Raw genomic sequence first — 144,179 nt, 5'->3', positions numbered from 1 at the left:
TATAGCTCTACACATTTCTTCCTCTTAAACCAATTATACTTTCTAAAATATAAAATTTAAATTAAAAATAGGTATACACCAACTAAACCGGCCTATATGCTTTATATCCCAAGGAAAATACACATATGTATTCCGTTTCCCATTCACATGCCACGGTAATTTCTTTCTACACTTCGTACAAGTCCACACCCTTGTGCATTAAGGGAGTGTGTAACAACAATAAAAATGGAGTTTCTCCATTACAGAAAGCGGACGGACGAACTATGGATATGAAGAGAAGATGTATCCCATACCATGTTGGCTAAAGTTAATAAAAATTGTAATGAATTCGTAACAATAATAATACGACAACAACAACAACTACTACTACGACTGCAGCAGCAGCAACAACAACTAGCATAACAATAATGTTGAAATATGAAGCCACCAATGAGACATCCATCCACTTTGTGCTTACAGCACACAGTAACAACAACAACAACAGAAAATATAACTCTCAACACAGGTATAACAATAGCAAACCTAAAACAATGGTTGGCTAAGGTATCACGGCGCCGACGATGATGATGCTGCCACTTCCACCATTGGGGGTTGCTAGCGCTGATGCGATTGAGGGCACAGTGTAAATGAATGACAAAATTGAAATAACTTAAGAAATTTTTATACCCTCCACCATAGGAATGACTAGATTAGTATACCCCCTACTAATCTAGTCATTCCGTTTGTAACTCGTCGAAATAATCGTCTAATACCCCAAAAAGTATATTTTGGGTTGCCCAAAAAGTAATTGCGGGTTTTTTAAAAGAAAGTAAATGCATTTTTAATAAAACTTAGAATGAACTTTAATCAAATATACTTTTTTTTACACTTTCTTTCTAAAGCAGGCTAAAAGTAACAGCTGATAGAAGAAAGACAGCTGATAGAAGAAAGACAGCTGACAGAAGAAAGAATGCAATTACAGAGTCACAAGCTGTGAAAAATTTGTCAACGACGACTATATGAAAAATCCGCAATTACTTTTTGGGCAACCAATATATTCTTGATCCGTCCGTCCGTCTGTCTGTCGAAAGCACGCTAACTATCGAAATAGTTAAGCTAGCCGCTTGAAATTTTGCACAAATACTTTTTATGAGTGTAGTTCGGTTGGAATTGTAAATGGTCCATATCGGTCCATGTTTTGATATAGCTGCTATATAAACCGATCTTGTATTTTGATTTCTTGAGCCTCCAGAGGATGCAATTCTTATCCGATTGGGCTGAAATGTTGCAATGTATTATTGAAATTGGTCTACAAACCTGATATAGCTGCCATATAAACCGATCTTAGGTCTTGACTTCTTGAGCGATCTTGGGGTTTGACTTCTTGGGCGACATTCTTATCTGATTTTCCTGAAATTTGGCATAAGGTGTTTTGTTATGACTTCTAACAACTGTGTTAAGTATGGTTCAAATCGGTTCGTAACCTGATATAGCTGTCTTCTAAACCAATCTGGGATCTTGACTTCTTGAGCCAATAGAGGGCGCAATTTTTATCTGATTTGATTGAAATCCGCCACGACTTGTTTCGTTATGACCTCCAACAACTGTGCCAAGTATGGTTAAAATCGGTCCATAACCTAATATAGCTGCCTTATAAACCGATCTGGGATCTTGACTTCTTGAGCCTCTATAGGGAGCAATTTTTATTCGATTTGGCTTAAATTCGACATGACGTATTTCGTTATGACTTTCAACAACGGTGCCAAGTATGGTTTAAATCGGTCCATAACCTAATATAGCTGCCTTATAAACCGATCTGGGATCTTGACTTCTTGAGCCAATACCGGACGCAATTCGTATCCGATTTGAATGAAATTTTGTACAACATCTTCTCCCATGACCTTCAACATACGTATCAAATAGTGTCTGAATCGGTCTATAGCCTGATACAGCTCCAGCTATGGGCTGGTGGCATAGCTGGACCGTACTTCTTTAAGATGATGTGAATCGAAATGTAACTGTGAATGGTGAGCGCTACCGTGAGATGATATCCAACTTTTTTTGCCCAAAATGCAAGAGCTTGACTTGCATGATGGTGCCACATGCCGCACAGCACTCGTAGCAATGGACTGATTAAGAGGCGAGTTTGGTGAACATTTTATCCCACTTTCGGGAACGGTCAATTGGCCGCCTAGATCGTGCGATTCAACGCCTTTAGACTATTTTTTGTGGGGCTATGTTAAAGGTCATGTCTATACAGGCAAGACCGTTTCAATTGGCACATTAGAAGACAACATTGAAGAATTTATTCGTGAGATACCGACCGAAATGTTGCCAAAGTCAGTCTAAGAGGATGGGCCATTTGAGGCGGAGGCCACAATTAAGAGCCGCAGAATATAAAATTTTCTAGTCTTATAAATTTCTTAAGTTGTGATTTGCTATTCTTCTTCGACATTCCCAAAAACTACTCGTAAGGTATTTCACAACTACTGTGCAAGGTATCTGGTAATCTGCATATCGTAGTATGTATGCCAGCGTTGAGTATAACAACTGAGCTGGTTGTCGTCCTGTGAGCATTGTTTTGTTGTGTATATTAAATGAATGAAGGGATGTAATTTTCTCATTTGCACGTTTTGTATACAATTTCGCATTCACTTCCTGCCTGCGTACCCAAGCCCCCTCTTCGCACAACCAAGCATTCCAACAAAAACTCATGCCCACCAACACACACGAATATAGCTTGCACAAACACGTATAGCATTTTAGCGTATCACAGTGGGCCAAATGGCAAAAAAATTGGAAATAAGTCTACAACTTTTTATCTGTTGATTTTAGCCATACAAAATGTTCTAGACATTTGTAGAGGAGGACATAGGCTTTCAGAAAAGTGCTGTTGTTGGTCCATATCTTTAATACAGGGTGAGCTACAGGGTGTCAAAGTTGACCACTTTTGACTTCTCCAAGCTTCTGGGGGCCATAACTTTTGATCTACTCAACCGATTTACATGATTTAGGACTCTAGAGAAAGAGCTTGACAAGATCTAAAAAACTTATGCATAAAGTACCATGCCATCGTGTACTGTTAAGGAGTTATGAATTGTTTAATTTTAAAATATGAAAATTTGGCCTTGGTTTTTTTCAGTGTTTTTTAAATAACTCCGTCAATTTTAAAGCTATAAACTTCATACTTCACACAAATTATGCCAGCATATGTGTGCATAAAATACAAAAGGAATCACGTGAATATCTTTGGCGGTTTAAAAATGGCATCGTTTTCAATATGAAAAATATTTTTTTTGTCAAAAAATTGCAAAATTTTTCAAAAAAGATACTCCCATTTCCTTTAAGTTTTCGCAAACTTTGGCCGTCAAAGCATTATCATTTCTTTCCATTTTCACAAAGTCGAGGTATTAAGAAAAGTTTTAAGTGCTAATTTGGCTAATTTCGATATCAAACAACACCGTTATCTTAAGACCAAAATGGCCAATTTTTTTACTAAACTTCAAAAGTTTCTCACTGGAAAAAAAGTTCCACGGGGATTTTTTCGCTTTTTTTGAACTTAAATGAAAGCTTAAAATGTTCCCAACATTTTAAGGTATGTCTCGCCATATCCTAGCCATAAATGAGATCGTAGCGATCAAAATACTGAAAAAAGTCAATTTTCAAGTAGTGCTATATTCATTGCTAAAAAACAAGTATTACGTCACATTTTATTGCAAAGATGTTAAATAAACTTTTATTTGGTAACACTTCTTCTACAAAACACAAAAAGAATCATGGAAATATCTCTATTCTATTCCATTTTATGGAACCGGCAATAAAAAAGTCAATTTTTCAAAAAAGTCGAATTTCCCAAATTTTGTTTTTGTTGTCCTAATTGCACATGACACACTATAGCCATATTTACGCAACATACCTTATCGTAAAGGAAATTTTCATACCTTTCCAACGATGTATAAAACATTTCTCAACTCGGATTCTATCTACTCTAAAATTCATTTACACTTCATTAAACTCTATATAAAAATGTCTATTTGTGAAATGGAACCTTATATGGGGCCTACACTAAAACATTGATAGATTTGCCCAGGGTTTACAATACAAATGTGTTAGAATAAAAAAAGGTCTCCTGCCAAAGTTTAAAAAAATTGGAATAAAAATATGTGTTTTAGAGCGAAAACACTTCGCATCGGCGTGCGTTTGTATAGTACCTACATCTATTTTTAATGTAAGCTGATGATTTTTGAATAAAAAGTAACCTAGAAATATACCTGCATATATATATATATTTGTGTTAAGATTTGATGCAGACAAATGTTACCTGTTTCGCTATGTCGAATTCCCAGGAAATCCACCGTATCAATGAATGTGAAAAAACCTACCCATAAAAAATTCATTGTCATTTTTTTTAACCAAATTCGAGTCCAGGTAAATAATTATAGAAGAGTAAGTAAAAAGAGGCACTTTGGACCCCTTTTTACGATTGCGTCTGATACCTGAAATGGGTCATTAATTGTGAATATATTGCATAAATATTTGAACAAAATCCAAATTTTCTTCATTATATTTTGTAGAGGCGTAAAGGACATTTATAAGTTATGGAAGTCATACTGAAGTATTCCACTCTTTCGAAAATTGTATGGGACATCAAAAATGATTCCAAATCATACACGGAGTCATTTAAGGAACTTGTTTACACTTTGGACCACATATATGGAATAAGGCTAAATAAAGACGCTTTAGACAAACTTGAAAAATTCTACAAATCATTTGAGAGAAGGTTGCCAGAATGTTCATTCGCAAAAATCAAGTTTTTCAAAATGTATGAGAAGTGGCTGAAATCGGATCTACTTATTGAAATTAAACCGCTGATTCCCGGCCGGCCTAGCAAAGCATACGACGAAGTTACGGAGAAAACCAAAAAGAAAAAACAAGAGGAACTATTGGCGGCACATCCGCATTGTGTTTTTAACAATGCTGTTTTGAACGTATCTTTTATTAAATTTGGCGGATGTGCCGCCAATAGTTCCTCTTGTTTTTTCTTTTTGGTTTTCTCCGTAACTTCGTCGTATGCTTTGCTAGGCCGGCCGGGAATCAGCGGTTTAATTTCAATAAGTAGATCCGATTTCAGCCACTTCTCATACATTTTGAAAAACTTGATTTTTGCGAATGAACATTCTGGCAACCTTCTCTCAAATGATTTGTAGAATTTTTCAAGTTTGTCTAAAGCGTCTTTATTTAGCCTTATTCCATATATGTGGTCCAAAGTGTAAACAAGTTCCTTAAATGACTCCGTGTATGATTTGGAATCATTTTTGATGTCCCATACAATTTTCGAAAGAGTGGAATACTTCAGTATGACTTCCATAACTTATAAATGTCCTTTACGCCTCTACAAAATATAATGAAGAAAATTTGGATTTTGTTCAAATATTTATGCAATATATTCACAATTAATGACCCATTTCAGGTATCAGACGCAATCGTAAAAAGGGGTCCAAAGTGCCTCTTTTTACTTACTCTTCTATAATTATTTACCTGGACTCGAATTTGGTTAAAAAAAATGACAATGAATTTTTTATGGGTAGGTTTTTTCACATTCATTGATACGGTGGATTTCCTGGGAATTCGACATAGCGAAACAGGTAACATTTGTCTGCATCAAATCTTAACACAAATATATATATATATGCAGGTATATTTCTAGGTTACTTTTTATTCAAAAATCATCAGCTTACATTAAAAATAGATGTAGGTACTATACAAACGCACGCCGATGCGAAGTGTTTTCGCTCTAAAACACATATTTTTATTCCAATTTTTTTAAACTTTGGCAGGAGACCTTTTTTTATTCTAACACATTTGTATTGTAAACCCTGGGCAAATCTATCAATGTTTTAGTGTAGGCCCCATATAAGGTTCCATTTCACAAATAGACATTTTTATATAGAGTTTAATGAAGTGTAAATGAATTTTAGAGTAGATAGAATCCGAGTTGAGAAATGTTTTATACATCGTTGGAAAGGTATGAAAATTTCCTTTACGATAAGGTATGTTGCGTAAATATGGCTATAGTGTGTCATGTGCAATTAGGACAACAAAAACAAAATTTGGGAAATTCGACTTTTTTGAAAAATTGACTTTTTTATTGCCGGTTCCATAAAATGGAATAGAATAGAGATATTTCCATGATTCTTTTTGTGTTTTGTAGAAGAAGTGTTACCAAATAAAAGTTTATTTAACATCTTTGCAATAAAATGTGACGTAATACTTGTTTTTTAGCAATGAATATAGCACTACTTGAAAATTGACTTTTTTCAGTATTTTGATCGCTACGATCTCATTTATGGCTAGGATATGGCGAGACATACCTTAAAATGTTGGGAACATTTTAAGCTTTCATTTAAGTTCAAAAAAAGCGAAAAAATCCCCGTGGAACTTTTTTTCCAGTGAGAAACTTTTGAAGTTTAGTAAAAAAATTGGCCATTTTGGTCTTAAGATAACGGTGTTGTTTGATATCGAAATTAGCCAAATTAGCACTTAAAACTTTTCTTAATACCTCGACTTTGTGAAAATGGAAAGAAATGATAATGCTTTGACGGCCAAAGTTTGCGAAAACTTAAAGGAAATGGGAGTATCTTTTTTGAAAAATTTTGCAATTTTTTGACAAAAAAAATATTTTTCATATTGAAAACGATGCCATTTTTAAACCGCCAAAGATATTCACGTGATTCCTTTTGTATTTTATGCACACATATGCTGGCATAATTTGTGTGAAGTATGAAGTTTATAGCTTTAAAATTGACGGAGTTATTTAAAAAACACTGAAAAAAACCAAGGCCAAATTTTCATATTTTAAAATTAAACAATTCATAACTCCTTAACAGTACACGATGGCATGGTACTTTATGCATAAGTTTTTTAGATCTTGTCAAGCTCTTTCTCTAGAGTCCTAAATCATGTAAATCGGTTGAGTAGATCAAAAGTTATGGCCCCCAGAAGCTTGGAGAAGTCAAAAGTGGTCAACTTTGACACCCTGTAGCTCACCCTGTATTAAAGATATGGACCAACAACAGCACTTTTCTGAAAGCCTATGTCCTCCTCTACAAATGTCTAGAACATTTTGTATGGCTAAAATCAACAGATAAAAAGTTGTAGACTTATTTCCAATTTTTTTGCCATTTGGCCCACTGTGCGTATCCTTGTATTGTTGTCAAGGCTTAGTGGTGTGGTATGAAGGCTCTCTGAGTGGGTGGTGGGTGGCAGCGCTTGCGCTAAAATTATATTTATTTATTATTTTAGCAGCACACAACAACAACACAAGCGCCAGCATGAGCACCGCATTACACAGTGTCTGTGTGTGCCTGCTTGTGTGGGGGGTACGGCAAAACCCATTTCATCATAGTCGCCGTCATCAACGGCAACACTAACATCATCATCGGGTTGTTTTGTTTTTGTATATTCTTTTAGCTTATTCCATTTAAAAGTAGAATAGGCGGAGCAGTGTTGGTTGTTGTTGCTGCTCTCATTGTAATTGTTGATGTTGTTGTTTTTGCTGTTATTTATGTTTTTATACATTTATGTAAGTAAAGCCAATCATAACTGAGTAAAAGAAATTATAAACGAATGAACAAAACAACGACGACAGCTACAGCAATCGTGTATTCGTCGTCGGATCAGAACGCGAACCCAACAAATCTGATAGACTCAATTTAGGAAGGTAAGACGAACGAGTCCTAAGTGGTAAACAATGAATTGATGAATGAGGGAAAAGTGAGCTGTATGGAGATGGTAGGTTAATGTGGGAAGAATGATTAAAAGGATGTGGAAATAGTACCAAATTTATTATCAAACAGAAGTGCAAATTTCCCATGCCATTAAGGAACAGTGGCAAATTTTTCACATATTAATGAGTGCCGTCCGATTCAAGTTTAAGCTCATTGTTAAGGGACCTACTTTTTATAGCCAAGACCGAAAGGCGTGGCGCAATGCGACAACTTTTTGGGGAGAAGTTTTTACATGGCATAGTACCTCAAAAATGTCGCCAGCATTAGGAGGGAAAACCACCGTTAAACACTTGTTTCTGATGTTTTCGCGGATTCGAATCAAGGCTTTCAGCGTCATTGGCCATTACCAAACAGAAGGAATTTTATACCACGTCTGTGGTACAGGGAATTATAACTTAGCACATTGGTTTGTAAAACGATGAAGAGATGGGCCTATAATATGTATACGGATCGACACAGAATTACATTCTAATTCGATTTAGCTATATATCTGAGTCTGTCTGTTCATCTGCCGGCCCAGACATATTCTTAGAATAGATTTCCGAACTTAGAATAGATTTCCAAGTACCTGGATCTTTTGCGCTCCTTCTCCAATTTCTGACACCTAGTTTCGAGATGTATTTCATCACTTGATCTTTCCATCGGAGTTTTGACCACCCCGGTTTGCGTATATCACAGTGCTTACCTCCAAAGGACTTCTTCGCCGGTTATTAAACATGGTTCTAAAAGAGTTGTGCCTTATTCGAAGATCTAAAAATGTATATCAAGATTAGTTGTTCATCAAAAACGTAACAACTATGAAAAAACTTAAAAATTTTTTGTATTAGTTGTCATATTTGTCATACTAAGTACCTATTGTCATATAAACCAAGTGAGAATTCTGTTTGGTGTTGTGGAAGATGTCCATTCAAAACAAAACATCGAATAACATAATTCAATGCAAGTCCTAAACGCACCATGCATGAAAATAAAAACAATCGCAAAAAGTGAACTCAGGCGATTTATAAACAAATCTTCTGGACGATTATAACGCAATGGGTTGCGCAATAATCGTCGCGAAGAGTTGCTAAAACTTCCGCACACGCAATGGATTGTTCAATGTTAACCCAGAAGAGTGTTTCACGACTTATACGGACGATTATAACGCAATGGGTTGTTGGTTGGTTGAATCGTGGCAAAGAGTTGCTAACTCTTCCGCAAACGCAATAGATTGGCCAATGATAACCCAGAAAAGTGTTTCACGACTCATACGGGCGATTATAACGCAATGTGTTGAAAGAGAATCGTGGCTAAAAGTTGCAAAAACATCCGCACACGCAAAAGATTGCCCAATGACGTCGTAGAAGAGTGTTTCGCGGCTCATACGGAAGAGCAATTGCGTAAAAATCTTCCAGAAAATTGTTTTTTTCATCGCGGGGACGAACGGTCTTCTAAAATTATGAAATAGGGTTGAAGGGAGATTTATTTTTTTGTCTCTGCCGGAGAATGTACCAAAGCCATCATTTTCGGATCGGTTTCATGGAGTGGACAACGGCTGACCACTGGGGCAAAAGCATATTCTCTCTCTAGGCGCTCGTAGAAAATTTCTTTGGTCTGCTCCTCCTTGTCTTCCATCGGTGCATGGGTACAAATAAGGCTGATGTTGAAGAATTTGCCTCTTATGCGGAGTTAACCTGCAAGAAAGGTTTAGTAACCACAAATTTACAGCCAAATTCATGCCTTATATCATGGCACTTGCTGTAAGGCGGTATTATTTACCTTGTACTTTTCCAATACATTCGCCAGTGCGTATTCTCTATAAAGAGTTTGGACCAGGACCAGGTGCAGATTCACAAATCATGATCCTTTTTTCGTTTGCGTCGATCGTCAACGATAAAAACGTCATATTTTACTATTCCTTTGTTTTCAGGGTAATTTCCCGAGGGCTGGTTATTGCCCAGCCAAAGCCCAGCGCCCTAGCCGCATGGATTATTCAGGGATGTACATGTATCCCTCGAGCTGATTGCTTCAAGATCCCTCGCTATATCCTGATCTGAGCCAAATTGCAGAAAAATGTCGAGCGGCCTTACATAACTCACTTTCCCAAATTTTGGCTAAATCACACAAAAAATGCGCCTTTTTTGGACCCAAAACTTTAACTTGAGGGATCGGTCTATATGGCAGCTATATCCAAATCTGCACCGATCTGGGCAAAATTGCAGAAAGATGTCGAAGGGCCTAACACAAACACTGTCTCAAATCGGACTGCGAAATCGGACAATAAGTTCGGCTTTTATGGGCCCAGACCTTAAATCGAGAGATCGGTCTATATGGGAGCTATATCCAAATCTGGACTGATCTGAGCCAAATTGTAGAAAAATGTCAAGGGGCCTTACACAACTCGCTAAACCAAATTTCGGCAATATCAGACAATAAATGCGCCTTTTATGGGCCCAAAACCTTAAATCGAGATATCGGTCTATATAGCAGCTATATCCAAATCTAGACCGATCTGAACCAAATTAAAGAAGGATGTCGAAGGGCCTAACACAGCTCACTGTCTCAAATTTCGTTGACATCGGACAATAAATGTGCCTTTTATGGGTCCAAAACCTGAAATCGAGAGATCAATCTATATGGCAGCTATATCGAAATCTGGACCGATCTAGGCCAAATTGAAGAAGAATGACGAGTGGTCTTACACAACTCACTGTTCCAAATTTTGGAAAACTCGAACAATAAATGAGCCTTTTATGGGCCCAAGACCTTAAATCGAGAGATCGATCTATAGGCAGCTATAGCCAAATCCGAACCGATCGGCGTCAAATTGAAGAGGGATGTCAGAGGGCTTAACATGCTTAGGGACAAAAAATAATCTGTAGCGTGATTTCAACAGGCAGAAGGACGGACATGGCTAGATCGTCTTAGATTTTTACGACGTCCAAGAATATATATACGTTATAGGGTCAGAAATGGATATTTCGATGTGTTGATATGAATGTACCGCCATCTTCGGTGATGGGTATAAAAAACGAGGAGCTAAAAACATGTGAAATGAACAAAAACCATTTTTCCCTAATGGCGTAAAAAGATCACTTCAAAACAATAAATCCTAGTGTAATATGAAGGTAAGATTGTTCTATTACTTTCATGTAATTTTGTTTAAAAAATTATGATATTATGTTGAACTTTTTTACAACTATTCCAAAAGCTGAACAGAATACGCTACTTAACCTCTTAACCTGGGAACGGAAGCTGAATAGGCCATTGGTCATTTAAAGGTGCCTATAACTCGCCTTGGCATTTCGAGCATCATAGGCAATCATTATTTAAGAAGAGTCAGTTGCATTTGACTCTCTCAGAGACGATAAACAGCACACAAGTCTGACTTCAAAGTTCCAGCCTGTGTCGTGCTCACAGTAATCCCGTATTGGTCAGGACACGGGCTTTTTGTTCCTCTACTACTCAACACCCACCAAAAATTTATTACAGGTACGAGTTTTTTATCGACAGGTAAATTTGTTTAGTGCACACGTACCATAGCTCATTTTAGCTTTATCATCCCTGATGGGTGGTATTGGTAAGATGACAAAAAGTTGGCACAGCCTTCTCTGCTGATATAATGAATATTGTTTTTGCGTGTTGTTGTATTTCAAATGGGAAAATGTCTCTATGTGTTGTACAGACACTCTGTATTTCTGTTGGTTTGTGTGCATATTGTGTAGTGTATTTATTGTATATGTGTGGGGACATGTTTTTCTATTATGCTGCTGCTAATGATGTTGCTGTTAATTAAGTATACGCTGATGCTGTTGGCTACTGTTGTTGTTGTCGTTGTACATTTTCTTTTGTTGCCGCCTGCTATCCACCATTTTTAATATCTTTTCGTAATTTGATGTTGCCTACGGATGATGCTGTTGTTGGTGTTGTCTTTGTTTTTTGTGTTACACAATACATTTTGCCTCACGTCTATATGCATAAGTGTATTTTGTACAAAAATAAATTATGTACATTTGTTGGCACTTAGGCTGATGCGTTTTTTGGAATTTAATCGTTATTTTTCACATCAAAGAGGAGTGGCATAGTATTTGTTTACAATAATAATTTGCTGAGATTTTTTGGCATTGTCATTGCAAAAAATTGAATTCTAAAATTATAGAGTTAATGCTTACATCAACGTATTAGTGATGGGGGCGGTCATTTTCCAACCCGTGGGATTATGACAAGTTGTGTCATTATACCCACATCCAATTTGTAACAAATATCTGACTCTCTTAAAAAAAAATCGGAAACGCTTTAGCTTAATTTTTACAACTGTGAATTGACAAAAAATTTTGGCGAAAATTTTTAAAGGCGTGGCTTTTAAGAGAAAGCCCTTGGAGCAGAATACTCCGAATTATACAGATTAGCAGAAATCGAGATATTTAGTTTTTAAGGCTGGGCCTATGAATCGCAGTTAGGACATTTGGAAGGATTTTTTATCAAATTTTTTTGTATGTATGGAAATCTAAGGGGAAGTACTTTTCTCTAGCCGAAACCCACACCCACCAAGAAAGAGGTCAATATTTTGATAAACTTAGGGGCCACATTCAGGACATTTCTGGACGAGATAAAAACAGAAAAGTTGCTTTCCAATGAAAGTCCCAAAGCAGCAAAATTCAAATAAATCATATTGACTTACCTCGTTATAGAAATCTAGCTATTTCAATTTTCCGTAAAAGGTATGGAAACCATCATTTGGACATCTCTGGATGGAAGTTTTCTATCCGGACATCCTTAGGGAAGGCTTTTAACTTCTAGACTGTTATACTCCAAGACTGTTCGTGACCTCATCCTCCTGGTTGTTCTAATACAGATGGCCAGAAAAAAATAAAAATCGGTTTCAATCGCGAAATTAATTGATCCAATTAATTTTTTTTGAAACTGCTTCAATCACGAAAATGATAATACCAAACACCGTTTTTGAAAAAGTAATTGAAAAAATTCTCAATAAAAAAAAAATTGCATAATCAATTAAAACAAGTAAACAGCCATAAGTTCGGCCGAGCCGAGCTTTGGCCACCCACCACCTCGAGTATATATGTTAACCACCTTTCATCAAATCTGTTGAAAAAATCATATTATCATTCCTCCATAGCAGCTATATCGAAGTATGGTCCGATTTGGACCAAATTCGGCACTGACATTGAGTGGTCTAATAAATACAAGTCACTGTTCAATTTTGTAGAACAAAACATTGTTCTTTTTGGCAGCTATATCCAAATATAGACCATATAGGACACGGATGATGAAAAGCCTAACTGCCTCACTGTACCAAATTTCAGCGAAATCGGATAATAAATGCGCCTTTTATGGGGCCAAGACTTTAAATCGACAGATCGAACTATATGTCAGCTATATCCAAATCTTGACCGATCTGGGACAAATTTAAAAAGGATGTCGAAGGGCTTAACACAGCTCACTGTCCCAAATTTGAGCGAAAACGGTCAATAAATGCGCCATTTATGGGTACAATACCTTAAATCGGCGGATCGGTATATATTGGGGCTATATCCAAATCTGATCCTATCTGAACCAAATTGAAAAAATGCGTCGAAATCAGACAATAAATGCACCCTTTATTTGCCCAAAACCTTAACTCGAGAGATCGGACTATATGGCAGTTGTATCCGAAGCTAGATCTGGATCAACCTGAAAAAGAATGTTAAAGGGTCTAAGACAACCGATCTTAAAAACAATGTCGAAAGACTTAACATAAATTTCGATGAAAACACACAATAAATGCGCCTTTTATGGACCCAAAATTTTAAATCGAGAGATTGGTCTATATGGCAGATATATCCAAATTTGGACCGATCTGGGCCGAAGGGCCTTATACAACTCATTTTCCCAAATTTCGGCGAAATCGAACAATAAATGCACCTTTTGTGGGCCCAAAACCTTAAATCGAGTAATCGGACTGTATGGCAGCTATATTCAAATCTGGACCGATCTAGGCAAAACTGAAAAGGATGTCAAAGGAAAAAAATGCACCTTTTATGGGCCCAAGATCTAAAATGTAGAGATCGGACTAAATGACAGTATTATCCAAATCTGACTGATCTGGACCGAATTGAAAAATGGCGAAGGGCTTTACACAACTCTCTTTTCCAAATTTCAGCAAAATTGGACAATAAATGTGGCTTTTATGGGCCTAAGACCCTCAATCGGCAAATTGGTCAATATGAGGGCTATATCAAGATATAGTCCGATATAACCCATCTTCGAACTTTACCGGCCCATGGACAAAAGATGAATCTGTGCAAAGTTTCAGCTCAATATCTCTATTTTTAGGACTGTAACGTGATTTCAACAGACAGACGGACAGACGGATGGATTGTCTTAGATAGGTCGTTTTAGATTTTTACGACGTTTTACGACGTTCAAGAACATATTTTCCTTATAGGGTCGGAAATGGATATTTCGATGTGTTGCAAACGGAATGACAAAATGAATACATCTCCATACTTCGGTTGTGGATAGAAAAATTATTGAAATTTTCAATCAACTTTTTAATTGGTTGAAATTTTCAATTAATTTTTTAGTTGATCTAATTTAAAAATCATTGACATTTTTTGAAAATTACACCGATGTTTACCTCCTGGAACAAGTACTTGAGGTGCGTTGTTCAGGCAAAGGTCCATTGGCACCCGTATAAAAAAATACTTCTTATTAGTGTAAGTCGGTTGGGATTGTTAAATGGGGTCCATGTTTTGATATAGCTGCCATATAAACCGTTCTTGGGTTTTGACTTCTTAAGCTTCTGGAGGGCAATTCTCATCCGATTTGGCAGACATTTTGCACGTGGTGTTTTGGTAACATTTTAAACAACTGCGCCAAGTATGGTCTAAACGGTTGATAACCTGATATAGCTGCCATAAAAACGACCTTGGGTCTTGACTTCTAGAGCTTCTATAGGTCGCAATTCTTTTCCGATTTGGCTGAAATTGCACGAAGAGTTTTGGTATGACTCCCCACAACTATGCCAAGTATGCTCTTAATCAGACCATATCCTGATATAGCCGCCATATATGGTCTAGAGGTCGCAATTCTTATCCGATTTGGTCAAAATTTTCCATCAAGTGTTTTATTTTGACATCCAACAACTTTATCAAGTATGGTGTAAATCAGCCCATATCCTTATGTAGTCGCCATATAAACCGATCTCCCGATTAGACTTCTTGGGCTTCTAGAGGGGGCAATTCCTATCCAATATGGTTGAAATTTTAGATATGTCGTTTTGGTATGACTTCCAACAACTGTTTCATGTATGGTCTAAATCGGTTGATAACCTGATATAGCTCCCATATAAACCGATCTCACAGTTTGACTTTTTGAGCCCCAGGAGGGCGCAATTAATACTTGCTTTGCCTGAAATTTTGCATGAGATGTTTTGTTATGATATTCAACAACTGTGCTAAGAATATTTCAAATCGGTCCATAACCTGATATAGCTGTCATATAAACCGATCTGGGGTCTTGACTTCTTGAGCTTCTACAGGGAGCAATTCCTATCCGATTTGGCTGAAATATTCCATGACATGTTTTGTTTTGACTTCCAAAAACTGTATTAGGAATGGTTTAAATCGTCCATAACCTGATATAGCTGCCATATAAACCGATCTTGAATCTTGACTTCCTGACCCACTAGAGGGCGCAATTATTATCCGATTTAGCTGAAATTTTGCATGACATGTTTTGTTATGAATTCCAACAACCGTATTAAGAATGGTTCAAATCGGTCCATAACCTGATATAGCTGCCATATAAACCGATATGGGATCTTGACTTCTTGAGCCTCTAAAGGGGCGCAAGTATTATCCGATTTGGCTGAATTTCTGTACAATGGCTTCTCTCACGACTTTTAACATACGTGTCGAATATGGCATGAATCGGTTTATAGCCTAATACAGCTTCCCTATAAGCCGATCTCCCTATTTTATTTACTTCTTCAGCCCCTAAACTGCGCAATTCTTACTAGATTTGGCTGAAATTTTACACAATGACTTCTACTATGGTCATTGGTATTCAGTTCAATTATGATCCGAAATGAACCAGAACTTGATATTGTTCCAATAACATAGCAATTCTTTTCTTTTATCCTTTGGTTGCCTAAAAAGAGATACCGTGGCAAGAGCTCGATAAATGCGATTTATGGTGGAGGGTATATAAGCCTCGATTAGTCCCAACTTAGCACGCTTCTACTTTTTTTAATTAAAAATTACAACATTTTCATTCACGTTTGTGATTGAAAAAATTTTCAGTTTCAATTACAAATTTTTTGAATCAATTAATTTTTTTTAATTGAAAATGGCAAAAATTTTAAAAAATGATTGAATGAATTAATTTTATAATTGGCAATAACTCTATTTTCAATTAAATATTTAATTGAAAATTTTTTGTTGATTTTTTTGTGACCTGATGTTCACTCTTAACGTCCTTGAGTTAAGACGACACAGCCACCCACACACATTCTGTGATAGCCCGGACGTCCTCCATTCATTCCTAGTAGCTCTAGTAGGGATCGTTCTTATCGCCCCGCGTATGTTAAGACAACATATTCTATTAACCTGTTGTAATGTCCTTAGACTGCACTTCTTCTCCATTGCAGGCCACCAAACTATTGGTTGCCAAAAAAGTAATTTCGGATTTTTCATATAGTCGGCGTTGACAAATTTTTTCACAGCTTGTGACTCTGTAATTGCATTCTTTCTTCTGTCAGTTATCAGCTGTTACTTTTAGCTTGCTTTAAAAAAAAAGTGTAAAAAAAGTATATTTCATTAAATTTCATTCTAAGTTTTATTAAAAATGCATTTACTTTCTTTTAAAAAATCCGCAATTACTTTTTGGGCAACCCGTAAGCCGTAAAAGCGCATTGGTCCAATCACACTCCTGTAGAGCCAGTGGACTATTCGGACCCCATTTCGAGCCTACGGCCGCTCTACATGGTGCCGACATCTGTGAGCCCTCTAAGTACGCTGCTAAATGTAACACCTTCAGTTCAGTTTCTTGTCCATGTCACCAGATTTCAATCTTCTCTTTGTTACCGTTCCGACCCCTAGCTCACTCGTACGCCATCAACAAGACTCTCTCCTTTCTGCATAACTGTTTTAAATCCCTACCTCCAGCATTTAATCTCACTATTCATTATTTATAAAAATTTTATTTAAAATTATTTTTCGCTAATATTTCAAGAGGGCTCAATGCAAAAACACACGTTTCGGACAAGTGTCAACATGAGATTTTTATAACTGCCTCAATACAATAAACATCAAATAAAGAGCGAGGTGGAGAAGAAGGCGGAGGCAGACGAAGTTAAAATCAAAATCGAAAAAAAGAGCAAATCAACTCGGAGAGCAACGAATAAAACTCACGAGTCAAACAATCACTGAGTTGTTAGAACGTCAGTGGCAGCAGCAGCAGCATCAGCATCAGCATCAGCTCACCATATCACAACCAGTTAACAAGCCATGAAGCCAGTCACCTCAGACAAGAGGATAACTGGATAAATTTGCATATGGCGCGCAAATTCTAAAGGCCTGAATTGCTTTGTAATCGTTTATTGTTCGTGTGCATTTCGGCATACTGCTTCTGTTGTTGTTCTGTTGTGCTACTGCTGCTTCGGCCGATGATGATGATGATGATGCTCCTAATAAACTCACACGAAGAAATCAACACATACAAACTCGCCCACGCAAGCATAATAGCCGAACAATAATATGAAAAAAACCGAAAGGACTATGGCGATGATAATGATGTTGATGTTAATTTGGATGATACCAATGCTGTTGCTGCTGTTGCTGCTGCTGCCGCTGCTATTGTTGACTGTTGGGATGCAAATGCAAGGCAACGAACAACGACAACGACGAGGACAACGATGACTAGGCGATGATAATATTAGCATTTGGTGGCATAATATCCGAATAAAAAGGCAAACATTATTATGGCCCAAGAACAGTTACATTGCGAGAGTGTTACGTGGCACACGTGGTTGAATATACGAAAGGATTTCAAACGGAAATCGATCAAAAAATTTAACTCAGACGCCAAAAATAATTTAAAAAAATTCTAATAAAATAAATTTAAGTTATAAACAAGAAAACTGAAATTCTTATTTAGAAATGGCAGGACCATTTCTATCTCCCTTGCCCGGTGATCTATTAACGGAATACATGTTCGGCCGTCGACGTCAAAGGCGAAATCGCACTACTTTCACGCCACAACAGCTACAAGAATTGGAGGCTTTGTTTCAAAAAACTCACTATCCGGATGTATTTCTGCGGGAAGAAGTCGCTTTACGCATAAGTTTGAGTGAAGCTCGTGTACAGGTGATTTACAAGATATGAAAGAAAAAAAAACATATAAGAATAATAAATTTAAAAGTATGACAATGGCCAAAGAAAAACTTCATATTTATGGTGGCAAAAACTAAAAATAAAAACCATTAGTTAAGCTCGCCCCGATCGAATTATGGATACCCACAACCAAGGATGTATTTCTAACCCCTTGCAATTACAAACTATATCCAGTTGAAAAACATTTACATGTAAACCCACAGGAATCGAGATTTCCCAATACACCCAATATCTCAAACCAGCAAAATCGTTAAAAACCATTAAGGAATAGCAAAAGTCGGGCGGGCCGACTATAAATACCCTACACCACCTAGTATACGTGCTACTTTTAATATATAAAACTGGTCTCCAAATCTAGTCAGACTTTAATTTTGCATACCTATTGAAATATTGACATATCGGATAAAAAATATATATGGGAGTAGTATATTTAAATCGAAACCGAAATTTATGAAATTTTGCACAAGTATTGCGGCGTCAAATTAAACACCTCGTACTAAATCTTGTTAAGATCGGACTAAAATTTTGGCTTCTACAACCTTAAAACTCCATGTCGGATTAAATGTATATATGGGAGCCGTCAGTGGAGGCCAACGTAGCGCAGAGGTTAGCACGTGCGTCTATGACGCTGAAGGCCTGGGTTCGAATCCTGGCGAGATCTTCAGAAAAAATTTGCAGCGATAGTTTTCCTCTCCTAATGCTGGCAACGTTTGTGAGGTACTATGCCATGGAAAACTTCTCTCCAAAGAGGTGTCGCACTGCGGCACGCCGATCGGACTCGTCTATAAAAAGGAGGCCCCTTATCATTGAGCTTAAAACTTGAATCGGACGGCACTCATTGATATATGAGAAGTTGACCCATGTTCCTTAGTGGAATGTTCATGGGCAAAATTTGTATTTGCATATCTTCTAAAACGCCTCAGGCTTAAGGTTGTAAAGATTGAGCCAAAAATGAGGCTTCGATGGCCACAATTTTGGTCCGATATTTACAAAATTAAGCACGAGACGTTTTATTTGGCGTCCCAACACGTGCGCAGAATTTCATTAAAATCGGTCCTGATTTGGATAAAGCTCCCATAGCTCTCATTACTTGCCCAAAAAGTAATTGCGGATTTTTCATATAGTCGGCATTGACAAATTTTTTCACAGCTTGTGACTCTGTAATTGCATTCTTTCTTCTGTCAGTTATCAGCTGTTACTTTTAGCTTACTTTAGAAAAAAAGTGTAAAAAAGTATATTTGATTAAAGTTCATTCTAAGTTTCATTAAAAATGCATTTACTTTCTTTTAAAAAATCCGCAATTACTTTTTGGGCAAGTAATGAGAGCTATGGGAGCTTTATCCAAATCAGGACCGATTTTAGTGAAATTCTGTGCTCGTGTTGGGACGCCAAATAAAACGTCTCGTGCTTAATTTTGTAAATATCGGACCAAAATTGTGGCTGCTACAGCCTGAAAATTCCATATCGGATGAAAGATATATATGGAAGCAATTTTTAAATCTCCAAAATCAGTTCGTAGGAATCATATAAGAAATCGTTATGCAAACTGTTGAGAAGATTAGATGATAAATGCCTTTGCAAAGGCCCTAAAAGTGAAAATTTGGAGTTACAGACATAATGGGAGCTATGCCTAAATCCGGGCACCAGCAAATTTTAATGAATTTTTTTCTGAAGCCAAATTTGAATGAAATTTTCGCTTTAGGCGAAATTTTAGTGAAAATTTATTTTCAAAAATATTTCTGAAGACAAAATTTATAAAAAACCAGTAAGGAAGTCGGGCGGTGCCGACTGTATAATATTGGATTGCCTAAAAAGTAATTGCGGATTTTTCATATAGTCGGCGTTAACAAATTTTTTCAACGGCATGTGACTCTGTAATTGCATTCTTTCTTCTGTCAGTTATCAGCTGTTACTTTTAGCTTGCTTTAGAAAAAAGTGCGCGAAATTTTGTTTACATTTGTTTGTTTGGCGTCAATTTTAATATGGAGCCCACAAAGGAGCATTTTCGTCATATTTTACTTTATTATTTCCGTAAAGGAAAAAACGCGGAGCAGGTTGCTAAAAAGTTACGAGATGTGTATGGTGATAAAGCCTTAAAAGGAAGACAGTGTCAAAATTGGTTTCGCAAATTCCGTTCTGGAGATTTTTCACTTAAAGATGAGACACGTTCAGGTCGGCCAAATGAACTTGATGATGACCAAATCAAAGCTATAATCGAATTGGATCGTCATGTAACTGAGCGTGAGATAGGAGAGAAGTTCCATAAGAACGATTAATTCGGATGTTTACTGCCAACAATTGGACAAATTGAATACAGCTATCAAGGAGAAGCTACCAGAATTGGTCAATCGTAAAGGTGTCATATTCCACCAGGACAACGCTAGACCGCACACATCTTTGGTCACTCGCCAAAAACTGAGTGAGCTTGGCTGGGAACTTTTGATGCATCCACCATATAGCCCTGACCTTGCACCATCAGACTACCATTTATTTCGATCTTTGCAGAACTCCTTAAATGGTAAAACATTCGGCAATGATGAGGCTATAAAATCACACTTGGTTCAGTTTTTTGCAGATAAAGGCCAGAAGTTCTATGAGCGTGGAATGGAAATTTGCCAGGAAGATGGCAAAAGGTTATCGAACCAAATGGCAATTATATATTTGATTAAAGTTCATTCTATGTTTTATTAAAAATGCATTTACTTTCTTTTAAAAAATCCGCAATTACTTTTTGGGCAACCCAATACCATACACCTACCCTATAAGTACAAATTTTGATGGACCTCGGCAAGCAAATATATTCAAACTGTAAAAACTACGGTTGACAAATGGCAACATTATGGCAAATTACCCAAAATCTGACGAACGTATATAAGGGAGCTATATCTAATTCTGAACCTTTTTCGAGCAAACTTCTCAAATAATGTGGTAGTCGGGGGGAAAAGTGCTGTGCAAAATTTTGGCAAGATTGGTTAAGATTTGCATTGCGCATGCATTGGCTCTTAGGGTGAAATTCTGGCGATATACATATATGACAGCTATATCTGAATCTGTGCCGATTTCTTTGAAATGCACCAGTAGTTTCGAGAGTCATAAGAATATCCTTCCTGCAAAATTTCGACAGAATCGGAACTCAAATGATCACTTTCTTTGAAATATTGCTCAAAATCAGACGAACATATATATGAGAGCTATATCTAATCTGAACCGATTTCGAGCAAACTCCTCAGATACTGTGGCAGTCGTCGAGGAAAGCGTTGTGCAAAATTTTTACAAAGATTGGTCAATAAATGCGCTTGCTGAGACTCTAGAAGTTAAAATCGGGCGATATATATAAATGAGAGCTATATCTAAATCTGAACCGATTTCCATGAAATTCACCAATAATATTGAGAGTCAAGAGAAAATCCCTCCTGCCGAATTTCGCCGAAAATCGGTAAACAAAAGACCATTTTATTGCAATATTTCTGCAAATCGTACGAACATATATATGGGAGCTATACCTAAATCTGAACCGATTGCGACCAAACTCTATGTATATTGTGGTAGTCACTGAGGAAAGCGTTGTGCATTATTTTGGCAAGATTGATCAATAAATGTGCTTGCAGTGACTCTAGGAGTGAAAATCGGGCTATATATATATATATATATATGAGAGCTATATCTAAATCTGAACCGATTTCCATGAAATTCATTCAGTGATATCGACAGTCTTAAAAAAATCCTTCCTGCCAAATTTCGAGAGAATCGGTTAACAAATGACCATTTTATTGCATTATTACTGAAAATCGGACGAACATATATATGGGAGCTATATCCAGATCTGAACCAATTTTTCCAATTTCAATAGGCTTCGTCTCTAGTCCGAAAAACATGCCTGCACCAAATTTGAAGACGATCGGTAGAAAACTGCGACCTGTACTTTGTACACAAAGAAATCAAATCGGAAGGTTAGTTTACATGAGAGCTATATCAGGTTAAAAACCAATTTCGACCGTACTTGGCACTGTTGTTGGAAGTCACAAGAGAATACTTTGTGCAAAATTTCAGCCAAATCGGAGGGACTCAAGAAGTCAAATCGGGAGATCGGTTTATATGGGAGCTATATCAGGCTATAAACCGATGTGGACCATTGAAACAGTTATTGGAAGTTATTACAGAAGTTATTGAGCCCCTGAATCGTGAAATCAAATCGGGAGGTCGGTGTATATGGGAGCAATATCAGGTTAAAGACCGATTTCGACCGTACTTGGCACTGTTTTTGAGAGTCTTAACGAAACACCACATACAAAATTTCAGCCAAATCGGATGAAAATTGCGACTTTAAGGGGCACAAGAATTCAAATGGTCCATTTGCAATCCCCAACGACATCAACATGAAGTATCAGTGGAAAATTTCAGCGGTTGGCTTTACGCGTTCGATCGCTATCGTGATTTCGACAAACGGACGGACAGACGGACATGGCTAGATTTAATCAGAATGTCGAGAAGATCCAAAATATACCCCAATAATATTGGGTTGCCCAAAAAGTAATTGCGGATTTTTCATATAGTCGGCGTTGACAAATTTTTTCACAGCTTGTGACTCTGTAATTGCATTCTTTCGTCTGTCAGTTATCAGCTGTTACTTTTAGCTTGCTTTAGAAAAAAAGTGTAAAAAAAGTATATTTGATTAAAGTTCATTCTAAGTTTTATTAAAAATGCATTTGCTTTCTTTTAAAAAATCCGCAAATACTTTTTGGGCAACCCAATATTTTTTCTAAAGATAAAATTGCACCACCTGGTCCTCGAAATTGAAGAAAAAATTTTAATAAACTTTTTTAAAAAACTTCTCCACAAAAAGGTTTCCCAATGCGTCATGCCTTTCGGACTCCGCTATAAAAAGGAGGCCCTTTTCATTGGGCTTTATGCCTTACACTTGCCGACACGATTTTGCAAAAGTGAGCTCGTAGTCCTATGTGTCCTATTATGATACCGAAAGCTATACTGGCCTTCTGCTTATTTCCTTTTAGTAATAGCCTCGTCTTCTCACGATCCGGGTCTTCCATAGGATTTTCGTCATCCTACCGACCGTTTTGCCCCGAATGGTTTCGGGTTTACCAAGTTTATTCACGGCAATCCTCTGGCCTTCAATGCCAAATCGTCTGCTCCTTCATTCCCCCTTACTCTGCTGTGGCCCGGCAACCAAACGATGCGGATCGTGCTATCCTCAGAGAAGGCGTTAATCTCCTTCTTACACTCCAAAACTTTTGAAGACTGGGCCATACTTAGCAGAGCTTCAAACCAAATTTGTCAAATCGGATATGAATTGCGCACTTTAGAGACTAAAGAAGTCACGATCCGAGATTGGTTTATATGACAGCTTTATCAGGCTATGAACCGATTTGAACCGCACTCAACAGAGATGTTGGAGCTAAAACCAAAACACTTCATGCAAACTATCAGCCAAATCGGATAATAATTCGCCCTCTAGAGGCTCAAGAAGTCAAGATCCAAGATCGGTTTATATGGCAGATATATAAAAACATGGACCGATCTGTCCCATTGACAAGCCCAACTGACCTATAATGCAAATTTGCCCATGAACATTCCATTAAGCAACAGGGGCAAACTTCTCACATATCAATGAGTGCAATCCGATTCAAGTTTAAGGCAATAAGAGGCCTCCTTTTTATAGCTAAGTCCGAAAGGCGTGTCGCAATACGACACCTTTTTGAGGAGAAGTTTTTACATGGCATAGTACCTCACAAATGCCGCCAGCATTAGGAGGGGATAACCACCGGTGAAAATTTTATGATGGTCTCGCCAGGATTCGCACCCAGGCGTTCAGTGTCATAGGAGGACATGCTTACCTCCGCGCTACGGTGGTTTTAATCAAAAAAATCAATCAATAAGAAAATGTTCATATCAATCACAGTTTTTGAAAAAGCTGATTGGAAAAATTTTCAATTGAATTGAATTTCCAATTAATTTTTTAATTGATCCAATTAAAAATATTATTGAATTTTTTGAAATTTTCAATTAATTTTATAATTGATCCAATAAAAAAATTATTGAAATATTCTAAATTTCTTAATTGAATCAATTAAAAATTTAATAGAAAATATTTCAATGTTATATTAAAACATTTGCGAAAAGCGCGCTGTATAGGGCGCTCTCTTGATTTCGATGCAACATGATTCACATATGTAAAACTTGTGGAACACGAATTTGAGGTTTATGCTTGGGTCCATGTTCACTCCTTAGAAACAAAACGCCTCTGAAGGTTTTTCCAAAAATGAAGTTTGCGATTCCATTAAAAAAAAATTATTGAAAGTACTTACTGCCTAAACAACTAACATTTTTTTCTTTTTGGCACTCGATTCGTTCGTCAGTTCGATGAAGATAGCGGTTTTCCTCTATAAAATTGAAGAACAATTTGAGTGACAAGTTAAAAATAAGTTTGTGGCCTTTGCCGTTATGGTTTAATTAAAAAAGATTACATTCTCAATCACATTTTATATAAAAGTTTTTTTCAGGTTCAATTTAAACAATGATAGAATCAATAAATTTTTTAATTGAAAATTCCAGAAATTTCAATCGCGATCTTATAAAAAAAAAAAAATCAGATTCAATGAACAAAATGATTGAATCAACTAATTTTTTAATTAAAAATTGCCAAAATTTAAATCACGATCGTAATGAAAACAAGTAAAAGCGTGCTAAGTTCGGCCGGGCCGAATCTTATATACCCTCCACCATGGATCGCATTTGTCAAGTTCTTTTCCCGGCATCTCTTCTTAGGCAAAAAAGTATATAAGAAAAGAGTTACTCTGCTATTAAAACGATATCAAGATATGGTCCGGTTCGGACCACAATTAAATTATTATTGGAGGCCTGTGTAAAATTTCAGCCAATTCGTTTAAGAATTGCGCCCATTGGGGCTCACGAAGTAAAATAGAGAGAACGATTTATATGGGATCTGTATCGGGCTATAGACCGATTCAGACCATAATAAACACGTTTGTTGATGGTCATGAGAGGATCCATCGTACAAAATTTCAGGCATATCGGATAATAATTGCGACCTCTAGGGGTCAAGAAGTCAAGATCCCAGATTGGTTTATATGGCAGCTATATCAGGTTATGAACCGATTTGAACCTTATTTGACACAGTTGTTGAAAGTAAAAATAAAATACGTCATGCAAAATTTCAGCCAAATCGGATAGGAATTGGGCCCTCTAGAAGCTCAAGAAATCAAATCCCCAGATCTGTTTATATGACAGCTATATCAGTTTATGAACCGATTTGAACCATACTTGGCACAGTTGTTGGATATCATAACGAAATACTTCGTGCAAAAATTCATTCAAATCGGATAAGAATTGTGCCCTCTAGGGGGTCAAGAAGTCAAGACCCAAGATCGGTTTATATGACAGCTATATCAGGTTATGGACCGATTTGAACCATACTTGGCACAGTTGTTGGGTATCATAACAAAACACGTCGTGCGAAATTCCATTCCAATCGGATAAGAATTGCGCACTCTAGAGGCTCAAGAAATCAAGACCCAAGATCGGTTTATATGGTAGCTATATCAGGTTATGGACCGATTTGAACCATACTTGGCACTGTTGTTGGATGTAATAAGAAAACACGTGGTGCAAAATTTCATTCCAATCGGATAAGAATTGCGCACTCTAGAGGCTCAAGAATTCAAGACCCAAGATCGGTTTATATGGCAGCTATATCAGGTTATGGACCGATTTGAACCATACTTGGCACAGTTGTTGGATATCATAACAAAACACGTTGTGCAAAATTTCATTCTGATCGGATAAGAATTGCGCACGCTAGAGGCTCAAGAAGTCAAGACCCAAGATCGGTTTATATGGCAGCTATATCAGGTTATGGTCCGATTTGAACCATACTTGGCACAGTTGTTGGATATCATAGCAAAACACGTCATGCAAAATTTCGTTCCAATCGGATAAGAATTGCGCACTCTACAGGCTCAAGAAGTCAAGACCCAAGATCGGTTTATATGGCAGCTATATCAAAACATGGACCGATATGGCCCATTTACAATACCAACCGACCTACACTAATAAGAAGTATTTGTGCAAAATTTCAAGCGGCTAGCTTTACTCCTTCGGAAGTTAGCGTGCTTTCGACAGACAGACGGACGGACGGACGGACGGACGGACGGACGGACGGACGGACGGACGGACGGACGGACGGACAGACGGACGGACGGACAGACGGACGGACGGACGGACGGACAGACGGACGGACATGGCTAGATCGACATAAAATGTCACGACGATCAAGAATATATATACTTTATGGGGTCTCAGACGAATATTTCGAGTAGTTACAAACAGAATGACGAAATTAGTATACCCCCCATCTTATGGTGGAGGGTATAAAAATCGGATTCGAATTAAAAAATGTTTGATTCAATTAATTTTTTAATTGAACATTTCAGAATTGTCAAACACGATCGTAATTGAAAACAAGTTCAGATTCAAATAAATAAATGATTGAATCAAATAAATTTTTAATTAAAAATCGATAAAATTTAAATGACGATCGTAATTAAAAAAAATCCGGATTCAATTAAAAAATTATTGATTCACTTAATTTTTTAATTGAAAATATTTTTATTTACAATTAAAAAAGTAATTGAATCAAGTAAAAGCGTGCAAAGTTCGGCCGGGCCGAATCTTACATATCCTCCACCATGGATCGCATTTGCCGAGTTCTTCTCCCGGCATCTCTTCTTAGGCAAAAAAGGATATAAGAAAAGATTTGCTCTGCTATTATTATATTATTACAAAGTGGAGACCTATGTAAAATGTCAGCCAATTCGAGCCCTTTGGGGCTCAAGAAGTAAAATAGAGAGATCGATTTATATGGGAGCTGTATCGGGCTATAGACCGATTCAGATCATAATAAACACGTATGTTGATGGTCATGAGAGGATCCGTAGTACATAATTTCATGCAAATCGGATAAGAATTGCGCACTCTAGAGGCTCAAGAAGTCAAGACCCAAGATCGGTTTATATGGCAGCTATATCAGGTTATAGACCGATTTGAACCATACTTGGCAAAGATGTTGGATATCATAACAAAACTCGTCGTGCAAAATTTCATTCCAATCGGATAAGAATTGCGCACTCTAGAGGCTCAAGAAGTCAAGACCCAAGATCGGTTGATATGGCAGCTATATCAGGTTATAGACCGATTTGAATCATACTTGGCACAGTTCTTGGATATCATAACAAAACACGTCGTGCAAAATTTCATTTAAATCGGATAAGAATTGCGCACTCTAGAGACTCAAGAAGTCAAGACCCAAGATCGGTTTATATGGCACCTATATCAAAACATGGACCGATATGGCCCAATTACAATACCAACTGACCTACACTAATAAAAAGTGTCTGTGCAAAATTTCAAGCGGCTAGCTTTACTCCTTCGGAAGTTAGCGTGCTTTCGACAGACAGACGGACGGACGTTCGTGACATTTTTTTCTGTGTAGCTTTATTCCTTCGAAAGTAAGATTTCTTTCGACAGACAGACAGACGGGCGGACATGGATAAATCAAGAATGTCAAAACGATGAAGATTTGTTGGGTCTCAGATCAATATTTCGATGTGTTACAAACGGAATGATGAAATTAGTATACACCCATCCTATGGTGGAGGGTACAACAAACGTTTGGAAGTTTTTTTACCCTCCACCATAGGATGGGGGTATACTGATTTCGTCATTCTGTTTGTAACATCTCGATATATGCGTCTAAGACCCCATAAAGTATATAAAGTCTTGATCGCCATGACATTTTAAGACGATCTAGCCATGCCCGTCCCTCTGTCTGTCCAAAGCACGCTAACTTTCGAAGGATTAAAGCTAGGCGTTTGAAATTTTACACAAATACTTTTTATTAGAGTAGGTCGGTTGGGATTGCAAATGGGCCAAATCGGTCCATGTTTTCATATAGCTGCCATATAAACCGATCTTGGGTCTTGATTTCTTGAGCCTCTAAAGGGTGAAATTCTCTTCCGATTTGACTGAAATTTAGCATGAGGTGTTTTGTTATGTCTTCCAACAACTGTGCTTAGTACGGCGCAAATCGGTACATAACCTGATACAGCTGCCATACAAACCGATCTGCGATCTTAACTTCTTGAGCCTCTAGGGGGCGCAATTCTCATCAGCTTTTGCAGAAATCGTAAACAACGACTTCTCCCATGACCTTCAATATGCGTGTTCAAAATGGTCTGAGTGGATCTATAGCTTGATACAGCTCCCATATAAACCGATCTCCCGATTATGCTTCTTGAGCCCCTACAAGGCGCATCTCTTATGGTCCGAATCGGACTATAATTTGATATAGCTCCAATAGCATAACAGTTCTGGTTCATTAATCTTTGTTTGCCTAAAAAGGGATACGGCGCAATGAACTCGAAAAAAGCTATCCATGGTGAGGGTATATAAGATAAGATTACACCTGAAGAAATTGACCTCCCTCGGCAAACCAGAGTAGTTCTGGCTCAATTACGTTCTGGCAGAAGCTAGCCTCTTGAAATTTGGCACAGATTCTTAGTACTGATGTAGGGGATTATAAATGGGCCATATCAGTTCAGATTGGGATATAGCTCTCATATAAACCGATCTGCCGAATTGACTTCTTGAGCCCCTGGAAGCCGCAATTATTGTTCGATGTGGCTAAAATCGGTCTATAACCTGATTTACAGCCATATAAACCGAACTTCCGATTTGCCGATCATAGCAGAACACTATGTGCAATTTTAGCTAAATCGGACAAAAATTGAGGTTTTTAAGGACTCAAGAACTCAAATCGGCTGATCGGTTTATATGGAAGCCATGCCAGGTTATAGACCGATTTGGATCGTACTTGACACAGTTGTTGGGCTATATGAGGTTATAGCAGCTATATGAGGTTATAGACCGATTTGAACCATACTTAGGACAATTGTTGGAAGTCATATAGAAACACTTTGTCCAAAATTTCAGCCAAATCGAATAGGAATTGCGCCCTCTAGAGGCTCAAGAAGTCAAGAACTAAGATCGGTTTATATGACTGCTATATTAGGTTATGAACCGATTTCAACCAAACTTAGCACAGTTGGTGGAAATTATAGGAAAACTCCTCGCGCAAAATTCCAGTCTAATCGAATAAGAATTGCGTCCTCTAGTGACTCAAGAAGTCAAGATCAAAGATCGGTTTATATGGCAGCTATATCAAAACATAGACCGATATAGCTCATTTACAACCCCAACCGACCTACACTAATAAGAGGTATTCTGGCAAAATTTCAAGTGACGAGCTGTACTCCTTCGAAAGTTAGCGGGCTTTCGACAGACAGACGGATCGACGGACAGACGGACGGACATGGTTAGATCGACTTAAAATGACATGACGATCAAGAAGATATATACTTTATGGGGTCTCAGAGGAATATTTCGAGGAGTTACAAACAGAATGACGAAATTAGTAAATGCCCATCCTATGGTGGAGGGTATAAAAATAATGCTACACCGTGACAAAATCCAATTCCACAATTGATTCCATATCCATTGATTCCCAGAAGCGGGTTACATATGAATGCACCAACGCAGCACCGTTTACCACACAATAGACTCTAACATGTTTTTGATACAGGTAACGCCCGTCCTTTTTCTACAGTCATAGAAAATAAAATCTAAAATACTTTGTCTGTAAGTCTGGAAAATTTTAAATTAGTAAATATGACTTGAAAAGTACAGTTTGTAAGAAAGAATCTAAGAATCGAAATATACAAATTGGAAATTTGCCCAGGACCATTCCACAGAAACACCATTTAAAAGAGAAATTTACACTGCAGGTTTTCCAGGCGTCTCTTGGCAGAATTTGTCCTCTAACTTTGGTCGTCCATCTGTATAGCATGAACCAGATGGCAAAGAGTTATCGAGACATTTTTTCCAATCCATCCAGATCTCTACGTTAAATTCTCCCATGACGCTGAACGCCTGGGTTCGAATACTGGCGAGAACTTCAGAAAAAAAGGTTCAGCGTTGGGTTTTCCCTCCTAATACTGGCGACACTTGTGAGGTACTATGCCATTCGAATGTATGACATGGCGGCCATGTAAAAACTTCTCCATAAAGAGGTGTCACACTGTGGCACACAGTTCGGACTCGGATATAAAAAGGAGACCACTTCATCTCAACTCATTGAAATGTGAAAAGTTTGCCCCTGTTCCTTTATGGAATGTTCATGGGCAAATTTGAATTGAAACAAGTAAGAGCGTTCTAAGTTCGGCCGGGCCGAATCTTATATACCCTCCACTATGGTCGCATCTGTCGAGTTCTTTGCGCAATATTTCTTTTTAGGCAAACAAAGAATAATGAATAAGGACGCTATATCAATTTATAGTCCGATTCGGGGCTCAAGAAGCGAAATCGGAAGATCGGAGATCGGGAGAACACGTATGTTGAAGGCCATGGGAGGAACCATTGCACAAAATTAGTGACAAATCGGATGAGAATTGCGCTGTCTAGAAGCTCAAGAAGCGCAGAGGTTAGCATGTCCGCCTATGACGCTGAACGCCTGGGTTCGAATCCTGGTAAGACTATCAGAAAAAATTTTCAGCGGTGGTTTTCCCCTCCCAATGCTGGCGACATTTGTGAGGTACTATGCCATATAAAACTTCTCTCCACAGAGGTTTCGCACTGCGGCTCGCCGTTCGGACTCGGCTATAAAAAGGAGGCCCCTTATCATTGAGCTTAAACTTGAATCGGAGTGCACTCATTGATACATATGTGAGAAGTTTGCCCCTGTTCCTTTGTGGAATGTTCATGGGCAAAATTTGCAATTTGCAGAAGCTCAGGAAGTCAAGATCCCAGATCGGTTTATATGGCAGCTATATCAGGTTATGGATCGATTTGGACCATACTTCGCACAGTTGTTGGAAGTGATATCAAAGTTTCATGGACCGATTTGGCCCATTTACAATCTCAACCGACCTACACTAATAAGAAGGAAGTAAAGGTGTTAGAAACAAAATGACGAAATTAGTGTACCCCCATCCTATGGTGGAGGGTATAAAAAACTATACAGAAGACATTTTTTCGCAAATACACCAGAGCCCAGATCCCAACGAGCAAAATCGGACCATATATGATGATAGGTGATCCGTCAAAGACCCATAGAAGGCCCGTTTTGCTAAAACAGTATAGAGTTTATTGTATTTATAAGAGGCCCTCGATACCTGTGAGTATATTGCAGATTGGGCGATATTCGAATATAGTGGCCATTGGACCGATCCCGCGATTAAAGTGGTTAAGTTCATTAAAGATGCATTTATTAGCCGATTTCACTAAAATTTGAGTTGACCTCGATGGGATCAGAATGCCTGATTTGGTCTCGATCGGACCATGATGCCCGATTTAGTTTTAAATCGCAACATAAGAATATGCCATGGTGGTGGATATCCAAAGTTCGGCCCAGTCTAACTTAGGATGGGGGTATATTCAAAAAAATCGCGTAAAAATCTAAGACGATCTAGACATGTCCGTCCGTTTGTCCGTCTGTCTGTTGAAATCACGCTACGGTCTTCAAAAATAGAGATATTGCGCTGAAACTTTGCACAGATTCTTTTTTTGTCCATAGGCAGGTTAAGTTCGAAGATGGGCTATATCGGACCATATCTTGATGTAGACCATATATAGACCGATCCGCCGATTTAGGGTCTTAGGCCCATAAAAACCACATTTATTATCCGATTTTGCTGAAATTTAGGACGGGAAGTTGTATTACGCCCTTCAACATCTTTCTTCAATTTGGCCCAGATCAGTTCAGATTTGGATATAGGTGCCATATAGACCGATCTCTCGATATAGGGTTTTGGGCCCATAAAGGCCGCATTTATTGTCCGATGTCACCGAAATTTGGGACAATGAGTTGTCTTCGGCCCCTCGAAATCTTTCTGCAATATGGCACAGATTTGGATATAGCTGCCATATAGACCGATCTTTCGATTTAAGGTTTTGGGCCCCTAAAAGGCACATTTTTTATTTCATTTCGCCGAAATTTAGGACAGTGATTTGTGTTAGGCTCTTCAACACCCCTTTTTAATTTGGCCCAGATCGGTTCAGGTTAGAATGTTACTTCCATATAGACCAATCTCTTGGTTTAAGGTTATGGGCCCATAAAAGGCGAAGTTATTGTCCGATTTCTCCGAAATTTGGGACATTGGGATGTGTTAGGCCCTTCAACATCCTTCTTTAATTTGGATCAAATCGGTTCATATTTGGATATAGCTGCCATATAGACCGATCTCTCGATGTAAGGTTTTAGGCCCATAAAAGGCACATTTGATGTCCGATTTCGCAGAAATTTGCGACTTCGTGAGCGCTCTTCAATTCGGCCCAGATCTGTTCAGATTTGGGTATAGCTGCCATATAGACCGATCGCTCGATTTAAGGTTTTGGGCCCCTAAAAGGCACATTTATTGTTCGATTTCGCCGAAATTTGGGACAGTGACTTATGTTAGACTTTTCGACATCCGTGTCGTTTATGGTCCAGATCGGTCTATATATATATGGCTGCCAAAAAGCCCAATATTTTGTTCTACAAAATTGAAAAATGACTTGTAGTTAATAGACCACTCAATATCCGTGTCGAATTTGGTCCGGACATATTTAAATAAAGCTGCTATGGGGGCATAAATTATGAATTTTTCATCGGACTATGACGAAAGGTGGTTTACATATATACCCGAGGTGGTGGGTATCCAAAGTTCGGCCCGGACGAACTTAACGCCTCTTTACTTTTTTTTTTTTTTTGTTAAATGAAAACTTAAAATGCCTGTATTTCCCCAAAAAAGAGAGTTGTACAACTTCTCACAAAAGATCACACCACATTAAAATTTAAAAATATCTGAAAAAATCCTTCATAAAATCAAATTATTTTCATGTCTTAGGTATGGTTTCAAAATCGAAGGGCTAAATGGCGTAAACAAGCGCGTCTACAACTTCTACAAGATGCCTGGAGAATGAGATGTTTGAGTCTGGGCCAGCCACCAGTTATGGGACAAGGTGGTAAGAATCATATATGCATACATCCTTAACAATTTAACTAATTCACCCCACTCCACCTGCAGGTGGTCAAATACCAAATGGATCTGTATTAAATGGTCCAATGCCTCCGGGCCTACCAGTCGATGCCACACCGGAAAACCTTTCAAATAGTGCAGCGTCTAAAGATTCGCCCAATGGAGGAATGAATGAGGGAACAGCGCATCCACATGCCAACCATTCAATGATGCATCCAGCTGAAAGTGGACATAACAAATCGAATGGAGGTGGTGGCGAAAAAACCTACACTGAACTCAAATTGTACAAAGATCATCATCTGCAAAATCAACATTTAACCCAGGCCCTGCATGCCCATATGCAACATGATCCGCGACTAATGGCAGCTCTGGACCATAACTCAGATGATGGTTCGGATGGTTCAGATTCTGAAGAAATTGATTTGACCTCTGGTTCATGCATAGATTTTTCCAATAAACAACATCAGTCTGTGGTAATGGGCGGCAATAATTCAACGGCAGCAAGTCCAAGTGGTCAACAACAACAACAACTGTCGCAACAATCACAACTAGTGCCCAGCAATGGGGTACACTGAATTTGGAATTGTGATGACGATAAAACGGGAAAATTACAATAACATATGCAATAAATATAAAAACTTACATTATAAACAACTAAATTCTATTGAGAATTAATTTTTCTTTATTACTGAAACTCTATAACTATTTTCAGGGTAAATTTCTAAACAATTTAACATTCATAGCGCCGGTTTCTCATTCTCCGGTTAAAATTTATCGTATCGATATTCTTGTTTTTCTGAATATACATACGTTCATTGATTATCCAGAGATACACCCAGGATGCACTTATAAGGTGGGGTAATGCGAACAGCTGAGTAAATTTTTTTCATTTTTGTTTTGATTTTGCAATAACTCTAAAAGTCAAATGCTTGTTAACACAGCAGCGATTTTTTTCCAAACTCTTAAAACGATGTATTATTTAATCCGTTATTCCACACATAAGCAACAAAACACATTTGAAGAAGATAAGTTGTAAAACAAACGTTATTTCTAAACCACTTTGACGTTATGGCATTTGTCAATCGAGGGAGTTTCGTTGGGGGTAGATTTTTGTTGTTGTGCTAATGACGCTACTTCTTAACTCTTGGTATTGTATTCTGTTTCGGAATAGTTGCTGATATGTTTAATTGTTCCACAAGCGAAATTTTACAGTTATCAATTGTTTTTATTTTCATACCAAAAGACGCTTTTGATATGCACTTATGGTTTTATATTTTTTGCAAAAAATAAAATAACAAAAAGAAAAAACAAACCAATGAAACCAATAAAACAAACAACAATGAGTCAGCTGTTTTATGTTTATCGATTGCTGCGTAATATTAGGTGTGTTCGTCTATTTTTCCAGCAACAATTTCCAGGAGTAAAAAATTTACAAAACTTTTCAAATGTTTTTCGCTCGTACGCTCTCTCTCACTGAAGGCTGGTACTATGTTTTTTCAAAGTTGAAAGCAGGCGCTTTTCGCGATTACTTTTTTGAAACACTACAAAAATCTCAGTGACACCATAAAACCCCGTTTACACTGCTCATTAAATCCGGGTTTAAGGCTCCCGTCAGCTGATTTTATAAAGCGAACACATATGGTCGAGCCATTAAATCTGGATTTAAAGAGCAAGGCTGGTATTAAGTTCGTTTTTACAGTTGAAAACATGCGCCTTTCGCGGTTACTTTTTTGAAAAATCTCAAAGACAACATAAAACCCCGTTTACACTGCTCATTTAATCCGGATTTAAGGCTCTCTTCAGCTGATTTTATAAAGCGAACACATATGGTCGAGCCATTAAATCTGGATTGAAAGAGAAAGGCTGGTACTATGTTAGTTTTTCACAGTTGAAAGCATGCGCTTTTCGCATTTTTTGAAAAACACTGCTCATTAAATCCGGATTTAGGCTCTCGTCAGCTGATTTTACAAAGGGAAAACATATGGTCGAGCCATTAAATCTGGATTTAAAGAGCAGTGTAGACGGGGTTTAATACTTTTATTTAAATTTGTTCATTAGTAATGAGGGAATTTCCTACTGAATAATCAGCAAGTTTTTTTGCTTTTAAATCTGTTATCTAAAAAACCATTACAACGAAAACATTTCGCGAAAAACAAACATACTGGCAAACGAACGACTTTCAATAATATTGCTGCGTACTATTGCTATATCTTCTAAATTACCTTAAAAATGTACAAGAATATAATTTGTTAACACGAGGTTTATTCCCTCGATAAAATCAGGCCTAAGAAAATGTTGGTCAATACCGAATTTGAATAGAGAATTTTCTTCAATTTGTATTTCTGAAAATGTTTACCAAATTTCCCCGATATTTAATTTTTATAGAAAATTTCTTCAAAATTTTATTCTCAGAAAAGTTAGATTTTATTTATCTTCAAAGGAGAGGCATATTCCGGAGCGCCTTCTCCGCACGCTTCTGGTCCGTTCCGGGATTGAAAAGAACCCCGGACCCTGATTCTGCTCGGTTTGCCAGAACCGCCCTCAGTATCAGTCGGTGTCGGTGAGATGTAACCGGTGCATTTCCGATCTTCCTCTGGCCTTACTTCACTTCGGGGGTATGGACGCACTGAATATGTTGCAAAGTGCTGCGCGAACATAGACAGACCTCTCCCGTGTGGCAATATATGCAGCAGCAGCACCCCAGCCAATATTGTCGTGAAGTGTATCATTCTTGCAATTGACTTCGAAAGATAGACGAGATAACAGATTTTATAAGTCGGAAGAACATATTGGTTGCAGCGACCCAGGAGACAAAGCTGACCAACAGCTGCAGCCTGCACAGTTGTTACGGATACAATGTGCTACCTAAGAATCGCTTAAGGAGTGGAGGTGGGAGATTGGCCTTCGCGATACACCATTCTGTGTAGTTTAGACCTATCTCGCCTGCGCCTGGCGCGAGTAAACCCTAGATGGAATGTATGGGGATAGCAGTCAAGTCCGGTACTGTCGAGAGAGAGAGAGCTTTACAACGTGTACATATAGTCGTTTGGTAGTTGTGTCTCAATTAATGGCCAAGTTTACAGGGCCGACAATAGTGGCCTACTGTCTGGCCATAATCGTCTGGTTGCAGAAGACTTTAGTGCGCATCACGTTTCATGGCATTCTCCCCTAGGTAACGATCAGCGGGCTATAGATTTGGCAGAGCAGATTGAAGAATCCATGTTTTGCACGGTGAATGAGGATGCCCTCACTAGGATTACGAGGAGGTGTAGCAGCTCGCCAGACATTTTCATTACATCCCCTAATCTTCTGAGTGACATATCCTGGCAAGCCGTCATTTCTTTGGGATAAGATAACATCCTTCTCAGCATTGACCGACTACCCGACTTCATAACCTCTGAGAACCGGACGTTTCTCAATCAGAAGTAGACCAATTGTGTGGACTTCAGAAAATACACCAATCGTCGCTTCCGTGAACTGACACCCCCCTCGGATGTGCTACTTGCCGAGAGGAAATTCCGAGACATCATTAACGTAGCAGCCACTCGCTTTATATCAAACGTTCCAATACCCCAATTGCGGCCCAATTTCGCGGCGAAGGCAGTGGTACTCGCAGACGAGCGTGATGGGATTCGTTGTATGGACCCAACTAACCCCAGAATCAGTGAGCTGAATCTGGAAATAAACAGGGTAGTCAACGAACATAAGCGGAATTTGTAGCTTGAATACTTGGAGCAATGTATCTTACGCACCGGTTTAGGCAAGCTGTGGTCTGTAGACGGGATGGCAGGACCTTAGTCACTTTTGCCGACGTAACCATGACTGATACGAAGAGATGCGCCAGGTTGTTCAGCCGTCAATTTATGCAATGTAACCCGAGAGTGACAGGGCAAGAACGGGAGCCATTCGTCGTATCCGTGGTCTCCGAGCCGATGGACTTAGTTACGAATGTCATCAAGACGTTGGTACCCGACGGTATCTCTACACTGATGCTGAAGAAATCTTTACCTGTAGTCTAAACTCTACTTTGCAACTGTCCCCAACCCGTCTTTGAACACTCTCATAGTACCCGATGTCTAAAAAGATGGGCAGAGTGATCCCGCTACTAAAGCCTGAAATGGACCCGAGTAAGGGGCAGTCGTACAAACCATTCTCCCTTCTCGCACCAGCAGCCAAGACCCTTGAGGGACTACTTCCTTTCCCCGAACATCAGCATGGATTTCGAAGACTGCATAGCACAATAAGTGGTTGGCATGCCATCACCGCTACCGTTACCTAAAATTTCGGTTGCAGGTACGCAGCACAAATAAATTTTTCTTTGCGTAACAGACTGCCATAATAGGCATTGGAGAATTTTTTCTTGCAATTATTAATGAAAATTATGTTTTGATAGACATATGCTACATGAAGTTAAGTTATTTGCAAATAAAAACATTTAATTTCAGTACACATGCCCTTTATTAGTCAAAAACTATTACAAATCGGTCAAAATTATAAATCGATGTTTGTCGCCATCTTGTATTTTACACAACTATTTTTCAGTGGCGACATAAATGCTTTGGCGGTAACCGACAACAATAATAATATATGCAAATTGGCATAAAATGTTGAGTACACGAACACACCTACAATATGCTTTGCTTATCATTCATAATAGAAGTCACCAAACGGGAAATGCCGTTAACTTTAAAATACTCATTGCCACACTCAGCTGATATGATATGTGCACAGTATGGCAACACCATAACACATCCGGTTTGCTTATCATTCACAATAGCCCTCACCAAACGGGAAATGCCGTTAACTTTTAAATACTCCTTGCCACACTCAGCTGATTTGATATGTGCACAGTATGGCAACATCATAGCACATCCGGTTTGCTTATCATTCACAATAGCCCTCACCAATACCGTTAAAATACCGTTAATATTAAAATACTCATTGCCTATATGGGGGATTTGAATAGTCTCGCACAGTCCAAAAAAAATACTTTATTCTCAAATGTTCCATTTTATTTGTGTTATGTAATATATTTCATTTAAATCTTTTCCGTACATAATTTCAAGAAAATTCTTCAATATTTCTCATATTATTTACTTATACACACTCCCTTCTTTTATGCGGTTGTTGATATTATTTTTGTTAATTTTTCTTCGTTTTTTTAGCATTGGCAAATAAAAAAATTTATTTGAAACAAAACGACGATTGAAAAAAACTGAAACAAATCAGTTTAAAAGACCTTGCTGTGTCTTTTAAATAACTTTTTGTTTTAATAAATAATTTTTATTTATTTTTTTAAGTTTATTTTAAAATGTTTTTATTATGATTTAACTTTACGTCATCCTATATTTGTTAGTTGAAAAATAAAATGAAGTGTTTTTCTTTATATAACTTATTAAACTATATGCAAAAAATAAAAAAAAAAAGTTTTAGTTGGGCATAGTTTTCTGAATTTGAGTTAAATGAAAGCATGAGGGCGATATAATGATTTTTTTTCCTTTTCCTTTAAAGAGTAGTACTGTCTTTGACGTTTCGCCCGAACAACTGTAGAAACGCACTGTAAAAAACTGATGAAGAAAAAAACAAAAAGACATTCCGCAGAAATTGTACTGAGTTCTTTGAGCAAAATACCAGCGGAATGCCGTTGTGTACTGAGAAGGCTTACAGATGCTCGAAATGGGGCCTGAATCCGAGGATAGTCCACTGGCTCCTGTAGAGCCGTGATTAGACCAATACTCACTTACGCCTCAGTAGTTTGGTGGACTGCTATGGAGAAAAAGTGCAAAATAAGGACCATACAACAGGTTCAGGGAACATGTTGCCTTGGCATAGGCGCAGCGATGAGAACCACGCCCACTAGGGCACTGGAGACTATTTTAGATATCCGACCCATTGACATACTGATTAAGTGTGATGCAGCCCATGCGGCTATGAGACTTAAGGCGATGGGAGAATGGATTGAGGATTGGAGCGGGTCATACCATCGCGGTATAATCAAGGCGACGATAGGAAACCTGGAAGGAATGGAAGAGGTTTCCAATCGGATACCAGAGACGGCATTTGAGGTCGACTGCGAGGCACTGCTGCCAGCGGCATAGTCTTGGACTTACGGGACCCTAGTATTGGCATCTGGAAGATAATGTTACCCGGATGGATCAAAGCCAGAGCCTGGGGGTTTACATTGGGAACCCAAAGACTGAGATCTGTTTTAGATTGCCTGACCATAATACGGTCCTGCAGGCGGAGATCCGGCGATCACGTAATGCGTGAAATGGTGTGGTGCTAACGCAAGGACGTCGAGTTTAAACATGGCCATAAGGTAATAACAAGCAGGAGGCTAAGGTCACGAACAGTCTTGCAGTGTAAGGAGATTAACGCCTTTTCTGAGGATGGGGCAATCCACATCGTTTGGGTGCCGGGCCATAACGGAGTAAGGGGAAATGAAAGGGCACACGATTTGCCAGTGAAGGTCAGAGTACTGCCATCAATAAACTTGGTTAACCGGAAGCCTTTCGTGTCGACGCAGTCCGAGTTAAGGACGTGGGCGCCGAACGCATGTAACAAAGTGGAACAGCGAAACAGTTGGTAGGACGGCGAAAATCCTATAGGGGGGATCCAGATCGTGAGAAGACGAGGCTATTACTGAAAGGAGGTAAGAAGGAGGTCAGTTACACAAAGGATTACGAGCTCACTTATGCAAAATTGGTGCGGCAAGTGATAGCATGTGGGGCAGACGATGAAACGTTGGAGCGTTTCCTATGTCATTTCCCGGCTTTCGGGGCAAAAAAACACCGGTACTAAGGTGGGGACACAATACACCAGAAATGAACCAATTTAGGGGAGTGGTATGGAAAACAATTAAGGATTTTGTAAGCACCACGGAATTCCAAGCACAACAAGCCGATCACTGGCTTAGGTGTATGTCCATAGTGGCATGTGGCGCACCCCTTTTCAACCTAACCTGACCTAACGCAGTTCGAATTAAGGGCGTGCATGACGAATTCGCATGCAACCCTGTGAAACAGCGAAAGGTCGATAGGACGGTGAAAATCCTATGGGAAGATCCATATTTGTTACCACATACGTAAAATCGATGCGGCAAGTGATAGCATGTGTAGGGCATACGGGGAAGATGATGAGACGTTGGAGCATTTCCTTTGTCATTGCCCGGATTTGCGTCTAACAGATACCGGCACTTAGGTGGGGACACAATACCAGACATGAACCAACTTAGGGGCGCGTGGCATGGAAAACAATTAAGGATTTTGTAAGTAACACGGAATTGCTAACTTAGATTTTCTTTTTCGTAGTTACTTTTTTAGTATTTAGAGCGCACAGCAAGCCGATTACTGGCTTAGGTGTGTGTCCATAGTGGCATGGGGCGGACTAATATCCGCACCCTCTTTTCAACCTTAATTTTAAGTGTCTCGCGAGCTTAATTTGATAGTCAGTCGCAAAGCAGCGCCAAATTAAATAGGTTATGTCATACAAAACTAGCATAAACTATTGGGTTGCCCAAAAAGTAATTGCGGATTTTTTAGAAGAAAGTAAATGCATTTTTAATAAAACTTAGAATGAACTTTAATCAAATTTACTTTTTTTACACTTTTTTTTTAAAGCAAGCTAAAATTAACAGCTGATAACTGACAGAAGAAAGAATGCAATTACAGAGTCACAAGCTGTGAAAATATTTGTCAACGCCGACTATATGAAAAATCCGCATTTACTTTTTGGGCAACCCAATACATGGCTGAATTATTTTAAAGTTTGTATCATTTGTACAACAACATAAAAACCTTATGATGAAATCTCCATCTTGCCATCAAGCTGATTGTTGCCACATTTGTCAACACAAACAAAGAAAGGTATATATGCGAGAAAAAAGATAACAACAAAGAGAATGCAAACGAAAATCTGACATATTAATGCCGTCAAATGTGGACTGCTGTTCGCGCAGACAGAGAATATGCGAGAAAGAAAATAACAACAAAGAGAATGCAAACAAAAATCGGACATCTTAATGCCGTCAAACCTGGCCGGCTGTTAACAGCTGTTCGCGTGAGACCACCTAATTAAATCCACCTTGGCTCAGTACTAAGTTAATAAAGTAAAACACCGCTATTCCCAAAACGAAATCGTGTGTTGTGGGGAAAAGTGAAACTTCCCCTAAAATGAACTGCTTATCAACACGTTAGAAACTTTTCAAAATTTCCCCAATGGTCATCATGAGATTTTTTAAATAAAACCAAAAAAGGATCTTAAAACAAATAATTCATTTGGACTTTTGATTTGCGTGATAGTAACAAATTGATTTGAGGGAAAAAGTTAAAAGTGAATCACAGTAGCACAGATGTCCAATAGGTAAGAAATCTAGTCTATGCACAGAACACACCAGAAGGTTTATTTGACAGATTTCCTCTATAGAACTGTCAAATAAACCTATTTTAGGGCTTCTTCATTTAAGGCTCTATTACACGGCATGTAGATGTCTTATGATTTGTCACTTTTTGTTTTCACATGTAATTGAAAATGCATGTCAAAATTGTCAATTTGCATACGATTATGCATTATCTCACCTGTATGTTGTTTTCGTATGACATAACCTAAAAATTTGAGCTAAAGCTGGCGCCGAATTACCGCATACGTGATCGAGTGCGCTTTCGAATCGAATGAAATTTCATTTCATTATTGTTGTAGCAGTGTGTTGTACACTGAAGCGGCAGCCTTTTCCGACGATGGACTTTATCGGGTCAATCCGGTGCGCACAACCGGCTGCCATGGGATTTTCATCTCGTATTTAATGGATGTTATACCCCTTCCATAAACATTTTAATGTAAAATCTTTTATAAATTACGAACGACTTGAGCATTTGCCTACTAAAATTTCAAAAATTATCTTTCAATATGAGAAATATATAATTCACAATAGATTTCGAACGGTTTTACTCGTTCACGTATGCGGTAATTCGGCCCCTGACTTTTTATGTGTACAAAATGTTAAAAGTTGTGAGAAAGCTGGTTAAATCGTAAATTTGTGAAAATAATTTAATTTGCCGTTGCTGTTATTCGACTAACAACAAAAGCAGCTGATTTCGGTATGTTTTTGTCATAAGGAATAGAGCTAATCGAAAAAAATACATGTGCTATTTTGAAAAGTGATTTTCAGATGTTAGTTTCGTTTGTATCACACGACATGTACATATCGTACTAAATTTGGCATGTCATAAGCCAACTACATGTCGTGTAAAAAAGCCTTTAGTTTTGTGGATACGGCCCATAGCCTTTACTGCCACAACTTGTTAAGCCCCCTTTAATAGAAACAAAAAAAAACATCATAATACCCTTTTCATTGTCTAAAGCAAGAGAAAGACAGGCAGACAAGAAGGTTATTTTAATTAAATAAAGTTTATTTTGGTTTAAATTTTAATGTCCAGCAGCGTAAAGTTAAAAAATAATAAATTAGGAGCTAAGCACATATTTATAAAGGGAGAAAATGCAATGCTAAAAAGGAAAACAAAAAAGCAAAACTTATGTGGATCTTAAGGATGATCTCGATGATAGTGATAGTTTATAGATAAATAAAAAAAAAAACTAAACATCCTACTATTTATACTTAAGAAGAAAAAAGCAGAACAGAAAGCTTAAAGTTAAACAAATAGCCAAACGAAAGTAAAACAAAAAGTATTAAAAACCACCATTACTCATTCCATCAGCCCAACCAACTCTGCCCCCTTCCCCCTCATTTGCAGACAAAAACGGTTGTAAGTAGAAAATACTGTGAGTGTGTGTGTGTGTGGATAATCGTTGTGACGACACAAAAGCAACAAAAGGTGCCAGCCAGTAGCCGTTGCTAAATTCATTCGCTCCTAAAAGGGAACATACCCTAGTCCAAGGAGCTATTTCCATTACAAGGCATTTCATTTGTTCGTCCAAGAATGGAGTTCTATATTATTTTTTCTAACCAAATACCACTTTGAAGTTATTATTGTTTTTTTTCTGTAGTTACCTTTGCCTAGGACTCTGCTAGTAGAATTTTTTTTCTTATTTTCTTTGTCTTAGTTTTTAAGCTCAAGTTTAGTTTTGTTTTTATTGGCCTTTAGAACTGAATAACTAATAAATGCGCGCATTAACCAAAGAAAAATCATAAAAAACAAACATGAAAGAAACCTGGAATAAAGGAAATGTATCGTCGTGAAAAATGGAGGTAGAGAGCTTCTAAGAAGAAACAACATATAAATGAGGCGGCAGCAATTTCCATGGCTTAAGTATGAGAAGAGCCCTAGTAAAACTTAAAAGAAAAAACAAACGCTTTTCAACAAAAATAATGCCTTTGGAAAATTCCAAAAAAAACATGATGGAAAAAATTACAATATTTTTTTTTTTTACACATAAACAGCAATGTGTTGTTGTGATTTGATTGCATTTTAAATGAATAATGAGAATTTTTTCCCTTATATTTGTTTTAACTAACATTCTTTCATTTAATAATTGCTGCTTGATTTTACTTAAGAATTCCTTTTTTTTTTGTTTTGCTTAAGTTCTCATCTCTCTTTTTTGTTGCTGTTGTGTTTTTTGTTTTCTTCTTTTTTCGCAATTTTTTGCATTTTTTTTAGTTTCTTGTTATTGTTTTTGTTGAGTTTTTTCTCTTTTTGTTTTTCATGAATTATAATATGCAGCTTTATTCTTGAACTGCTAGCAAGACAAAAAGAAAAACATAACATTTTGTTGTTGTTGTTGTTTGTTTGTTTTGTTTGCTGTTGCTTAAGATGTTCAGAGTAAGAATTTGCCGAATAGAATACCAAAAATAACAGCAGCTATAGTGATCGCTATAAAGAACATGGGGATTTGCTTTTCAGCCCTAGCTGGATTATAGAATTCCATGTCTGATTGCTTGGGTATTATCGATCGCAATCGGAGGACTTGTTCCTAAAAAGAGAGAATATAGAAAAAGAGAGTAAGAATGAGAATGAGTCTGTGTTAAAAGATTTTTTGGAAATGGTGATTTTTTATTATCATGGTGGCAGCACTGGTTAATACTCATGTCCCAATCAGCTGTTAAAGGAAAAGTTTTCTGTATACAAGCAACGAATGCAAATCTTTGTTATTTATTATCAAAATTCGTGCTCTATGTACTCGACAGATGGCACTGGCTCTTATTTAAATACTGAGTGTCAATGATGCTCGAGACGACAAGGCGAGTTATTGACGCCTTCAGATAACCAGTTGTTGTTGTAGTAGCAGTGTGTGGTATACTGAAGCGGCAGCCCTTGCCGATGAAGGAATTCATCGGGTCAATCCGGTACATACAACCGGCTCCCATGGGATTGCCAGATAACCAGTGGCCAACATCAGCGTCTGTTCCCAGGTTAGCGGCTCGAGACATCGAGGGATACACATGCGATCCCACAAAACCCATGGGGTTGGGCCGCTGGGCCAGTAACCCGCTATCGGAAATTATAAGAATTACTTTGAGAAGCAGAATAAAAGAAAGAACGGACTCCCCTAACGTGGACGACCCACTCAAACCAAAAAAGGACCATAATTTGCGAATCTGTACCTGGAATGTCCGCACTCTTTATAGAGAAGGTGAGTATATGCATTGGCGGATGTATGGGGGAAGTACATGGCAGATATTACCACCTTACAGGAAGTGCAATGGACCTGTATTGGCGTCACAACAACACCAAACGGTGTCGAACTATACTATAGCTGCCATGACACGAGGCATGAGTTTGGCTGTGGAATTGTGGCTAGTCGAAAACAGAAACACCTTGCCTCCAGCTTTCCCCTGGTGGATGAGAAACTAGCTACAATTCGCATAAAAGCCAAATTTTTCAACATCAGCCTTATTTATGCCCATGCCACGACGGAAGACAAGGACGAGCAGACCAAGGATATTTTATACGAGCACATAGAAAGAGAATACAACCGCTGCCTCACCCATGATATTAAAATCGATCTGGGAGATTTTAATGGAATGAAGGATAGATGCCAGAGATATCACCCCGCCGTATCCCCCCTAAGTTCCAAAAATGTCTGATGACCACACAGATAATTCGCGACCCAGCGTTTCAGGCCTGGCTGGAGGAGCGTTGTTGCCGATGTCCTCAAATAGTTTAGAATGGCTGAGCGTGTCGTATGGTTTCGATGGGTCCAGTGCCACGAGCACCGTCTGGGCTGATTAAAGCCACGGCAAATATGTGCGGTGATGACATGCAAAGCAGCTGTTGTGATATGCAGTCTTTAAAATCCATACTGATGCTCGGCGAAAGGTAATTCTCCTATGGGGCTCGGAGGGAGTAATGCCTCAAGCGTCTTGGATACTGGTGAGATAAGGGGGATCGGTATGTACGACTACCCCCAACTTGGGTCCTTTCCAGGCTTCAGTAGCGGGATCACTCTGCCCATCTTCCAGACATTGGGGACGGGTTGAGGATAGTAGTAAGGTACTCAACTTCAGGTAAATCCATATCCTTCCGCATCAGTGTAGAGATTCCGTCGGGGCCTAGCGCCTTAGAAGATTTGGCGCCACGGATGATACTCTTAACTTTGCCCATAGTAAATGTGATGGCTGTTCATCGGCTCGGAGACCACGGATACGACGAATGGCTCTCCTCCTAGCTCTCTCAATCTCAGCATGCACAATAAATTGACAGTTGAACAACCTGGCGCATCTCTTCGGATCAGTCACTGTTACGTCGCCAAAAGTGACTGACGTCATGTCATCCCGTCTACCGGGGTTCGAGAGTGACCTAGCAGCTTGCCTAAATCGGTACCTAAGTGACAATGCTGTGTTCCAGCCACAAATTCCGATTACAAAAAATAAAAATTTTCCCCATGAACATTCCACAAAGGAAGAGGGCCAAAACTTCTCACATATCAATGAGTGCAGTCCGATTCAAGTTTAAGCCCCCCTTTTTATAGCCGAGTCCGAATGGGGTGCCGCAGTGCGACACCTCTTTGGAGAGAAGTTTTACATGGCATAGTAGCTCACAAATGTTGCATAAGAAGGGGAAAACCACCAGACACATTGTTCACTACAAATACACGTGAGGTGAATACTGAGCTAACTGTGATGGTCGATGAAGAAATGATTCCGACCATCAAGTGTCCCAAAATACTTGGCGTCACATTTGACAGCAGACGAAAGATAGAACACAATAAACTGCTACAGCATTATAGGCACTCAGTATTTATCCAAGAGCCGGTGCCACACGGCAACTCACTGAGACTCTCCGCTCGATACCGTTGATTGTCCACGACTGCTATTGCAGCTTTTCTTACTAGAGCATTCCACTATCCGCAACCTGTGGACACGCCCGGTATGTCGCAGCTAAGCTTCTCGTCATAATAATGACCACCACACAGATCGGAACTGATTGTCCATGACTGCAATTGCAGCTTCTCTTACTGGAGCATTCCACTATCCGCAACCTGTGGTCACGCCCGGTAGCTCGCAGCTAAGCTTCTCGTCATAATAATGAACACCACACAGATCGGAGCTCAAGGGTCCAGCGTGTGTGGTGCTCATAGTTATCCCGTACCGGGTCCGGATGATATAACGGCGCAGCGGCAAGGCTTAGCCGACTCCATGAAAAATGCCGCGAAATCCGTACTTGGCTACCTCTTAGTCAGAATGAGGTACAAGTAGCAGTGACCCGACTAAAGAATAACAAGGCAGCAGGAGCCGATGGGTTGTCCGCTGAACTATTTAAGACCGGAGGCGACACGTTGATAATTCGTATGCATCAGCTTTTCTGCGCGATCTGGCTAGGAGAACGCATAAACCCACTTACATGAAAGAAGACAAGACGGAATGTGCCAACTACAGAGGAAAATTTCGTCTCCCCGTGGCATACAAGATTCTTTCGAGCGTACTGTATGAAAAATTGAAACCTAAAATCAATGAGATAATTGGGTCCAATCAAAGCGGTAAACCAGATATTCACACTGCACCAAATCCTGCAAAAGACCCTCTTTGTTGACTACAAAACGGCTTAGCCCTATACGTTCAAAGGTATTTCAAGCCATGTCTGAGTTTGGTATCAAAGGGAAAACGGTGTATATGGGGGCCATACGGAGCATTTGGAAGGGGCTTATACAACGCTCTAAACTCGCTCTAAACTCCAACGAAAAACGGTTGAAAAATACGACAGCCCTAAATAAAATGAAGCGGGACCAAAAACAAAACTGTACCAAGTTTCAGTCCAATAGCATAATTTTTAAAAATAATAGACACACGCATGGACAAACAGAGGTGATTACCCAAATGCTGCAAATATACAAAATTGATTGCAAAAACGAAGGTACCTCGTATTTAAACTCCCGATTTTTTCAATATTTGTGTTGACTCTTAAAGACGGGATTTTCCCATAATTATTGTCTAATAGTCGCCAATCGGGATAGAAACTATCACGACCATCTGGAAAGAGTCGAGCATTGCGACAAGACACAAGATAATGGATGAGTCCTTGGGTGGACAAACAAAAACCAACCGCTTGGTGTTTTTGTTTTTTGTATCGAAATCAAAGACGAATATAAGGAAATTTTTCCCAAGATATCTAAACTGTCTAAAATCAAAATCGAGCTTCCGGGTCAAACGACTTTGGTAATAATCGGTACAGATTATTATAACTCCCGTCATGTGTGGAACGTGGGCCGGTGCTCCTCCAGGATGCAAATACATGTGGACGTATGGGATATGCGCTTATATCCGTTGACCTCTTTATTTCGCTTTTACGTATTATCTGTGGACTTCCAGCAATTTTTTTACTTTCTCATCTACACTTCTTTATCACAAGGAACCAAACCGGCCTCCTCTAAGTGAATTTACATTTATGTTGGGCTGGATACAATGATTGAGACGATGAATGCTTGTGAGGCCAGTGTGGTACTCTTTTGTATCGCTAAGCATCACGCTGCAGATTATGAAAACCCAGCCCGAACTTTCTGGCGTGGTGGTTGCTATACACCAGGTGGTAATTGGGATTGGGTAAGTAAGTGTGCCAACCAAAACAAACCAGTTATTAATACATGCTGCCTCGAAAAACTTTGAGGTTCGCCTTTTCTATTGAACAGAGTGATATATTCACTTATGCTTACCTTCACATTAATATTCTCTTTTCTCAATTTACTGTTTTCCTCGCGTAATTCTCTGAGTTCTTTCGTCACCGAATATTCAGATCGATCCAAATTATCCATACTTGGAATTTGCTGAAATATGATAACAAAAATAAAAAAGTTAGTATAAATTTTAAATTGATTCATAAAAAATAATTTATTTCACAGAACAAAAAAATACCCGCGGAATGGCAAGAAGTTATGATGGTTTTCATCCTTAGTGCGATAAAAACGTTGCACTAATCTCTAAAGGACTACAGTCCAATCAGCATTTTATACTCAATTCCAAAATCAATTAAGACACTTATGGCACCTAAATTAGAAACTCCCCATTGACCCATCATTTGTATGCAGCTTCCAGCTTGCTGGCACTAATACCAAGTCAGTTAACCTTCTTAATGAATGAATTTGGGAAATGGTGTGATTTCATTTTGGCAGCCTTCTTGGACACAAAGGGCCCTTTATATAAAGTTGTATTGTAACCTCGACTTTCTGTACGAAATGAGGTTCCACCTCTGTTAGGGAGTTGGATCAATTTAATGCAAAAGGCCAGCATTATTAACACACCCATAGCAGAGGGCTCCATTAGAAACATTGTGACTAGGGAACACCTCAACAGTGTGATTAATACCCTCTATATATACAATATATATACTTGGACCCCAGAAGTACTGAGCTACTACATAGTACTCTTTAAGAGGAATACAAACGATTTCAGAAGAAAAATTCAGGGCGAAATAAAGCTGCTATTACCTCGGAAAACTAAAATCCTGGGAGTAGTTGTTGACGAAACACTGCAAACTTGAACATTCCATTAAGGAACTGGGGCAAACCTCCCACAAATCAATGAGTGCTGCCCAATACAATTTTAAGCTCAACGATAAGGGATCTCCTTTTTATAGCCGAATCCGAACGGCATGTCGCAGAGCGACACCTCTTTGGAGAGAAGTTTTTACATGGCAAAGTACCTCACAAATGTTGGCAGCATTAGGGGGGGATAACCACCGCTGAAAAATTTTCTGATGTTCCTGCCAGTATTTGAATCTAGATGTTCAGCGTCATTGGCGGACATGCTAACCTCTGTGCACCGGTGGGTAGTTTATGTCGAGAAGACTCAATTCACTTCAGTTTTGTCATCGATAGGGAAGATTGGGGACTTAAGTCAGAATCAATACACATGTTGCACTCAGTTGTAGTTTGATGACTGATTCATATATACGGGTGGTTGGAGAGGTATCGCTGGCTCTATGCGAGTTTACGCTAAAGCATATCCCAATTCTAGGAATTGCAGTGTATCTAATAAGAACCTGTGGGACAGTCTCAGTTGGCAAAATATTCCATCGGCTCTGAAGAAGCAAGGCCTCAGGCCATTGATAGGGGTTCTGACTGGCTATTGTGATTTTAAACCAATAACATAGCCCTGGGTACAAGCAACTGCTCACTTTCGTAAAGACGAGCAACTGAAGATCTAAGTTCTAGCTTTATTTTCAACCAGAGATAAGTAGACACCCGGTCTTAGTCCTCTTGTATTTCTTGATCGAAGATTGGGAATAATTTCAATAATCCCGTTAGTTATATATATATGAAAAGCGGAAAAATGATTACTAAATTGAGGTGAATATAGAAGACATAGATTTTTTGAATGATCCTCAACCAAGTCATAGGTGGTGACTTTTTAAAGATATAAGCAGTTTAAAATATTCTGCAGAAATGTTCCTTATAAAAATGTTCTAAAGCTCTCTGAATACAACCATATAACGTGAGGCTTGAGTGTTGATTGACATCCTAGGTGTTGGCTACCACAATGGACTTAAATAGGCTATATTATTACATCTTTTTGGCTTAAATTTTGCTCTGTTAGATTTTTTGAGATTTTTGATAAAGAGTTGTTCAAGAATGGTATTAACAATTTTCGAGAATAGATAACAAATGGATATGATTCTTTCCCACCATCCCTTTGAATATTAATCGAATAACATTCTCTCTCCTGAACTACGTCTTTCTTTTACACTCTCTCAATCTTCTACTATTTCTCTCTCTTCTACTCTCTCACTCTCTACTACTCTTTTCACTTCTACGCTATCTCTCTCTCTTCTACTCTATCTCTCTCTCTTCTACGCTATCTCTCTCTCTTCTCCATTCTATTCTTCCTACTACTCCCTTCTATTCTTCTCTACTACTCTCTTCTATTCTTCCTACTCTCTCAATCTTCTACTATTTCTCTCTCTTCTACTCTCTCACTCTCTTCTATTCTTTTCATTTCTGCTCTATCTCTCTCTCCTCTGCACTATCTCTCTCTCTTCTACGCTAACTCTCTCTCTTCTACTCTATCTCTCTCTCTCTTCTACTCTATCTCTCACTTCTCCATTCTATTCTTCCTACTACTCTCTTCCATTCTTCTCTACTACTCTCTTCTATTCTTCCTACTACTCTCTCTTCTCTACTACTCTCTCTCTCTTCTATTCTTCTCTACTACTCTCTTCTATTCTTCCTACTACTCTCTCTCTCCCTACTAATCTCTCCGTCTACTACTCTCTCTCTAATTCTCCCTCTCTAATACACTCTTACTCTCTAATACACTCTCTTACTCTCTACAACTCTCTCTTACTCTCTAATACTCTCTCTCTCTAATACACTCTCTTACTCTCTAATACTCTCTCTCTCCCTCTAATACTCTCTCTTACTCTTTCTCTAATACACCCTCTCTCTCTCTATTACTTTCTCTTCTATACTATCTCATTTACCTTCTTTTCTGCACTCTCTCTCCATTCCTTCTTCTCCACTATCTGCTTTACTCGCTTTTCTCTTCTACGATATCTCCTTTACACTCTCTTCTTTACCCTCTCTCTTTTACTATTTCTCTTCTACTCCCTCTCTCTTCTACTCTCCCTATCGTCTACTCCCCCTCTCTTCTACTCTCCCTCTCTCTTCCACTCCCTCTCTTCTTTTCTCTCTTGCTCTTTTCTTTTCTCGCTTTCTTTTCTACTCTCTCTTTCTCTTCTACTCTCTCTTTCTCTTCTACTCTCCCTTCTTCTTCTACTTCTACTATCTCTCTCCCTACTTTAATCTCTTGCTTTAAATCCCTATCTCTCTCTTTTAATCCCTCTCTATATCTCTTCTAATCTATCTCTCTTCTAATCTATCTCTCTTCTAATCTATCTCTCTTCTAATCTAAATCTCCTCTATTGTATCTCTCATCTAATCGATGTCTTCCAATTTATCTCTCTGCTTATCTATCTCTCTTCTTATCTATCGCTATTCTAATCGACCTCTCTTCTAATTTATTTCTCTTCTAATCTCTTCTAATCACTCTCTTTTCTAATCTTTTCTTTCAAGAAGTACTTACTATCACATTAAGAATGAATTACAAATGTTAAAAGTATTGTTGTAAGCACAATTTAAATTAGAAGAAATTTTGAAGAACATTATTTTTATTTTAGATATAAATACTACAGCTCGGCTAATATCTCATCCTGGAGACAAACCGAATGGTTTCGTGGGAATTTAATTTTTAAGACCAAAATATACAACTTTTAGATTTTTCATAATGAATAAATGAATAATAATAATAAAAAATCTAATCTCTCTCTCTTCTAATATTTCTCTTCTAATATTTCACTTCAAATCTCTCTCTTCTAATCTCAGTCTCGTCTAATCTCTAACTATCTTCTAATCTCTCACTCTTTTCAATTCTCTCTCTCTCTCTGTTCTAATATTTCACTTCTAATCTCTCTTTCTTCTAATCTCCGTCTCGTCTAATCTCTAACCCTCTTCCAATCTCTCACTATTTTCTAAGTAGTCATTTCTAATCTCTCTCTTTTAATCTCCCTCTATTTTGTTCTCTCTTCTAATCCCTCTCTTTTCTAATCCATCTCTCTTCTTATCTATTTCTCTGCTAATCTAACTCTCTTCTTCTTCTTATCTCTCTTCCTATCTATCTCTCTTCTTATCTATCTCCCTTTTTATCTATCTCTTCTCTTCTTATGTCTCCTAATCTCTCTCTTCTAATCTCTTCTTATCTCTTCTAATTTCTCTCTTCTAGTCTCTCCCGCTCTTCTAATCTCCCTCTCTTCTAATCTCCGTCTCGTCTAATCTCTTACTCTCTTCTAATCTCTCACTCTTTCCTAATCTCTCTCTCTCTCTCTTCTAATGTCTATTCTGCTTTCTTTCTCTCCTCTGTTCTTTCTTATCTACATCCCCTACATTCTACTCTCATTCTATCCTGTATTCACTCTTTTCTACTCTCTCTTACACTCTCATCTAATATTCTTCTACTATTTCTTTCTCTTTTCTACTGTAATTCGCCAGGCCCAGTTTGCTATCTCATCTTCTCTTTTAATGTAAATCCACTCAAACTTCGCTTCAAACTTAAATTATGCAAACAAATTTTAGACAAAATCAAACCTTTTCTTCGTTTTTGACTTGAGGAGGTGATGCCGATGTCTCATTTTTAACGACCTTTACTGCAGCTGATGGCTGTTCATCTTCATCTTCATTTGGCATTTCAAAGACACACTTTAGTTTGGCATCCATAAAATTTTCCGGTGGCAACTCCTTCCACTGTAAAATAATAAAATACGATGATAAGAAGAAAAACATTAACAAAGAAAGATGTGCAGAAATAGTGTGCAAATATATTTACAATGTCAAAATATCCAATGGGTTCATCTTCAATAAGGGGACAGACAACACTTTGAACCATAAACTTGTGTTTGTTCTTTTCAAAGGGATCAAAATTGAATTGCTGTAAGCAGACTGTAAAGTAAAGGCAATAAATAGCGTTTTCGGCATGTATCAGAAATTAATCTATACGCCCATCTTAAGGTTTACGAATTCTCAGCATCTTAGTAGATGCGAGGTTTGCAAAATACACCTCTCGGGTAAACTATTTTTTCTTTTTTTGATTATTCGTAAATCAGAACATGAGCTATTCTCTTATGACGTACTTTCAACGGAAGTCGTTTCATGTCCCTTAACACAGCCAAAATTTGGACGTACACAGTAACGTTTTGGAGCGGTTGTTTTGATTTTGAATAGAATATCATTATCCGAAGGATTCGTGAGTTGTAATGTATTTATGACGGGTTTGGTGAAAGGACCTGAAATGAAAACAAAGAAATTGGTTATTTAAGGCATTTTTGTATAGTTTTAGATTTATTTTTAAGCTAATAAATGCAGATTTGTCCCCAAGTAGAAAATTATTACAATAATATATTTATGTATACAATGACCTTGACTTCCTAGGGATCTCGAAAGGTACAGCGAACCTTCAAATTCGAAAGAGGTTGTCGGAGTATCATTCAAGAAGAATAAACTTTAATACAGATAGGAATTTCCTCTCTCTCTCTTGACCTCTTTCTCTCTCTCTCTCTTGACCTCTTTCTCTCTCTCTCTCTTGATATATTTCTCTCTCTCTCCCTCTCTCTCTTGATCTCTATCTCTCTCATTTTGATCTTTTTCTCTCTCTTTCTATCTACATGTCAATTTTTCTATCTGGTGCTCTACTACAATTAAATTTCCCATGAACATTCCATGAAGGAACAGGGGATTCTTTTCTCATATCAATGAGTGCAGTCCGATTATTGTGCAAGCTCAATGATAACGGGCCTTGTATTTGTTGCAGAGTCCGAACGGCGTGCCCCATAGCGACAGCACTTGGAAGAAAAGTTTTAACATTGCAGCTTACCCCACAAATGTAGCCAGCATTAGTAAGGTGAAAACCACCGCTGAAATTAGTTCTGAAGTTCTCTGCTGCTCTTTTACTCGCTATCTCACTCAAGCATAAAATTCCAAGAGTCCTCCAATTTTTGACATTCAAAATATGAAGGAAATTGCGAAAAACATTGAAGGAGACCGGGTGTTTAAAGAACCCAATCTGAAAAGTAGACTCTATTCAGAAGTGTCTTCCGCAAAGACAATGATAGAATTGGTAAGATGCCAGGAGCTGGACTTTGACACATCTCAAAAGCGATGAAAAATGGAAAAAAGTCATCAGCTAACTAATTATCTTTCAATTTTTTAATGTGTTGGCTGATTTATCATATTATGATTTGTTTACATTACACATTATGCGTACTTTATGTGCATACCATTAGTTCCTATACAACATTTGCTGATATTAATCTAATTATACCGTTCATATTAGCAAGTTATCTTTTATACTCGCCATACAATGGTTCATCATTTACACATTCCCTGGCACATGCTTATCAAATGTTTTTATGGACTCACTTTATTTACCACCACCAAACATGAATGGGACCTTATGAAGATATTTTAGTTCAACCAACATATCAAGAGGTATTAAACATGATTATCGCAAAACGATTAGTCTTCCTCATAGTTCGCTAAATGCACATTAAGAAGCATTACTTAACAAAAATTGAAGACCATATAGTGCCCCCTATGGGCAAAGGCTAATAAGTGAGCAGGCCTTTTTGTCATAAATCAAAATCTTCATGTGCAAAGAAAAAATATTAACTCTGGTATTAACTTCCGCCTTATTTATCAGTTTGTTATGGCCTAATTTTGAAGTTAATGCACTTTTTTTTTTTTGGGGGGGGGGGGGGGAAGAATATCAGCCATATTAGTTATCATCATGACTATCGCAACATGATTGGTGGGTTGTTTGGTTAAATAGTAAACAAAAGTGCTGAAGAGAACCACGTCAATATGTTAATTAAGGTCGGTATGGTGGTTGGTGGATGAGTGACTAAGCGCTCCATAACACTGACTAATAATACGAACCGAAAACAAATAAAAAAAGAACAATTGACAATATTGTGAATTGAAAAGCGTCATCTTCCTAGACACATCGTTCGTTTTTTTAGTTCACTGTAAGAATGAAATAATTCACAAAGTTGAAATTGAAAATTTAAATCAAACCTCCAAATATATAAAAAAAGAAAGGCTAACAACCTAAGTACCTACGAGACAATATCGCTTTCCATTTCAGACTTTTGCAATGATATCTTAAAATGTATCTCAGCTAATAGTATTGATTTTTAGTTAGAACCCTGTTGAAGCGAAATGTTCACTCAATGTACATACATATGCTTGTCATAAATGGCTTTTGTGTGCATTTATGACCCACATTTACTTACATTTACACACATTAGCTTACTGTCGCCATATATGCGCAATTAACAAATTTTAGGAAAAGCAAACATTTACTTACATCGAAGATTTTTTTGATAATTTCCTCAAAATATTTCTTTTGAAAAAGTATTATATTACAAAATTTCGTTGAAACTTTGTTTTATAGAAACAAGTAAAAAGGCGTTAAGTTCGGCCGGGCCGAACTTTGGATACGCACCACCTCGGGTATATATGTAAAACACCTTTCATCAAAATTCGGTGAAAATTTCATAACTTATGTCCCATATCAGTTATATCAAAATATGTTCCGATTTGGACCAAATATTAATAAGTACAGTAGCTATATCTAAAAATAAACCGATCTGAACCATATACGACACGGATGTCGAAAAGCCTAACATAAATCACTGTGTCAAATTTCAGTGAAATCGGACTATAAATGCGCCTGTCGAAGAGCCTAACACAAAGCACTTTCCCAAATTTCGGCGAAATCGGACAATAAATGCCTCTTATATGGGCCCAAAACCTTAAATCGAGAGGTCTATATGGTAGCTATATTCAAATCTGGAACGATCTGGGCGATATTGCAGAAGTATGTCTAGGGGCTTAACTTAACTCACTGTCCCGAATTTCGGCGACATCGGAAAACAAATGAGCATTTTATGGGCCAAAAACCTTAAATCAAGAAATCGATCTATATGGCAGCTATATCCAAATCTGAACCGATCTGAGCCAAATTGAAGAAAGATGTCGAAGGGCCTAAGAGAACTCACTGTCTCAAACTTCAGCAAAATCGGATAATAAATGTGGCTTTTATGGGCCTAAGAACCCTAAATCGGAGGATCGGTCTATATGGCAGCTATATCCAAATCTGAACCGATCTGGTCCAAATTAACGAAGGAAGTCGAAGGGCCTAACACAACTCCTTGTCCCAAATTTCAGCGAAATCGGATAATAAATGTGGCTTTTATGGGCCTTAGATCTTAAATCGGAGGATCGGTCTATATGGCAGCTATATCCAAATCTGGACCGATCTGAGCCAAATTGACGAAGGATGTCGAAGGGCCTAACACAACTCACTGCCCCAAATTTTAGCAAAATCGGATAATAAATGTGGCTTTTATGGGCCTAAGACCCTAAATCGGCGGATCGGTCTATATGGGGGCTATAGTCCGATATATCCCATCTTCGAACTTAACCTGCTTATGGACAAAAAAAGAATCTGTGCCAAATTTCAGCTCAATATCTCTATTTTTAAAGACTGTAGCGTGATTTCAACAAACAGACGGACGGACATGTCTAGATCGTCTTAGATTTTTACGCTGATCAAGAATATATATACTTTATAGGGTCGGAAATCGATATTTCGATGTGTTGCAAACGGAATGACAAAATGAATATACCCCCATCCTTTGGTGGTGGGTATAAAAATTATCAAATTTATATTTCCATAGAAAATTTTGTCAAAAATTTTATTTCTATAGGAAATTTTATTAAAAATTTTATTTCTTGCAAATTTAAACAAAAATAAGCGATCCGACACCTAATGTATATTTGAAGATACATTGAGCCTATAGAGGGCACAATTTTCATCCGATAAGGCTAACATTTTGTACAATGATTTCTCTCATGACTTCCAACTGACTTTATTAATCTTGGTTTTTTTTGGTCTATTGATATTGCTTCTATATAAATCAATCTCCTATTTTTATACCCTCCACCATAAGATGGGGGGTATACTAATTTCGTCATTCTGTTTGTAACTACTCGAAATATTCGTCTGAGACGCCATAAAGTATATATATTCTTGATCGTCGTGACATTTTATGTCGATCTAGCCATGTCCGTCCGTCCGTCTGTCTGTCGAAAGCACGCTAACTTCCGAAGGAGTAAAGCTAGCCGCTTGAAATTTTGCACAAATACTTCTTATTAGTGTAGGTCGGTTGGTATTGTAAATGGGCCATATCGGTCCATGTTTTGATATAGCTGCCATATAAACCGATCTTGGGTCTTGACTTCTTGAACCTCTAGAGTGCGCAATTCTTATCCGATTGGAATGAGATTTTGCACGACGTGTTTTGTTATGATATCCAACAACTGCGCCAAGTATAGTTCAAATCGGTCCATAACCTGATATAGCTGCCATATAAACCGATCTTGGGTCTTGACTTCTTGAGCCTCTAGCGTGCGCAATTCTTATCCGATCAGAATGAAATTTTGCTCGACGTGTTTTGTCATAATATACAACAACTTTGCCAAGTATGATTCAAATCGGTTCATAACCTGATATAGCTGCCATATAAACCGATCTTGGGTCTTGACTTCTTGAGCCTCTAGAGGGCACAATTCTTATCCGATTTGAACTAATTTTGGCACGACGTGTTTTGTTATGATATCCAACAACTGTGCCAAGTATGGTTCAAATCGGTCCATAACCTGATATAGCTGCCATATAAACCGATCTTGGGTCTTGACTTCTTGAGCCTCTAAGGGCACAATTCTTATCCGATTTGAATGAATTTCTGCACCAAGTATTTCGTTATTATATCCAACAACTGTGCCAAGTATGGTTGAAATCGGTCCATAACCTGATATAGCTGTCATATCAAGAGATCTGGGGATTTGACTTCTTGAGCTTTTAGAGGGCGCAATTTCTATCCGATTTGGTTGAAATTTTGCATGACGTATTTTATTTTTACTTTCAACAACTGTGTCAAATAAGGTTCAAATCGGTTCATAACCTGATATAGCTGCCATATAAACCGATCTGGGATCTTGACTTCTTGATCCCTAGAGGTCGCAATTATTATCCGATATGCCTGAAATTTTGTACGACGGATCCTCTCATGACCATCAACAAACGTGTTTATTATGGTCTGAATCGGTCTATAGCCCGATACAGATCCCATATAAATCGTTCTCTCTATTTTACTTCGTGAGCCCCAATGGGCCCAATTCTTATACGAATTGGCTGAAATTTTACACAGGTCTCCAACATATAATTTATTTGTGGTCCGAACCGGACCATATCTTGATATCGCTCTAATAGCAGAGCAACTCTTTTCTTATATCCTTTTTTGCCTAAGAAGAGATGCCGGCGAAAGAACTCGACAAATGCGATCCATGGTGGAGGGTATATAAGATTCGGCCCGGCCGAACTTAGCACGCTTTTACTTGTTTACTTCTCATTTTTGTTTTAAATAAAGTTGAAGGGACATTAACAATACTATCGATACTATCGGTATTTATTATTAAAACTATCGAAAATATCGAATGTTGCCATTATCGATAGTTTGCCAGCTCTACTCCACATGCGAATGTGGCTATAACAAGAACAAGAGTTTGGAGCAGCAATGCATAGTGAAACCTGGATATCCGGCTACCTCGGTTGCTAGATAGAGATCATAGTACGATGCACGCTCAAGACAAAATATCCAAACAACCAGGGGGACCAGAGAGGAGCTCTCATCGATGAAAGCTATGACCACTCGGTTGCTTAATAGAGAACATAGTACGATGCAAGCCCAAGACAACCAGGCGGGCCAGAGAGAAGATCTTATCGTCGGGAGCATCGTCCAATTAGCCATTTTAGGCCTATATATTGGGTTGCCCAAAAAGTAATTGCGGGTTTTTTAAAAGAAAGTAAATGCATTTTTAATAAAACTTAGAATGAACTTTAATCAAATATACTTTTTTTTACACTTTTTTCTAAAGCAAGCTAAAAGTAACAGCTGATAACTGACAGAAGAAAGAATGCAATTACATAGTCACAAGCCGTTGAAAAAATTTGTCAACGCCGACTATATATGAAAAATCCGCAATTACTTTTTGGGCAACCCAATATATGAAACTATGTATGAATCTGAGGTTGTTTCTCTCATTTTCATGGCGGAATAATAGAAGGTGAAGACACTGAACGTTGAGAATGTCAAAATATGCTGTTTGAAAATGACACAAATAAGATAAAACGTAAACAAAGAATGAATGTAAAAATGGCAAATACTGTCAAAAATTCAAAAAAACCTAAGTCGGCTGGTAGCTTTCTGTTGTTGCTGTTCTAGCTGTGTGTTGTACACTGAGGCGACAGCCCTTGCCGTTGAAAGACTCAATCGCGCCAATCCGCTCCATACAACCGGCTGCTATAGGATTGGGTTGCTTTCCGTAACCTTATTTAGTGAATCCTACCTCATTTGTAGCAACAACAAACGGTAATCCCTAAATTCTCGGAATGTATGCCCCTGCTAAATAAAAATAAAAAAAATTCAAATTTTAAAATGTAAATTTAATTTTACTTTGTACAACTGTCTCATCCACACACCCCTAAGGTAAGCCAAAATAACTTTACTTAAGTCAATTACCATTCTACATTAGAATACTTCGTCTATAGGTGACAAAGTGTGATTGTTACAGGTGTGTATGTGTGTGTGTGGATTTCTTTTTTTTTTTTTTTTTTTGCAAAGCAACAAAAAGATACTCGAAAAACTAAAGCATGTCCTTCATTTCCGAAACACATAAAAGAGCCTCTTGGCCAAAAGTGGGGCAAGTTTACAATGAATGACTGAGTGAGTGAATGAATGAATGAATGGAAAACAAAAAGCGTGAAATTGTCTTGCACATAGGGCAAAAAAAACTGTCACAAAAAACCAAAACAGCAACAGAATAGAAGAAAAAAAACAAATCACAAGAAGTTTAGTCAGCCATTCTAAGAACAAAAAAAGTCTAAAAAAAAATAAAAAAAAAAACTGCAACAATGTCAAAAGAACGCGTCACTTTTAGTTTACACCAAGGAATGTGTGACGTTTCTCTTTTTGTTTCGCTATTACGGGGGACAGGAAAAACGCCTTAGCAAACAAAATAAAGTAAGCAGAGCAAGTAGTAGTAGTGATTCTATGATTAGGGAGGATTATTTTATTAATTTTTTGATTAAAACGTATAAAGACACAACAGACAAATATCTATTTTACCAAAGTTTTGGTTTATTTTGCATGTATAGGAAAAGTTTATTGTTAGAATTCAGTCTGGAATTCTGGTCGTAAATTCGATTATTTAAGAAATCATTTTGTGGCTGAATGTTTTTGTTTCAGTATGATGTCTTTCGAGTCATAATTCTCGGTCAGTTCTTTCTTCATATAATGAATATGATGTCCGTAGGAAATTTATTTCGTTTATTCAGTTTATGATCGGAACAGAGAACTGCATGCGACCCAAAATTTGGCACTCAATAGCCACTTTGGCCAAAGCAATTATCTGCATCGCATGCCACATAAAAACAAAGTTTGCTAGAAACACACGCACATATACAATAGATTGAGAGATGCACGAACGTTTTAGTAATCGTTCGGTGGATGCGATTTTCAATTTGGTCGATGGACATCGTGGGTTATTTGCAAATGAACATCACTCAGATGAGTGCCATATGAAGCCAAAACAAGCAGAGGAATGAGACATCAAGACATGAAGAGCTGCCGAAGTATTTATTTTAAAGAATATAACATTAAAAACATAACATTTTAACATTTTTGGTCCTTAATTTGGGCAAAAATTAACTTTGTACTTAAGACAAAATTGTCTAAAAATATAACCAAATGAAAAATAGTGTCATTTAACGAATAAATTTTATACAGCAGAGTTTTTTCAAGAACTGGCTTCATACTTTATCCAGCTATCCGCCTCTGAACCCCAACGCCTGGTTTCACATCCAGGTGTGAGCATCAACAAAATTTTCAGAGTTGGTTATCCCCTTACTAATGCGGACTACATTTGTAAGGTATTCGACCATGTTAAAACTTTCCTATGCGGCATGCCGTTCAGGCTCGGCATAAAAAACTTATTATCCTTATTATTGAGCTTAAACTTAAATCGGACTGTACTCATTGATATGAGAGAAGTATCCCCTGTTCCTTAATGGAATGTTCATAGGAAATTTAGTTGTTTGAGACAAATTTTTTTTTATTTTTTTGTTACTAGCGATGAATTTTTACACAACCTCCATTTGCCTCCATGGTAAAATATGCTCCGCTAATACATTTTTATACCCACCAACGTAGGATAAGGGGTATATTCATTTAGTCATTCCGTTTGCAACACATCGAAATTACAATTTTCGACCCTACAAAGTATATATATATTGCGGATCGTAGTAAGATTTTAAGACCATTTAACGATGTTCCTGTGTCTTTCCTTCTGTCTGTCTGTCTGTCCGTCTGTTGTAATCACTCTACAGCCTTAAAAATTTGGGATATTGAACTAAAATTTGGCACAGATACGTTTTTTTGATGCACGCTGGTTAAGTTCGTGAACGGGCCAAACGGGACAGTGAGTAGTTTTAAGCTTCCCGACACCCGACCCAAAAATGGCTCAGATCGGACTATATTTAGATATAGCTGCCATATACACCGATCTGCCGATAAAGTGTCTAATGCCCATAAATGCTTTACTTTTCATCCGGTTTCGCTGAAATTTGAAACAGTGAGTAGTTTTAAGCTTCCCGACACCTGACCCGAATATGGTTTAGATCGGACTATATTTAGATATAGCCGTCGTATAGACCGATTTGCCGATAGAGGGTTTGAAGCCCATAAAAGCTTTATATTTTAGCCGATTACGCTGAAATTTGAAACAGTGGTTTATTTTAAGCCTCCCGACATCTGACCTAAATATGGACTATATTTAGATATAGCTGCTATATAGACCGATCTCCCGATAAAGGGACTGAAGCCCATTTAAGCTTTATTTTTTATCTGATTCCACTGAAATTTGAAACAGTAAGTTGATTTTAGCCTGCCGACATCTGTCCCAAATATGGTTCAGTTCGGACTATATTTAGCTGCCATATACACCGAGCTGCCGATAAGGGTTCTGAAACCCATACAAATTTTCTTTATTACAAGATTTCGCTGAAATTTGAATCAGTGAGTTATTTTTAGCTTTCCGATATCCGACTTTAATATGTTTCAGATCGGACTATATTTAGCTATAGCTGCCATATAGACCGATCTGCCGATAAAGGGTTTGAAGCCCATAAAAGCTGCATTTATTACCCAATTTCGCTCAAATTTGAATCGGTGAGTTGTCTTAAGCCACCCGCCATCTGATCCAAATATAGTAAATATCGTAATGTATTTAGATACAGCTGTTATATAAACCGATATGCCGATTAAGAGTCTAAAGCTCATAAAAGTTTTATTTATTACCCGACTCGCAATTTCAAATAACGAGTTGGTTTAACCTTCCCGACAGCCGAACCACATATGAGACAGATCAGACTATATAGATATAGCAGTCATATAGACCGATCTTCCAATTTAGTGTCTTAATCCCATAAAAAGTAAATTGTCTGAAAATATGGCTTGTGCATAAGTTCTCGGGTCCTGAATAAAATAAGATCGAGACCAGCCGTTATTAAGATAAAACTACGGATATATTGGGTTGCCCAAAAAGTAATTGCGGTTTTTTTTAAAGAAAGCAAATGCATTTTTAATAAAACTTAGAATGAACTTTAATCAAATATACTTTTTTTACACTTTTTTTCTAAAGCAAGCCAAAAGTTACAGCTGATAACTGACACAAGAAAGAGTAGTGGAGTTATATTAAAATAGGATGATTATTATTTCCTTGTTTAATCTGGTTCAGATCGGTCCAGATTTGGTTATAGGTGCCATATAGAACGATCTCTCGATGTAAAGTCTTGGCCCTATAAAAAATGCATTTTTTTATCCGAATTCGTTGTGACTTATATTAGGCTTTTCGATATGTGTCTTGTATGGTTCAGATCGGTTTATATTTGGATACAGCTGCGTAAAGACCAATATTTTGCTCTACAAAATTGAACAGTGACTTATATTAATTAGACCACTCAATGTCCGTGCCGAATTTAGGTGATTAAGTTTTCCAATTTTCACCGGATTGTGACGAAAGGGGGTTGACACATATACCCGAGGTGGTGGGTATCCAAAATTCGACCCGGCCGAACCTAATGCCTTTTTACTTGTTTCTTCTCAGAAATCAATAACTTTCCGACAAAATACGTTCCTAAGCCATAATCCAATTAGTATTTAGGGAACGGAATTAATCTTCGTACAAAAACTCGTTCGATTACGGATGCGAGAATTAGGCTCCAGGTCTCATATGAACCTGCATCTGAAATTTTTCAACAGCTCGCTTGAAGTTTAGAAAGGAAAATAGCTCCATGAAATGCTCGAATGCTTCCCTTGCCCTTTTTAAAACATCGGAAACAATAGGAGTGTCTAGTAGAGACAGGTTGAGGACCCTTATCAGGTACTCGATTTTTGTAAATTCAAAATTCTTCACCATCAGAAAGTCATCAAAATTGTGCCTGGATCCAGCACCTTGGACGAATGGACGCTGAGAATGACCATATACTGTAAAGTTTCTTCATTGATGGGGAGACCAATGATGCGAGGAATGCAGCCCTTGCTCGCCTAATCACTCTCAGGAAACTCATTTAATTGACTTTATAACGGACTAAGGTGCTAGCTATCATCCCTTCTTACGGGATTCGTAAGTGGTTGGACACATACAGATTACCAATATGCATGCATGTAAGTAACCATCCCAAAAGCGACAACATAAATTGCGTTTATATTCGCCGCTTTATTGATTTCAAGATTTAGTTTTGAAAATATCAGCCTGGAACCCCGAGATTTGGAAACTTAAACATATAACCAACTCTATATATGAGTGCAGGGCTTATTAAGGTCCTCTGTTGTTCCCATGGTGGTACATTACATTTGTTCTTGCCGCTACGTTATAACACATCGCACACCAAGAAATTCATATAAAAACAAAACTACAAAAAAACGACGACAACGACAACAACAACAACAATAGCAAGCACACAATTTTCTTGCATGCAATATTAACATGAAAATTTTGTCTGAGGTTAAACTATTGAGTGGGTGGGTAAGGTAAGGTAAAGGTTTGTATTGCTACGCTAAGATGGGGGCAATAGAATAAATAAATGCGAAGAGGGGGATTGAGATGAATTGGAAGGAGCACCAGGCATAACGCAAAGGTATCCCCCCAATATAGAAGAAATACATTTGGCAATCTTCTTGAAAAACCTAAAGCAGGCAAGCAGCAACACACTCGTTCGTAACAAAAACAAATAGGTACAGACGAACGGGCTGACTAAATGACGGACGGTTGTGCGATTGAACGCCACGTCGCACAATCATGGGAAATATTCAAATAGAGCCGCCCGCCGCCACAGCGAAAGAAAGCAAAATTTTGGTGACAAATTGTGACGACAAGCAGGCGACGAAATTGCAGGAGCAAGAGAAAGAGAGAGAGAGAAAAAGAGCGCAGTACAAAAAGAAAACAAAAACAATTTTCATTTTTTCCTGCTATTGTTGGTGTTGTTGTGTGTGAAAGGTATTGTAGACTACATATAATGTAATACACAATCTAAACACAATAATGATGACGATGACGACTGTTGCATAAACAATGAACGATGACAACATTGTGTGCTTTTGCCAAGCAAAATAAAAAATTATTAAAGAAAACAACATTAAAGTTATTTTAAAAATTGTTTTTTTTTTTGTTTATTTTGGCGGAGACACATATGCATTTAATTAATTTTTTTCTGGTTTCACAAGGTTCACTTCCCTTTTCACTTACGACCATCGACGCTCTCTTACCAGTTTCTTCACAACCAGCAAGATGAATATATCGGCCATCACTCGTTGAACTCTACGTTGACAGCAGAAATGTGTAGACTCTTAAATGTGATTTTCTTCAGACTTTTTCAAAGTCCAATAGCCTTTCTGGATCTTCTGCCCACGCTTACTCTATCAAACTCATAACATCCAATAAAGCGATAAAGTTGATGGCATTTTACAGAGGGATAAAGCGGTTCGTTACAGATTATGGTTTGCAGATAGCTAGTGAGACCCTGTGGGGAAGTATAAAAAACCCTACCATCACCGCCTTAAGAACTGCAAATAGGCTGGCTCATTAGATTCCCATATGAGCATATGCAAACAGGGTTCCTCCTTATGTTGTCAGTGTGTCACCTATATGAAAAACCACCGTTAAGCCGAGATTAGCATGACCGCTGTGACGGCTATATATTTTCTGTCACGGATTTATAACATTAAACACCTTGATAGTGCTCTTTTTATCTACAGTGGTGTCCTCATATAGCTTTACGATTAGGTTAGAGGTTTTCAGATTAGAATAGTTGACATCATTTATTTGCATTGATTTGTATGCTCATTGGCAGCAGCGCCTATTATAGGATGAGGGGAGCCGTTTCGATTGCATTCTGCTGTAAGGGGAATTGTTGGTGGAATCAAGATTTCAATCTCTCCCTTTTTTTTTTTTTTTTTATTTTTTTTTTCCTCATCTCTTCTTTGTTCTGTCATACCTAGCGGTATCATGCTTCAAGGGGACAACATGAATTGAACCGACTGGCGCATAGGTTATGACATCTGCTATTTCAGTTTTAGTGCTCATTCCCATTCAGTGCCGGTGAAGTAAAGATCGAAATTAGTGGCCTAAAATACTTTGGGTAAATACACAGTGAACAACGTCTTGCCAGTGCTCGTTCACGGGTTTTAATTATTTCCTGTCAGGTGGAATTGTGACAATTAGCAAGTGCTATAAAGATTTGTGTCCACGATTTTAAAAGGGGTCCACGTGGGTCGACCGATAACTTAAGGCCCCACGTGGCCAATTCAATTGTATGATCCTGGTGATTTGGATATGTATGACCAAAGATTGATATAGAAGGAGGCTTAGTGAATGGGAATTGATCATAATTCTGCTGTCCAGACATTTGGAGTTACACTCGGCGAGGTTAGAGCAGTGGCATACCATTTGGAAGCATTGGAATTTTTATACCATCAGCACAATTTGATTTGGACGACAAGTGCTATAAATACCTTTGTTTGATTTTAAATTTATTTAACCGCCCTTCCTGGACTCGCAAGGTTACATTTATAACGTGGATATTTTGTTGCTGTTAAGTGATTTTGATTTCATTCATCATTTTCATTCATCATTTTCATTCATTATTTGCATTTGCCATTTTCATTCATCACCCCGTGCTTCCTTGATAATTCTTTTTTTTATTCTCAAATATCTATTCTTTGCTATTCCTTGTTATTCTATTGTTCTCTTTCTCACAAAATTTTAACTCTCTGAGACAGACTTACAGTGGCTGTGGTTAATGGGGAGTTGATCTCGTCTTCCCTCCACCTCCCCGCTAACTTAGGCTACTTGTCTCAAAGCATAGCAGAGAAAAGAGATTAAAAGTAACTAAGTAATGTTGTTGTTGTAACCACAGATTGAATGAGTAACTGAGTAGTAATATTGCAAACTCTTATACTTCTATTTAGCGAGTTTGTTTTGTTTTTTAAGTACGTACTCGTTATTTACTTTTCATATCAATGTAAATAATAGTTCATTTTGATACATTTTGGCGAGTTTGTAATTATAAGTACATATCATTAGTTTTAATATAAAGTTATTCCCAGCGAACGTTTTCACCGCATGCAGAGGCCTCAGCATAATGGATGTTCGGAGTTAGACATGTAAGTTGTTTCTATCATTCTATCATTATTCTATTGTTTTTTTTTTTTTGATATTTAGATTTACTTAATTACCAAGGTCATTACCTATATAATACGTTTAAGAGAATACCTTTGTTTTCTAGAATAAGAATTGAATAATTAAATATGGGCTAATTTTTGTTTAAGAAGTTAAAAGGGGGCCAAGCCAAAATCGGTGTCCATTCAGGGGTTCTCCATAAAATGAGAAGGGACTTTATGAGAACATAGGTCGGCGTGGGCAAGGGGTCTTTAAGAGCAATAGACCCACATATGTAAGGTGAAATGACTTAATTTTTTTAATATTAGAGTCAGTCATAGTCCGATTAACGTCCTTCCGATATTTAATTAGTACATACTATAGCTTTGCACGTTCGATTTCTTGTTTTGGTCGATGGAGGATTTAAGAGAGCACAAGAACCCCACCCCATCCGGCGAGTCCTAGCCTTTTCTAAGAACGTGCAGTCCTCTCTGAAGTCCGAACGAAATCCTTTTCATACCACTGTTACGTGATAACGAAAAGAGACCATTACAGATGGCGCCCAACGTGGGGCCTGACTATCCAAATCGTCCGTAACCATTCGACTCTATCTTGTTACATGGGATTAGTCAGGTTTCTACATCTACAAGGTGCAGTTATTCGGGATCATATTAAGGAAATTTGCAGGAATTACTAGTTGTCATGTGATAGACATACATTGTCACTAGTCCACAAGTGGAACTCTTTTGAGATCGTTAATGCATCTACTCAATAACTTTCTTTAGATTACCATAGCCAATTTGGAAACGTTGTGGAATTTTAACCCTTTGTGGACGATTTTAGGTACTCTGGAATATAGCTTTTATTGTCACTCCTGATAGATCAGTTATCCGATACTTAAACGTCACACGTGATAGGATCTCCGATGTTTTCCATCCATTTATTCACAGTTTTTCACCTTACAATAAATTTTATTCACTGCTTTGGCTTGGCTTCTATAACTTCATAATACTTATTAGAAACGTAAAATTTCAAATTTGACTTGAAATTTAAAGATGGCAACCCCGATGAATTTACAGTGTAGTATTTGTTCCAATTTATTTGATAATCTGCAAGTTCTTGTGTCTACTAAATGCTCCCATACATTTCATTACGTATGCCTACAGAACTTCACCGAGAATAATCCATTTTGTCCAACTTGTCAGGCTTCGGTTGATATGACTGGTCTGACGCAGTTTAGACTGTCGTCAGTTCCACCTCCTCAAGGTACGGGGGCAAAGAAGAAGACGACATCCTCGAAGGCAAATACGATTCAAACTAGGTCTGCTAGAAGGTTGGCTGGACTTGATGGCAACAGGAATCTTTCACTACCAGGTAGTGGTGAAACGCAGAATCCTTCCGGGGTGAATAACCATACGTTACCGAACTCAGATACTGTTCCGCGTGATGATTTAGGTGCCGACGATAATGTCGGAAATGAGATTACCAAAATTTATCAGACTATAGAGAGGTTGTCACGAAAATTAGATGAACTGAATGTCAGTAGGGTTTTCGAACCAGATTTTCCGCAGGACGTTTTTCCGCCACTTAATACCCGACCGACATTCCTTGGTGGTCATCCTTTGGGCCGAAATACGGCATCTGGGGCCAATTATGATATTCCACAGTTGAATTTTGCTGACGTGAGTCGGGGTGGACATAACGACACAATTTCCTCGATATCTCTCACAAATAGTAGTAAGGTGGCCAATGTGATAAATAGTTGGTCCGTGAAATTTGATGGCAATTCGACAAATTTTCCTGTTGGAAAATTTTTATACGTAATTACTTCATTGACACGGGACAATCTAGGAGGAGATTTTCAGCTTCTATGTGACCATTTCCACATTCTTTTGATTGGAAGAGCAAAAGAATGGTACTGGAGGTATCGCAGTGCAGTGGGAGTAATAAGATGGGATCCGTTGCGTGGAGCATTGAGGTCGTATTTTTCAGATCACCTTTCGGATAATGATATAAGGGAGATGATAAGGGATCGTAAGCAGATGGCTGGTGAGAATTTCGACGAGTATTATACGGACGTTTTGAAACTTTGCGATAGGCTCCGGTACCCATTGTTGGAACACGATTTGGTGGAGATGCTCAAAAGGAATTTAAGGCCGCAATTGAGAAAGGAGCTCTTTTACATTGACGTAGCTTCCGTAGCCCACCTTCGACATTTGTTACTGAGGAGAGAAGTGCTGAATAGTGAGATTGAAAAGCAGACTTATAGGACTCCTATGAAGCGAGTAAATGAATTAGAGTTAGATGAGGTTGAGGATGTTGCAGCGGATGTTTCTGCAATGGACCGGGGTTCCAATGTTGTCTGCTGGAATTGCAGGAAACCCGGCCATACCTTCGCGGATTGCTTAGAAGAGAGATCCATCTTCTGCTACGGTTGTGGAGCAGAGGAGGTTTTGAAACCGAACTGCTCGAATTGTAAGATTCAGGGAAACGGGAGAGCGGGCGGATTCCGCTCGAAAAAATAGAATCACATAATTCTGTATCTACCCAGACATGTCAATTACCTCCAAGCCACGGCTTCGGATATGAACCTAGACTTACACCAATTATACCCTATCATGAGAGATTGAGACGATATCAGGCCATTAGGAGCCGAATATTTTGTGAATCGATTGCTTTCTTGCCTACTCGAAATGGAACTTCGAAACGGAACACAGAAAGGCTTCGAAGATTTTGGAAAGATGTCAAATTGAACCGAAAATTTCTTAAAAATTCCATGAACGCCTTCACGGATACTAAGGAGGATTTAAGACCGTACGTGAGGTTGAACGTATTAGGAATGGATCTTTTGGGACTGGTTGATACGGGTGCATCTGTCACTTGCATTGGAGGAACCGCAGCTAGATCATTCTTAGAAAGAGATGTACCGTATAGGCGATTGCGTGAGACAATTTCGACCGCAGGAGGCTCTCAGTGTAATATCGCCGGTTATGTGGACTGCGATATTGGATTTCGTGGCGAGAAAAAGGGTTTTAGGGTCTATATTGTTCCGGATTTGAAGTACGAATTGTATTTAGGAATAGACTTTGTGAAATCATTCGCCCTTTTGAACTTGGTTGGCCTAGAGGTTAACGAAGTATCTCGGACAGCTGTGCCGGATGGACATGCGCTCACAGCTGATATGCAGACGAGGCTCAACACCGTAATTGAATTATTTCCGTCCTTCAAGCGAGAGGGCTTGGGTAGAACATCGTTGCTGGAGCATACCATTGGGGTCGAGACTGGCGCGAGACCCGTAAAGCAGAGGTACTTTTCTGTATCTCCCGCCATAGAGCGTTTGATACATGCGGAAGTAGATGAGATGCTACGTTTGGGGGTCATCGAGGTCGCGCCGCCGAACTGTCCTTGGAGCAGCCCAGTCACTCTCGTCAGGAGGAATGGCAAGTCAAGGCTATGTTTAGATTCAAGGAGGCTCAATGCGGTGACAGTAAAGGATGCATATCCTCAACCTAAGATAAGTAATATACTGTCCCGTTTGCCTAAGGCGGAATATATAACCTCCTTGGATCTAAAACATGCATTTTGGCAGATTGGGCTGGCTCGAGATTCAAGGGACATGACGGCTTTCACCGTACCCAATAGGCCTTTGTATAGGTTTTGTGTGATGCCTTTCGGATTGACGAATGCCCCCCAAACCATGAGTCGCCTAATGGATGTTGTTATTCCGGCCAATCTGAGACATCAGGTATTTATTTATTTGGACGACCTTTTGCTCGTATCACAATCGTTTGCGGATCACCTTGAATTGCTTATAGAGGTCTCACAGTGTCTAAGGAAGGCTGGTCTCACACTGAATATTGATAAGTGTAGGTGGTGTTTGAGGCAAGTGAAGTACCTTGGGTATGTCATCGGAAATGGGGTGATAAAGACCGATCCCGACAAAATTTCGGCGATAAGAGATCTATTACCACCAAAGTCTGTTCGGGAGGTGAGGCAATTTCTGGGTCTGGCCAGTTGGTACAGACGATTTATTGATGGCTTTTCTGCTCTGACCGCACCCATTTCCGATTTGACGAAGAAGACGACCCGATTTGCTTGGACGAAAGAGGCGGACGAGGCATTCGAGACCCTTAAAACCCGTTTGACAAGTGCTCCCGTTCTCATTACACCGGACTTCGACAAACCCTTCGTGATTCAATGTGACGCCTCGAAGGTTGGAATTGGAGGTGTTTTGGCCCAGGAGGACGAAGAGGGGGTTGAAAGACCTATATCATTCTTTTCCTATAAACTGAATAAGTCCCAGAGGAATTATTCAATTACTGAACTGGAGTGCTTGGCGGCTTTAAAATCGATCGAGAAGTTCAGAGAATACGTGGAAGGCCATAGATTCAAGGTAGTCACAGACCACGCCAGTCTACAGTGGCTGATGCGGCAGACCGACTTGAATGGTCGCTTGGTGCGGTGGTCGCTGAAGCTGCAAGGCTTCGATTTCAAGATTGAGCATCGAAGAGGTAGTCTTCAGACTGTACCGGATGCTCTTTCCCGCCTGTCGCTGGAATCATTTTCTCTTGAGGACACTGGACCTGATATTGATTTACAGTCCCCGGCGTTTAGTGGGCCCAAATACACAGATTTGCGTAGTTCGATTCTAAAGGAGCAGTGTAATCTTCCGGATCTGAAGATCATCGATAATTTTATATATAAGCGCACGAATTTCTCGGATGGCAATCCTTTTAGCGAAGCTTCGAACTGGAAATTGTGGGTGCCGGGGGAATTAACAGCAGGTGTTATACGCAGATGTCACTCCTCGCCTAATTCTGCCCATTGCGGCATAGGTAAGACCCTGGAGAAGATACGGAGGAACCTGTTTTGGCCTAAAATGACAGTGGAAGTTAGGAATTTTATAAATAAGTGTGTGGAGTGCAAACAATCCAAGGCTCCGAACGTTGTCTTGAGACCCCTTATGGGTGATCGTGTAGTTAGTGAGAGGCCATTCCAGCGAGTGTATATGGATTTCCTTGGGCCATATCCTAGATCGAAAATGGGACATATTGGGATACTTGTATTACTTGACCACTTTTCGAAATTTCCTATATTAAAAGCTGTGAAGCGTTTTACAGCCAGTGACGTTTCCGATTTTCTTCAGTCTTTCCTTTTTACTTATTATGGAGTCCCGGAGTACATTGTGACAGATAATGGGAGCCAGTTTCGGTCGGTACAATTTAAGGAACTCATGGGAAGGTACGGTATTCGACACGTTTTTACTGCACCATATAGTCCACAGTCCAATGCATCCGAACGTCTCAATCGCTCGATCTTGGCTTCGGTGCGATCTTACCTGAAACGGGACCAACGAGAATGGGATGTCCATCTGGATAGCATTTCTATAGCCTTACGTAGCCTCGTTCATACTTCCATAGGTTACTCCCCATACCACGTCCTATTTGGATACCCAATGATTACGCACGGTGGGTCGTATGAACTCCTGAGACGTTTGGATGGACTTAACGAAGGTGAGGATATATGTCATTCGGATAAGCTGCAAATCATTCGACAAAATGTGAAAGAGAATTTGGAATCCGCGTATAACTCATGCCAAAGGATATATAATTTGCGATCAAGAGCCATAGAGTATAAGGAAGGGGACATCGCGTATAGAAGGAATTTTGTCCAAAGCCGGAAGGCCGACAACTTTAATTCGAAATTGGCACCACGGTGGCTACAGTGCAAGATTGTCAGACGAGTAGGGAATTGCTACTATGAATTAGTTGACCATGAAGGAAATCCTATAGGTACCTATCATGGAAAGGATTTAAAGCCGGCATAGTTGGCCGTTTCCAGATATATTTTCATTGGGATAAATGAAAATCTACCTGCTTTGTGACGGCTATATATTTTCTGTCACGGATTTATAACATTAAACACCTTGATAGTGCTCTTTTTATCTACAGTGGTGTCCTCATATAGCTTTACGATTAGGTTAGAGGTTTTCAGATTAGAATAGTTGACATCATTTATTTGCATTGATTTGTATGCTCATTGGCAGCAGCGCCTATTATAGGATGAGGGGAGCCGTTTCGATTGCATTCTGCTGTAAGGGGAATTGTTGGTGGAATCAAGATTTCAATCTCTCCCTTTTTTTTTTTTTTTTTATTTTTTTTTTCCTCATCTCTTCTTTGTTCTGTCATACCTAGCGGTATCATGCTTCAAGGGGACAACATGAATTGAACCGACTGGCGCATAGGTTATGACATCTGCTATTTCAGTTTTAGTGCTCATTCCCATTCAGTGCCGGTGAAGTAAAGATCGAAATTAGTGGCCTAAAATACTTTGGGTAAATACACAGTGAACAACGTCTTGCCAGTGCTCGTTCACGGGTTTTAATTATTTCCTGTCAGGTGGAATTGTGACAATTAGCAAGTGCTATAAAGATTTGTGTCCACGATTTTAAAAGGGGTCCACGTGGGTCGACCGATAACTTAAGGCCCCACGTGGCCAATTCAATTGTATGATCCTGGTGATTTGGATATGTATGACCAAAGATTGATATAGAAGGAGGCTTAGTGAATGGGAATTGATCATAATTCTGCTGTCCAGACATTTGGAGTTACACTCGGCGAGGTTAGAGCAGTGGCATACCATTTGGAAGCATTGGAATTTTTATACCATCAGCACAATTTGATTTGGACGACAAGTGCTATAAATACCTTTGTTTGATTTTAAATTTATTTAACCGCCCTTCCTGGACTCGCAAGGTTACATTTATAACGTGGATATTTTGTTGCTGTTAAGTGATTTTGATTTCATTCATCATTTTCATTCATCATTTTCATTCATTATTTGCATTTGCCATTTTCATTCATCACCCCGTGCTTCCTTGATAATTCTTTTTTTTTATTCTCAAATATCTATTCTTTGCTATTCCTTGTTATTCTATTGTTCTCTTTCTCACAAAATTTTAACTCTCTGAGACAGACTTACAGTGGCTGTGGTTAATGGGGAGTTGATCTCGTCTTCCCTCCACCTCCCCGCTAACTTAGGCTACTTGTCTCAAAGCATAGCAGAGAAAAGAGATTAAAAGTAACTAAGTAATGTTGTTGTTGTAACCACAGATTGAATGAGTAACTGAGTAGTAATATTGCAAACTCTTATACTTCTATTTAGCGAGTTTGTTTTGTTTTTTAAGTACGTACTCGTTATTTACTTTTCATATCAATGTAAATAATAGTTCATTTTGATACATTTTGGCGAGTTTGTAATTATAAGTACATATCATTAGTTTTAATATAAAGTTATTCCCAGCGAACGTTTTCACCGCATGCAGAGGCCTCAGCATAATGGATGTTCGGAGTTAGACATGTAAGTTGTTTCTATCATTCTATCATTATTCTATTGTTTTTTTTTTTTTGATATTTAGATTTACTTAATTACCAAGGTCATTACCTATATAATACGTTTAAGAGAATACCTTTGTTTTCTAGAATAAGAATTGAGTAATTAAATATGGGCTAATTTTTGTTTAAGAAGTTAAAAGGGGGCCAAGCCAAAATCGGTGTCCATTCAGGGGTTCTCCATAAAATGAGAAGGGACTTTATGAGAACATAGGTCGGCGTGGGCAAGGGGTCTTTAAGAGCAATAGACCCACATATGTAAGGTGAAATGACTTAATTTTTTTAATATTAGAGTCAGTCATAGTCCGATTAACGTCCTTCCGATATTTAATTAGTACATACTATAGCTTTGCACGTTCGATTTCTTGTTTTGGTCGATGGAGGATTTAAGAGAGCACAAGAACCCCACCCCATCCGGCGAGTCCTAGCCTTTTCTAAGAACGTGCAGTCCTCTCTGAAGTCCGAACGAAATCCTTTTCATACCACTGTTACGTGATAACGAAAAGAGACCATTACACCGCCTATGACGCTAAACGCATGGGTTCAAATCCTGGCAAGATTATTTTTTCAGTAGGGTAAGTAGACTTTTTTGTCCCACTGAGTATGAGTAGAAGACGATTTTTACCCTACTTTGATACGTTAAAATGTTGCTGAAGCCGTACAAGATGGGTTGTCACCATAATTGTCCACCAAATGGTCGATGGAGAAATAATTCCGACCATCAAGTGTCCCAAAATACTTTTTGTTACATTTGACAGCTACTACACATTCTTCCCACATGCCACAGCAATTTGCGATAAAGTCAAAAGTAGAAACAAGGTCCTCAAGTCACTTGCTGGGAGTACTTGGGGTGCAGACAAAAAAAAACCTTGTTGACCACGTACAAAGCAATTGACCGGTCTGTGGTAAGTTATGCACCGTCAGTGTGGTCTCGTCAGCTTTGTTAAACGCAGTAGAATAATATTCAGATCTGTCAGAATGCCGCCCTCCGAACTGCGACGGGCTGTGACCCCAGTTATCATGTGGACCACCTCCATCAGGAGACCACGATCCTACCAGTGCGAAGACATAACTACATGATCTTTAAGCAATACTTTTTGTTATCGCAGAGACCATCCAAATCATCATCTTGTGGATAGAAGCCGACCAGAAGCCTTGAGGTAGATCAACATGGCCTAGAGCGTTAGGTTTAGCGCTATAAGAGAGAACCTCTAGATCAAGCGGCATATTAAGTATGTCTAGATAACATTCATGCAAACACGGTAGCAAATGTGGTAAATGGCTATCGGGTGAATGTAGTCCTTGGAGAATGACCGCCTCCCTTACATCTGAAGAAATTGACCTCCCCCGGCAAACCAGAGTAGTTATGGCTCAATCACGTTCCGGCAGATGCGGTCGCCTCAACACCTACAGAGCAAGGATTGGGGCCGACGTGCAAGATGTATGTCCCGATTGTAACCAGGGAGCGCACAATACACGTCACATGTTCAACTGCCCAGCCAGACCCATTCGACTCAGATCCAGATCCCTGTGGACGCACCCCAACTTAGACGCAATGTTCCTGGGTCTTGACACTCAACAGAATCAAGCATACGAAAGATAGAACACAACAAACTGGTACAACAATAACAACCAAATCACCATTTGGTGGATAAAAGGTTTCACCCAACCCAGGCAGGCCAGAAAGGAACTTCACGACCTAAAGCTGGAGTCTCAAAGACACTTAAGAGACATAAGCAAGCATAATGGCTACGTTTGAAGAAAATGAATGCTGATATAGTCAGAGCAGATGTAATTGACATAATGAATGAGAAGTTCGTCCGCTACCTTTGCTAACAAAAGAAGAAAACATGCTCCGGCAAACACCGACCGAAATCGCTGTATCAGCGACAGACTAAAAGAGAGTGACTGAGTTCCCTTAACAGTAGTACTTGGACGGACAGAGAAACCTTGTTATTGTTGTAACCACATTTGCTTGTGGAGATGGCGATCCTCGTCACGCTACTGTGTGAGCAAACTCTTTCCGGTTCAAAGGATCGATCGCCGCGGGAACAAAGTGGCCATTGGTTATTTAAAGGCGCCAATAACTCGCCTTGTCATATCAAGCATCATATACACTAAGTATTTGTGCAAGAGCCGCTGCCGCCCGGCCTCTCACTGAGACTCTCCACTCGATACCGCTGAGTGTCCGTGACTGTCGCTGCAGCTACTCCGCATCGAGCATTCCACTATCGGCAACCTGTGGACGCACCCGGTAGCTCGCGGCTAAATTTTTCGCAACAGCAATGAACACCACACAGATCGGACCTCAATGTTCGAAGCCTGTGTGGTGCTCACAGCTATAACGTGCCGGGATTGAGAAGTTCGTCCTCTAAATTTGCTACCAAAAGAAGAAAACATGTCTCGTCGAGCTTTTATGAGCGAGCTAGCTCGTTCTGGTCTATACGACCGATCACCGCGGGAACATGATGGCCAATAACTCGCCTTGTCTTATTGAGCATCATAGGCACACAGTATTTGTTCAACGAGGCATGTCCGCCTATGACGCTGAATGCCTGCTTTCGAATCCTGGCGAGAACATCATGCAAATTTTTAGCGGTCGTTATCCCTTCCTAATGCCGGCGACATTTGGAAAGTACTGTACTTTAAATTAAATTTCCTGATTTAGAAACTCTGCAACTTAGCTGAGATGCATTTAGAGTTTTCTGGAAGTAAGTCCATTGGCTGGTAAGTTCAACAGGTGAGTTGTGTCGCCTGCGGCATGGTTACAAGCGGGAAAAACATCTCGCACGTTGCAGAGATGTTTTTGCCGCCCCAATTCTTCTATTGGAATTGCATGAGGCACTTGGGAATGGATCGGTGAGGTGTTGATGAATTGCGTGTTTGACATCCATATTCTCTTCTTAGCCCTAGGAGGGGGTTCCAGCTCTGCGGGTAGGAAGTGTGAAGGTGTTATTCCTTTAGTGGCAGTTTATAAGAAAGTCTCAGGGAAAGGCCCGGTAGCACCGGCTCTTGCATAAATATTGAGAAACTATCATGCTCCATATGACAAGGCTAGTTATCAACTTAAATAACCAATGGCTACCCTGTTCCCGCGACGATCGGTCCTTGGACTCGAGCGAGCTTGCTCACCTACAGGAGCTTGACAAGAATTGCCTTCTCCACAGGTAAATGTGACTGCAACAACAACAACCTATATGATCTTGGTGTCCTCATGTAGACGGTCAGTTGTTGTTGTAGCCACATTTGAATGTGGAGGTGGCGATCCTCGTCAAGCTCCTGTAAATGAGCCAGCTCGTTCCGGTCCAAAGGACCGATCGCCGCGGAACAGAGTAGCCTCATAGGCACACAGTATTTATGCAAGAACCGGTGCCGCCCGGCCTCTCACTGAGACTCTCCGCTCAATAGCGCTAATTGTACGCGACTGCAATTGCAGCTTCTTCGTATAGGGCATCCCACTATCTGCAACCTGTGGACGAGCCCGGTAGCTCGCAGGTAAGCTTCTCGTGCTGACGAAGAACACCACACAGATTGAAGCTCAAAGTTGCAGTCTGTGTGAAGCTCATAGTTTGTCTTCTGCTCTCAGTTCTGGCTGGAGTTTTGTCATCTAGACTACTGCAGAGTCCTGATTAGTCATAATAGCGTGAGCTGGCTTCATACATTTCCCCTTTCTATCTTAAACTTCGCAGGTATACATAACTTTTTCACTATCTAAGACAAATACAATGAACCAAAGATATTCGAGTGAAATGTCTGGCAATTAAGATTGGCAGGCACGTGTCCTAAATCCAAAACTATCCTAGCATAACCTTTGTTACAACAACAACATAACGAAGAGGTCATTGCGTCTGTCCTGTTTTAGTAGAAGTTTACAATTTAAACAAAGTTAAATAAAATATAAAAAAATATTTCTTCTGTTATCTTTAAACTGTAATTGCTGCAGCTCTTGCCGATGAAGGACTTCATCGGGTCAATCTGATTCGTACAACCGACTGTCATAGTTGTTGTTGTTAGTTGCTAGCTATTTCCTGTTTTTCCTATGTAACTGAAAAGAAATCCAAAATTCCATGTGTTTCCCCCAAAAAAAAAAAATGGTATCCAATCCCACTATTGGAAAAACTACATAGAATTTTTCTTTGAGTTTAATTTTATGTAACATTGTATGGTTATGTAACCATTAGAGGGTATTTTAAAGAATAATGACGTATTTTTTTATTGAATCTTTTAAGGCTTCTCTCTTGCATGTGAGAAATTGCAAATGTATTGATTGTTTGAGCCATTCATTTGGCAAATATGGTGTGCAAGGCAACTAAAAACCAAGCACACAAAACTTTGTTCATTCATAACTTATTTCTGGGGAGAGTGTGAATTATCGCCATCATCACCGCCATGGTTGTTGTCAAACATAGAAACTATGCCAAAGCTATGATGAAACTCAACAAACTAACAAAGTCGTTTGTGGCTAAGGCTTAACTATGAAACGTAATTAAACAGAGTGTGTCTACTTGTTTAGGGAGAGTCAAGCAGGCCAACAAAGAACCACCCCCAACCAACCAACAGGCAGAGTGAACCAAAAACCTGGCGTCGAACAGCAAACGTTGTTGGTAGGACAACAAAAACTGCTGTTGTTTGGTGTGGGTAAGTCACTTTTGTGTAGATTTAGATTCTAATTTAATATTAAATATAGTTTTTATGAAAAAATTATTTTTTTGTGGCTAAGCTTTTGCTTATACTTGGTGACATTAATTTTGTAAAAATGCATTACTTTTCCCATTTGTTTGATAACTCTAGAAAGCGAAAGTTTAATTCTGCCAAGTCGCTTAATAAAGATTTCCCAAAAACTATTGATAGATAGGACCCTGTGGAAGTGAAAACGGAAAATGAGTATTATGTGTTGATTTTATGAATCATTGCTCCCATGGTCCAACAAGTACACATAACGTGTATATCCAAGACCAATGCGAGTGTCCTTGAACTTTGCACTTTAAACAATAACGTAGAATGTAATTTTAAATTGGATATCCCCCCATGGATTTGAACTAAGACTGATTAGATGGCAATTGGCAAATCTTGGCCTTCTTCTTTATGCAAACTGTGAACAGTGACCCTTTAATAGGTTGTAATAGTTGTAGCAGTCATTTATGTAATTCAAAACCTGGACAAATCTGGGCCCTCGCCTTCATAACACCAACCCACAACAGGTATCTACAGTTATAACAATCGTTCACATAATCCTAACCATAGTAATGAAATGAAATTGTCACCCTTCGTATATATTGGGTTGCCCAAAAAGTAATTGCGGATTTTTTAAAAGAAAGTAAATGCGTTTTTAATAAAACTTAGAATGAACTTTAATCAAATATACTTTTTTTACACTTTTTTCTAAAGCAAGCTAAAAGTAACAGCTGATAACTGACAGAAGAAAGAATGCAATTACAGAGTCACAAGCTGTGAAAAAATTTGTCAACGCCGACTATATGAAAAATCCGCAATTACTTTTTGGGCAACACCATATAAGGAGTTCCGGGGCGACTTTCTGGAAACGCATCATAGCATTTTATATGGTATATATCGAGAAACAACATATGCAAAGATTTTTATTTTTCGCTCATAAACATTACATTAAGGAACAGCAGAGCAAGATCTCTCATATTCTAGAGTGCTCTCCCATTGAAGTTTTAGCTCAATGATAAGGACGCGTGTTCTCATACGCATCATCTGCAGAGCGAAACAAAAGAGTTCTTCATTGCTGAGACAATGCCATGGCACATAGTTCTATACGGTAAATTGGCCCGGAGCTCGTGGAGGCTCATTTTGGAGTGCCAAATCCGCTTCTGGTCCTTGCCGACTTTGAAACGAACCCTGGATACAGGTTCGATTTGCAAGCACAGAATTCATTATTGGTCGTCGAGGTGTAATCGTTTCATTGTCGAAAAAGATCTGCCTTAACAATATTGCGGGAGTCGAGCTCTACTTACTAATAATATAAATGTGCCCATGAAGATACCATTAAGGAACAGGGTCAAACTTCTCACATATCAATGATTGCTGTCCGATTCAATTTTTAAGCTCAATCATAAAGTATCTCATTTTTGTAGACCGCGGAGAAGTTTTTACATGCCATAGTACCTCGCATTAGGAGGGGATGATCACCGCTGAAATTTTTTTCTGATATTCTCGCCAAGATTCGAACCAAGGTGTTCAGCGTCATTGGCAGACATGTTAACCTCTGCGCTTCGGTGGCCTCGGACTATGGCCCCCACAAAAGTTCATCAGACATCACTATTGTTATCGACCCTGAGCAAGCTCGTTCCGATCCATAGCACCAATCGCTGCAGAAACGTATTGGCAAAAGATTATTTAGAGGCGCACTAACTCCCCTTATCAAATCGAGGCACTCGGTATTTAAGCAAGAGCCGGTAACGTCCGCCCTCCTACTGAGACTCTCAAATCGATAACAATTATTGTCCGCGACTGCAGTTGCGGATAGCAATTCACTATCCGCAAGCTGTGTACATGCCCCCTCAGCTGAGATTCTCACGATAACGACGAAAAGCACATAGATCGGTATTCAAAGCAATGGTGAATCACTTGGCCGACCATCTAAATAAGCAGACCAATATTCTTAATTTCATAATGAGCTTCTGTCAGAACAGTATCACCTGCGCTACTACCAGGAAAATTACCCGAAGTTCCAAACCACTGAACTGTAACACACTTAGTTTTTTTTAAGGAATATCTGGATTTAAGACGCGTTCCAACATAACCTCACCATTCTGGATGGTTTAGCAAACTAAACTCGTATCGCTCAAAGCTAGCTAGTTTTTGCTTAATTATGTTTCGGCAGATGCAGCCGCCTCAACGCCTACGGGCAGGATGTGTCCCGAATGTGAACTGGTGCGACACGTCACCAGTTTAACTGCTCAGCCAGACCCATTCGTCCAAATCCCTCTGGACGAAAACAAAAGTTAGAACAAAACATACTGCTATAACAACAACAATCACCTCCCAGCAGGGAACGGCTGACGAACTGGCCAGGATTGGGGATCGCAGATGGATACTGCGGCGATGGTGAACTCTTCACCTTTGCTGGCTGTTTGTTTTGACAGATGCCTCTTACGGCGAACGTGCAGATATGGCATGAGCTGGCGATACGCGCTGAAGGGTGACGGAGGCCTTGTGGCCGAGAGTCTAGGAGACAAGAACGTCTTGAGATGAAACCGAGGCTTTTCGTCGGCGGCGGCTTGGCCAAAAATCTTGTTGTTGTTGCATGTGAAGGTGGCGATACTCGTTAAACTCTTATAGGTGACCAAGCTCGTTCCGGTCTATACGACCGATCGCTGCGGCAACATGATGGCCATTGGTTATTTAAAGGCGTCAAGTACTCGCCTTGTCGTATCGAGCATTATAGGCACTCAGTATTTAAGCAAGAGTCGGTGTCAGCCGACCTCTCACTGAGACTCTCCACTCGATACCGCTGATTGTCCGCGAATGCAGTTGCAGCTAATTCGTATAGAGTATTACACTATCCGCAACCCGTGGACGCGTCCGGCATCTCCCAGCTAAGCCTTTCGTGATAACGAAGAACGCCACACAGATTGAAGCTCAAAGTATTAGTCTATGCAATGCTCATAGTTACCCCGTGCCGGGTGGCTAAAATCTTGGTCCGTGGCGGCGGCTCGTCGAAAATTCGAAACGGCGTCTTTATAAATTAGGGTTTTTGATGATTTATCGTTCAATTCTGTTGGACGAAAATTTTTTGAAGACAGAAGAAGAGAAAAATGTTATGATTTTAGTTTTATTATTACGGCTCTGCCAATTTTTTTTGCATAACTGACATCAGCTCGGCTGCGTTCTCTGACCCCAACCTTGGGTAGTAGGTGGGAGTGGAAGTCGCGATGGACTTGAGACGAATTTCTGCAGAGGCCGTGGCGATGAGGAGGAGTTGGTTGAGTAACTGCTGTTCCAGTGTCCCACTATATTGAGGAGAAGGAGTAGGACAATGGGTGAACACCTTCTTTCTTTTCTATGCTCTCTGCTATGAGGAATTTTAGTTTATGTGCCGCGTGCACCGGCATTTCTTTTCTTTCCCAAATCCATGGCTGAGTAATGCCTCTCTGCTTTGTCCACGATTAGCCATACCGAACTATTTGAGGACATTGCCAACCCGTCCCTCCATCCAAGCCTGAAACGCAAATTATTTGCGTGGTCGCCAGTCATTTGTAGAATTAAGGGATAAGAAATTGAAACACCGTAGAGTGAAGCTGGGAGTTCCCCAAGGCGGGGTGATAGTTTAACCTCCGCCTTTCTTCCATTCCACCCCCTCCAGGCGGCATAGAGATCGTATCATATGCGTACAATTGTACGATCATGGCATTAGGCCCCCACCCATTGTGGACTTTTGCGTTAAGTTAAACATTTACCTCAACGAACTTGCTGCTTATTTCGCTGCAAGAGATTTGATGGCATCTGCCATCAAATCTACAGCCATATTGTTCACTACAAATACGAGACAGGTGAATATTTAAGAGAATGTAAAAGTAGATGGAAAACGATTCCGACCATCAAGTATCCCAAAATACTTGGTGTCACATTTCACAGCTCTTACACATTCTCCGCCACAGCAATTAGTGATAAAGTCAAAAGTAGAAAAAAGGTCCTCAAGTCACCGACAGCACTTGGGGTGCTGACAAAGAAACCTTGTTGACGACGTACAAAGCAATTGGCCGGTCTATGGTAAGTTAAGCAGGGCCAGTGTGGTCTCCTCAGCTATGTGACACACATTGGAACAATTTTCAGATATAAGAATGGCGCCCTTCGAACTGTGACGGGCTGTCTCCTCAGCTCTCACGTGGACCACCTCAGGAGACAAAAATCATCAGGAGACAAAAATCCTACCCGCGCGAAGACATAACTCCTTGATGTCCAAGCAATACCTCCTGGGCTCTTATCGCAGAGGCCATTCAAATCATCACCTTGTGAATATGTCGCCCAGAAGCGGCATATCAAGCTGGTTTAGACAAACAAAATTCATGCAGACACGGTAGCAGATGCGGTGAATAGCTACGGGGCAAATGTAGACCTTGGAGGACGACCGCCACCCATTGCACCTGAACGCACCCCACCTTAGTCAAAAAGTTCCTGGGTCTGGATAATCAACAGCTCAGAATCAGAAGAAAGAAAGAACACAACACACTGCTACAACAACAACCCAATCCCATGGCAGCCGGTTGTACGTACCGGATTGACCCGATGGATTCCTTCGTCGGCAAGGCCTGCCGCCTCAGTGAAGAACGCACTGCTACAACAACAACAACCGTTGAAATCCCATGGCAGCCGTTTGTATGCAACGGATTGACCCGATGAAATCCTTCAACGGCAAGGGCTACCACCTCAGTGTATAACACACTGCTACAACAACAACCGTTGCTAGAAGCTTGTCCTTTAACCGAACTTACCCTGCACCCGGATAACAGTGAGCATCACATAGGTTGAAACGTTGAGTTCCAAACTTTGCAGTATTCATCGTTGTAATGAAAACCTGAAGTGAGAGCTACCTGTCGCGCCCATAGTTTGGGGATAGTGGAATGCTCGGTAAATGGAGTAGCTGCAACTGCAGTCGTTGACAATCAGCGCTATCGATAGGGGAGTATCAGAGAGAGGCCTGGCGGTATTGGTTCTAGTTTAAATATTTATAGAGAACGCGACGACAGCAATAAACATCAATGATCCAATTTGGTCTTTAGAAGCCATTCCACACTTATAAACTATTTTTATCGGTTCTACTTAGTCAAATGCAGGTCCAATTTATGCTGAAGCTCAGCATTCTATACGCTATACAACATACTCGAACGGTTATTGGCGTCTTTTCACTATCGCCCCTAAAAACAACGTGAGAATATCATGTGAATAAAGTGCTAAAATTTCATAAATTTTTCCGTAGGAATTATGAATTAAATCAAAGAAATTTTTCACAATAAAGTATTAATTTTTTCTTTGTTTGCTTGTTAATCCCAAATTATTTTTAAGAGCGGGAGGGGGAAAAACACTACCATATACTTTTGCATTTGTTGGAGATTAACCAGCTTCTTTCTTCTATTTTGCACAGATAATTGGGGGTATATTTGTTATCACATGTGGAGCTAGAGTAAAACGTCTCACGAGATTTTTTTTGCATTCTATTTGGAATGCGACTGAGTTAAAGCCATTGTTGGTAAAACGAAGAATAAAATTGGTTCATTGTTGGATGCATGTAGCATGCTAAATTAAAAATTTTCCTTATAAAGACTAGTACTCACTTTGATTGTGCGGAAAATGTTGCTAAACATCAATTAAATTTTGTGAAATCTCACAATGTTTCAAACAGTGTTGCTAATTTGTTAAGTTGTAATTAAACTTTTAATTTGGCGTTCAAAGCGTTCTTTTGGTAGTAAACAGTTGTATGTTGACATCATTGTTATCATACGACTGTCATCCAAACTAGAAACATCTCTCACGATTATAGTTCTTGAGCTTCTAGAGGGCGCAATTCTATATGGCTGAAACATTGTACGTAGAAGCCGAATATGGTTTGAATCGGTTCATTAGCTCATATAGCTCCAAAATAACCAAAATATCCCGATTTTACTTCTTCAGCCCCTATAGGGCTCAATTTTTATCCAATTTGGCTCAAATTTTGCATAGTGACTTCTAGTATTATCTTCAGCAAAACCAAGTAGGGCCCAAATCGGTTAATAACCTGATATAGCTCCAATAGCATAGCAATTCAAATCCATTGTCCTCTGTTCGCCTACAAAGAAATATCAGTCAAAGAACTTGACAAATGCGATCCTTGGTGGAGGGTATATAAGAAATGGCCTGGCCGAACTTGGCAAGTTTCTACTTGTTTTTTTGTTTTGTCTCCGACCTTAGGCCGGAGTTGAAGTGGAAGTCAGGACAAGCATGCTCAATGCGGCACCGGTCCAAAAACCCCTATGATTCTTTTATTCACGGAATTCAATGAAGACACCTGCTCCAGAGCTCCCATTTGGGTATACCGAAGCTCTTGGGGAGGGCAATCATCCCCGAAACATACACAACGTCAAAAAGAAAGGACTTCCATGATAAACAGCATACCTCATTTTCATTCTCCAGGAGAAAACAAGAATATCCAAAGTGTCCATGCATCATGAAGGGCACTATCAATACATCGACTGCAACCCACATACGTTCCAAGTATGAGTCGCAAATGTCAACAATCCCATGGCAGCCGGTTGTACCCACCGTATTGACCCGATGGAGTTCTTCATCGGCAAGGGCTGCCGTCTTAGTGTTTAACACTGCTACAGCAACAACAAATGTCAAACTCAGGCGTGGTAGGTCAATACTGATCCCCTTCAGGGTATGGTGAGAAAGCTGTTTAGATGGGCAAGAGCTAATGGGCTTGGCATAACGCCCAAAAAAGCAGAGCCGGTGTTGTTCACCGGAAGGAGGGCGTATGACGAATTCAGGGTCCTGGATTGAGTGTAGCTGACTGGGCGTTATTCTTAACCATAAATAGAACGAAAGAATGAACGTTGGGGAGAGAGTTAAACCGAGGCTGAGTGCGCTCTATTCATGGCGCAACACAATAGACAAAAAATTGGGAACATAGACCGGGGGCGGTCCGCTAGATGTACACTGCTGTGGTTTGGCTGATACTCACATATAAGCGTTTGGTGTGACACCGGATCCTAACTGCGAAAACTTTCATTGTACAAAAAAAAAAAAAAAAAACAAAATGTTAACATATGTAGGTAGGTACCTAATGCCTTAATTAAACAGCCGTACATACAAGATGGAACCTAGGGAAAACTGCATTTTATGGGGCGTATGCCTAATTTTTTTGGTCCCTGTTGTGGGTCCAGGGACCTTTGCACCAAAAAGGGGCTTCCGATTTGTGTTCCTGGGGTCAACCCACACCTACACACAAAATCTATGCGAAATCGTAGGTGCGCCCTGTGGGGTTTTGCCCTATGGTCTACGGTCCTATAAATCGAGGAATTCGTTATTTAGCTCTCATTTGAGTCATTTTATTATTACCATTTATCACAGCAGCTGATATTAAAACCAAACATTCATCCTGACTCTCACGTTTGAAATTCAACTCAATATTGCATTAGACAACGCAGTCAAATGCAATATATTTGGGGATTGCACAATGTTGTGTTATTCCACCTCGCCGTTAAATTTTGAAATGCCTTCCTTCCTTCCCCAGCAAGTTACTTTGGGAACATTAAGTAACATTGTATGTAGTCCATGTCGAAACAAAAACAACAGTTATCGCAAGAGGTTTCGGAATTTTGATTATTTTTTTTTTTCTAATTACCAATGTTCAAAACAAACACAACTCACTTCTTATCATTGGCCAAACACATAAGCGAAAATGAATTCAAAATCCATATGCAGAAATGGTAGCAACATTCCAAGTTTAGTAGAGCTGTTGCTTGCTTGCACTTGATAAAATTATGGCAATGACATGCAAAATAAAACAATGGAATGAAAGAATGTCAAAGTTCGCTGTAGGCAATCGTTTTTTTTTTTTTTTTTTGTGAAATGTATTCGCAGAAAAACAAGGAGAATGTATGCAGAACATGCCGATATCGGTCACTCACTATACCTCAAACACAAAAAGAGATTGAACAATAACAAGAGGCCCCCTTCTTATTCAAGGTACAAAAATAAACAACAGCAAAAATTAATTAGTTTTTCGGCAAAAAAAAAAAATAAAAACTAAAGAAAAAAAAAACAAAACGCCCATGTTCTAATTCTAGCCACAAAAAACAAATAAAAGAAAAACCACGAAACAGAGGGAATACGCACACGCGAAACATCCAAAAGCCAACAACAGTCAGAAGAACATATGGGCACATGCACATGTCACACAGCGCCTAGACATCACACTCGCTCAGCCGTCAATAAGGAATTCCTCTAAATTCCCTTTCTAATACACCTTGAAACCATAGCGCCCCCCACATACCCCTGCAACGAAATTATTACGCACTCACATACGTCGTGTATACGGGAAAAAAGACCATCCTTCCTGTCAACCAACCAGCCAAACAACCTATCCTGCATGTGGCTTTGGCCTTTGCATTACCTCCACAAACACACACTCTTCGCACATATTAACCATTTTTATGGTGGTTATATGAATGTCTTTCTTTTCTTTTCACCTAATGAATAGGGTCGTAGGGTTGCGGGGGTATGTAATGTAATGTAATGAAGCATCTGAACTACATCTAGCAAGCAGCACTACTATCACTTACCACGAAAGCGCAATTCATTTGGTGGGTCAATGAGCAGCTTGGCTTTTAACTGGGCCTCTGGGATTCCCATTTTTGGCGGTAGTGGCGTTTTATTACCTATGACTTGCTCGCCACTTGGAGAGGGGCCACGATTTTTCGCAAATATTCAAATAAGTCTTTCTTTTTCCTTCTTTTTTATATTTCTCTTCTGCTGCTGCTGCTTCTTGTTTCAACCTTCGCTTTCGTTAATGCTGATGATGACTGCACGGGAATTTTGTGCTACCAAAAATTACAGTTTGTCTTCTTTTTTGCCACCGATTCGATTTTTCACGCCGGGTCTCAAGTTGCGATTTGACCGATTGCTTGCTTTAGAAGAACTTCAAAATGTTTCTCAAGCTTTAGTTGAGGAAAAAAAATGAAAATGTTTGCACAATTATCCTTTCTATTGGATTTTTCTTGCTCCTGTAACATGAACACACACAAATTTTCTGTGAATTTTTATATTTTTGCGAACCTTCTTCTTCGAGCGATGACGATTAACAACGAATGGGGTTTCTTTTCAAATGCAATGACGCAATGCATTTAGCTCTTTCGCACGTATTGTAGCCTATTGAATCGGGACAATGTTGGACAGAGAGAGCCATATAAATGAAGCCAAAAGCATAGAGGTGAAGGCAAAATGACAAATGGCATTCAATGGAATTGATAACACTGGTATCTAGTGATGAGATCCCAGGCTATAAATTCCAGTGAATGCCAACAAGGCGTTAGTTATTTAGGGAAATTTTGAAGATGGCGCCAGAAGCCAGAAAAAATTTCCCTTCAATAGCAAAATCGTTATTGAAATTTGAAACTAGAATTCAAAACGGATTAAAAAAAGTTGTCTCATGCAAACTGCTGTTAACAGCAATCTATTTGTTGTACAAATGAGACAACCTTTTAACAATTCAGCCATGATGGGAATTGCAAAAAGTTTTCAACTTGTTTAAATTTTTTACATCGGTATTGTCACAACTTAATGTAGTTTTGAAATAGGTTTATTAGACTGATTTCCTTTATAGAAATGTCAAATAAATCTGCTTTAAATTTTATTAAATTTTGTGAATACGGCCGTTATTCAATATCGCAGTTAATGTTCGCCATAGTAAAGAGACAATTCTCAACTTTTAAAAATTTATTTTGTAAACTGGCAAACAGGATGATTCACTTAACAAGTGCAATTTTACCCCTATCCAGTGCAGGACAGTTATCGACATCATCGACTGGTAAGTTATCGAAATCATGCGATAACAGATACAAATAATTGATTAATCGGGATTTGCACTGTATATTACTAAAGCTACCTTCAAAATAGTTAAATATTTGATCCAACTTGTTTTAACATTTCAGCCCAAAACACATAAAATTCGTACACTCCTGGTTGTCATGGCAAAACAATTAAAAGTAGACTCATTTGTACACCAACCACAAATCATATGGTGCAATTCGCCATCATTCCATAGCTCATCGCCGTTTTGCCAACACACTCAAAGTATTTTGTGTGCCAGTGTGTATACGTGTGCGTTTATGAGCAGAGAATATGCGAGAAAGAAGATGACAATAAAAAGAATGCAAACAAAACCCTGACATCTTAATACCGTCAAACCTGGCCGGCTGTTAACAGCTGTTCGCGTGAGACCATATTTGGTTTTGTATTCATATTAACCCTCCAGCGGGTGAGAAAGTCCCTGGGGCCCTCTTTTCATTTTCAAACTGAAATTACTCCTTGATGGTCCATGGGAAGTATACCCGAACCCCACATGTACTCCAAGGAAATTTTATGTAGAATCGTTTTAAAAAAATATTTCAATATTTCAAAATAGTTTAGTTTCTATTGAACTGAAATTACAAGAAATCGTTAATAAATGCACTGTCTTTTGTCCTTTTTTCCGGGACCAGAAGGAACCACATATGATCCCTTTACCATATTCCGCTCGCTCATCATCGCAGACATGGCGTAGAACCATGACATAATTACCAGGTAGTGTATCGTTAACAGCTGAGTAAAATTTTTCTCGCGAAGTGCACTATCTGTCAACGAGTTTTGGTTGTGTGTGTGTGTATTATAGTTTAGAACCATACCACACTCACAAACAACGAAAAATGGCGCGAACTAGTAACATACACAAAATCAGAGTTGCACTAATCACTGATTTTGATAGATAGTGCACTCAATATTTTGTTGTTGGGCAACTGCCACTAACTTGGCGTACGTCACAATACGCGAATCAAATCGGAAAGGCAGGGAAGTGAACGCTGCATGGATTTTGGCAAATCCAACTAACACAGAGGAATGGTAACCAATCACTTTGAAAGAGTTCGATGCTTTTTTTTGGCTATTATTTTGTATGCTGGACTCATTAAATCGAATAGTGAACCTCTTGCAGGGTTATGGGGCCCAACGCTGTCCAATATATAAAGCTGCATTATCATTAGGCGGTATGAAGTGCTCTCGTCAGCTGATTTTATAAAGGGAAAACAGATGATCGAGCCATAAATCCGGATTTAGAGAGCAGTGTAAACGGGGTTATAGAGGAAAGAGCGCTGAACGACCGCATATCCAAGGTCACGGAATGCAATGGAAGCGTTTGATGTAAAGGCAAGGAGAATTTAAAAAGGTGCTCTCACGCGGACAGCTGTTAGCAGTCGGCCAGGTTTGACGGCAATAAGATGACAGAAAGCCTTTATGTGCCCTACATTCGATTGCATGTAAAATTAGCGTTTCCTTGTTTGTTTCTTTCAATAGAGAAATAAAAAGAAGGAAAGTAGAAAAAATTAAATGAAATAAGGAATGGAATGTAGAATGAATGAAAAAAAATATGAACGGAAGGAAGGAAACTCTGAAATGGAAGCAAGGGTGATCGAAAGAAGGAAGGATGAATGGAAGGAAGTAAGTTTGAACAGAAGGAAGTATGAATTAAATGAATGAATAATAGAAAGAAATGTGTAAGAAGAAAAAAAGAATGGAAGCAAAGAAAAATAGAAGTAACAAAGAAAGAATGATATAACTGAAGGATATAGGAAGAATGGGTAATAGGAAGGATTTATAAATAGATGGAAGGATGAAAGGGAGGATAGATGACAGGTAGGAAAGATGTATGGATAAAAGGGAAAAAAAGGAAGTAGGAATGGATGAAATAAAAGAAGGATGAATGGAATGAAGAACGAGTTGAATTAAAGGAAGGAAAGATGAATGAAAGGAAGATAGGATGAATGGAATCAAAAATGGGTTGAATTGAAAGTAGGAAGGATGAATGAAATGAAGAATGGAGCGATAAATGAAAGGATGCATGGTTGAATGGAAGGAAAGAAGGATGAATGGGTGGAAGGAAGGATGAATGGAAGGAAGGAAGGAAGAATGAATGGAAGGAAGCATGAATGAAGAAATAAAAGTTGAATAAAACGAGGAGAAGAATGAATGGAAAAGAGGAGGGAAAATGGAAAGAACAAAATATGGATGGAATGATAAATAAAAGGAAGTATGGGTTGAATGGAAGAATGAATGAAAGGATTAATGAGTTCAATGGAGGGAAGAATGTGTTGAATAGAAGAAATTATGAATAGAAGGAAGGATGAATAGAAACATGAATGGAAGGATGAGTGTAAGGAAGGAAGGATAAATGTACCGATGGAAAAATGAATGTACGGAAGGAAAGATGTATGTACGGAAGGAAAGAAGGATGTAGGTAAGGAAGGTTAAAAGAACAGAAGAGAGAAGAATGGTAGGAAAGAACGAAGAATGGAAGAGAAAAGAAAGTAGAAGAAAATAGCGGGAACTGAGATTGAATGAAGAATGAAAGAAACGAAGAATGGAAGAAAAAAGGAAATCAACGAATCAAAATTTAAAAGAAAGAAGATTGGTGGAAAGAATGAAAAAGACGATGGGTTGAAATAATTCCTCCAAAGACCGAAAAATAAGTTCACAAAACTTTTTTTGCTACCTTCGTTTCCATTTGAAAGAGAATCAAGCGCACATGCAGCAGAAGAGCCAATGCTTTGCGCATTCAAAAGGAAAATTAGCAATATACAACACCTTTGGAGAAATTTGCTGCGTTCGGCCATTGAATGAAAGATTTTAGGCTTGGGACATCTAAAAAAAAAACAAAATACGAGGATGTTTTTTTTCTTCTTCGCTTTAGCCATTTAATGGTCGATTATGGATGGGAACTCAACAACCAGTTGTGTTTCCAGTAATAAAAATTAGTATAAAGTTGAAAATGTTTGTAAGCTTCTTTCTATATCAGTATTTTGAACGTTTAAACAAATTGTAAAAAAGTATGCAACTCAATCCATAAATTGACATTTTTATAACAAATTTGCCCATTGGCAAATCAACTGAAGTTGGGTTGCAATCCATAATCAACCTATAAATGTTTCCTTCCATCACGCATACAAAAAAAAAACACTTTATATAAATATAAACAAAACAAGAAATAAATTCAAATACTTCTATTTCGCAAAGTAAGTAATGCCATGGAGTTTTTTAATATAAAATATTTCAAATGGCATAATCACAATATTATAGTATTATAAAGCAGCTGTAGTGAGCATATTTTCTCTCTATTTAGGACATTTCTGTGACCAAAGCCCTAAATTTGTCAGTAAATATTTGTTTGGCACTACACTCTTTCATAGTTTCCACAAATTTGAGTATATTCTTGGAAATACTCTCCTCCAATGGTCGGCCACACTTCTTAACAATATCCAAGAGCAGCGATTCGAAGCTCATAAATGTCTCTTCGTAAATTTGTTCGGGTGCTGAGGATATAATTTTCAAAACTTTAATTTCCAGCTTTTCAATATTCTTATTATCATCCTCGATTTGGGGGAGAAGAAAACGTTCCACGATATTGGCATAATTGGCCAAACAATGGCGATAGTTATTGATGGCATTGGAGTTTTCAGTTTCATTGACAACACCACTCAAGATGATCATGACATCTGAAATATGAGGTAGAAGACGTTCGCTGCGTGCCAACCATTCGGTTTCCTTCATGGTACAACGGACATAGTTCTGCAAGCAAAAGAAGAGAAGCACACAACATAGAGTTTAGGTGGGTGTTGTTGGGATTGTTATACTCACGATGATTAAAAACATTTCAGCTTCCGATTTATCTTCAATATCTAGCCTTATTAGGAATCGATCAAATTCAACGGGAATTTGATCTGGTGTCATGGAATATTTTTGAAAATAAAACTGTGTCAGTGGTTTGTATGAATCCTTGATGACCTTAGTTATCCATTTGCGATCTGAAAAGGAAGATAAAGAAATAATATCATAGGCAAACGGTGAAGAAGTTGTTGATAAGGGCCGGAGAAGACATGATTTATGGCTGTAAAAACTAATCTTGAACCAAGAGGTATATATGGAACACTTTGACATGCTGTCTAAGCAGTTTCTCTGGGCTGTTAACGCAGGGACCATCCAAGCAGAAGTCCTAAGGTGGATCTACATGATCTAGAGCGGGAGGTTAAGCGCTACAAGAGAGAACCTCTATATCACGTCAAGCAATATCTACGTATCATGGCGAAGGCTGTCAGGCTGTGTTGGGTCTAAAGCATGGCGGGGACTGAGGTTGATTTTTGAAGGGTTTACGGATATGAGGAGGGATATACTAATGACTTTAGACATCTATGCCAAGTATGGACCAAGGGACTGTCTGGATGAACGAAGGGCAATAGGCTTGACATAAACCCCAGAATGACTGCTGGCAGGTACTTTTCACCAGGAGGTTTTCAGGAGATCTATTTTGGATAGTGAAGCTGTCGCTCTCTCCGGAGGCCAGTACTTGGGGGTAATTCTTGGCGGTATAAAATAAGGCCCCAATGCAATAAAGCCCCAAACTTTTATACATGAAACAAAAACCTCAATAATCTGTGTGGTGTTCATCACTGTCACGAGAAGCTTAGCTGTGAACTACCGGACTTGTCTACAGGTTTGCGGATAGTGGAAGGCTCCATACGGAGTAGCTGCAAAGGCAGTCGCAGACAATCAGCGGGTATCGGGCGGAGAGTCTAAGTGAAAGGCCGAGCTGCACCGGCTCTTGCATAAATACTGAGTGCATATGAAGCTCGATATGACAAGGCGAGTTATTGGCGCCTTTAATTAAGCAATGGCCAACCTGTTCCCGCGGCGTTTGGACCGGAACGAGCTTGCTTACCAACAGTCGCTTGACAAGGATCGCCACCTCCATATGAAAATGTGGCTACAACAACAACAATGGTCCCTTGACGATCAGTCCCATGGACCTCTACCTGTTTCACTACCTCCATTCCCATTTATTTGACTGCAAGAACAACAGTCATCTACAATCACTTTAATCAGCAACAAAACGAGCTTTCTTTCCATTTCCATACTTACCTTTCTCTGTGGCATTTGGTAGGAATTTCTTCGAAGTCTTTTGAATAAACTGTATGCACTCCCTTACAATCTCGTCGCGTACATCTGTGTAGGTTATCAAATCCCACCTTGCCTTGTCCATTATTTGAGCGGCCATTAGGAGCACCGGTGCTGTTATTTCACCAAAATTTAAAGGCTTATTCGATTGTGTCTCCCCATAGGAGTTGATCAAATTCAAACATTTCACCAATGGCAGCAAATAGGTAAATTGTTGATTATCCAAAAACTCATTGACATGCTTATGGATAATCTTCTTGAGGAAGTCGGTTTTATTATCCGGATAATAGAGGCAAAAGTAAATCTCACACAGTAAAGCTGGAAAATAGCGTTGCTCCAAACAAGACAAATCATTGAAGGCAACCAACAGTTGGGGTTGAAAGTAATTATTCGACAAAGGCCGGCATTGTTTGACAGTGTTGGTATAGTTGACAATGTGTTCCATATTGTGGCAGGCGCATTCAAAGAAATTTTGCCACACCAACTGCGGCTGCTCAAAGGTCAGCATGAGAAAATGTTGCACATCGAATGATGAAGAATCGCCCGTGCATTTATTGAAAAATTCCGTACTTCTATTGGCAATATCGGCACGTGAAAATAGACTGGTATCATAGCCAAATAGTTTGCACTGATAGCTGAGTACGCTTAAAATTTGCTCCACACTAAAGTTATGCAATGCCAGCATTACTAACTCGGACAACTCTTCATAGTCTTCGGGATCCAAATCCATGTCTTGAATATCTAGTTTTTTGTCCATCTCAGATTCGTCGTTGAGCTCCTCCGCATGGTTTCGTATTATTTCCATTTTTATAAAGTCCAATATTTGCTGGCAGTGTTCCACACGCATGAGCTTTATATTCTGTTTTATGCACTGCATACACTCGTCATTGCCCAAGGCCACTGAGGTGCGATTAACGAGTTCATCAAACCAAGCCTTGCGCTCTTTATACTCTAATTTGTTGTCGTCCAAGGCATTCAAAATGTCCCCTATTCTGGCTTCTTGTACGATTTCCTCCAAGGTCTTGGGCCTTATTTCAATGACCTTCAGCTGCTGCTGCACATCATGGCCAAAGGCCTTGTTCTCCAACATTCTTTCGCCCACTCGGTATGCCATTTCGCCCACCACCTCCTGCAGATTTTGTTTTGCGTTCAAGTCAATTTCCACCCAATATATGAAAATATCGATTTTAACCAAAAGTATGTTATTTTGCAAGGCATTCAGTAGGGCTGTGATGATTTTCAATTGTTGCTTTTTCAAATCTGCCAAGTCTTTGGAGGATTTTTCTTCGACTCTCTTGTCGGGTTGGGAACAGATATCATACTCCTTCCAACCTTCCAGCGGTTTGCAGGCCAGCGAGTTTTCATAAACATCAAAGGAGTACAGAACAAGTTCCAGCAAATATTTCAAAGCAAATCCCGAATACTTGTACATCTTTTTCTTGCTGAAGCCCTTGAATTTCTCGGCATCAGGTGTATAGAAAAGCCTAAGCATGTTCATGGCATAGTCATAGAGCTTGTTGAAAATAATTTTTGTATCCACACTATCCATGACCCGCAAATCGGAGCGGGTAATTGAAATCAATATGGACCTTAGTAATTGAGCCACCTTGGATAGAACTTCAAAAGCATCGTCTATATACTTCAGCGAATCGGTGGCTGGCTCAAAGTATTGAAATGAAAACCAACAAGGTGAATACGATAGCATTTCATTGAAAAATTGATCCAAGTGTAACTCCCACACCAAAGTCACAAGCATAAACTTGGGCAGTAGTGGACAAATTTCCAAAACATGCACTATATTCTGATCATCTTTCAGGTTGTACTTGTATGTGGCGTCCGTATTGAACATGAGAAACATTAGGATTTTTCTCAGCTTTGTTGATTTATCTGGTAAGGGTTGTTTTGTTTCTTTGTCCACCAATTCGACATCCACCAAATAATCTTGTAAACGCCGCACCAATTCATTGATGACTGCTTCATTACCTAAAAAAGGAATAAAGTCTAGAGAAATTGCATTGCTTTGCAATTCTAATACCCACCTCCGCGAAAGAATAGTTTATTGAATGGCTTAACATTTTTGTTGCAATACTCCAATACGGACTTGATGCCATTAAATTCCTCGCAATATTCCATGGTTGATTCCAATTTTAGTACTTCCAAAGTTTTAAATAAATCACGCATTTGTTAATTGGGTTAAAACCAGGAGTTTTTCTATAAAACAAAGGATATGGAACGTTTCTGCTTCGGACTGTGAGGTTTTTTTTGCAAATTTGTTTTTGGCACATGTAAACAACTTTCCGGTAAAAACAACTCTGGTTTAGTGAATACATAGGGTTGCCATAACAAAAAAACTCAACAATTTGTTTCTGTGTCGACTCGACCCACTCACACCAATCACTTTTAAATTTGCTATCAGGCGATATGTGCGTAACATATATGCTGTCACTTTCTGTATTCATAAGTTTCCTTATGTACGTTAGCGGTTGCAGCTAATGAGTATGGAGCATTACTCTATCCGCAACCTGTGGACGCGCCCGACCTCACAAATGCCGCCAGCATTAGCTGAAAATTTTTTCTGATTTTTTTCGCCAGGATTCGAACCTAGGCGTTTAGCGTCATAAGCGGAAAAGTTGCAAAATCGAACAGGTTGATGTTGTAATACAATATCAATGAAGTGTACATGATGTGAAAAAAAAGAGTGGCTAGAGGTTAACCAGAGCCCGAAATATCCCTCCATCTTGAAAAACTCTTTGTTCATTCTACGGTGCTTCGGCTTCTTATCCCTTAATCGAATACACAGCTGGCGAGCATAGAAATAATTTTCGAGGGAAGCGTTGGCGATTGCTTCAAACGAGGACAACCCTATGGTTGTCCTCTCTGGTTGAGACTTCTGCTACTAAATATATCCAGTGCCAGCGTCTTCCCTTGCAATTCAACAACAAAGGATTCAGCTGTTATCCGTGCGAAATAGCGATAAACGCTGCGCAGTCTGTCAAAGCCACATCGCTCAACCGATCATATCTCTCCCTCCTACGCAGCCATGGCAACACGCATCTCCTCAACTCGCCTAACGTCGTAGTCATATACACCACATCAAATCACGTTTCTCTTCGATTTCTCTTTAGCACACACACAACCTCATCTAACCCAAAAATCGCATCTAATTACATCGTCGCAGAGGCCACAGTATCAAAGTCCGAAATGCCGCGCTCAAGTGCCTACCAGGGATAACAAAAAAAAAAAAAGACAGAAGAGATAAAGACTTTATTGAATAGGAACGGCATTACGATCTCTTCGATCCAAGAGATGAAGTTATCCAATACGATCCAAACTGTAAATTTCTGCATCGTTCGCAAGGACCCTGTATGAAACAATGGTGGAGGCGTTGCATTTATAATCCATCGTTCGGCGCAATACAAAATGATCCAACCGGACCAGAGGTTGGAATCAAACCTACAACAACGGAATTTAACTGTATAACGTTTATGTCCCACCAGTGTCTGTATCTTCCCTTGGTATTGGAGCACTGCTCGTAGGCCAAAAGCGTATAGTCATGGGAAACTTGAATGCTCACCATGGACATCTGGTACTCGTGGGATGGCCAGAGAGGAACAAGACTAGGAGAAAAATAGGCGACTCCACTTTCTACAGCATACATAAAGCCACCCCTAATAGGATAATGAAAGATTACTCGCATGACATAATTACCAGGTAGTGTACCGTAAACAGTAATCATACCTACAACACCGCGATTGAACTATATATATCGTTTATATCCCACCAGTGTCTGTATCTTCCCTTGGTATTGGAGCACTGCTCGTACGCCAAAAGCGTATAGTCATGGGAAACTTGAATGCTCACCATGGAACTCTGGTACTCGAGGGATGGCCAGAGAGGCACAAGACTAGGAGAAAAATAGGCGACTCCATTTTCTACAGCGTACAAAAAGCCACCCCTAATAGGATAATGAAAAAATACTCGCATGACATAATTACCAGGTAGTGTACCGTAAACAGCTGAGTACAATTTTTTCTCTCACGAAGTGCACTATCTGTCAACGAGTTTTGGTTGTGTCTGTATTATAGTTAACACAAAAACAACGAAAAATGACGCTAACAGGTTACATACACAAAATCGGAGTTCCACTCATCATTGATTTTGACAGAAAGTGCCCTCAATATTTTGTTGTTGGGCAACTGCCTCTACCTGTATTAACCCATTGGTTTAACCATTAATCCTGCTCGAATCTGCAAACTAATTTTCTAATACTCCGTTGTGCAAACACTTGATATCAAAATGTTTGTCCTTGGCAACTCTATTTGAGCCCGTACGTTTTTGACATTTACTCAATGGCATTCACAGGAACTGATGTGTCGGGTCATCAATTCCTGTGAATGAATGAACCAAGAACAAGACCAAAACAAAATCAGTTCGGGATTTACAGACATCTATTCTATACGCTTAGTGTGAAAAACTGAAAACTCTAGCAAAATACAATGATTTAATTTAATGAATTAATTAATAAACAACCTTATGCATCCATATACGACAACGACGACGACAACAACGGCGATAGATATGTGTGAAGAGCTCGAATTAAATCATCTGCAAAGTGATGATATTATCGGTGCTGGCGGTACAGGTAGTCTAAGTGGTGGTGTCGGTGTCGTTCAGGATGCAGTTCCCACAACAAATAGCAATTCGAAAGCCGAGTACTTTATACAACAATTGAACGCCAATAACTTTAAGAAATTGGCATTATGTATGGTCATTGGTTTCATTGTGTATCATGGCATACTCAATTGGCAATATGGTAAGGATGGTTCAAGGATGGAAAGTTTTTTTGTTATGTCCTTTTGCTAACTTTACTCTGCTCTACAGGCAGCGATTCCTGCCAGTGGCTGTTGTCGAAAGGACGCTTTAAGGGCAATAATGAATGGCAGCCCTACGGTTGCATGGTACACAAATATACCCAAACGTAAGTTAAAGTATGTATTTTTATCTTTCACCACCATTTCCAAGGTCTTTTGAATATTTTATTAACCACATTCAGTTACTGTGATTTGTGTTTTTCGTGATTCACTAGATGGATGTTTACGTTTCTTTTCTTCTATTTTTGGTTGTAGGTGGGGGATAATGTTTGAACTGATAAGAATTTTTCAAAGTTATTGGAGCCGCGCATGAATAATTATTTAGGAGCAGCAACCACAAATGAATTTCTTTGTTGGTCTTCGTTAAGAACCATTGGAGGGGTGATTAATGCTTGTAGTTATTTTACTCGCATCAGAGCAGAACAAGTGATATGAAAACACTTGCATATTTAGCATGCCTTTACGGTGTAGGAGGGGGGTGGTGGGAAGTAGAATGCCGGCATCAGGCTATTGTGTAGCATCTTAAAACAGAGACTTAACAATTAATTGTCACAGAGGCTATCTTCATCACTTATCATGAGTCTAAGTCCACAAAGTCGACATTTTCATTGACAAAAGTCATAACCCAGGGGTTGTATAAATAGAATTTTGAAAACCCGCATATTTTGATTATGAATGAAGGCAAGCTTGTTTTTGTTTTTTGTGCGGTATAAACAACTAATTCTTAAAATACACAACAGAGCAAATCTCTTGTATTGAGATATTTGTATACAGTGAACGTAGAGCTGATTAGTTGGAGCATAATACCATTTTGAAGGCGCCAGAATGCAATGAAAGGTAAACAAACTGGGCAAAGGCATACTGATTAGAAGAGAAAGGTAGAAAAATTCAACTTTTCACTAATGTCCGAAAGTTCAGGGACAGAGAGAGTGTTAGAGACTGTGTGTGAAGTGACTAAGTAAGAGGTGAAGAAGAAAATGCCATAGAATTAGTTGTGTTCTGGGCGCACAGCTTCCGTTAGGAGAAACTAAACGACTACCTCCTTGAATACCGCTGCGAAGTCGAAAGTACTGTTGAGGAGCAAAAGAAACGTTTTGCGATGTGGCTGGCTAAGTAGCATACCCCGAAACGTCTCAAGAGACTCGCTGAGATACAGGGCCTATATGAGAAAGAGGCAACAGTTGTTGTTGCAGCAGTGTGTTGGACACTGAGGCGGCAGCTCTTGCCGATAAAGGATTCCATCGGGTCAATCCGTTACGTACAACCGGCTGCCAAGGGATTGAGACAAAAGTGTCCACACCTTGTAATTCGGGTACTGACACGGAAGGCGTTTAGGCCAGGCCTTTGGAATTGCCCATGAGATGGAAAAGGCGTCGCCTTGCACTCAAAACTAAGTATCGAGAAGTACGTCCTCCGCCAAGCAAGTCCGAAAATGGGTCTCACAGGTGAATTTAGGCCTTTGGAATTCATAGAAATGCTAGAGAAACGAGCAGAGATGTAGGGGATCATGACCAACGACCAGGTCATCGTTATGCTAGAAGTATTTCACGGGAGAGCAAGCCTTGGCGATCATGGGAAGCATTCTGGCAGGGTTTCCTCAAATTCTTCCTTCCACCTCGTTTTCTGAAAAAACCGAAAGACGAAATACGCCAGCAAAAGACAGCAGCCCAGTGAGTTATTCAAAGACAAAATTCCAGCGATGCATAAAAGCCCCGGGAGTTATTGAAAAACTACATGCCAACGATGCAGGATCTCATGCATCATAGCCGCCACACTGAGAAACGTACAAAAATTTCACCGATCTCGCGACTTGATCTTGAGGACTTACCGACCACTGCTAGCCTTGCCTCCCCACCGCTGATTGGAGTACCTAGCTATAGTAAAGACAGCAGAGTCAGCTATATACTCTGTTACCGCCGCAGGAAGGCGCAACCAGAAAAAACCACTCGTCTATTCAGTCCCATGGGTGTCAGTTGTAGGTACCGGATGGAGGTAATCCTTCCCTTAGTTGATTCTACTCGAAAACCGTCTTTGCTCGGTCACACTTTAAATAGGGGCAACGAAAAGTTTTTTTAAGCGAGTCTTTTCCGAAGTAACCAGACTTCGCTCTTTAAAAGTCCATCGATGGTATAGCAATCGGTTTAGCAGATGGTTCACAGCTAAAAATCCTACCTGCCCTGTTCATAGAGATAGCTTTTGGAGGTAGCCATCTTTTTTTCAGTCAACCAACACGTAGGGGATGTCCCCTATATATGCAGCGCATTGTGTTGGAGAGGATAGTTAAGGATGGGAAAAGGGAAAGAGGGAGTAGTGTTTATTGACATTGGCTTTGAACTTCTGGATGTCGTAAGTAGTGGGAAAGACATCCGCCGGAAGTCGATTCCAAATACGAACCGTTTTTTGCAAAAAAAGGAATTCTCTCGGTAGTGCTGATCAGTCGATTACAAACCAATGCGCGCTTCTAGTATCTGACAAACAACCTAAAGCCAGGAATCTTTCCCACTACTTACGACTGATTTCCGAGGAACATACGCCGTGGAAGAATCGATTGAACAGCGCCACACAGCCCACATTTCGACGATGTTCAAGGGAAACAATACCAACAACAATACTACGCCCACCTCTTTAATATGACAGGCTTCTAACCTTGTTCAAGGCTGTGTACAACTTTTTTTTTATCAATCAAAATTTTGTTTAAAAATACGCCTCTCTCTCTCTCTTTTACAGTGACACCCGTCGTTGTTTGCGTTACTTGGCATTTTGGAGTTACAAAAATCATTTCATATTTGTTGGTGATTATTCGGTGCATGAACTCTACAAGCAATTCATCAATCATCTGCATCCCAATGATGATGATAATGCATCGAAACATGGCCAACTCCCTGTTGATGCGGAATTCGAAGATGGAAAATTGAAAATGCGTGCCACTTACATATTTGCCAATGAAGTCTCGGATGGATTGCTGGAAACTTTGGCAAAATTTCACGATTCCAATGAAGTGCGTGCTGTCTTCATTGTGGGCTTTACCTATCGCAATTTTCTCAATGGCAATGTTACCGAAGATCTTCTTAAACAATACAGGACCAATTTGACAAGGCTGGTATTGCCATTTGATCAGCTGGTGGCTGAGAAATCTACTGTGCTGTGGAAACTGCAAGATCGTGTGAATGAAGAGAAATTAATTGACTCATGGAAATTGGTAAAGAATGAAGATATAGATCGCCTCAATTATGTGGCACGTAGTGTATTTCGTTATACCGATGCCACAGTGTGGGAAGCTGCCTGGCAGATATCCAATGGTCTGGTGGACACAGCTGTGGATGGCTATAAGTTATGCTCGTTGGGCTTGAAGCATTATACGCAGTTGATTTTGAACATGTATTGCAATGATAATATGAATTATAACGATGGAAGTTGTTGCAGCAGTGCTGAACCATATACCCTATTGCAGATAGTTACCTATGCGGTATTTGGAGTGTGGTAAGTTTTGGAATATTTCATATAAGCCATTGCTATGACACTATTTTTGTATTGAAGTCGTAGATTTTATAAGGAGTCCGGTTCGGAGTTGAGCAAGCTTGCTTCGACTCTGAGAGGTACCAAAGGTCGGAATCGAAGTTCGACATAATTTGGATATAGCCCCAACTGGGAGCTTTCTTGCTTGTATTAAAATTATTCTTTTTGCCTTGTCACTCAATGGATGCTCGATAAATTGCGGTACCTGTTGTCCATTGAACGCTATCGCGATTTAAGTACCTCGGCGTGTTGTTGAAAGATTTAATTGTCGACCCCAGTTTATTTTCAACCGAGCCTGTGTTGCAGCTTCGATTATACTGCAACCCGACCAACTCCTGATTTCCTGATCAAATTCACTTTTTCTCATGCTTCTAGGGTTTATTCGTAGAATCTCATAACGTTTATCTGTTAATTTCACTGTCTCGGTCGTAAAAATTGGTCCCTTACAGGCATTTGACCGGCAGGGTGAAGGGGTGCCAGCTGCTGTGATGGTTGAGCGGAGAACGTTCTATGCTTTGCGAACACCAGAAGGGGGCAGTTTTCATCAGAATACGTCGGGAGACTACCGTAACGCAGACACTGAATGCCTGGGTTCGAATCCTGACGAGAACATGAGAAAAAATTTTCAGCGGTGGTTATTCTCCTAAAGCTGGCGACATTTGTGAGGTACTTTGACATGAAAGAACTTCTTCCCAAAGAGGTGTCGCACTGAGGCACGACTTTCAGTACTGGTTTTAAAAAGAAGGCCCCTGATCATTGAGCTTAAGCTTGAATCAGACATCACTCATTGAGAAGTTTGTCCCTATTCCGTAGCGGAATGTTCATGTTCAAAATTTACAAATGCGAACATTTGTATTCCAGCTTGTCGACCACTTGGTTCGTCGTTCAGAGACTATGAAATCATTCGGTCGAAGAAACTATGGTTATGGTGGTCTAAGGCGTGGGTTTAAAACTTTCACTATGCCGTGAACTTCATCAGACCAGCGCGGCGATTTTTAAAGAATATTTCGTAAAAATTTGAGTTTCAGAGAAAAATTTCTTCGACATGGGATTTTTATAGAGAATTTGGTTAAAACTTTCATTTTCATAGGAAATTTCGTCGAAATTAGATTTTCAAGGATATTTTGTCGAAATTTTATTTTCAAGGAAATTTTGTCATCGAAATTTTGGTTTTGTAAAAAATTTTTCATCTCAAAATTTGATTTTCCTAGAAAATTTCTTCAAAATTAGATTTTTATAAAAATTTTGTCGAATTTGAGTCTCATAGAAAATTTCGTCCAAATTTTATTTTCAAAAAATATTTTGAAAGAAATTTCGAAACTTGTTTTCAAAGCAAATTTCGTCAAAATTCCACGAAATTTTATTTTCGTAGAAAATTTTGACGAAACCAGATTTCCCAGATTTCGACGAAACCAGAAATTTCGTCGAAATTTGAACTGCATAAGAAATTTGATTTGCATAGAATATTATGTCGAAATTTGATTTTCATAGAAAATTTGGTCAAAATTTGATTTTCATAGAAAATTTCTTTGAATTTTGCTTTTCAAAGAATTATCGTCGAAATGTGATTTTCGAGAAAATTTCGTCTAAATGTGATTTTCAAGAAAATTTCGTCGAAATTTGATTTTCATAGACAATATCGACGAAATTTGATTTTCATAAGAAAATTTCCTTCAAAACTTTATTTTCATAGAAAATGTCGTCGAAATGTGATTTTGAAGAAAATTTCGTCGAGTTTTGATTTTCATAGAAAATTTAGTCGAAATTTGATTTCAATGGAAATTGTCGTCGAGATTTTAGAAAATTTTCTTCAACATTTTATTTTCACTGAAAATGTCATCAAAATGTGATTTTCGAGAAAATTTCATCGTTATTTGATTTTTTAAGAAAATTTCGCGGAATTTGACTTTTCATAGATTTCGTCAAATTTGATTTTCATAGAAAATTTTCTTCGAAATCATATTTTCATAGAAAATGTTAAAATTTGATTTTCATAGAAAATTTTCTTCGAAATTTGATTTTCATAGAAAATTTTCTTCGAAATTTGATTTTCATAGAAAGTTTTCTTCGAAATTTGATTTTCATAGAGGTTTTAACAAAATTTGATTTCCACGGAAAATTTTTTCGAAGTTTAATTTTCATAGAAAATGTCGTCGAAATTTGATTTTCATAGTCAATTTCGGAATTTGATTTTCAAAGAAAATTTCGTCGAATTTGAAATTGAAGAAAATTTCGTCGAAATTTGATTTTCATAGACAATATCGACGAAATTTGATTTTCATAAGAAAATTTCCTTCAAAACTTTATTTTCATAGAAAATTTCGTCGAAGTTTGATTTTCATAGAAAATTGATTTTCAAAGAAAATTTCGTCGAAATTTGATTTTCATAGAAAATTTCGTCTAAATTTGATTTTCATAGAAGACTTCGACGAAATTTGATTTCATAGAAAATTTCGCTAAAATTTGATTTTCATAGAAAATTTCGTCGAAATTTGATTTTCTAAAAAAAGTCGTCGAAATTAGATTTTTATAGAAAATTTTGATGAAATTTGATTTCATAGAAAATTTCGTCAAAATTTTATTTGCACAGAAACTGTCGTCGAAATTTTATTTTTATAGAAAATTTCGTCAAAATTTGATTACATATAAATTTTGTAAATTTTGAATTTGATTTTCAAAGAAAATTTCGTCGAATTTGAAATTGAAGAAAACTTTGTCGAAATTAGATTTTCATAGAAATTTCGTCGAAATTTGATTTTCATAGAAAATTTCGTCGAAGTTTGATTTACATAGAAAATTTCGTCGAAATTTGATTTTCATAAAAAATTTGGTCGAAAATTGATTTTCAAAGAAAATTTCGTCGAAATTTGATTTTCATAGAAAATTTCGTCGAAATTTGATTTTCATAGAATATTTTGGTGAAATTTGATTTTCATCGAAAATTTTGTCAAAATTAGATTATCATGGAAAATGGCATCGAAAATTTATTTTCGTAGAAAATGTCGAAATGTGATTTTTAAAAAAATTTCACCAAATTTGATTTAAAAAAAAACGAGGAATTTGACTTGTAAGAAAATTTCGTCGAAATTAGATTTCCATAGAAATTGTCGTCGACATTTGATTTTCATGGACAACTTCGACGAAATTCGATTTTCATAGAAAACTTCGACAAAATTTGATTTCATAGAAAATTTCGCTGAAATTTGATTTTCATAAAAAATTTCGTCGAAATTTGATTTACATAGAAATGTCAAAATTTGATTTACATAGAAAATGTCGTCGAAATTGGATTTTTATAGAAAATTTAGTCGAAATTTGATGTTCGTAGAAAATGTCGAAATTTGATTTTCATAGAAAATTTCGTCGAAATTAGATTTTCGAAAAAATTTTGTTAAAATTTGATTTTCATAAAAAATTTCGTCGACATTTGATTTTCATAGAAAATTTCGTCAAAATTAGCTTTCCATGGAAAATGTCATTAAAGTTTGAAATTCATAGTAGATTTCGTCGAAATTGGATTTTTATAGTAAAGCTCGTCGAAATTTGATTTTCATGGAAAATTTGGTCCAAATTTGATTTTCATAGAAAATATCGTGAAATTCGATTTTCGTAGAGAATTTCGTCGAAATTTGATTTTCATAGAAAACGTTGTCAAAGTTGTTTGACAGAACATTTTTGTACACTTCCCTTTTTTCAAATTTTATCTCCCTTTATTAACATAAAACCCCCCATTTGTTTGCCTTACAGCATCATCTTAGTGTGTGGCATATTCTTGCGTCGTTGGCTGTTACATTTACGAGGACACACTTTCTACACACCGATGAAGGCCGAACGACACGGCTTTCATACAGCTCCCTTAGCTGCATCGTCGTCTTCGTCTGCCGCCCTTGCCAATGGAGTTGGTGGCGGTGGTGTTGGTGGTTCATCATTGGGCATGGTTCGCATGGACTATACCACGCCTGTGGTGGCCTTGGCCATGTTGGGCATAATCATGGCCTATTTCTATCTATGTGATCGCACAAATTTTTTCATGAAAGAAAACAAATATTATTCGGAATTTAGTTTTTGGATTCCGGTGGGCTATGTTTTTGCCCTGGGCTTGTTTTTCACCGAGGACTCGCGTTTCACCAAAGTCCTTAATAGGGATCAATCGGATGAGTTGAAGGGCTGGATACTTCTGGTGGTACTCATCTACTATATGACAGGAGCCGATAGGGTTCTGCCCATACATATGCACATTAAACTATTGTTAAGTGGTTATCTATTCCATACCGGGTACAGTCATTTCTCGTACATGTGGCAAACTGGAAACTCGGGATTTAGCTTTTTCCAGGTCATGTTCCGTCTGAACTTTATGACAGTTATATTGTGCTTTTGCATGAACCGTCCATATCAATTCTACTATTTTGTGCCATTGCTGTCGTTTTGGATGTGTGTGATATATTTTTTGCTAGCATTGCCTCCGCGGATTACTGCCAGCTCGGTGGAGGCCAATCCCTTGCATTATCTCTATTTGGTGGGGAAGTTTGTGGGATGCTTTAGTGTGGTGACCATCCTCTTTATGTCCGAGGTATTTTTCGAGAGAATCTTTGTAACGAGGCCGTGGAAGGCGTTGTTTGTGACCACCGACGATGACATACACGATTGGTGGTATCAATGGAAATTGGATCGATATACAGTGATGTTTGGCATGATATTTGCCGCCTGCTTTCATATCGCCCAAAAGTACAGCATATTCGATGATAATAATCATGGTAATCTCTTTGCCCGTAGAACTTCAATTACGGTCACCCTGTTGGCTGTGCTGGGTGTGGGTTTCTACACCGCCTTCTCTTTTCTGTGCCGTAACGAACAAAACTGTGAAGAGATTCACTCGTACATACTCTTTATACCCATTATTGGCTATATAATCTTAAGGAATATTTCCGGTATATTGCGCACTCGTTACTCCACCTTTTTTGCCTGGTTCGGTCGCATATCATTGGAGTTGTTCATATGTCAGTATCACATATGGCTGGCGGCCGATCGCCATGGAGTACTGGTGCTGTTGCCGGGCTTCCCCACGCTTAATATGATTATAACGTCGTTTATATTCGTATGCGCCTCGCATGAAGTGCATCGCATCACGCAAATCTTACTGCCATTTGCAGTACCAAATGACTGGAAACTAGTAACACGAAATTTTATAATATTTCTCATAATGCTAATCCCTATAGCCCATTCCGATGGCATGTTTTAGAGGAGTTGTTTTTTTTTACCACTAACGTAAGGGCGGGAGGGAACATCTCTTATGTCAGATTATGAATTATAGCAAAACCAAAACGACTTAACGAGCATAATAGGCAAACTAACTGCAAAAAATAAACACACAAACAAGCAGCAAATCTCCAATTAAAGCTTAACAATTTTAGTAGAGAACAAAGAAAAACTAAACTATAAAAAAATTTAAAAGAGTTGTGGTGAGAAGAGAGTTAGATGGAGGTGAAAGACAAGCATAACAAGTCAATTTAAGTCTTTAGAAAGTTATAAACTGCTAGTAGTCTACAATTTAAAGTAACGAAATGATCGAATGTTTTCATTTCATTTTTTATTAGTATTTCATTTTTTACAAAATGTCTCTTTCAACTTAACTTAATTATTAAATCTAGGAACACTTATTTATTTATATACTCGTACTTATTAACTAATGGAATACAATTTTTTTGTTTTGTTTTCTCTTAATTTAGCTTGAGTCAAGCACAAAATGATCAAAAAGAAAAATGAAAAGAAAATCAATAAATATGGAAAAAAGCTCAAAGATTAATTGAACGATGACTAATCAATTAATAAAAAATCATAAAAATAATAATATGGGTTACAGAATATCAAGATTTCAATGTAGGAGTTAGAGTGTGAACACCGATTAAGGTAAGTCATAAGAAATACGAACATAAGTTAGCTAAAGTATTCGTAATGGTTTTATGCTACATGAAGAGATTACCACTTTTTAAGGAGGTAAGTGAAGATATCATAGCTATTCTGCTAAAGTCAAGTTAATTCGGCTTTATTTTCTGATTTTCTGAAGACTCACACGGAGTTGCCTGTCAGTTTTCACAAGGAGTATCCAAAGTATTGAGGAGAAAACAAGCATTTTAAGTTATTTATTTAGTATTCTATTAACGATTTTTGATCGTCTTTTTTCCATTTTGAATAATGGCACGCAATCACAAGGGAGCTGCAAGCATTTTAAGTTATTCGCCGATTTTTAGGTTGGACACATCCATGGACCTTATGACATCTGGCAGTCGCCTTCAGGCATTGCAAAATTGCATCTCTGCGCACAAATCCTATAAAAACAACACGGATGCTTAAAAACATGCGTCATTCTGTGCTGCCAAACGTGAAGCAGTGTTTTTAGTCGTCAAAGTTAAAAATTGTTTAACTTTTGAGAGTTCATTTTTTGACATTTGCTTACAAAGCTCCATTTTTCAACGCGACACTCTTAAATGTGCTCATTCTGTTCAGACCATTAGAGATTTAACTCACTCTGGCCTCGAGATAAGGTGTCGTTCACATTATTGGAGCCTATCAAAAAGGGGGTACACTAGCCTAGTCATTTCGTTTGTTATATCTTGAATTATTAATCTAGGAGCCCATAATGTATATACAGCGGTCAAAAAAAGTATTCATCATTAGCAAAATTGATAATAAATTCACTTATTTTGAGTAATTGAAGAAAATTTAAAGTAAACAAATAATGCAGTTTTATGCAATAGTTTATTTTTCGTAATATGTTTTAAAATAAATTCAAAAAATAAATTTAATTAGCGCAAAAAATGCAATTTTATATAATAACACCAAAAACAGAACAAAAAAAGTATTCATCATTGATGTGCTATCATCAAAGTCAAATTCAAATATTATTTGGGAATCCCCCTTTTCTGTTTTATTTAGTAAAGGAGGCTTTGCCCTTGACAGCAAATATTTAATTTCATTGAAAATATAGTTTTTGTCAAAATGGGTCGTAAGCAAAACGAGGTTTCTGATGAGGTAAAAGTTTTGATAATAAAACACCACAGGAATGGTTTAACTCAAAAAACTATCAGTGAAATATTAAATAGACCTCGATCTACTATACAATCCATCATGAGAAAGTGGACAGAAACGAAAACTGTTGACAATAAACCAAGATCTGGTCGACCAAAAGCACTTTCAGTTGGAGATGTGCGTTGGCTAGTGCGGCAAGTTCAGAAAACTCCGAAGACAAATGCGACCATTCTTCGTAAAAACACTATGGAATATTTAGGGAAGGAAGTTACTACACAAACAATTCGAAATACACTCAAAAGGCATAGTTACAGAGGAAGAACTGCACGTAAGAAGCCCTTTATAAATAAAATAAACCGAGTGAAAAGGCTAAACTTCGCAAAAATGTATGTAAAACAGCCCGAATCATTTTGGAAAACAGTCATTTTTGCAGACGAGAGCAAGTTTAATCTTTTTGGGTGCGATGGAAAGGTCATAGTGTACAGAAAACCAAATACAGAGCTTGAAGAACGAAACACAGTTGCTACTGTAAAACATGGTGGAGGTGGTTTAATGGTTTGGGGGTGTATGGCGGCTTCAGGAGCGGGAAATCTTGAAATTATTAATGGAGTAATGGATCATAAGTATTACATTGACATTTTAAAGAGGAATTTAAAAGATAGTGCTGTAAAACTTGGGCTTGGTAATAACTTTCAATATTATCAAGATAATGACCCCAAACATTCTGCTTTAAATACCAAGATGTGGATGCTGTATAACTTCCCCAAAGTCATTAAAACTCCTCCTCAAAGTTCCGACTTGAACCCAATTGAACATCTTTGGGAACATCTCGAACGCAAATTGAGAACGCGCAATTTTTCGAGCAAGAGTCAAATGCAACAGGTGATAATGGAGGAATGGACTAATATAGACCAAAATATAACCGCTAAATTAGTCCAATCGATGTCAAACCGTTTAAAAGAAGTTATAAGACGCGGTGGTCGAATAACAAAGTATTAATTTTTTTAAATTATGTTATTTATTTTTTTGTTTTTTTGCAATGATGAATACTTTTTTTTGTTTAATTTTTTGTGTTCAGCTGTAAAATGGCCCTTTTTGTTCCAATAAATACTATTTTTATACCCTCCACCATAAGATGGGGGGTATACTAATTTCGTCATTCTGTTTGTAACTACTCGAAATATTCGTCTGAGACCCCATAAAGTATATATATTCTTGATCGTCGTGAAATTTTATGTCGATCTAGCCATGTCCGTCCGTCTGTCCGTCCGTCCGTCCGTCCGTCCGTCCGTCTGTCTGTCGAAAGCACGCTAACTTCCGAAGGAGTAAAGCTAGCCGCTTGAAATTTTGCACAAATACTTCTTATTAGTGTAGGTCGGTTGGTATTGTAAATGGGCCATATCGGTCCATGTTTTGATATAGCTGCCATATAAACCGATCTTGGGTCTTGACTTCTTGAGCCTCTAGCGTGCGCAATTCTTATCCGATTGGAATGAATTTTTGCACGACGTGTTTTGTTATGATATCCAACAACTGCGCCAAGTATAGTTCAAATCGGTCCATAACCTGATATAGCTGCCATATAAACCGATCTTGGGTCTTGACTTCTTGAGCCTCTAGCGTGCGCAATTCTTACCCGATCAGAATGAAATTTTGCACGACGTGTTTTGTTATGATATCCAACAACTGTGCCAAGTATGGTTCAAATCGGCCCATAACCTGATATAGCTGCCATATAAACCGATCTTGGGTCTTGACTTCTTGAGCCTCTAGCGTGCACAATTCTTATCCGATCAAAATGAAATTGTGCACGACGTGTTTTGTTATGATATACAACAACTGTGCCAAGTATGGTTCAAATCGGCCCATAACCTGATATAGCTGCCATATAAACCGATCTTGGGTCTTGACGTCTTAAGCCTCTAGAGGGCGCAATTCTTATCCGAATGGAATAGAATTTCGCACGACGTGTTTTGTTATGATACCCAACAACTGTGCCAAGTATGGTTCAAATCGGTCCATAACCTGATATAGCTGTCATATAAACCGATCTTGGGTCTTGACTTCTTGAGCTTTTAGAGGGCGCAATTCCTATCCGATTTGGCTGAAATTTTGCATGACGTATTTTATTTTTACTTTCAACAACTGTGTCAAATAAGGTTCAAATCGGTTCATAACCTGATATAGCTGCCATATAAACCGATCTGGGATCTTGACTTCTTGACCCCTAGAGGTCACAATTATTATCCGATATGCCTGAAATTTTGTACGACGGATCCTCTCATGACCATCAACAAACGTGTTTATAATGGTCTGAATCGTTCTATAGCCCGATATAGATCCCATATAAATCGTTCTCTCTATTTTACTTCGTGAGCCCCAATGGACGTAATTCTTATACGAATTGGCTGAAATTTTACACAGGTCTCCAACATATAATTTAATTGTGGTCCGAACCGGACCATATCTTGATATCGTTTTAATAGAAGAGCAACTCCGGGAAAAGAACTCGACAAATGCGATCCATGGTGGAGGGTATATAAGATTCGGCCCGGCCGAACTTAGCACGCTTTTACTTGTTTTCTTTAAAAACAATGAAATTGTGTACATATATATCACACAAGCACTACTGCATCATTAGTTTAATATGTTTTTATTCCAATTGTCTTTTGTAGACTTATTAAAAAAAAAACATTGAATGATGAATACTTTTTTTGACCGCTGTATAGCCGTCCGTTCGTCCGTCTGTCCTTTCGTCTGTGGAAATCGCGATAACGGTCGTACAAATAAAGATATCCACTTAAAAGTTATTTTCGATATAGGTCGGTGGGTTTTATAAATGGGCCAAATTCGATCATGTTTGTTCGTCCGTCCGTCCCTCCCTCCGTTCATCAGTCCTCACGTTAGTTCCTCTAAGGGTCGGCCGAACTATCTGCCTGTCGGTACGCCCATCTGTCCGTTCGTTTGTGGAAATCGCGATAGAGTTCGAACCAATAAGGCTCAACAAAAACAAAGCATAGAATGCTATTCTCGATATCCGACCTATAGACCAGATTAAGTATTAGGAAGCCGCTGCGGTTATGATACTTAAGGCGCTGGGACAATGCATAGAGGAAAGGCACAGGCCATAACATCGCGCAATTATCGAGACGAGGACAGGAAAACTGAATGGGATGGAAGAGGTTTCAGATCGGATACCTGATATAATACACTGCTGCCACAACCACAGTCTACGATTTGGTCGTGAAGAGGACCTGAAAATCGGCCAAAATTTTAACAAATAAAAATTAAAACTCGTATATGCCTGAAACAAGTGGAGATATGGTATTGCATACATTTTTGTAAGGATTTTTGAGCACTATCCAGCAAAAAAAAAAAATTTTAAAAATCGGACCACAAATACAGACTTGAAAGCCCGAACAATTTTTCGAAATGCCGAGGTGACCAACTTTAGGGGGTTGTCAATAGACGTCCGGACCACCTAGGGCCTTAAAATTTTGCGCACGATCTCGCTCAGACCTCAGCTCTAACAATCTCAAATTTCAAGAAGATATCTCTACACTACTTTTGTAACACTTCGAAATATCTATTTCTGATATATTTTTGATCGTCGTGAAATTTCAATATGGTTTTAACATTTCCGTCGTTCCGTCCGTCTGTTGAATTCATCCTGTAGCCTTTAAAAATAAAGATATTGAGCCAAAATTTGTGCTTACCATTTAAAGTTCGAAGATGAATTATATCATGCTAAATCTTGATATAGTCCCCATAAAGACCTATCCTCAGATTGGACTTCTTGAGCAGATTAAAGTCATACTTTTCATCCCATTTTCCTAAAATATCAAACAGCGAGTGTATTAGATGCCTCGACGAACGTCGATATAGTTGCCATATAGACCGATTTCCCGATTTACCTTCTTGGACCCATAAAATACACATTTATTACTCGGTTTCCTTAAAATTTGTTACAGGTAGTTGCATAGGGACTCTTAAACATGGTCTAAATGGGAATATAATATCTTGTAGCTCTATAAAGAGCGATTTACCGGTTATCTCCGAAATTTTAATTGCATCCATTTCCGTGGTGGTGGCTACCTATCCAAATTTCGGACCGACCAAACTTAAAGCGTTTAAATTGAAAGTTTTCTTTTTGTTAATTGAAAGCTTTCTGTCCTCTATTTTTATACCCTCCACCATAGGATGGGGGGTATACTAATTTCGTCATTCTGTTTGTAACTACTCGAAATATTCGTCTGAGACCCCATAAAGTATATATATTCTTGATCGTCGCGACATTTTATGTCGATCTAGCCATGTCCGTCCGTCTGTCTGTCGAAAGCACGCTAACTTCCGAAGGAGTAAAGCTAGCCGCTTGAAATTATGCACAAATACTTTTTATTAGTGTAGGTCGGTTGGTATTGTAAATGGGCCATATCGGTCCATGTTTTGATATAGCTGCCATATAAACCGATCTTGGGTCTTGACTTTTTTAACCCCTAGAGGGCGCAATTCTCATCCGATTTGACATGAAATTTTGCACATAGTGTTTTAGTATCACTTCTAACAACTGTGCTAAGTATGGTTCAAATCGGTCCATAACCTGGTATAGCTGTCATATAAAACGATCTTGGGTCTTGACTTCTTGAGCATCTAGAGGGCGCAATTCGTACCCGAATGGAATGAAATTTTGCACGACGTGTTTTGTTATGATATCCAACAACTGTGCTAAGTAAGATTCATAACCTGATATAGCTGCCATATAAACCGATCTGGGATCTTGACTTCTTGAGCCTCTAGCGGTCGCAATTCTTATCCGATTGGAATGGAATTTTGCACGAAGTACTTTGTTATGATATCTAACAACTGTGCCTAGTATGGTTCAAATCGGTTTTTAACCTGGTATAGCTGCCATATAAACCGATCTGGTAACTTGACTTCTTGAGCCACAAAGGACGCAATTCTTATCCGATTTGAATGAAATTTTGCACGAAGTATTTTGTTATGATATCCAACAAATGTGCTAAGTATGATTCAATTCGGTTCATAACCTGATATAGCTGCCATATAAACCGATCTGGGATCTTGACTTCTTGAGCCTCTAGAGGTCGCAATTATTATCCGATTTGCCTGAAATTTTGTACAACGGATCCTCTCATGACCATCAACATACGTGTTTATTATGGTCTGAATCGGCCTATAGCCCGATACAGCTCCCATATAAATCGATCTCTGTATTTTACTTCTTGAGTCCCCAAAGGGCGCAATTCTTATTCGAATTGGCTGACATTTTACACAGGTCTCCAACATATAATTTAATTGTGGTCTAAACCGGATCATATCTTGATATCGCTCTAATAGCGGAGCAAATCTTTTCTTATATCATTTTTTGCCTAAGAAGAGATGTCGGGAAAAGAACTCGGCAAATGCGCTCCATCGTAAAGGGTATATAAGATTCGGCACGGCCGAACTTAGCAAGCTTTTACTTGTTACTTTTAGCATCATCGCATCACCGAACATCATAACCAGTTAAAATAGTAAAATGTGGCGATTTCAAAATTATAAGGCGCTACAAGCATTTTAAGTTATAACTACCCAGGTGTAACAAGGTGTATCCCTACTTGAATTCTTGAGTCTTTAGAGGAGGCTCTTTTTATCCGATTTGGATACGACTTTTAACATTTATGTCGAATATGGTCTACATCGGTCTACTATCTGATTAATTTCCCAACCGATCTTTGACGTGACTTCTTGAGCCGCCAAATTTGACTATTTGAGCGCCTGGAAAGCGAAATTATTAACTGTCTTGTTATGAGTTCCAACATCTACGTCCATATTGGATATAGCTCCCATATGAAAAATCTTCAAAGAACTTGACTACACGTAGTCCATAGTTCACAGTATGAAACATTCGACATTGGCGAACTTATAGCTCTCTTACTTGTGTTAGCTAAAACAAATACTAGTAAATTTTCATGAACATGCCATTAAAAAAACAGGACATACTTCTCTCATTTAAATGCTCTCATTTAGCTCCATGATAAGGGCTCGAGCCATGTTAAAGGAGATTTAACATGACAGGATACCTCGAAAATGTAGCGAGCATTAGTAAGGGGATAACCACCGCTGAACATTTTTTTGATGTTCATGCCGAAAGTTGAACCTTAGCGTTCGTTGTCATAGGCCTACATGCTAATCGCTGCGCCACGGTGACCTCTAGCTAAACCAAATAAAATCAGCAATTTCATAAGCTTCTGACCCATATTAAAATATAAAGTTTCATTTATTGCATAAGAATATTTTTCAGAAATCTCCACAATTCATTTTAATATGTTCTTGGGTGACTATTTCTCATTCACCATCATTTCTAGGAAGAAAAAAAACCCAAGGATGTATTATCCATCCATTCACTGGTTTCCTCATAAAATGAGAATATCACATCCTTTTTTCTCCGGAAAGATTTCTCACAAAACCCATGCCACAATGCATTTCATAATTTTCCGTTATTATTATTTATGGCTTTATTATCACCTGTTCCACAGAAGACCAGAAATTTATCTGGGCAAATAGAAAATGGTTCATAATTATTTGTGTCACTGGATGTGTATGGGGATTGCACGTTCAGTGTTGATGGTCTGGCATAACAAGCATCCTTAGGTGTTGCAAAGTGACACACAATCCTATTGGCCAGTGTCGTTGCATGCCATAAATGCATACTATCACTATCATGGTCCTTTTTATACCAGGTTAAGGTGAATGATATCGAAAGTAAATGACACTTTTGGTCCAGTGGGATATTTAAGTTGCGTATGTTGCATATTTGAGTAGGATTTAAATTTCATGTTGGTTAAAAGATTTGAGTTCGTTGATGTTTAAATTCAAGTTTCTGTTGTTATTGCAAAAGTGTGTTGTGTGCTATCTTTCGTCTGCTTGTTTCTGTTGAATATCCAGATCCAGGAACTCTGCGTCTAAGGTGGGGTGCGTCGAGAGGGATCTGAGTCTAAGTCGAATGGGTCTGCTTGGACAGTTAAATAGGTGACGTGTGATCGTGGTCACAATCAGGAACACATCCTGTACGTTGGCATCAATCCAAGTTTGAGTTGAGGCGGCTGCATCTGCCCGAACGACTCTGGTTTGCCGGGGGAGGTCATTTTCTTCAGGTGCGATAGGAGATGGTCGTATTCTAAGGGAGAGGGTCGTACTCCACATTCACCCGGCAGCTATTCCCCGCATCTCCTACTGTGTCTGCATGATTGTTCTCTATCTCCGCTTGATATGCCATTTGATCTAGAGGTTCTCTCTTGAGCGCTGAACCTCTCACTCTAGATCATATAGATCCACCTTGAGGCTTCTGGACGGGTAGGATCTTTGTCTCCTGATGAAAGTGGTCCACGTGAGAACTGAGGAGATGTTCATCGCTTCACCGAACATCATAACCAGTTAAACTAGTAAAATGTGGCGATTTCAAATTTATAAGAAGCTACAAGCATTTTAAGTTATAACTACCTAGGTGAATGTGTAACAAGACCTCAGCTAAGCGCTCAAATTTTTTCAAAAAATTTTCATATCGATGTAGGTTAACTGTATTGGTAAATGGTGCAAATCGGCTCATGTTTATATATTGGGTTGCCCAAAAAGTAATTGCGGATTTTTCATATAGTCGGCGTTGACAAATTTTTTCACAGCTTGTGACTCTGTAATTGCATTCTTTCTTCTGTCAGTTATCAGCTGTTACTTTTAGCTTGCTTTAGAAAAAAAGTGTAAAAAAAAGTATATTTGATTAAAGTTCACTCTAAGTTTTATTCAAAATGCATTTACTTTCTTTTAAAAAATCCGCAATTACTTATTGGGCAACCCAATATATATCTCAAATAAAGCGATCTCCCTACTTGAATTCTTGAGTCTTTAGAGGGAGGGATTTCAATACGACTTTCAACATTTATGTCGAATATGTTCCATATCGGTCTACTATCTGATGTAGGTCCCAACCGATCTTTGACGTGATTTCTTGATCCGCCAAATTTGACTGTTTGAGCCCCTGGAAAGCGAAATTATTAACTGTCTTGTTATGAGTTCCAACATCTACGTCCATATTGGTATATTGGATATAGTATGACTCCCCCTTACTCGGATTCCTTTCAGGCCTCAATAGCGGTATCACTCTGCCCATCTTCCAGATAGCCGGTACTTCAAGAGTGCTCAACGACAGGTTAAGAACAGTTGTAAGGTACTCGTCTTTAGGTAGATCCAGATTTTCAGCATCAGTGTAGAGAATTCGTCGGGTCCCAACGATTTTGAACTTGATGGCAGTCAATCGGTACTCCTCCTAGCCTTGTCACTCTCGGGATGTGAAATAAGTTGTCGGTTGAACAACCTAGCGCATCTCTTCGGATTAGTCACAGTTACGTCACCTAAAGTGATTATATGTTGTTGTTGTTGTTGTTGGTACACAATGTTATCATTTCGGATTTTTAATATCGGAGCTATATCAGATTGTTACTCGATTTGGGCTCAGAAGCTAAAAGTGGTAAATCAGGAGTTCGGTTGATATGGCTACTTTAGGTGATGGGGTTGACATAGGGTGGATGGAGGTGTTTGATACCTAGTAATGGTTCTGTTTGACTTTAAAATGGCAAAGTCCCGGCCAAGCTCCTTCATCTCAACTGTGGACACTGAACTCCCTGTAGAAGCTCAAGAAGTCAAATCTGAAGTTCTGTTCGTTTTAGGAGCTATACGGAGTTATGGACCGATTCGTACCAACTTCGGTACAGATTTTGGAGGCCATATCAGAAGTCTTGAGTTGAACCGGTTGAAAATTGCCCCCTTTAGAGATTCAAAAAATAAAATCGAGTTTAGTTTATATGAGAGGTTATGGGTTGATTAGAATCATGCATGACATCGATGTTGGAGGTCATAGGAGACGCTATTGGCCAAAATTGTAGAATAATTGCGACATCGAGTCAAAATTAAAACCGGGACCGATTTTGCCATTTACCATTCTATTTGACGTGCATCGAATAAAACGCAAACCATTTCTATTTCTCTTTCGAAAGGAGCTTAGTGATCGAAGAATTTTTACTATGCAATGGAAAAGTACGGCTACAGGATACGACAACATTAACCATAGTGTAAAGCGTTTGACCTCTTGGTTAAGGAAGGTCATCTTCGGACACTTTAAGGTGTGAAGGCTTCAAGGGCCGAACGTTGGTAGGTTGTACTTATATCGAATTCGCATTGCGAAAACGCCTCTATGATGGAGATACCACACTAACCAAGCTACCAGGCAGGGTGTCGGCCTGGTAGTTTTGCTTCTTCCAATGCACGTGGTTGTGTATTGTAGTGGCAGACTTTATTTCTACTCAACTACATTACTCCCATGGCATACACATGTTTCTGTGCAGTCGAGGGCGGTTTTTGTGTTCGGAAATACGTTCTTCAGGGATTTAATGGCTGCCTGGCTGTCTGAGAAGATTTTATACCAATCGTCGTAATGATATTATTCTTAGCCATTCTACCACTTCCTCAATTGCAAGGATCTCCGCTTGATACACACTGCAGTGGCAGGGTAAACTTTTCGATATGACCAGTTCTAGATCTTTAGAGTACACCCCACAGCCCACCTGGTCGTTTAGTTTGGAACCATTTGTTTATTCGTTTAGAAGTCTATGTAAGTTCAATTACCAGGGATATCGTAGTTCCAATCGGTTCTATCAGGAATAGTGGTACAGTACTTTTTAACAAAAAAGCGGCTCAGATAGGGTGAAATCCACACTGCCTATAACATGGGATATTGTATCAAGCATAACACAGTGTCCGTAGCCGCTACATGAGAAAACTCCCTTAACCTCACGGCAGTGGTCGCTGGATTTTGTCGAGCCACAATGTCCAGAGGCATAAGATGTAGCATTAAATTCAGTGCATCAGATGGTGTCGCCCTCAGTGCGGCTGTGATGCACAAACAAGCCATCCTTTGGATCCGGTTAAGTATTAAGCAATAGTTGGACTTTTGAAGAGCCGTCCACCAGACCACAACACCATACAGCATTATTGGTCGGACAACTGCTGTATATACCCAATGCATGACACGCGGTCTAAACCCCCAACTTTAGCCAATGGCTTTTTTTGCAGGTGTATAGGGCAAGAGTTGCCTTCCTTGCCCTTTCCAAAATGTTGGATTTGAAGTTCAACTTCCTGTCCAGCAAAACACCCAGGTATTGTGAGCTTTCTGTAAAAGGAACATTCTCTCCACCCAAGGAGACAGGTTCTACTGTAGGCAACTTTTATCTCTTGCTGTAAAGAACTACTTCTGTCTTGCACGGATTTATAAAAAGACCACTTTCGCAGTGCGACACATCTTTGGAGAGAAGTTTTGGCAAGGCATAGTACCTCACATATGTGGCCAGCATTACGAGTGGAAAATGACCGATCGAAATTTTTATACCCTCCACCATAGGATGGGGAGTATACTAATTTCGTCATTCTGTTTGTAACTACTCGAAATATTCGTCTGAGGCCCCATAAAGTATATATATTCTTGATCGTCGCGCCATTTTATTTCGATCTAGTCATGTCCATTCGTCTTTCCGTCTGTGCGTCCGTCCGTCCGGCTGTCTGTCGAAAGCACGCTAACTTTCGAAGGAGTAAAGCTAGCCGCTTGAAATTTTGCACAAATACTTCTTATTAGTGTAGGTCGGTTGGTATTGTAAATGGGCCATATCGGTCCATGTTTTGATATAGCTGCCATATAAACGAATCTTGGGTTTTGACTTCTTGAGCCTCTAGAGGGCGCAATTCTTATCCGATTGGAATGAAATTTGGCACGACGTGTTTTGTTATGATATCCAACATCTGTGCCAAGTATGGTTCAAATCGGTCCATAACCTGATATAGCTGCCATATAAACGGATCTTGGGTCTTGACTTCTTGAGCCTCTGGAGTGCGCAATTCTTACCCGATTGAAATGAAATTTTGCACGTCGTGTTTTGTTATGCTGTCCAACAACTGTGCCAAGTATGGTTCAAATCGGTCCATAACCTGATAAAGCTGCCTTATAAACGGATCTTGGGTCTTGACTTCTTGAGCCTCTGGAGGGCGCAATTCTTACCCGATTGGAATGAAATTTCGCACGTCGTGTTTTGTTATGATGTCCAACATCTGCGCCAAGTATGGTTCAAATCGGTCCATAACCTGATATAGCTGCCATATAAACCGATCTTGGGTCTTGACTTCTTGAGCCTCTAGAGGGCGCAATTCTTATCCGATTGGGATGAAAATTTGCACGACGTGTTTTGTTATCATATCCAACAACTGTGCCAAGTATGGTTCAAATCGGTTCATAACTTGATATAACTGTCATATAAACAGACATGGGGACTTGACTACTTGAGCTTCTAGAGGGCGCTATTCCTATCCGATTTGGCTGAAATTTTGCATGACGTATTTTATTCTTACTTTCAACTGCAGTGTCAAATAAGGTTCAAATCGGTTCATAACCTGATATAACTGTCATATAAACCGATCTGGGATCTTGACTTCTTGAGCCTCTAGACGTCGCAATTATTATCCGATTTGCCTGAAATTTTGTACGACGGATTCTCTCATGATACGTGTTTATTATGGTCTGAATCGGTCTATAACCCGATACAGCTCCCATATAAATCGATCTATCTATTTTATTTCTTGAGCCCCCAAAGGGCGCAATTCTTATTCGAATTGGCTGACATTTTACACAGGTCTCCAACATATAATTTAATTGTGGTCCAAACCGGACCATATATTGATATTGTTCTAATAGCAGAGCAAATCTTTTCTTATATCCTGTTTTGCCTAAGAAGAGATGCCGGGAAAAGAACTCGACAAATGCGATCCATGGTGGAGGGTATATAAGATTCCGGCCCGGCCGAACTTAGCACGCTTTTACTTGTTTCTGATGGTCTCGCCAGTATTCAAAACCAGGCATTCAGCGGCATAGGCGGACATCCTAACCTTTGCTCTACGGTGGCCTCCAAAAAATCTTACTTATATATTTGAAATCCTTTAAACAACACAAAAACCTATCAACTTGGCAATACCTACTGCATTCCCTTTCAAATTAGGTTAAAGAAAGTGAGACCAAAAGAGAAAAACGAACAACTTTAAAGAGTCTTGCTTGGCTAGCGACACTGTTGAGAGAAGTGTAAAAAGCTTTCTAACTGTTCTCTCATTGAAAAACAGCTGTTTGATTAAAATTTTAGATGACAAGCAACAATCAGTTGTTGCTTGCATGCCATAAAAACAGGACATATGAAACGCATGAAGTTGACACCCTTGGTATGGAATTTTGGGGTTTTTATGCTGATTTTGTTACAAAAAAAAGCATCTTCACTGCACACTGGCCTTACCTATACAAAATAAATGTGTATTAGTGTGCGTGTAGTCACAAATACGACTCAGTCTTACACGCGGCGTCTGTATTCTTCACAGGATGGATATCTTTGATTGATTTGATGCGTGTGTATGAGTATCTCATGTTAATATCAGAATTCATACATACAGTTTTACATTTTGCATACATCCGTAGGGATGAGGGATTTTTTTTTATGTATGCCTGCCGCAAATCTTAATAAAATCATACTGTGACCCCTTTATTGCCCATGGGTATTAAATTTTGTTTTAAAGTCAGGGATTTCTCGGAAAAGCTTTAGGCATAAAGTTTGTTTGGAAAGATAATTTAATAGAAATTTATTGAATACCAGCTGAACCGGGGCCGCCCCGCTGCACCTTCTTTTACAAAATATGAAATTTATACTTTGAATATTTATTTTCGTCAATTAAGCAGTTTTTAGTGAAATACCTTGCTACGACAGTGATATATGTTTGTCGCCTGACTTACTGTATAACAATATATGTAAATGCCTTAATGTAAATCCCCTATGATTTTTATTGGACTATGAATTCGCTCGGAGGGTTAAAAGTCTTTGTTAAAAGACTTCATTAGAACCCGATATTCTCATGGGGTTTTTTTGAGTGGAAAGAGCATCAGGGTGGTGGTTGGTGGGCTTAGGGGGGTGGTGTGGACCCTCAGAAATATGGTCCCGATTGTAGGTATGGATTTCCTGCTCTACTCCCAAGTACTTTTCAATTGAGCCCCATATTGTCATGTTCGGTAAATATGTATTTCCGATTTAGGGGTGTTTTGGAGGGTGGGGATGTCTTTCACATACTTTGTCCTGAAAAAAATATCAGCATAATACACTACCCTCAAACACCAGTTATTTAAACCCCATATTGCCATTGGTTTAAGTGGAATTTAAGGGATGAGGTGTCTTCCAAACACTTGGCCCCCAAAATTGGATATCAAATTCGTTTTCTAATCTCAAATAACTTTCATTTGAGCCCCATATTGCCAAGGTTGGAAATTTGTATTCTTTGATGTTTTGAGGGAGGGGTGTCCCCAATTACTTGGTACCACATTTGGATATCAAACTCGTATTATACTTCCAAATACCTTTTATTGGGTTGCCCAAAAAGTAATTGCGGATTTTTTAAAAGAAAGTAAATGCATTTTTAATAAAACTTAGAATGAACTTTAATCAAATATTTTTTAGACTTTTTTTCTAAAGCAAGCTAAAATTAACAGCTGATAACTGACAGAAGAAAGAATGCAATTACAGAGTCACAAGCTGTGAAAAAATTTGTCAACGCCGACTACATTAAAAATCCGCAATTACTTTTTGGGCAACCCAATATATGAGCCCCAAATTGCGATGGCCAGTAAATAAATGCTGTTTGGGGGTGTTTTGCAAAAGGAGTTGGCTCCCAGAAACTTGTTTTTGTGGGTATCAATTTTGTGCTCTACTCCCCAATACCTTGCATTTAAGCCCCACATAGCCATGGTCGGTAAATATGATCGATTTAGGGGTGTTTTTTGCGGAGTGAGGTGATCCCCCAAACATTTGCAAATACAAACGAACGAACTCTCCACTGAGGAACAGGGGCCGAACGGCATGCAGCAGTGCGAAACCTCTTTGGGGAGAAGTTTTTACATGGCTTGCCTACCAAATGTCGCCAGCATTAGGAGGGAAAACCACCGCTTATAAATTTTTCTCGCCAGGATATGAACCCAGGCTTTCAGAGTTATGGGCGGATATGTTAATCTCTGTGCTAGTCCGACCAGGACTAAATTTTGCAAGTATGTCAAGGGGTATAAAAAGGAAACTTCAAAAAACTCTAAATCACGAATTCCGTACTACTAACAAAATCCTTCTCCATTCCACACATCTAAATTGGTTCAAGTCTGGTATTGTGTACCCACCTAAAAGCAGGAGGCTGTAAGCTGCCTGCAGGGTCTCAGCAACTTCCCCACATGCCCTACACAATGACTTGCCTCACTTGATCCACATCAGTGCGTCCGAAGTTCTATGGGTCCCGTAATGATGCCGAGAGCTTTACTGATTTCCTTTTCTTTTTTCTTTTCGGTATTGGTAAATTTTCCATGAACATTTCATTAACGAACATAGGGACACTTCTCTCATGTCAATGAGTGCAGTCCGATTTAAGTTTAGCTCAATGATAAGGGGTATCCTTTTTTATGCCGAGTCCAAACGGCGTGCCGCATAGCGACACCACTTGGTTGGGAAGTTTTTAACAAGGCAGGATACCTTACAAATGTTACCAGCATTAGTAAGGGGATAAAACCACTGAAAAGAAGTTTTAGGGTTGCCCAAAAAGTAATTGCGGATTTTTCATATAGTCGGCGTTGACTAATTTTTCTCAGCTTGTGACTCTGTAATTGCATCAAAAATCCGCAATTACTTTTTGGGCAACTCAATACATGGCATAGTACCTCTCAAATGTTTCCAGCATTAGGAGGGGAAAACCACCGTTGAAAAATTTTTCTGATGGTCTCGGCAGGATTCGAACCCAGGCTTTCAGCGTCATAGGCTGTCATTCTAACCTCTGCTCTACGGTGGCCTCCTTCATCCTACCGACCGTTTTACTGGTCCTCGGTACGAAATGCGCGTGTTTTGCCCTATCCCTTAACTCGGAATACGTTGCTCTGAATGGATTCGGATTTTCCAAGTTTACTGATGGCAATCATATGGCTCTATCGCCTGGATTTCCGCCTATGGTAAATCCTTCAGAAACCGAAATTAGTTCTTGGATTCTCAATGTTGACTCCCAGACCCGCTCTGTCCTCTAGCTTTGCTTCATGCGTGAAGCATGAACTACTAGATGACAATACCAGAGTTCCGCCGATTTAAGGTCGTACCGGAGGTAGCAGTGTCTCGCATTTGACCCCAAGTTTTGCTCAGGTATCTGATCTGAAACCTCTGGATCCAGGTTTTCTATGGTTGCCTCAATAATCCCGCGAAGGTATGACCTGATCAAACCGCAATGGCTGCCACATATTTAAACTGTATATCTATGGATCGTACATCTAGAATAGTCTCCTGCGTTCACGCCTACCTAAGTATATACTTGTTGTGTACCGACTAATTGTTCTGCCCTTGTCGATACCATTCCATCTTGACTATTTATTTGGGAAGACTCTCTAAAGATAAGTTAACAGAAACCCCGTCCAGACATGAACAAAGGATGAGCAATGCTAATCAAGCTTGATTCTACAGTAATGATTTTGGGGGAAACCCATGTACACCACCATATCGCATAGTGCCTGGTTATAACTCTTGTGATGGTGCTCAGTGACCTCTTATTGGTCGACAATAGGTGAAAGAATTGTGGAAGTTTAGACAGATTTTACCACCTACTCCGCGCTGGCCATCCTCTCTGCTCTGTTCAGTATTTAGACAGTAATGGATGAGCCCTTTGTGGCACATTAATTTTTTTCGTCAACGCCCTCCAACAAGGCTTTGAGGGCTGCCATACTGTCACATGAATCAAAAGTTTCGTAGTCGGCAAATCTCTTCCCGGGATTTCAGTTGTGGCTATCATAATGGTGCAGATCTCTGAAAGACCGTTTTTATACCCTCCACCATAGGATGGGGGTATACTAAATTCGTCATTCTGTTTATAACGCCTCGAAATATGCGTCTGAGAGATAAAGTACATATATTCTTGATCGTCATGTCATTTTAAGTCGATCTAGCCGTGTCCGTCCGCCTGTCCGTCCCTCCGTCCGTCCGTCTGTCTGTCGGAAGCACGATAATTTTGGGAGGAGTAAAGCTAGCCGCTTGAAATTTTGCACAAATACTTTTTATTAGTTTAGGTTGGCTGGGATTGTAAATGGGCCAAATCAGTCCATGTTTTGATATAGCTGTCATTTAAACCGATCTGGGGTCTTGACTTCTTGAGCCTCTAGAGGGCGCAATTATCGTCCGATTTGACTGAAATTTTGCACGTAGTGTTTTGGTATTACATCACACAACTGTTCAAATCGGTCTATGTTTTGACCGATATGAACATATAAACCGATCTTGGGTCTTGACTTCTTAAGCCTATAGAGGGCGCAATTCTCGTCCGATTTGACTGAAATTTTGCACGTAGTGTTTTGGTATTACTTCCAACAACTTTGTGAAGTATGGTTCAAATCCGTTCATTATCTGGTATAGCTGTCATATAAACCGATTTTGGATCTTCACTTCTTTAGATAATAGAGTTCGCAATTCTCATCCGATTTGGCTGGAATTTTGCATGAGATGTTTTGTTATGACTTCCAATAATTGTGCTAAGTATGGCGCAAATCGGTACATAACCTGATATGGCTGCCATATAAACCGATCTGGGATCTTGACATCTTGAGCCTCTAGAGGGCGCAATTCTCATCTGATTTTGAATAAATTTTGTACAACGGCTTTTCTCATGACCTTCAACATACGTGTCTAATATGGTCTGAATCGATCAGTAGCTTGATACAGCTCCCATATAAACCGATCTCCCGATTTTGCTTTTTGATACCCTACAAGGCGCATTTCTTATGCGAATGAACTGAAGTATGACACAATGACTTCTACAATGCTCAGCATTCATTTATAGTCCGAATCGGACTATAACTTGATATAGCTCCAATAGCATAACAGTTCTTATTCAATATTCTTTGTTTGCTTCAAAAGAGATACCGCGCATAGAACTCGACAAATGCGATCCATGGTGGATATAAGATTCGGCCCGGCCGATCTTAGCACGCTCTTATTTGTTTCATCTAGCAGTCTCAGCGTCATACCGACATGGAGTGCATCGGGGTCGACCACATAATATCTCTGATTTCATCTCAAACACAGCATCCAACTCTCGAATCGGAAAGCGAATCCTGAAGATTTTATCCCAAATCGGTGACATATAGTCTTAGGCCTTACTTATTCCAACCCTAGTATCTTTATTATCCAGAATGGAAATTTAGCCTGACAAGATCCCTCAGCTTGAGAGCAACCTTGGCGGCTCAGTTACGAACTTCAATAGGTAGCTTGCGGTATAGAACTCAAGACTGCTGTGATTCCAACGCATACCAGTTTTTGGACCTTCTCAAACTGCCTGATACGAATCCAACTATGTACAGTCTTCTAACATACCAAAGCCCCATACAGTGCTACGTACTGGTCTCAAAGTGTCCAGAATGTGGTTAAAATATCAAAAACTTGGCTTTAGAATGGTAAATCATAGGCAATGGTTTGTCATCTGTGTTATTTAAGACCGGATCGGATAGTTTGATATGTCGTATGCATCATATGCTGTTCTTCCATGATGAAATGGCAGAGTAAACTGAACAATTTCACTTTCACAGATAATGTTATGATACAGTCAACCAGTGCTGCCAACACGAAAAAATTGACTCATAAAAGTCACCCGTTATAGACATCACTTTAATGTGAAGATTTTTGTCAGAATTCTAGCGTTGGATATTTGAGGTTCTCATTTTAATGCTAATCGAGTTCATTACTCATAGAAAAAAATAAAACATCGGTTTCAATTACGAAATTAATTAGTGACGAAAATGATAATACCAACAATTAAAAAATTATTGAATCAATTAATATTTTAATTGCAAACGATTTTTTTTTCAACCAGGCAAAAGTCGGGCTGTGACAACTGTATAATACCCTACACATACTCTATAATTACAAAGTGGGAGCTATATTTTATTCTTAACCGATTTTAATGGACCTCGCCGGATGTTTTTATGTGGGTTATTAAACAATCCGTATCATATTTCGAGAAAATATGTTCAAACTTTTACTACGAACGACAAATGGCAACATTATTGCAATATTTCTCAAAATCAGACGAACATTTATATGGGAACTATATCTAAATCTGATCCGATGTTTTCCAATTTCAATATGCTTCGTCTCTATCTCAAAAAATGTATGTGGCAAATTTAAAGACGATCGGATGAAAATTGCGACCTATAATTTGTACACAAATTCACATGGACATTCAGACGGACATAGCTAAATCGAATCAGAAAGTGATTCTAATTCGATCGGTATACTTATCAATGGGTCTATCTCTCTTCCTTCTGGGTGTTACAAACAAAATGCACTAAGGTATAATACCCTGTACCACAGTGGTGGTGTAGGGTATAATTAAAATTTTAATTGAACATTTTTCTGGTATTTTTTCTATGCTCATTCAATTTATTGTTGTGGACAAAATATGGTGCATATTTTTCGGCGTTGTTTATTTCATTGTGTAAATTATTCTTTGTAGTCTAAAAATGAAGTAAAAGCATTTGATTTATGTATAATTTAACCAATTCAATTTATTTTTTTAAATCCACACATTAGTCTTTGTCTACTCACAACTACATCTACAGACAGCCAACCAATGAACATTAGAAACATAAATTTATTCCAACATCGTGGTTTTATGTGAATTTAATCCCTTAAAATATGCAACATTTTGTGTAAAGAAATAAAAAGAAGATTGAAAAGGATAAGTTCATCACCATGAAATAATTTACATATTTATGTACAATGGTAATGGTTCCTTTTTTTGGGATAGACAACAAAAGCAGAGAGTGTTATGCATTTTTATCGTATCTAACATTAAATGTGAATTGCTTTAAATATTTGCGTATAATTTTTATGGAATTCAAGTTTTTACATTTTTTTACACTAGACCTCCGACTTGCGCCGTTAATGGGGACCGAAGAAATGAGACGCAAATAGAATCACCTTTTTCTATACAAAATGAACGGAAATATAAATTGGGGAAAATATTCAGAACAAAGCAAAAAATGTTATATTTTTGATAAAAAATACATTTTTATTTATTCCACTGGATTCAATAAATGTTTATAATTATAATATGTATGCATACGTATTCGAAGAAAGAAGATGGATTAAGCCAGTAATCGGCTTGTTGTGCGCTCTAAATCTCATGTACATAGCACTTTCTAAGGAAACTAGTTTGGTGTTTTTAAAAATTAGGGCAATGAGAAGAGCTTTTTAGGGGAGGGATGGCACCTCAGACATTTCAAATCAAATACGGATATCAAATTAGTGCTACACTCCCAAAACCCTTTAATTTGAGCCCCATATTGCCATGGTCTGTAAATATGGACCCTCTGGAGGGTGTTTTGGAGCTGCGGTGGCCACGGGTACTTTATCCTGAAAATAGATATCAAATTCGCTCTTTACTCCCAAATACTGTTGATTTGAGTTCCATATTGCCATAATCGGAAATGAAGCTTAGTTTAGGGGGTACTTTAGGGCGCAGCCCCCAAAACCTTGGCTCCAAAATTGGATGTCAAATTAGTTTTCTACTCTCAAATACCTTTCATTTGAGTCCCATATTGTCATAATGGGTCAATTAACCTATTTGACTCATTTTTGGAAGAAAAAGCGCTACCTAGACTTCAACACAAATTTTAATGTCATATTAGTAATCTTCTCCCAAATACCTTTCATTTGAGTCCCATATAGATATGGTCGGCTAATATGCCCATTTGGGGGTACTTGGGGGTGGGGCCACCTTCCCCGGCACTTGGCCCTGAAAAACATCAGCATCGTGCTCTTCTTTCAAATACCATTTAAATAAACCCCATATTGCCATTGGTTTAGGGGAGTTTACACGATGAGGCGTCCCCTAAACACATGGCCCCAAAATAGGTTATCAAATTCGTTTTCTAATCTCAAATACCTTTCATTTGAGCCACATATTGGCATGGTCGAAAAATGTTTTCCCTTTGGGGGTGTTTTGGGAAAGGGGTGATGCCCTTAATACATGGTCCTACATTTGGATATCAAATTCGTATTCTACTTCCAAATACCTTTATTGGAGCCCCATATTGCGATGGTCAGTAAAAAAATTGCTGTTTGTGGGGTATTTTGGGAAAGGGGTAGACCCCCAGAAAATTGGTCCCGAAAATGGGTATCAATTCTTGCTCTACCCCCCAATACCTTTCATTTAAGCTCCACATTGACATGGTCGGTAAATATGGCCAATTTAGGGGTGTTTTGGGGGTTAGGGTGGTCGCCCAAACACTAAGCCCGGAAAATATATCAGCAACGTGCTCTATTCTCATATATCTATATATCATTTATTTGAACCCCATTTTGCCATTGACTTCAAAATTGGATATCAAATTCGTTTTCAAATCTCATTTAAACTCCTTATTGCAAAAGTCAGCAAATATGTCCGGTTTGGGGTATTGGTCCTTAAAACTATGCATATTTAGTTCCACTTTCTTTAAGACCCAAATTGTCTTGGTGAGCAAATACGTCCTATTTGGGGGTTGTTATGGTGGTGGGCTTCCGCTTGACAGTTGGCCCCTAATGTTGATATCAAATACGTGGTCTACTCTCACATTCTTTAATTTGAGCCCCATATTTCCATAGTCAGCAAACATGACCGGCTTAAAGGGTGTTTTGGGGGATGGGCGGCCACTCAGTGAGTTGGTCTTGAAAATGTATATCGGATACGTGTTCCACTCTAAAAACCCTCTTATTTGAGCCTTATATTGCAAAAGTCAGCAAATACTTACTATTTGGGTGGTGTTGTGGGGGGTGGGGTGGCCCCGTAGACACTTTTCCCTAATATTGATATCAGATTCGAGCTTTACTCCCAAAGACCTTTAATTTGAGCCCCATATGGCAATGGTCGCAAATTTGTCCCCTATTGGGGAATGTTTTTGGGGAGAAGCTGCCCCCCAAACACTTGGTCCCATATTTGGATATCAGATTCTAATTCTACTTTTAAATACCTTTTATTTAAGCCCCATATTCCCCTGGTCAGTAAATAAGTCCTGTTTGGGGGGTGTTTTGGGAAAGGGGTGGACCCCCAGAAACGTGGTCCCACATTTGGATATCAGATTCGTATTCTACTCGCAAATACCTTTCATTTGAGTCCCATATTTTTATTTTTAGGGTACTATATGAAAGCACACAAAATTTCGCTTAAATCGCACCACCCATCTCCGAGATCTGGCGTTTCTGAAAATTAGGGCAAGGGGGAGGGTCCGCCCCCCCTTCAGATATCAAAAAATGTAGTACCCTATTTTCACCACGGGGTCATTATGCACCATCTGTGCAAATTTCAAAAAAATCGGTTCAGCCGTTTCTGAGTCTATAAGGAACACACAAACATACAAACAAACAAACACAAATCGATTTTTATACCCTCCACCATAAGATGGGGGGTATACTAATTTCGTCATTCTGTTTGTAACTTCTCGAAATATTCGTCTGAGACCCCATAAAGTATATATATTCTTGATCGTCGCAAAATTTTATGTCGATCTAGCCATGTCCGTCCGTCTGTCCGTCCGTCCGTCCGTCTATCTGTCGAAAGCACGCTCACTTCCGAAGGATTAAAGCTAGCCGCTTGAAATTTTGCACAATTACTTCTTATTAGTGTAGGTCGGTTGGTATTGTAAATGGGCCATATCGGTCCATGTTTTGATATAGCTGCCATATAAACCGATCTTGGGTCTTGACTTCTTGAGCCTCTAGAGTGCGCAATTCTTATCCGATTGGGATGAAATTTGGCACGACGTATTTTGTTATGATATCCAATAACTATGTCAAGTGTGGTTCAAATCGGTCCATAATCTGATATAGCTGCCATATAAACCGATCTTGGGTCTTGACTTCTTGAGCCTCTAGAGTGCGTAATTCTTATCCGATTGGAATGAAATTTAGCACGACGTATTTTGCTATGATATCCAACAACTGTACTAAATATGGTTCAAATCGGTTCATAATCTGATATAGCTGCCATATAAACCGATCTTGGGTCTTGACTTCTTGAGCCTCTAGAGTGCTCAATTCTTATCCGATTGAAATGAAATTTTGCACGACGTGTTTTGTTATAATATCCAATAACTATGCCAAGTGCGGTTCAAATCGGTCCATAACCTGATATAGCTGCCATATAAACCGATCTTGGGTCTTGATTTCTTGAGCCTCTAGAGTGCGCAATTCTTATCCGATTGGGATGAAAATTTCCACGACGTGTTTTGTTATGATATCCAACATCTGTGCCAATTATGGTTTAAATCGGTTCATAACCTGCTATAGCTGTCATATAAACAGATCTGGGGACTTGACTTCTTGAGCTTCTAGAGGGCGCAATTGCTGTCCGATTTGGCTGAAATTTTGCATGACGTATTTTATTCTTACTTCCAACAACTGTGTAAAATAAGGTTCAAATCGGTTTATAACCAGATATAGCTGCGATATAAACCGACCTGGGATCTTGACTTCTTGAGCCTGTAGAGGTCGCAATTATTATCCGATTTGCCTGAAATTTTGTACGACGGATTCTCTCATGACTATCAACATACGTGTTTATTATGGTCTGAATCGGTCTATAGCCCGATACAGCTCCCATATAAATTGATCTCTCTATTTTACTTCTTGAGCCCCCAAAGGGCGCAATTCTTATTCGAATTGGCTGACATTTTACACAGGTCTCCAACATATAATTTAATTGTGGTCCAAACCGGACCATATCTTGATATCGCTCTAATAGCAGAGTAAATCTTTTCTTATATCCTTTTTTTGCCTAAGGAGATGTGCCGGGAAAAGAACTCGACAAACGCGATCCATGTTGGAGGGTATATAAGATTCGGCCCGGCCGAACTTAGCAAGCTTTTACTTGTTATATATAAGATTTTTGGTTGAAACATCAACTGTACCGTATGCCACTATTGTGGCTGTGATAAAATGTATGGTTTGACTCAAAACTTCTTCCTGATTCGGCTAAACAATGTCCGTCTATCCGTGTATCCTTTCTGAACCGTTTGTCCGTCTTTGGCTTTTTGTAATCATTGTGGATAAAGCATTTGCTACCCAATCATCTCGAAATTTTCCACATAGAACTTTTTTAGCCCAAAGACAAACTCCAAAATAGGTTCATGTATATATGTAGCTTCCGCATATATGTATATATCGGCAGAGTTTCACTTATAGGGAAGTAGCAATCTAATTTTTTTATCATAAGGATTTCATTTCAAAACGTCCAAAATTGTTGATTTTTAGGCATAATGACATAAATTTCTGAGTGTTGAGGTGTGTGTGTGTATACACCTGACCATGTACACCTCACCATGTTGAACTTAATTGTTATTCTTATCTCTTGCCTTAATGGCCAATGGTGATGGAAGTGGATGGATGATAGAATGTAATAAAAATTCCTTATATCATGTTTAAAATGTTTAATTATTTTGTTGTTGTTTTAATTTAAACATTCACACTTTGTTTATGATTTAAATGGGGATTTGTAATTGAATTATCGCAGTCTATGTTTTTCCACAACCATTAAATATTCCGCAATTTCAATTAGCATTTTAATTGAATTTATATGAAGTAGAGCATACTCATGACACTGTGTGTCTCTCTGTGTGTGAGTGTGTGTGTGTGTGAATGTGAATAAATTACACACAAACAGCTGTGTGTCAGCTGTGCTATTTTCGCTTTTCAAAGCCAAGTAAGTAAAATAGGTATTTGCTTTAATATTTAAGTTTAGCAAGGATTGCCTGCCAGCTTGCATTCTGCTATCAGGCATTGGGATAGTCCTTCCTTTGCTGTAGTGTAGTTGTTGTTGCTTTGTATATAAAGCATACACATACATATTTGGTTAGGCTTTATTCATTGTTTCTTTGTTTATCTTTCTTTCGCTCGTTCGTTCGTTCGCTTATCGCTGTTTCATCATATCGTTGATTATTGTTTAAATATAAGAAAAATAAATAAATAAAGAAGCAAATAAACAAAACTAACAACAAGCAAAACGACCTGAAGCAGGCCCAAGAATCGCACTGAAGTGCGTTAGAGAGAGAGAGAGAGAGATAGAGAGAGAGAGAGGGGGGCAGGGTAGGACGACTCCTGAATGAAAGAAGAACTAAAGCAGTGAATGGGCCTTTTGTTTGTTTTGTTTTATGTTTTCTTAATTAAATTTTATTGTCGAGAAAATGTACAAATAATTGAATTTGCACTTTGTGTGATACAAACCTGGTGGCAAAATAATGCCACCTTTCTCTCTCTCTCTCTCTTTCTCACACTCTCCAACTCCCATTCTCTGCTAAGTGCCAAGGATTCTCTTGGTATTGTATGCAACACTAAACACTCGAATATAAATGAAAATCAATTGTTTGAGTACTTGAAGTAATGCCATCATGCTGAAGCATGCCTTAAAATGAAATAACAAAGAGGGATTTAAGTGCAGAAAAGAATGAATGGAGAATTGAAAGAACGAATAGGGAAGAACATTAAGAAATGAAAACGTATTTAAATTTTAAAAAGAGAAATTTGAAAGACAATAGTGGATTATTTCCTTCTCTTTCAATAATAGGTGGTTATTAAGTTTGCAATTGGAGGCCACCGTGGTGCAGAGGTTAGCTTGTCCGCCTTTGACGCTTAAACGCCTGTGTTCGAAACCAGGCGAGACCATGAGAAAAAAAATTTCAGCGGTGGTTTTCCCTTCCTAATGCTGGCAACATTTGTGAGGTACTAAGCCATGTAAAACTTCTCTCCACAGAGGTGTCGCACTGCGGCACGTGAATGCTGTCTTGATGAAGATGAGGGGAGACAATTGAACACCTGCTCTGCTCATGCCCAGGTCTACAGGGGCATTGACTTTCCTTCCAAGGGAGGCATGTCTTTCTTCAATCTCGGCGATATTGCAGATGTGTCTCTAGGAAGTCTCCTCAGATACATAGATAAGACGGGGTTTTTTTGCGACAAGGGACGCGATAAAATTCTTGCGCAGACGTGGAGTACTAACGCTTTAAGTGTTGGCCGACGCTCTATTTTTCTTACCTTTCTCGTATTTTACATGTCTCGTTTTCTTCCTGTTTCCCCTTTGCGAAGGAGCAGCGGGCTCGTACAAAGGTGACCGGTTATAATGCCCAGAGGACATAACGCCCAAAAACATTTTTGAGCGTTGTGGTTTACCATGATATGGTCATAACGCAATATGACCGCTCAAAAATCAGACTGATAACCTATTGGGCTTTGTGACCTTTTTATACCCACCACCATAGGATGGGGGTATACTAGTCATTCCGTTTGTAACACCTCGAAATATTGATCTAGGACCCCATAAAGTATATATATTCTTGATCGTCTCGACAATCTGAGTCGAACTAGCCATGTCCCTCCGTTCATCTGTCGAAATCACGATAGCGGTCGAATGTGTAAAGTTAGCCGCTTGAAATTTTGCACAGATACCTAATATTGATGTAGGTCATTGAGGATTGCAAATGGGCCATATCGGTTCAGATTTTGATATAGCTCTCATATAAACCGATCTCTTGATTTGACTTCTTGAGCCCTTGGAAGCCTCAATTTTCATACGATTTGGCTGAAATTTTGCACATGATGTTCTGTTATGACTTCCAATAACTGTGTCAAGTACGGTCGAAATCGGTCAAGAATCTGTTATAGCTCCCATATAAACGGATCTCCCTTTTTGACTTCTTGAGTCCCTGGAAGCCGCAAATTTCATCCGATTTGGCTGAAATTTTGCACATAGTGTTCCGTTATACCTTCCAACAACTGTGCCAAGTACGGTTTAAATCGGTCAAGACCCTGATATAGCTCATATGAACCGATCTCCCGATTTGACTTCTTGAGTCCCTGGAAGCCTCAATTTTCATCCGATTTGGCTGGAATTCGGCATGCGGTGTTCTGTTGTGACTTCCAACAACTGTGTCAAGAACGGCCCAAAGTGGTCTATAAACCGATATAGCTCCCATATATACCGATCTCCAAATTTGATTTCTTTAGCCCTTACAAGCCGCAATTTTCATCCGATTTGGTTGAAACTTTGCATGCTGTGTTCTGTTATGACTTCCAATAACTGTGTCAAGTACAGTCCAAATTGGTCTATAACCCGATATAGCTCCCATATAAACCGATCTCCCGATTTGACTTCTTGAGCCCCTGGAAGCCTCAATTTTCATCCGATTTGGCTGAAATTCTGTACACAGTGTTCTGCTATGACTTCCAAACACAGTACCGATCCAAATCTGTGTATAACCTGATATAGCTGCCATATAAACCGATCTCCCGATTTGACTTCTTGAGACCCTGGAAGCTTAAATTGTCTACCAATTTGGCACATAGTGTTATGAAATTTTGCACATAGTGTTATGTTATGACTTCCAACAACTATGCCAAGTACGGTCTGAATCGGTCTATAACCTGATAAAGCTCCCATATTTTAACAGAATCCATGGTGGTTCGATCGCCCGATAAAGGGTCTGAAGCCCATAAAAGCTTTTTTTTAACCGATTTTGCTGAAATTTGAAACAGTGAGTAGTTGTATGCCTCCCAATATAGAACCCAAACATGGTTCAGATCGGACTATATTTAGATATAGCCGTCATATAAACCGATCTGCCGATAAAGGGTCTGAAGCCTATAAAAGCTTAATTTATTACCCGATTTCGCTGAAATTTAAAACAGTTAATAATTTTAGGGTTCCCAATATCCGACCTAAATTTGGATCAAATCGGACTTTATTTAGATATAGCTGTCATATAGACAGATCTCCCGATAAAGGGCCTGAAGCCCATAAAAGTTTTATTTTTTAACCGATTTCGGAGAAATTTGAAACAGTGGGTAGTTTTAGGCCTCCCAACATAGGACCCAAATATGGTTTAGATCGGACTATATTTAGATATAGCTGCCATGTAGACCGATCTCCAAATAAGGGGTCTGAAGCCTATAAAAGCTTTATATTTTAACCGATTTCGCTGAAATTTGAAACAGTTAGTAATTTTAGACCTCCCAATATAGGACCCAAATATGGTTTAGATCGGACTGTATTTAGATATAGCTGTCCCATAAAAGCTTTTTTATTATCCGATTTCGCTGAAATTTGAAACAATGGGTAGTTTTAGGTTTCCCGACGTCCGTCCCAAATGTGGTTCGGATCGGACTGTATTTAGATATAGCTGTCATATAGACCGATAGGCCGATTAAGGGTCTGAAGCTCATAAAAGCTTTATTTATTACCCGATTTTGTTGAAATTTGTAATGCAAAATTCAACAGTGACCACTCAATGTCCGTGTCGAATTTGGGTGTACAAGTTATCCAATTTTCACCGAATTGCGGCGAAAGGGGGTTTACACATATACCCGAGGTGGTGGGTATCCAAAATTCAGCCCGGCTTAATGCTTTTCTACATGTTTTATGTTCTCCCACTGTGCCTCGTATGCCGGACTGCGTTGAATAAGCGGCACCGGCTAAAAATCCACTCTTTAACACCTCGGTGTACAGATTCCTCCTCAGAACTACTTTCGGTATTACTTCGAGGTAGATCCTTTCATTTAGTGCTTAACCATCTCCACCACGTCGTGTCTGCGTCCAGACCTCCGCTTTGTCCCATTTTTCCCACAAAGTATTTGGTCAGCGTATCTGGTGACTGCCTCCCAATTACTTTAATTTTCGAACATCTTCTACGCTATGTTGTCGGGTGAAAAATTTCCAGCCCAATGACTGCAGTCAAAGAATGTATGCTCGGCGTAGTCTTCGACTTCTTCCAACCCGTACATGCAGCTGTGAGAAGTGTACTTCTCCATTCGATGTAGGTTCTGTCTGAAATACCTATGGCCGGATAATATCAGGTTCACGTCTCCTGTTTATCAGGGATAAGTCGTTGTGTATACCTATTCCGTGTCTCGTCCAACCACCTCTGTTGCCAAGTTTGAATGGTATTTTCTTTTATACCTTTTTGGCAGTCAAGATCTTGTGTTGCATCATTGTGAGGAGATGAGGAGACTAGGATGAAATTTGAGACGTAAAGTTGCTATTTGCTTAAACTCATTTATCAACTACTTAAAGACGGTTGTACTTCAGCGAAGGTGATGAACAGAATCCATACCGAAGGTTACCCAGGAAGAAAAAAGGTTCATAATATTAATGATTTTGTCATAACTTTTATGAACAAGTGTTTAAATATGTCCCAATGAAACTTTTCATAACATTTATGAAACACGTTTCGTAAACCTAAATTCAATAAAACATGTCATAATATTTATGAAAATCGAACATATAGTTTATGAAAAGTTGTCATAATGTTTATGAAAAACTTTCATAGTATTTGTGGGCATTTTTCATTACATTTAAGAAAAAATTTCATAAAATTTATAATAAAATTCAAAGATGTTTTATTAGATTTTGGAATTCTAATGAAATATCGCGAGATGTCAGATTTATTTTATGTTGGAACATTTTTTTCGCAATTTAAATATTATGAAAGATTTCTTAACATATATGAAATAAGAATTTTTTTCATAAACGATCATATTCATACATTTTCTTTCATTAAGAATTTTCATAACATTTATGATTTTTTCATTAATGTAATAAAACTTTTCATAATATTTATGAAAAGAAAGGCTATGAAACCCGATCATTACATTTATGAAGGAAAATTCTCTTTGTGTAGATAATACTTGCTCCTTTTGTTTTAACACAATTTTTTCTCTGAGTGAAACTACTGACTATAGTTAAATGGATTTTTTATTTGTATTTTTTTTTTTTATGAATTAAATCCAAAGGAGGCTGTAATCCTTTTGTCATCGTTCTGTTTAAACAATTATAAGTTTGTAATTTATGAAAATAACAGCCAGGCGATACAATGTCATAATTATTGAGATAAGCCTCTTTACCATATTGACGGTGGTTGTTGTTGTTGCTGGTTTTGCAAATTAATGCAACAGGGCTTACTTAAACAGGATATGTCATGGGAAGTTTTTAATTAAAACTGAGGTTAATGAATTGATGCTATTTAAAAAAATGAGCGCTTGTTAGTAGTTAATAACTTTTTGTGGTTAACTTGGCTTGTGGTATGAAGCTATTGGTTTTATTTTAGAATATGAACTTATTTATAAAATAAATATAAATAAATAAACGTTCGATAATAAACCAGAGCTGTGATATTTTTGTAACTGCACTCTGGCATGATAGTAGGTAAATTTAAAGTTTCATATGGTAATTTAACATTTTTCAGTATATGAATAAAACATAGGTAAAAAGGGGGAAGGAAATATAAAAACCAGTAAAAAGGTGCTAAGTTCGGCTGGGCGGAATCTTATATACCCTCCACCATGTATCACATTTGTCAAGTTCTTTGCACTGTATCTGTTTTTAGCTAAACAAAGGATTGCTTTGCTATTGGAGCTATATCAGGTTATGGACCGATTCAGGCCTTACATGGTTTGAATGCTAGAGACCATAGTAGAAGCCAAATCGGACAAGAACTGCGCCCCTTTAGGGACTCAAAAAGTGCAATCGGGAGATCGGTTTGTATGAGAGCTATAATAGGTTTTAGACCGATTCAGACCGTATATTGGAGGACATAGAAAACGTCATAGTACAAAATTTCAAGAAATACAAGTAAAAAGGCGTTTAGTTGGACCTGGCCGAACTTTGAATACCCACCACCTCGGGTATATATGTGAACCACCTTTCGTCAGAATCCGGTGAAAAATGCATAATTTATGCCCCCATAGCAGCTATATCGAAATATGGTCCGATTTGGACAAATTCGGCACGGACATTGAGTGGTCTCATAAGTACAAGCCAATATTCAATTTTGTAGAACATCATAATGGTCTTTTTGGTAGCAATAACAAAATATAGACCGATCTGAACCATATACGACACGGAAGTCGAAGAGCCTAACATAAGTCACTGTCCCAAATTTCGGAGAAATCGGATATTAAATGCGCCTTTTATGGGTCCAAGACATTAAATCGAGAGATCAGTCTATATGGCAGCTATATTCAAATCTGAACCGATCTGGGCCAAATTGAAAAGGGATGTTGAAGGGCCTATCACAACTCATTGTCTCAAATTTGAGCAAAGTCGGATAAGAAATGTTTCTTTTATTGGCCCAAGAACTTAAATCGAAAGATCGGTCAATATGGCAGCTATATCCAAATCTTGACCCATCAGGGCCAAATTGAAGGAGGAATTCGAGGAACATAACACAACACACTGTCCCAAATTTCGGCAACATCGGATAATAAATACGCCTTTTATGGGTCCAAAACCTTAAATCGAGAGATCGGTCTATATGGCAGCTATATCCAAATCTGGGCCGATCTGGTTTAACTTGCAGAAAGATATCGGAGAGCCTAACTTAACTCACTGTCCCAAATTTCAACAAAATCGGACAATAAATGCGCCTTTTATGGACCCAAAACCTTAAATTTAGAGATCAGCCTATATGGCAGCCATATCCAAATCTGAACCGATCTGGGCCAAATTGAAGGAGAACGTCGAGGAACATAACACAACACACTGACCCAAATTTCGCCGAAATCGGACAATAAATGCGTCTTTTATGGATTCAAAACATTAAATAGAGAGATCGGTCTATGTGGCAGCTATATTCAAATCTGGGCCGATCTGGGTTAAATTGCAAAAGGATATCGGAGAGCCTAACTTAACTCACTGTCCCAAATTTCGGTGAAATCGGATAAAAAATACGTCTTTTATGGGCCCAAGACCTTAAATCTAGAGATCAGTCTATATGACAGCTATATCTAAATCTGAACCGATCTGGTTCAAATTGCAGAAAGATTTCGGAGAGCCTAACTTAACTCACTGTTCCAAATTTCAACAAAATCGGACCATAAATGCACCTTTTATAGGCCCAAAACCTTAAATCGAGAGATCGGTCTATATGACAGCTATATCCAAATCTGAACCGATCTGGGCCAAATTGAAGAAGGGTGTGGAAGGGTCTTACTCAACTCACTGTCCCAAATTTCGGCAACATCGGATAATAAATACGCCTTTTATGGGTCCAAAACCTTAAATCGAGAGATCAGCCTATATGGCAGCTATATCCAAATCTGAACCGATCTGGGCCAAATTGAAGAAAGATATCGAAGAGACTCACACAACTCACTGTCACAAATTTCGGTAAAATCGTATAATAATTGTGGCTTTCATGGGACTAAGACCTGAATCGGAGGCCATCGTAGCGCAACATGTCCGCCTATGACGCTGAACGCTTGGGTTCGAATCCTGGCGAGATCATCATAAATTTTTCAGCGGTGGTTATTCCCAACTAATGCTGGCGACATTTGGAGGTACTATGCCATATAAAAACTTCTCCTCAAAAGAAGTGTCCCACTGCGGCACCCCGTTAGGACTCGGCTATAAAAAGGAGGCCCCTTATCATTGAGCTTAAACATGAATCGTACTGCACTCATTGATATGTGAGAATTTTGCCCCTGTTTCTTAATGGAATGTTAATGGGCAAATTTGCATTTGCTAGACCTGAAATCGGCGTATCGGTCTATATGGGGGCTATATCAAGATATAGTCCGATATAGCGCATCTTCAAACTTATCCTGCCTATGGACAAAAAAAGAATTTGTGCAAAGTTTCAGCTCAATATCTCTATTTTTAAAGAGTGTAGCGTGATTTCAACAGACAGACGGACGGACATGTCTAGATCGTCTTAGATTTTTACGCTGATCAAGAATATATATACTTTATAGGGTCGGAAATGGATATTTCGATGTGTTGCAAATGGAATGACGAAATGAATATACTCCTATCCTTTGGTGATGGGTATAAAAATCAGGAGATGGGTTTATATGGGAGTTTCATCAGGTTTTGAAACGGTTCAGACCACATATGACACGTACGTTGTAGGTCATAGGAGAAGTTGTTGTGCAAAATTTCAGCCAAATTAAACAAAAACAGCGCCCTCTAGAGACTCAAGCAGTGCAATCGGGAGATTGGTTTATATGGGAGTTATGTTAGGTTTTGAACCGATTCGGGCCATAAAATTTCAACCAAATCGGATAAGAATTGCGCCCCATAGGGGCACAAGATATACAATCGGGAGATCGGTTTATATGGGAGCTATATCAGGTTTTAAACCGGTTCAGACCACGTACGTTGCAGGCCAAAGGAGACGTCATTGTGCAAAATTTCAGGCAAACTAGCCTAGAACTGTGCCCTCTAGGGGCTCAAAAAGTACAATCGAGATATTGGTTTATATGGGAACTATATTAGGTTTTAGGCCGATTCAGGTCCTATTTGGTACGTATGTTAGAAGTCATAGGAGAAATTACTATGCAAAATTTCAGCCAAATCGGATAAGAATTACGACCTCTTGAGGCTCAAGCAGTAAAACCGGGAGTTTATATGGCAACTATATCAGGTTTTGAACAGATTCGTATCTTATCATTTGTCATAGAAAACGTCATGATACAACATTTCAGGCAAATCGTATTATACTTGCTCTCTGTAGAGACTCAAGAATTCTAATCGAGGGAACGGTTTACATGGGAGCTATATCAAAACATTAATCGGTATGGCCCATTAGCAATCCCAACCGACCTACCCTAATAGAAAGTATCTGTGCAAAATTTCAAGCGCCTAGCTCTACTTCTTCGAAATTTAACTTTTTTCGACAGACGGACAGACAAACATACAGACGGATGGACATGGCTAAATCGACTCAGAATGTCAAGATGATTTATGTACTTTGTTGGATCTCAGATTAATATTTTTATATGAGGCAAACGGAATGACGAACTTAATATACCCCCATTCTATAGTGGAGGGTAAATAAGGCAAGTAAAAGCGTGCTTAGTTCGGCCGGGAACCCACCACCATTTATACCGAATAGATTTAGTTAAAGGTCACCGTGGCACAGAAATTAGCATCTCCGCCTATGACGACGAACGGCTGGGTTCAAATCCCGGTGTGAACATCAACAAAATTTTCAGCGTTCGATATCCCCTTACTAATGCTGGCTACATTTGTAAGGTTTCCTGCCATGTTAAATCTTCTCTACTCGGTCTCGGCATTCCACATACCAAATTAAAGTGTCTAGGAACGGAAAGAATAATCGAGAGACCGTTCTATATGGGAGCTATATCAGGTTATAGACTTATTTGGGTCGTGCATAGTGGTTGGAAGTCTTAACATAACACCGCATGCAAAATTTCAACCAATCGGACAAAAATTGCGGCTTTACTTAGTACAGTTGTTCAAAGTCATAACAGAACACTACATGCAAATTTTTAGTAAAATCGGACAAAAATTGAGCCTGCCAGGGGATCAAGATCGGGAGATCGGCTTATATGGGAGTTATATCAGGTTATAGATCGATCTGGACCGTACTTGGTACAGTTGTTGAAAGTCATAACAGAACACTATGTGCAAAATTTTAACAAAATCGGACAAAAATTATATTGGGTTGCCCAAAAAGTAATTGCGGATTTTTTAAAAGAAAGTAAATGCATTTTTAATTAAACTTAGAATGAACTTTAATCAAATATACTTTTTTTACACTTTTTTTCTAAAGCAGGCCAACAGCTGATAACTGACAGAAGAAAGAATGCAATTACAGAGTCACAAGCTGTGAAAAAATTTGTCAACGCCGACTATATGAAAAATCCGCAATTACTTTTTGGGCAACCCAATAGATCGATTTGAACCGTACTTGGCACAGTTATTGATAGTCATGACAGAACACTATGTGCAAAATTTTAGCAAAATCGGACCAAAATTGCGGCTTCCAGAAGCTCAAGAAGTCAAATCTGGAGATCGGTTTATGTGGGAACTTTACAAGGTTATGCACCGATTTGGACCGTATTTGGCATAGTTGCTGGGAGTCATAACAGAACACTTAGTGCAAAATTTCGGCCAATTCGGACAAAAATTGCTGCTTTAAAGGGCTCAAGAAGTCAAATCGGGAGATCGGTTTAAATGGGAGCTATATCAGGTTATAGACCGATTTGAACCGTACATGGAACAGTTATTGGAAATCATAACAGAACATTATCTGCAAAATTTTAGCCAAATCGGACAAACATTTCGACTTTCAGCGGTTAAAGATGTCAAATCGGGAGATCGGTTTATATTTTAGCTATATCCAAATCTGAACTGATATGGCCCATTTGCAATCCCCAACGTCCTACATCAATACCAAGAGTCTGTGCAAAATTTCAAGCGGCTAGCTTTACGCGTTCGACCGCTATCGTGATTTCGACAGACGGACGGACGACACAGAATATCGAGACTATCAAGAATATGAAGGGTGATTTTTTAGCAATTATCTTTTTGACAACACTGATTTAAACAGCTCACGCACTTTTCGTGTTTTTTTTCAATGTAAAACATCTTCAGTTTGGTCTATAATTGAACTATGAATCATCTTACAAGCGAAAAACGCTTGCAAATTTTTGAATTTTATTATCAAAATGCCTACTGTGGTAAGAAAGTTCATGGCGCGCCT

The 144,179-nt window shown here is 38.8% G+C and overlaps 4 protein-coding genes across 6 annotated transcripts; 2 read left to right on the top strand and 2 right to left on the bottom strand.

Annotated features, from left to right (window-relative positions):
• Nucleotides 1-17,720: 17,720 nt before the first annotated feature.
• LOC106086975 (retinal homeobox protein Rx3) lies at nt 17,721-33,905 on the top strand. 2 transcript variants are annotated; one of them, XM_059366582.1, is made up of 3 exons: nt 17,721-18,112; nt 33,115-33,229; nt 33,295-33,905. In XM_059366582.1, the coding sequence occupies exons 1-3, from the start codon at nt 17,906-17,908 to the stop codon at nt 33,819-33,821; spliced, it is 849 nt and encodes a 282-aa protein (XP_059222565.1). In that variant the 5' UTR covers nt 17,721-17,905; the 3' UTR covers nt 33,822-33,905. The 2 variants fall into 2 exon arrangements, with proteins under 2 accessions (XP_059222565.1, XP_059222564.1); XM_059366581.1 differs by having other exon boundaries at nt 33,115-33,232.
• A 9,357-nt stretch (nt 33,906-43,262) lies between these two features.
• On the bottom strand, nt 43,263-88,233 carry LOC106086976 (vesicle-associated membrane protein-associated protein B/C). The gene is made up of 6 exons (XM_013251823.2): nt 87,695-88,233; nt 53,313-53,465; nt 53,009-53,121; nt 52,771-52,926; nt 48,349-48,459; nt 43,263-44,172 (listed from the first exon to the last, which is right to left on the bottom strand). Exons 1-6 carry the CDS (start codon nt 87,762-87,764, stop codon nt 44,017-44,019), a joined length of 759 nt encoding a protein of 252 aa, XP_013107277.1. The 5' UTR covers nt 87,765-88,233; the 3' UTR covers nt 43,263-44,016.
• A 3,897-nt stretch (nt 88,234-92,130) lies between these two features.
• Nucleotides 92,131-96,404, bottom strand: LOC106086978 (uncharacterized). Its single transcript, XM_013251825.2, has 4 exons — nt 96,149-96,404; nt 94,074-96,092; nt 92,796-92,962; nt 92,131-92,726 (listed from the first exon to the last, which is right to left on the bottom strand). Exons 1-4 carry the CDS (start codon nt 96,288-96,290, stop codon nt 92,277-92,279), a joined length of 2,778 nt encoding a protein of 925 aa, XP_013107279.2. The 5' UTR covers nt 96,291-96,404; the 3' UTR covers nt 92,131-92,276.
• A 2,114-nt stretch (nt 96,405-98,518) lies between these two features.
• On the top strand, nt 98,519-108,344 carry LOC106086977 (N-acetylneuraminate 9-O-acetyltransferase). 2 transcript variants are annotated; one of them, XM_013251824.2, is made up of 4 exons: nt 98,519-98,922; nt 98,991-99,087; nt 101,708-102,460; nt 106,244-108,344. In XM_013251824.2, the coding sequence occupies exons 1-4, from the start codon at nt 98,643-98,645 to the stop codon at nt 107,733-107,735; spliced, it is 2,622 nt and encodes an 873-aa protein (XP_013107278.2). In that variant the 5' UTR covers nt 98,519-98,642; the 3' UTR covers nt 107,736-108,344. The 2 variants fall into 2 exon arrangements, with proteins under 2 accessions (XP_013107278.2, XP_059223853.1); XM_059367870.1 differs by having other exon boundaries at nt 98,816-98,922; nt 98,991-99,097.
• The last annotated feature ends 35,835 nt before the right edge of the window (nt 108,345-144,179 follow it).

The sequence above is a fragment of the Stomoxys calcitrans genome, chromosome 4 (assembly GCF_963082655.1).
Source record: "Stomoxys calcitrans chromosome 4, idStoCalc2.1, whole genome shotgun sequence".
Taxonomy (NCBI): domain Eukaryota; kingdom Metazoa; phylum Arthropoda; class Insecta; order Diptera; family Muscidae; genus Stomoxys; species Stomoxys calcitrans.
This window is presented reverse-complemented; position numbering and strand designations above follow the sequence as displayed.

Excerpts from the sequence above, each read along its gene's own strand:
- LOC106086975 (XM_059366581.1), top strand. The coding sequence starts at position 17,906 with ATGGCAGGACCATTTCTATCTCCCTTGCCCGGTGATCTATTAACGGAA. Across the intron at positions 18,113-33,114 it reads TGAGTGAAGCTCGTGTACAG|GTATGGTTTCAAAATCGAAG; the intron begins GTGATTTACAAG and ends TTCATGTCTTAG. Across the intron at positions 33,233-33,294 it reads ACCAGTTATGGGACAAGGTG|GTGGTCAAATACCAAATGGA; the intron begins GTAAGAATCATA and ends CTCCACCTGCAG.
- LOC106086976 (XM_013251823.2), bottom strand. The coding sequence starts at position 87,764 with ATGGGAATCCCAGAGGCCCAGTTAAAAGCCAAGCTGCTCATTGACCCA. Across the intron at positions 48,460-52,770 it reads AAGTCAAAAACGAAGAAAAG|CAAATTCCAAGTATGGATAA; the intron begins GTTTGATTTTGT and ends ATCATATTTCAG. Across the intron at positions 44,173-48,348 it reads AAGAGAATATTAATGTGAAG|GAACAAGTCCTCCGATTGCG; the intron begins GTAAGCATAAGT and ends CTCTCTTTTTAG.
- LOC106086978 (XM_013251825.2), bottom strand. The coding sequence starts at position 96,290 with ATGCGTGATTTATTTAAAACTTTGGAAGTACTAAAATTGGAATCAACC. Across the intron at positions 92,963-94,073 it reads ACCAAATGCCACAGAGAAAG|ATCGCAAATGGATAACTAAG; the intron begins GTAAGTATGGAA and ends CTTCCTTTTCAG. Across the intron at positions 92,727-92,795 it reads CTGAAATGTTTTTAATCATC|AACTATGTCCGTTGTACCAT; the intron begins GTGAGTATAACA and ends TTTTGCTTGCAG.
- LOC106086977 (XM_013251824.2), top strand. The coding sequence starts at position 98,643 with ATGCATCCATATACGACAACGACGACGACAACAACGGCGATAGATATG. Across the intron at positions 98,923-98,990 it reads CATACTCAATTGGCAATATG|GCAGCGATTCCTGCCAGTGG; the intron begins GTAAGGATGGTT and ends TCTGCTCTACAG. Across the intron at positions 99,088-101,707 it reads GTACACAAATATACCCAAAC|TGACACCCGTCGTTGTTTGC; the intron begins GTAAGTTAAAGT and ends TCTCTTTTACAG.